We start from the raw sequence: 117,869 nt of genomic DNA, 5'->3' as shown, positions 1-117,869 counted from the left end.
CTACATAAACTATTTTAGACCTTTCCCTTTCCTCTATCTCCAGCCTTAGTTATGGGCTGAATTATGTCCCCTCAAAATTCTTATGTTGATGTGACTGGAGATAGGACCTTTAAAGAGGCAATTAAGGTAAAGGGGGGGGGGGTCATGTGGGGGCACCCTATTCAGTGATTGGTATCCTTACAAGAAGAGGTTAGGACACCAACACAGAGGGAAGATCATGTGAAGACAGAGAAAGAAAGTGGCTATCTACAAGCGAAGGAGAAAGGACTCAGAAGAAACCAACCCTGCTGACACCATGACCTTGGACTTCTGGCTTCCACAACTGTAAGAAAATATTGTATATTTATATTGTTTAAGCCACCTGATTTGTGGTATTTTGTTATGGTAGCCCTAGTAAACCAACACTCCTTGTCCCATCTTCTGCCACCATGGATTTTTATCAGTGCTTAATATTATACATCTGTATATTTATTTGTTTATCTCTGACTAGACTATAAGCTCCATGAAAGTAGACTTTGCCTTGTTCACTGATATGTCCCCAGCATCAAGAATAGTTCCTCCTGAGCCCTGGCTGGTGTAGCTCAGTGGATTGAGCACGGGCTATGAACCAGGCATCGCAGGTTTGATTCCCAGTCAGGGCACATGCCTAGGTTGCAGGCCGTGGCCCCCAGCAACCGCACATTGATGTTTCTCTCTCTCTCTCCCCTTCCCTTTCCTTCCCTCTCTAAAAATAAATAAATAAAATCTTAAAAAAAAGAATAGTTCCTCCTGCATGCAAGTTCTCAAACATTTGTTGAATGAGTGAACATATCCATTACTACTTTCCTGGGACCATAATCATCCTCCCAGGTACTTCATGGCTTCCTAATGGGTTACACCCTTTTTAGCCTTTTGTTACCATTTGAGATCTGGTTCCTGCTTACTTCTCCAGCCTCATCCCTCACATCCCTCACACATCCTCTTTGGCCAGACAAAACCATTTTAAGAAAAATCTGGCCTCCCACTCCTGACACACACTCCCTTTGCCCCTTTTGAGTCTCTGTTCATTGTGATGCCTCACATGTTTCTGTTTGTTTCTCAGTGGGGACTGTCTTGTCTACTCTTGTATTTCTAGAGCCCAGTAAAGGCTTGGCACAAAGTGGACTTCAAGAAACATTTACTGAATGGATTCTGAACCCTTTCTACAAAGATGGCTCTGTGTGCTCTTTCCCACACACAACTAGGTGAAAACATGGAGTAAAGAAAAATAAGGCTTCTGTTGGGTTCAAATTCTGACACTACTCTGTATGTTTCTCTGTGACCCCTGGACACATATTTCTGAGCCTGTAAAATGGAGGTAATTATACCTACTTGTTAAGGTTGTTGTGAGGGCTTACCTGAATAAATGTAAGGGCATTCAGGTGTTCTTTTTTATCTTTTTGCTATTTTTCCCGACTCATTTCTTAGCTGTGAGAGGTTTTCTCAACTGATACGGAACTTTGGAAATGCTCTCTGTAAGCAGTGCCTCCTCTCTGCTTGCCCTTACTGTGGGGAGTGTCCCTATGTAAATGGAAAACCCTGGCTGTCACTCACCAGTTGTGTGACTGTGGGCAAATCATTTAACTTCTCCATGCTTATGTTTTCCACCTATAAAAAAGGACATTAATATTTGCCTACCTGACAATTTGTCCTGAGGATGGATGTGAAAACTACTTCATAAACTCCTAACTTGCCCCTGGCCTTGACTTTTTTCTCTGAATGCTTTTACAATGAGTTCTGTGAAGATTCAACTAATCTCATCCATGCTACCCAAAGCAATCTATAGATTCAATGCAATTCCTAGAGTCCAGTGACATATTTCACAGAACTAGAACAAATACTTCAAAAATTTATATGGAACCACAAAAGGCCCTGCATAGCAACAGCAACCCTAAGAAAGAAGAACCATGTTGACAGAATCATGCTACCTAATATCAAACTATACTGTAAGGCCATAGTAATCAAATTACCATGGTACAGGCATAAAAGAAACACTTAGATGAATGGAACACAATAGAGAGCCCAGAAATAAGCCCACACCTTTATAATCCATTAATATTTGACAGAGGAGGCAAGCACATACAATGGGCTAAAGATAGTTTGTTCAATAAATGGTGTTGGGAAAATTGGACAGATACATACAGAAAAACAAAACTAGACCACCTTCTTATACCACACAAGAATAAATTCAAAATGGATCACAGACTTAAATATTAGACCTGAAACCATAAAAATCCTAGAAGAAAACGTAGGCAGTAATTCTTGGACATTTCTCATAGCATTTTTTTCCTAATCACTTCAGGTAAGGGAAATGAAAAACATAAACAAATGGGACTAGGTCAAACTAAAACATTTTTGCACAGGAAAGGAAATCATCAACAAAATAAAAAGACATCCCACCAAATGAGAGAACATTCACAGATACATCTGATAAAGGATTACTATCCAAAGTGTATAAAGAACTTATAAAACTCAACATCAGAAAAAATCCAATTAAAAAATGGACAAAGGAGCTGAATAGACACTTATGCAAAGAGGACATACAGATAGCCAATAGACATGAAAAATGTTCAATGTCACTAATCATCAGAGAAATGCAAATTAAAACCACAAAGAGATATCACCTCACACCTTTCAGAACGGCTGTCATCAATAAATCAAGTAAATGCTGATGAAGTTGTGGAGAAAGGGGAACACTTTTGCACTGTTGGTGGGAATGTAGGTTCATACAACCATTATGGAAAGCAGTATGGAGACACCTCAAAAAATTAAAAATGAATCTGCCTTTTATCCCAGCAATCCCAGTTCTGGAAATGTATCCAAAGTTCTAATTTGAAAGAACATAAGTACCCCTATGTTCATTGTGGTGTTATTTACAATTGCCAAGATATGGAAGCAGCCCACTAAAATCAATAAATGAGTGGACAGAACATTTTTTTTTCCACTCATTTACATGATGGAACATCTATGTGATGTTTGGGACATGTATGTCATGGAATACTACTTGGCCATAACAAAGAAAAATTAACCCTTTGCAACAGTATGGATGGACTTGGAGAACATTATACTAAGTGAAATAAGCTAGTCAGAGAAAAACAAATACCATATAATTTCACTCATATATGGAATCTAATGAACATACTGAACTAACAAGGAAAATAAAAACGGACTCATGGGTAGAGAGCAGGATGATAGTTGGGAGCGGGGTGAGTTTGATGGGTAGAGGGATCAAGCAAAAAGGTAAAAGCACTCATGGACATGGACAACAGTGGTGATTGTGGGGAGAGGGGAATATAAGGGCACTAAAAGGCAATGGAAAAAAATACAATAAATAAAAAAAATTTAAAATATATACTATAGCATTAAAATATACTTAAAAAAGTAAAGATTAAATTAATATACAGAGGTCATCCCACCCTTGAAAGTAAAGGGCCTGCCAGGATAGAGTGGTCTCCCCTCTTCCTCTGCATAGCTGGGCTTACTTGGGTATGTTGACATCATCAGGACTCACTTGACAAACCTTCCTTAGAGCATCTTGGCTTATCTTACTCAGAGCTCTTTCCTATGTGCTGATACCCCTTTCATAGTTTCATGTAGATAGTTTGAAAGGACAGCAAGAGTATCAAAACTCTGAAGGGCCCGCCTGGATGGGGGTAGTTCCCATCCCACCCTCAGTCCTCAGAGCACCAGAACTTGGCATGCTGACCTGTTTGTATTTGTTGAAACAAACAAATAAATTCTCAGGTCTTTGCAAATAGTACCTAGTACCCCTCCTCAGCTGGAATCTTTGAGGCCCATCTACTTGCAAAGGAGGTTGGAAGGGGGTCAAGAAAACAGCTTTATTTGCTATATGCTGAGGAACTATCATCCTTCAGATCTGGGGCTAGAGCTGCAATTTGTTGTGTACCCTGGAGCTACTACGAAAAGAATGTGCCCCTTCAAGCTGGCTGGGAATTCTCTGGGGAGACCACTGTGTGCATTGTTCAGACCCTGCCCTCTAGTGGCCAAGGGGACTGGCTGTGCAGTCCCAACCCTGCGAGTGTACCCTGTCAGCCTCTAGGAACCTGGACCCTGTCTAAAGGTGGCTGGAGAGAGAGCTGAAAAACACTTAACCCTCGCCCACCCCCCAAAAATAGCTGGTCTTTCCAGGTCTCCTGTCTACCTGGGTTTTGAAATGTACACTTTCCTGAAGGTGGGGGGGGGAGAGTGGCATGGCCCACAATCTTAATTTTTTTATCTTCACCCGAGGACATTTTTTTTTCACTGCTTTTAGAGTGAGGTGAAGGGAAGGAAAGAGGAGGAAACCTTTATGTGATGGAGAAATATCTATTGGTTGCCTTTTCCCACAACCTAGGCATATGCCCTGACAGGGAATCAAACCCATGTCCTTTTGGTTTATGGGACAATACTCCAACCAACTGAGCCACACTGGCCAGGGCCCACAATCTTAATTTTTGAAGTAAAGATCCAATCTAATGTCTGAGAACTAGCAAGACAACTTGTCTTGGAGTCATGAGTCCTACCTCTATGTACTATCTGTGTGACTTGGGGCAGTCCATTAACTTCCTGTTAACAAGTCCTCTTTTGTAAAATGGGAATCCCTCACATAAGTATCCTGGGATCGCCTAGATTAGGTATGTTAGCACTTCATAATGCATAGTGTTTTACAAACATAAGGCATTGTTCATGTTATTGTCAGAAAAGCCTCTTTGTGGCTACTTCTGAGTGCTTCAGGCAGCTGGGGCAGTGGGTGCCTAGGCTGGATGGTGTGCCATTGGTGATAAGATCCTGGTGATTGTTTTAGGGGTGGTGAAAGAAGCAGCTACCATGGAATAAAGATCTAGGGATTTGAATTACAGCTTTACCATTTTCCTAGGCCCCACGACCTTGGGCAACTCACTGAACATGCAGGTCTCTATCTATATATTGAGGAGAAAGATGTTCTCTGCAGGTGGAAGGGTCTGGAACATGTAGCTGCTCAAATACAAACTTTAAATCTGCATAATCATGTATTTGAGGCTTAAAGAAACTAGAATTCAGTGGCTCACTATCTTCCCCAGAAGTCAATTGCTCCTCTCAGTTTAGATTTTTACAGAAGGTGAGTATGTGCTTTGAAATCAAAGGTACACCCTAGGTAGACCAGTAAAAGAAGTGTCACAAGGCTGCAGCCAGTGGTGGTAGGGCTGTTTATATTGTTTGGAAAACAAGACATTTTTCTCTGAGGCAGGCTTCCACAGAGGCAAACCTGGAGTTAAGAAAGATTAAAAGTCTCAAAGGTAAAGGAAGGATCTGAATAAATAGCCCACACTGAATTACTGGGAAGGATAATATTAATAAGAGAATTAATTTGGAAGTAAATAGTGTGAAATAGCATCAAGGCTTTCAACTCTGGGCATCATGGCCTTAGAAACTCAGTCAGTGTTTCAGAATCTTGCCAAGGCCCAGCCTTGGAGCTACCTCCAAAAAAGCAGGTGGGGAATGCCTGGAGATGACAAATTGCTGAGCTCGGGAGGAACTGATTGAGTGTGTAATTAAGGGAATAGTTGTATAACACTTAGGTAAGTAGAACTTGATGAGGTCAAACCAATAGGGCTTCTGGGAAAAGAGAAAGCAGTCCTTGGAGCTCTTAGTAACTAAAGCCAAAGTTAGACATAGTTTACCTGGGCCTTGTGGAGAGGAGGGAAGAGATCAGGAAGACAAAAGGTTGAGAGTGATTGCTCCCTAGATCAAAGTGTCCCAAAATGCTTCATTCCTTAGTGATTCAGTTCTAGGGGTAAGGTAACATTATGAAGCAATGGGAGAAATCCTCAGAAATTGAAGATCTGAGAGGCTGTGACTTGGCCGAGATACTATAGCAAGACGGAGATGTAATGGATTCTATATTCTGATTGTGCACACAGAATGTGTCTTGGTGTTGCACACTGATGGTGACAACTGGGAGGGAGCTGCTCTGAGTGTAAAGAAGGTATCCTTTGATCATATGTAGGGATCAGAAAAGGAAATCATTCATGGTAGTTGTGAACAAGATGGTTATATGTAGGCTGGATACTGAATCAGTTAGGCTTGTTTATAACTGTTTGAATTCTTGTAGCCCAAATCCCTACCATTCCCTAGTACACAAGACCCCCATGTGCAAGGTCCCTGACCACTTCTCCAACCTCACCCCTATTACCCTTCTTTTTGCTCTTCTCTCAGATCATGAGATGTTTGCTCATTCATGCCTTTCACACCTCGGCTTAAATGTGACACTGCCTCATATGAGAGTATTTCCTTGTGTTTGTGTGTACATTTAATTTATGTTTATTTTTTTCAGAGACACAATAGAAGCCCAATGGTTAAAACATATGGACTCTGCCCTGGTCGTGTGGCTAAGCTGGTTGGAACATCATCTCACACAGCAAAAAATGTTGTAGGTTCAATCCCCTGTTGGGGAGCGTATGGGGGGCAGCCAGTCAATGTTTCTCTCTCTCCCTCACTCTCTTTCTAAAATCAGTGAACATATTCTTGGGTGAGGATTAAAACAACAAAAAGTCCATGGACTCCGAAGTCAGACTGCCTAGGTCAGTGCTGCATCCTTTAGGATATATATGTTTTGGGGCAAGTGACTTAGCTCCTATGTGCCTCAGTACACGTAATCTATAAAAAGGGAATGATAGTATTTATCTCAAATTTTTGTGAAGAACAAACATGTAGAGTGTTTAGAATGATTCCTGGCACAAAGAAAATGCTTAATAAATGTTAGCTATTAATAGTATTATTTTACTGTCCTCCATCTCCCCCAATGTAATCAGCAGGAACTTCATCTGTTTTGTTCACTCCTATGTGTTTCTCCAGCATATGGATCATGACCAGCCACATAGTAGGGCCTCAACACACTTATGAAGTAATTCAGTGGTCATTTGTTCTTCAAGAAGGTATTTTGTGTTATGTGGTAGGCCTCTATGCTTTTGGAATTCTTTTTAAATGGTTTACATAAAAATACAGCTGAATAAACATACAGAGTACAGGCTGGTCACATTTACTAAAGACATAAAACTGGAAGGAATGACTGAATGATGAGTGAATAAATGATAGGTGTGTTATATAGTCCAGGCTGATATTTTTTTTATCTTGAGCTAATATTATGAAATGAAACTAAATGGGGGATAAATAAGTTCTTGATCTCAAAGTCAATGCTCACAACAGGATAGGGTTTGCAGTGGCCAATTTGTTCGGTATGATATATTCCTCAAACTTCAAAATGTGCAGTGGCTGCACTGGTGCCTAGAAAAAAGGAGGTAATGGTTCTGTTTCAACCTGCACAGCTGGACCACACCCATAGAACTGTGCTCAGAGCTGAAAAACAGGCTTGATAGCAGAGATAGGCAAACATGTCAACTGGAGAAGGATCATATAGCAGGAGGGGTTAAAGGGGCTATCCCATTTTTTTAATGTGGGCCCCAAAGTCCACACTCAGACCAGGACATAAGTACAAGGACTTCAGGTCAATATAAGGAAAATCTTTGACATAATGATCTGGCCATGGGTAAATTGGTCTACTTTGGAGGGTTTCCCATCACTGGAGGATTTTGAGCTTACACTGGCATTTAGCCACAGTATTGTAAAGGGTTACATACCAGTTAGGTGATTGGACTAAATAATAAATGGGTTTTAAAGTCTCCACTCACCCTGAAAATCAGTGGCTCTATAATTCCACAGCATCCTTCATTTCCTGTGAACAGTGAGTCAGAGACAGGCCTCATTTTGCTTTTCATGTAGTCAGGAATAGGGCTTGGTCCTCTAATTTGATGATTCTGATCTTTAAAGAGGGAAGAGGGAAGTGCTTGAGAATCTGGTGACTTCAGTATAACCTTATTGAAGAGGTTGTTGCTACCACCACCTTGGGCCACTAGGGCTTTGAGACTAGAAAATATTGAGTTAGCCAAAAAGTTTGTTTGGTTTTTCCATAAGATGGCTCTAGTAGCACGTAGTTGTCTTTAACTTTATTTGAAACAATTTTGTTAGATTGCCTTGTGACAGCTGTCACATCAGCATGCATTAAAAAAAAATCAAAATCAGTGAATTTTTATGTAGCCATTTTAATATTGAAGATGGAAGAAAATAAGAAACATTTACAACATATTATGCTTTATTATTTCAAGAAAGGTAAAAATACAACTGAAATGCAAAAAAAACAAAAGATTTGTGCAGTGTATAGAGAAGGTGCTGTGATCTATCGAGCGTGTCAAAGTGGTTTGCAGTTTCCTGCTGGAGATTTCTCAATGGATGATGCTCCACCATTGAGTAGACCAGTTGAAGTTGATAGCAATTAAACTGAGACATTTATTGAGAACAATCAATATTATGCCACACAGGAGAGCACTGACATACTCAAAATACCCAAGTCAATAAAGTTATTGGTGAAAATGAAAAATTTGTCTTTTATTTTATGGAAAAAACTAAACAGACTTTTTGGCTGACCCAACAGTACCTCTTGAAAAGGCCTTCTTGCTGCTTCTACCACCATCCCATCTTGAGATTTCCACTCTGGTGCATCTTTCTCTGAGGCTTTCCTCTGCTACCTTTCAGTGCCCAGGAGAGCCTCAAGAAAGCAAAAAGACAATTTTCAGCTCCAGCTAGAACCTTCTTACTGCCCAGCCAGCACATCTTGTGAGCTTTTGCATTTACTCACTAGAGCAGCCATTTCAGGTTTCTGTATTATGAGCCCTGGGATGAATCTTCAAAATGTTCTAATAACTCAGCTTGTACTACGCATATGTACATGTTACCTAATGTCAGTCTCACAAAAACTCTGCAACGCTCAAATGTAAAGCAGCTGGCTCAGAAAGATCAAAGTCAATGATCCAGAAGAGGCAGAGGCAGGATTCCAACTCCCACGTTTGACCTTGGGGTCAGCTTGGATTTCTCCCTGTATCCCCACATCTCTCCTCTGGAAATGTGGCTTTCCCTTTTCTTTGACTCCACCTCATGTGGTGCCTTCTTCCTTTTACTTCCTTGTATCTTCCTTTCTCCAAAGCTTACCTCCACTGGTGTTCTGGTTCCTTTCCTGCTTCTTGTGATCTTCTTGTCATCCTAGGATGGCAGGAGTTATCTTGTATCCTCAATTCCTCTCACTCAGTTGGTTCCTTCCTTTCTGTCTTAAAATAGTAATATTTCCATTATCTTAAACTTTATTTTTGCTTTCCTTCTAGCTATCATCCTATTTCTTTTGCCTAGTACTGCCAAACTGAGTATGTGTAACTGTTGTTCCTTCCTTTCATACCAAACCCTCTTCCCTAATATTTACCCTTGCAATGTGACTTCCATTTCTTCTACTTCACCCAAATTGTATTCTGGGAGGCCAAAGCATCAATCAATCAATTTTGGGAACCATTCTTAGTATCCTCACCTTCCTTGATTCCTCAGTAGCACTTGGCCCTATAGACCACTTTCTGTTTTTTGAAAGCCACTCTCTCACCTCCCCATCCCTGGATTTATGCAACTCTGTACTTTTGTTGCTACCCCCATGACTGACACTTTGTTTTTAATCTGGACACCATTTTTTTTATCAGTTACATGAAAAAGTTGGGCTAGATCATTTCTAAGGTTTCTTCCAATTCTAAGAATTTCAGTTTCTTTTCCTGGAACTTCTTCCCCCAACCCCTGACTATGCCAATCTATCCTGACTTGGTTCTTGGCCCTCCATTTGGCTTTCTTTTCTCATTTCCATGGGGAGAGATAATCCATACTCATCTCCACATGGAGGAATTCATATCTCCATAGTTTGGCCAAACCACTCATCCTCTTGCTCTTATTTCCAACTGTCCACACATAGATGCCACATCATCACTAAACACTCAATGCTTCCTTGACCCCCAACAAACACTCTTCCCCAACTTCCCTGATTTTTACCCACCATACCACATGCTTGGGTTAGGCAGGGAAGGAAGGGGAAGCTAAGGGCTTTTAAGTTATATATATATTATCAGGAAATAATTAAGTAAAAAGTAAGCACCATATCTGGGTAAAGGGACTTAATAGAGAAGAGAGACAAAATGAAACCATTCAGATTTTAGTCTCAGAAAGCCAAAATACAAAGGCAGATATGGTCCTAGTTTTTGTAAACTTGTGAAATTATAAACTCCAGAATCTGAAGGCCTACAGCTCCTTGGTCCTAGTAGAGTCCGGAATGGACCCTTAAAAAACAGTCTATGAGCACTTAGGAAAGAAAGCAGTAATCACCATTAGGAATCAGTAGTTAAGTAAACTATTTCTTTCTTGCTTGCTTGCTTTTTTTTTTTTTTTTCATAAATAACCACTGTTTATATTTGGGTATGGTTTAGTCTTTCACATTTTTTAAAAAACAAAACATCTTGTCTTTTGCTTTGTGTATAGGGATGTTGGTTATTATTATTATAAAAGCAAAGCAAAGAATGGTCATTGTAGAAAGAGTAGATAAAATGAGAAAAAGGAATGAGAAGAATGATTGCCTTTAGGCTTACCCAGTGAACACCAGTTTTAACTTTTAGGATATTTTCCTTGTGGCTTCTTTACTTTTTCCCTCTCCCATTTAGTTTCTGGTATAAAACCAAACCAAACCAAACCAAACCAAACCAAACAAAACAAAACTCCAAAGTGTTTTTCCTTGATTTTGGATCAAATTAGAAAACACAAATAAGCAAATAAATGGATGCAAAAAAAAAAAGAAAGAAAAATAATGTGTTTGGATTAATAGACCAGTAGATCAAAGGTTCCCAAGAAATTTGATAAAATCTTTCCAGTTAGTTTGTTTCTTAATATTACATGTCAGCAGCTCCCTTTTCTTCTTTTTATGTCATATCTGTGTCTGTGATCACTTGTTTAGTGTCTAACTTCTTCGACAGACCATGAGCTTGGTGAGGGCAGGGTGAGACTAGGACCATTTTTCACTGCTGTAGTCATAGTTCCTAGCTTTGTAGGTACTGATTAAAGAGAATAAATACAAGAATTACCTGGCCGGCGTAGCTCAGTGGATTGAGCACGGGCTGCGAACCAATGTGTCGCAGGTTCGATTCCCAGTCAGGGTATATGCCTGGGTTGCAGGCCATGACCCCCAGCAACCACACATTGATGTTTCTCTCTCTCTCTCTATCTCCCTCCCTTCCCTCTCTAAAAATAAATAAATAAAATCTTAAAAAAAAAAGAGAATAAATACAAGAATTAATTACTTAATGGTAGGTGGAAAGTATGAGCTGGATTATAATAGCTTATGAGTACAAAAGTACATTTAAAAAATAAATTACTGATTAATGTCAATCTAAAGATTACCTTTAACTACAAAACACTTAAAAGAAAATATAGGGGAAAAACTTCATGACATTGGATTTGGCAGTGATTTAGATATGACATCAAAAGCACAGGCAAGAAAAGAACAAAATAGATAAGTTGGACTTCAAAATTTTTAAACTTTTGTGCATCAAAGGACACAATGGCAGCCTATGAAATGGGAGAAAATGTTTACAAATCATAAGGGATTGATATCCAGAATATATAAAAAGAAATCCTACAACTGAACATACATACACAAAACAACCCAATTCAAAAACAGGCAAAGGACCAGAATAGACATTTTTCTAAAGATACACAAATGGGGGGAGTAAGAAAAAGATATACTAATGGCCCATAAGCACATGAAACGATTCTGTGTCATTAGTAATCAGGGAAATACAAACTAAAACAATGAGATACCACTTCACAACCATTAGGATGACTATTATTTTTTAAAAACCTCTAAAATAACAAATGTTGGCAAGGATGCAGAGAAATTGGAACTCTTTTACATGTAAAATGGTATGGCCACTGTGGAAAAGTGTATAGCAATTCCTCAAAAAATTAAGTTGAGAATCTAGCAATTCCATTTTTGTAATTAAAGAAGTTAAAAGAAATAAGAAGTTAAAGCAAAAAAATATATAAATGAAAAAGCAGAAACTTAAACAGGTATTTGTATAGGTGTGTTTATAGCACATGACTCAAAAATAACCAAAAGCTAGAATTAACCCAAGTGTCCATGAATAAACAAAACATGGAATATACATACAATGGAATATTATGCAGCCTTTAAAAGGAAGGAAATTGTGATACACTCTACAACATATATGAACCTTAAAAGATATTATGCTAAGTAAAATAAGCAGGTCACAAAAAGACAAATACTACATGATTGCACTTGTATGAGGTATGTGGAGCAGTCATATTTATAGATAATAAAATGCTGATTGCCAGGGCAAAGGTTGTGGGGGTGGGAATAGGGAGTTATTGTTTATTGGGTACAGAATTTCAGTTTTGCAAGATAAAAAGAATCCTAGGGATGGATGGCAGTGATGGTTGCACAACAATGATGTACTTAATGCCACAGAGCTATACACTTAAAATGGTAAATTTTAAGTTATGTATTTTTAAACCACAATAAAAAGAAATGGGCAAAAAGAAAGTAGCTCTAATTATGAGCTTCAGGATTGGGTCCTTTCATTACCTGGATAATATCTTAACAGCTTTCCTTCTGACAGAAAAATTAGAACCAATACAAAAAATGTTAGAACAAGTTTCTAAGGACTTTAAGATTCTGGAATAATAGATCAAAATTAATACTAAAATTAAAGAGGAATAACTGTAAAATTCTGACTGCAGAATAGAAATAAGCAAGAGTACATAGAACTGGGGGAAATGATTTCTTTTGTATTAAAATGATTGTAGGGTTTTTATTTTCTAAAACTCCAAAGTAACCCCATAGCAAGAAAAAAAAAGTAAAACTAAAACTTTGACTTATTAGTAGAACTGTTCAGATAAAAGGAAGTTAACAGTCTCACTGTGCTGATCAGACAATACTGGGGCACCAAACATTGTCTTCAGTTCTTAGTATTGTACTTTTTAAAAAACTATAAGCTGTAATAAAGCAAGATAAAACTATGAGGGCTATTAGGGAACTAAAAACTAGATCTCATGGGTCTTGATTGACAGAACAGGGGACTTAGCCTTGGAAAAAAGAAATTAGGAGGGATATAACTATTTTCAACTATCAGAAAAACTGGCATGTGAAATAAGTACTGTGCTTATTCTGTATTTATTCTAAGGGCAGGATTGAGATTGACAAAAAGTGAAAAGAAGCCTGATATTCTGTGTGCTAGAATTTTCTAAATATTAGAACTGATGACATTCACCTGTCAGGAATACTGTAGACCAGTAGGTTGGTCCTTTTCTACACCAGGGTTCTATCTTTTAGTTTCTCAAAATTCTGGCTTTACGTTTGACTTCTCCCTTTTTCTCCCCAATATCTGATGAAGTCTAAGGGGTTCTTCCTTCACAGCTCTCTTGGCTTCATCCTTCACTTTCCATCACCATTGTTAACAGCCTCACCTTCTCAAAAATGCTGAATGATTTTTGCAGGTGGCCGGCCAGTCAGTGCTTCCAGCTTTAGGGCTGTCCATTGCTTCAGTCCATTCTGCATGTCCCCGTGAGGCCCATTTTATAGAATACGGGCCTCACAGGCCTAATCAAGATCAAAGAGTGGTTTTCCCTTTTCCCATGCCATGAAGAAATATCTTGGCTTTTGGGGTCATTCCTTCTGTCTTTTCTATTTTTGACTTATAACAACTATTTTGGTTAAGCTGCTCCCCTCAATATTAACTGCCCTGATCATCTTTACCTGTTCATTGCCACTTCCATTCCCTCATTTCTATCGTCCCTTTCTGTGTGTCCCCCCACCCCCAGCTTTATTGTAGGGACCATCTCACATATGACAACCACCATGAAATCTTCCCTGGCCACCCAAACTCACATTGATCCTTCCTTTCACTCATTAACAAATATTTATGGATCCCTCTTAGAATGCGGGCACTATGCTAAATGCTGGTGAACAAGTGATAAGCAAGAAAAATCTGATTTTTCACTGAATGGGTGAGAGAATAAATAATTGCTAAAGGGACATGAACAGGGTGTTGTGACACAGAATGAGTGTGTATGTGTGTGTGTGTTTAGGGGCTAGGTGTGTGTTTTGATGAGCTAATCAGAAAAGGTCTTTTCTGAGGTGGTAACGAGTAAGTTGAGACCTGATAGCTGTAAAGGAGTCAGTCACCAGGAAGGGCTAGAGTCAAATGCAAATCCAAGGAACCAGAGTGAGTGGGTCCTAAGGCAAGAAGAGCTTAGCATACTAGAGATACTGGAATGAGAACAGTTTCGATGGAACATAACGAGTGAGGGAAGGGCATGGTGTGAAACTGAAGAGAGGCCTAGGGTCATGTTAGAGATCCTGGATACAGAAATTACATTGGGAAGCCATTAATGTGTATTAAGGAAGTGATTTGATTTACATGGTCCATACTTTTAAAGATCACTCAGCTACTATGTGGAGAATAGATTGAGGGAGAGCAAGAGTGGAAGTAGAAATTAAGAAACTAATGTAAAAGGCTAAGTGAAAGATAGTAACTTAAAGTGATGAAGAAAAGTAGATGGAATTGAGATGGATTTTGGAAATAGACATAAAAGAATTTACTGATGATTATATGGAAGAGTAAAGAATTAAGAATGACTCTCGTGTTTTCTATATGAGAACTAGGTGGATAAACATTTATCAGTTACCATGATGGGGAATTGTGGTATGGAGATTAGACCTGGAGGAAATTCAGAAGTTTAGGACTTGTTATGTTTACGGTGCCTGCAAGTCACTCAAAAGGCAGTGTTGAGGTGCCATTTGAGTAACTGAGTCTAGAACTCCCATGAATAGGCTGAGAGAGGGATAGTAACTCTAGGGTTATCAGTATATAGATGTATTTAGTGATTTGTGACTGGATAAATTAGAAGAGTTAACAGAAGGCCTAGGACCAAGCCTGGTGCATGCTGAAGAAAGGGGAGAGATTAATAGTGTAGGCAGTGGGTGAGAGGTCTGATCACAAGACCAATAACTTTATTCTGTATGGCCCTAAGACTATGGTCCTTATTGTCTAATTTAGTAATTATTTCTATATGGAATGTAATAATATTGAGAATTTATTTATATTATGCAGTCATTGCTAGTACATATCTTTGAGTAGATGCAGATTCCTTGTAGGCAGCTATTAAACTTTCCTTATACTCCATTGTGCCAGTTCAGCACAGGATTTAAGGTAGATGCTCAATGCTTAAGTCGTGGTAAGACCTTCTTATAAAGGTCCTTGCTAAAACCAACAATTCTGTCACATAATGCTAAAGATCCTTTTTTCCTGGGCCAAGTGATGCCTAGCTCATATTTTGTATGGAATGTGATCCTTGTATTTCGTTAGTATTATTATCCTTTTAAATAATTACGATTATATTTTAAAGGTTTTGCAGGCACTAAGTACAATAGGAATGAAGAGAATACTGGTGATTCTCCAGCTTCACTGACAAGGAAAAAACAAAATAATATTCACGGCAGTGTGTTGACATTTCAGAACTGGCATTTAATTATTTGCATACCTTAGTATATTAAAGGTACATACACACTTGTATAAATAAATCTGTGTATATAACAATTTTTAGTAGCTCAACCCTACTGACAGCTAGAATAGGGAACTTCACAAAGCCTAGACCTTTTGCAGTTTGGAGAACAAAATAAATCACAGTAATCAATGACCCCCTATAACCACATACATTTTGACTGAAGACAGTGATGATGACTCAGTCATCCAGCATGGTGCTGGGCCCAGCCTGAATGCATTTGATGTGGCCAGAGGCCAGTACTCGAAGCTCCTAAAGCACAGCTGAAAGTGTAGGCTTAAATGGAGTTGATACATGGGGATAGGCAGGAGTCTCCGGGGAAATCAGCTCCCCAAGGAGCTGTGGGGTTTCTATGTTGGAAGTGGAGCACAGAGGAAATGAAAGCTCCTGGAAGCATAGTAACAATAAGAAATAAAAACAGGCTCCCAGGAGCCTTTAACAGAAAGAACTTGGACTGTGGCAAAAAAATAAATAACAATTTCAAACATCCTGAAAACTCAAATCCACCCTCAACACTAATTAATTAGACACCACTGAGATTTGTAAGTTCTTTAAGCCCTCAACCCTAGCTCCAAACACTAGAGAAGTCACTTTGTCTAGCAGAATTGTGGGCAGGGTGTAATGTAGGAAGAACCAAGCTTCCCAGAGACTCACAGCAACACAGTCCCATCCAATCCTGTCCCCCGTCTCCCCACTTTCCTAGAGTTGGTGTTCTTTAAACCCATTCTTTGGAAGCACAGGGTCCCCTAATTGCTGAAGGGGTATTTTGCAAGGGAAGACTGAGTCTCCATGTGTTTGGTGAAATAACTGAATTTTTCCATACTTCAAAATATATGTGAGGAAATTATTTCCGAATCTTCTTTCTATCTTCTCTTTCTGTGATCATACACTCACTTTCTCCCTTTAGCAGTACTGGCTGCCAACATAACTAAACACTGGGCCAGAAAGTTAACAGCTGAAGTATGGTTCACCTATAGGCAACAAACAGATTACATCTGTTACAGTAACCCAGGTAAGGAGACCTGTTAAAAAGGGAGAGATAATTCTTATTTCTATAATCCTCATCGCATACCTTCTTTTTAATCTATCTTAAAAGGTTATTTAACACCCTTCAACAGGAAATGTTTGGCCATGAACTTTTTTTTTGTGCTTTATCAACCATTTGCTTTACATGTGTCATTAAAATTTTGCCACCAAATTAAGATTTCATTTTTCTTAAATACAGGGGTTTGTAACTTTTAAAGAAATTACTAGTGTGGGTTAGAGAAAAGTGGTAATAAGGCTCAAGTTATTTAAACAACATGGGATATATAATTTCATGTTTTTTAAAGCAAAAGATATGAGTCTAAGGATTTTATAGAATAAGCAAGTTATACAAGTGATCTTCCTGCCTTCCAGTAAGCTTTCTGAAGAGCCTATCTGATCACCTGATTCCCTTGCTTATAACTTTGAAGTTCATACTCCTTAGTTGGACTACTTTGGGTTTACAGTGACCTGCCTTCTCACCCTAGACTCATTTCCTACCTCTAGCTCCTTTAAAAGCCCATCCAGGCCTTTGTTGCTCCCACTTCCTGTTTAAAGGCCCATCAACACCCTCCACCCAGGAAACAGTTCCCTCCTTTAAGAGTAAATTCAAAAATCACCTTTCCCTTGAGGCTTTACTGTACCTTCCTCTCTGGCCTGTTGTACTCTGTCTACACTTTCACTAGAGTAATGATGATACTGTATTGTAATGATCAGTTTCTGCACATATTCCCTCCTCCAAGCCTTTGCACAATTTTTGACACACAGGAGGCACTCTAAACAGTTGCTGAATAAATGAGTCCTTGTGTGAAATACAGCTTTCCTTTGCTGTCAGCACTTTGAAAGTACTCAGAAAAGGTAAAGGAAAATGACTAAAGTATAGACAGTTTAAATGGAACACAGCAATCACACAAGGCAAAAGTAAGAATACAGAGACCAGGACCCCAGCACAACTATACAGCTGCTGTAATTTTGCTTGTTCACAACAGCCCAGAGCAGATGAAAATGTGGGATTCACTATTCAAATATGACTAAGAATTTCAAAAGATGACAGCACAGCATTAAAACAAACCAGGGCCCTGTACAGCAGCATAGCTCCCCAATGACAGCAGGAGAGTGGGAAGCCTGGGAAAAACTTTGTGTCACATTTTTAGAGGTTTAAAGTACAGAGGTGGTCAAAAGTAGGTTTACAACTATAATACAATAATTAATAATTCAAGAATAATCTGTTTTGCATACTCATAACTGTAAACCTACTTTTGCCCACCCCATATATGATTGTTATTCTAAAATTTATTTTCTCATGCCCACCTTTCATACGACCCCTACAATTGTTTATTTTAATTTATACCTGAAGATTCTTTTAAACAGTAAATTATTTTGTTTCACTGTTTTAGGTAAAATACCACATACTACTCGTTAGTTCCTAAGAAGTAATGCTGTAATCCACACCCCACCAATTACCCCTGGAATGAAGAAATACATCATTGTTATACCTACACGCAACACCAAAATTTGAGGGGTCGGGGCACTGGCTGGGCTTTCACAAGATTATGTTAACATTATACATCTTTATCACCCTTTCACTGACTTTTAAAATCTAGCATCGTTCATTCTCCATGCAAAAGCATTTCTCAAATCTGATTTTATTTCATAGCAATCTTAGTAAATTAGAAATTGTATATTTAACCCCAAATGAACTTAAATTTATCAGATATCATCATAATGAAATGCTGTAGGTATATGCTGATAAATGAAAATTTATGAAGTGTTTTTTAAAAAACATTAACTACTTTGAAATAAGGAAGCCGATTTGCACATCTGCAGGTTCTTTAGCAGGGGGGCTGTGCCAGGAGTGCCCCAATCCCCAGGCACTTCCAGAGAGGTTCACCAGTTACAGGCTCTTGGCTCTCTCCTGGGGACTACACACCATTAGTGACTGGCACTATTATGTGCAGCAAGAAGTGGGGCTTTCCATGAAGCCAGACCAGTGGACAAATGCCAGGTCCTAAACTTCCTTAGTCAGGGCCCCATCTCATGCTCTCCAATCTTAGCTGTTTCTGGTTTTTGTTGTTGTTGTTGTTGTTGATGATGATGATGATGATGTTGTTGTTATTTTTATATACCTCAAAGCCAGAGAACCTAGGAATAGAGCATAAGTCATGAAACAAAATCCTCATATTACTCTCCTAATTTTCACAGGATAAACTTTTTACCACTTAGGACCATCTGAATAGATCTGATTGTGTCATAATTCTTAAACTAGTGAGCTCAGTTTTTTCATCTGCAAATGAGAGGATTATCACTGACTTCATAGGGACCCTCAAAAATGAGCCAGAGAACACAAGTGGTCATCTTGGTTTCGTTGTCTGGGGCTCATGTATTACTGAGAAAAAGAAGGCTGCTAAAAGTGGAAGAGAGAACAGCTCTCAGAGCCACTTTGCGTAAAGAAACAATCACAGGTAGAACAGACTACAGAACACCAGCAGAGACTAATTTGTATGAGTTTGTCTGCAGATGACTGCACCTGCTGCTCCTGACTGAGATTCTCACCTAAGAACCAATACGCACAGAGGCCCACTCACTGAGCTAAAACACCTACAACTCAAAGAAAGGCACACACCAAAACAAATCTAACTGCAAAGAAACACAAACAACTAGTCCCTTGGGTCCCTTGCAAGATACACACCAGTGTGCTGAAGGCATGTACAGTGAGAACTGTGCAGACTGAGCAGGGCTGGCATAGGGGGACACTGGGCAGGCAATGAGACGAGGAGACAGAAAGGACCACAGAAACCCACAAACTGCAAACCCATGATTTGCTGGTATAGTGAGAATATTTTTTCTTAACAAGCTCTGGGGATATTTCAACTTACCCAAATTGTCTGTAACTTTGGCCTTAATTACTGCACAGCATTGAATTGGCTCTCAAAAAAATTCCTAGTAAAGACCATTAATAGCATCTAGAGGTAATGTTCAGCAGTGGGAACCAGGGTTGCTCCTCTGCCTTCAACTATGATTTCACGGCTGAGGTAGGAACAGTACAAGATAAATCTACAAGAAAATACTCAATAGCAAGAAATATGCTACCTCTGTGAAGGCACTTCATATATTGGGTTGGCCAAAAAGTTCATTTTTTTTTATTAAGATGGCTCTAGTGGTGCTTAGTTGTCTTTAACTTCATTCCAAACAATTATTAGATTGTATTGTGACAGCTGTCATGATCAGCATGCATGAAAAAAAATCAAAACTGGTGAATTTTTGTGTAGCCATTTTAATACTGAAGATGGAAGAAAATAAGCAACATTTTCAGCATATTATGATTTCAAAAGAGGTAAAAATACAACTGAAAGGCAAGAAAAGATTTGTGTAGTGTATGGAGAAGGTGCTGTGACTGATTGTGTCAAAGGTGGTTTGCAAAGTTTTGTGCTGGAGATTTCTCACTGGACGATGTTCCACTGATTGGGTAGATCAACTGAAGTTGACAGATATGAAATCGAGACATTAAGTGAGAACAATCAACATTATACCACATGGATGATAGCTGACATAGTTAAAATATCCACATCAATAAAGTTACTGGTAAAAATGAAAAATATGTCTTTTATGGAAAAAACTAAATGGACTTTTTAGCCAACCTAATACTTCCCCAAACCTGCACCCTGTCAATCAACTCCACTACACAGATGCTATGCTTCTAAGTCATGTGGCAACAGGTATCCAAAAAAACGAAAAGGCAGTTCAGTTTTGTAAGAAACAATATATTTTATTTTTCTGACACCACAGCTCTGGTGAGTGGTTTTGTACCAAATTTAATGTAGGTTACACAGAACGTTTTACGCATGGGAGGAGAGAGGGGAAGAACCACAAAATTTAAAAAAATCCTGGGTAGCTTTTAGCATCTGTTTCATTCCCACATTCATAAAATTCATCTGGGAATTCCTAATAAAAGGAAAACAAAAAACAAGGTAGGCAGGGTAGGGTATATTAGGGAAGAAAAAATGGAAAAGATCCTCACGCATCCCAAAGACAGGCCTCTCCATCCAGAAGCCAGGATGATGCCTAGCACGGAAGGCGAGTTTTTGTTGTATTTCCCCAAAATAAAACCATGTATTGCAGCTGCCAAAGGGAAAAAGAGAGGAGGGAAGTGGGGGTCACCCATGGGGACACAAGGGAAGAAAACACCCTTAAAACCAAGGTGGGGAAGGACAGGGGAGGGAAAACCAGAGAAAAATGTGATGGTGGATTTGCGGACTTGGAGAGGGTGCTAAAGAGCACTTGAACTGAAAAACAAAATGCCCTAGACGTTATTTTTAAAAAGAAACATTTCCCCCTCCCCCCACCCTTTGCTGAACTTAGTTCCTTTTTTTTGTGCTTTTCGTTAATACTCTGCTCTGAGGTTGTAGTTTGGTTTTTCTATACACTGGAGTTGAAAGAAAATAGTCCAAAGGTCTGAAGATGGATTCTCCACCTAAAGTAAACAGCCCAGCATTCCTGTTCTCCTCTTGTCCCAAAGACTAAAGTCTCTGCTAAAATTCCTTTTACAATATAGTACAGTACACAAAATATAAAGCCCAAAGCAAAAAACAAACCAAAAAAGAATCCTGGGAGAAGCCAGTCCAAAGGACGTAAACATACAGAGAATGGTGCAACACACGACCGATGGCAATTCTAAAGCACAGCTACAGATTCCCAAAAGTAGGTGCCATCATGGGATACCCAAGTCCACAAAAATAATTTTTAAAAAATAAATCTTAAAAAAAAACACACCTGTTGATTAAATGAATCATTTGTTTTCAGGTAAATCCATACATTCTCGAGTTCCCCCCTCCCCCAAAGGAGCCCTCGGGTCTCTGTTCTCCTATTGCATGATCAACAGTCTCCTGGAACTCCCCCAAAGCAGCCCTCAGGACCTGAAATCTCATCTTGATAAGGATCAGCACATCCAATCTTAGCAGCTTAAAACATCATGTTTCCTGGATTGGCAGGTCCTTGGCTAAATCCACCCATGCCCACATCAGTGGCCATGCCCCGGGGCCTCATCTGTGGGGGGATCATGATGTTCTGTTGGGGTCCCATCATGCCCTGCATGGACATCATCATGCCTGGAGAGCCCACAGGCCCAGGGTGGGTGTAGAGCCCAGCAGGTCCCCGATCCTTGCCAGGAATCATGCCCACGGCAGCAGCTGGATTGCTCATCAGCGTGGGCTGGCCGGGCATTGTAGATTGTGCTGGTGACATCATCCGATGGTGAGGTCCCATCATGCCTTGCTGGAGAAAGGCGGGTGGTCTCATTGGGTTGTGTCCTGACATGGATGGAGCTGTGCCAAGAGGGATGTCCGTAGTTCCCACAGGCCCTGGGCCTCCCATGCCAGGTAATGCTAGTCCCATTCTGGGGGCTTGTTCGCCCATCATCCCCTGCATGTGCGAAAACCCAGGACCAGGGCCCTGGGGCTGTTTACGGCCTGGGACTTCACCTCGAGGGAAATATTGCAGTGTCTGGCTAGGCTTCTCAGATGGAATAATGCGAGACAGATCAAATTCAGGGATTCCGGTGGCTCCAGGTCGAATGACCTCCTGCAGATCTGGGTCTGTAAACACTGAAGGCATGCTATTCCCCAGGACAGCAAAGGAGTCAGGACCCCCTGGGCCTCCAGGCTTACAAAGTGCTGCATCAGCTGAACTCTGGGGCAGATTGCTGGGGCGGCCAAGGGGACCTTCCCCTGGGAAACCCATACCTCCTGGGAAGTTGCCCTGCCCCCCACTGGCGCCATTGTGAGGGAAAGGAACCTGCTGTGGAGGAGACTGTACTGGAGGGAAGCCCTGGGGAAAGCCCATTCGTCCTTGAGGTACCATTGGAGGCTCCTGGGACCCATGCCCCATGATAGGATTGTGTGACATCAAGCCTGGCCCCATTGGGACCCCATGAGGAGGTATGTTGGGTCCCATGGCATTCGGAGAGGGCATCTGATTGGAGTGAGAAAGTGGCTGGGTCATTCCCATTGGGCTCAGGGTTGGCATCGGGACCACGGGGTTTGGACCTGAAATTCGAGGATTCTGTGTATTAATGCCCATTCCTAGAAAAATAAAAATATCAAAGGAATCAACTTAACTAAAAGCAACTCAGAAGAACTGTAATAAATCAAATTAACAAAAAAATTATTGTGCATAAGATGTGCATGGTACCATACTAGGAATATATACAACACACTACCCCTGCCCTCAATAAGACTGTAACACATTTAGGGGCAAACAAAGCAACAGCTCAGCAAGACAATACATTATTGTCTTAAATTATATGACACAGAGTATGTAGAAGACAGCTAGGAAGAAAGTGCCCTATGTGAAAAGTTACAAATAAATATACAAATGAGTATACAATATTCTTCAATTAAAGACATTTAATATATAAGCAAACAATTTATCTAAGTGATTTAAGCATGGTCCTTTTTTGAGAAGGAGGATTAAGTAGTCCTATAAATCCAAGAATCAGAAATAACAACAAGGAAACCGAACAGGCCTTCATCAATTGACATTTGGCATTATCATTTTATACTGCCTTACACAGAAAGCATTGAAATGTTAAAGAAATGGTAACTTTGAATGAAAAATGAAAGCATGTAGGTTCTACCATATAGTCTGGGACATTTAAATATTTGGTATTTCTATGCAGTTACCACTCAGTATATAAGGATGGCGTTTATGCTGTCTACATAGCATATCTAACTTGATTAATTAGGATTGCTGATAAATAGAGTTCCTAGCAATCACAATGGCTGAAAAGTCATGGTCTCTCTGCGGATCACCTTCACCACCTCAGATGATTTCCTTTAGTGTTTGGTGAGATTTGGAGGGCAGGAGGTAGAGAGGAGTGAAGGAGTACAGGGATACAGAATGAAGGAATTTTCTCTCTAGTTCTAAGCAAAGTGCTTCTCTAGGAAATAGAGGCTTTCCACTGTCTGAAATCGATGGCTGCGTGTGGTTTGAGGCTGCCCTTTTAGGAAAATACTTGAGAATTAAAGATATTTCAATCAACATGTTAAAATTAAACTGCTTTCAGTATTGCTCCAGAAGGATCCCCCGAAAAAAACCCAGGTAACAGAAGTATCAGCACTTCTAAAAGGAACTGTAAGGAACCTGCTTTCTTATAAACACATATTGAATCAACCTAATAAAAAATTATTATTGTTATCTTCCCCTAGTCAAGACACTTTAATTCTATTGAAACTTAAATGGTATATTTTTCAACTTGTTGAATCTCCATCTATTGGGTCTATAGTTATCAAGAAAACATGCAATAAGTTTCTCTTGTCTACCACAACCTGTCTTCCTGATTTCTTACCTGGCATGTTATTCATTGATGGCAAGTTGGGAGAACGAGCAGGAGGGGAGTCGTCATCTGAGCTGGCCACAGTCTTGATAGCATCATGGTATAATGGGGTGGAACTGGGCATTGCAAACTTAGACATTCGAGACATCATAATGGACAGTGGGTTCTGGGACAGGGTTGGCTCTGGAGGCATAGTGTACGGTGTGCTAGAAGACAGACTTCCCGGGATATTCACAGAGGCAGACTGGCTGGCTGTAGGAGGTGGGGGGCCTCCTACAAGCAAAAGAAAACAAAAATGGGCAGGAAATTAGATTCCTTTTGAAGGCTAGTGGTCCTATAGTTATGAACTAGCAAGGCCAGGAATGAGACAGAGGAACAGGACAGTGTTATTAGACCCAGGACACAAATCATCAATCTTCTAGTCAAGCTCAGTACATGTGCTGAGGGAGACAGTGGTGTGATGTGGAGGTGACAGATCTGCAGAGGGGAAGACAAACACACCAAGAGTGCATTAAAAATATTAGTTCAAGCTTGGGAACACACGGTTTATCCACAATTATTTCACTGAAAAGAATGCAGAATAAGTGGATTGCTCCCTTGTGAGCTGCAGTTTTGAATTCAACTCAGGGATTAGTATGCTGTGAGGTCAGACTAGTGCTCTGACCTGAGGTACTAACCCATCACCCTACATACATTCTTGATTAATTTATACAAGATATCTGAATTAAAAAGGTCTGAAGGGCTATTCTACTGTACGGATTTTGTGAAATAAAACACAACAAACACTTTAGCTTATAGGGTAAATCTTCTATCTTATCCTGATTTTAGTCTTTCTCAAATGGAGACAGCTCAGACCTAGTATTAACAATTTACACCTCAGTACTCACCTTCCACTGACCACCTCTGGTCCCATTCACAACCACCATTATCAGTGAGAGCTTCTCCTAGCAGGAAAATACCAATAAATTGTAGCTGATCTATGAAAATAGCAGTCTACTAAGGAGCTTTAGTAACTGTTTCTGTGGTCAACATGCATTTATGAGAACCACTGAAGTCTCTCAGAAGACTCTTCTTTACTTGGGATTATATTCAGAATTTCTTGACACAAGGGTAGATCTAATATTTAAAGAAGATACATTTATCCAATGTTGACATTTTATTTTGTCAAAATGTGTTCACTGTGCAAATGCAAATTGTTCTGTGAAATTACAGATTTCCCGTTTCCCTTTTCCTGTAACAGTCCTATTTAGCAAATATATTCAGCAGTAAGAGCCCGTTTTCTTTGCCAGGATCAGAAACTTGTGCATAACCCCATGGAAATACTGGTCATGCACCCTGCCAACAAATATGTCCATCTGGGCAAAGGCTGCCTACCGTGGTTGCACAATCAAGTGAGGACACCAGATTTCTTAAAAGTAAATAAAACAGGCGTTTGCAATCTCTAGCTACAAGGTGCAACTGTGAGGATGTGAACATACTGACCTGACTCTACGCTTCCCAGCATGGCTGGGGAGGCCATCGTTAGGGGTGCTTTATGATTTGGAGGGATCCCAGGACTCTGAAGGGGAGGTTTTGGAGAGGAGGTCCATCCAGGTGATGGGGCAGGAAGTGATGGAGACTTGAGGTGAACAGGTGAAGCAGCAGCAGATCCCAGGACAGGTGGGGACTTAATGGAAGCAGCAGCAGCTGGGCCCGCCAGCATGCCTGCCAGCTGTGATGGAGTTTGGGGGGACTTGAGGTTCCCAGAGGGTGAGCCCAACATTGGTGACTGAACTTGGCGCATTGTGGGCGATTTCAAAGGGTTAATGCCTGGGGAATGCACCTGGCTGCCTGCCACAGATATATCCAAAGGCTTCCGCCCCAGGCCACGCTGAACTGGAGCAGCTGCATTGAGGCTAGTGGGGTTACTGGAAGGGTTGAGAGGTAGTGGTGGCATATGACTGAGCCGGCTGTTAGTCCTTTGGTCAGGCCCAACTGATTCTCTGAGATTCCGCAAGCCACTGTTGCTGCCTGGACCCTGAGACATGGGGAGGAACGGCCTGGGGCCCATGCCATACTCTTGCTGAGGGTGCTCGCCAAATGGCAGGGGTACCATCTTCTGCTGAGCAGGCAGCATGTCTCCGCCACCAGGGCGTAATTTCATCATCTCCTCAGGGCCCGCCCCAGCCTCTCTCATCTTCTGAGGTATCATCTGAGAGTTGGATCCCATGTTGATGTTTAGACTGACCTCTCCCTTCATCCCACTAGGAACCACCCCAAATTCAAGTTCCCGACCAGGGCCCATCTGTGGAGGCATTCCTTTTGGAAAGTCACCCCGGGAAGGACTCAGAGGGCCCTCAACTGGTATTCGAGGAAAAATGGTATTATTCCCAGAATCAATATGTCGCTGGGAGCCTGGGATCATCCTATTCATTTCCATGCTGGGCCTGATACCATCTATGCTTATCCCTGGAGGAAGACCCAGCTGTTTCTCTGCCAGTTGCTGTTGAAAGATCTCTTCAGACAATCCCTGGGGATTGGGGAAGCGCTCCCCTCGGCCAGGACCACTGAAGATGCCCTGACCAGGAGGGAAGTTTCGACCATCTGGGATTTTTGGCACATCATCTGGCCAACTGACTCCAGAAAGACCTGGTCTAGATGCTGGGTTGGGGATATTTGGCCCCTCCATTTCAGAGTTTATCATCCCTGCAAAGCCAGGGAGGCGCATCTGGCTCCCTGGCATGTTGGGGTGGGGAGCTATGCCCCTTGGGGGCAGAGAATGTGGCATGTTGATCCCATCAGCAAATGGCTCTGCACCCCCAGGTCCCCAGCCTTCACTGGGGGTCATCTGGTAAGGAGGGGGAGGCCCTCGAGCCACTCCTCGAGGCCCATGCTGATGGATCATCATGTCCTGGAGGGAGCACTGCTGCACAACCACTTGTTCCTGCTTTCTCCTCTTCTCTTCATAAAACTCCTGCTGCAATTTCAGCCAAGCTATCTGCTCAGGGGTCATATGATCCAAGTGGTCAGGTCCCATGGGCCCAGACTGAGAGTTCATGGAAGATGGAACCATTTCATCTGGAGAAAAGGGCACATCTCTATGTCCTTGAGAACCAAATGGAGTTCCCACATCTGTCCGGGGCCCAGGTCCCTTACCTAGGCTTTGGGATTGAGCCATCATGGCCTGTATTGGGCCTTCTGTTTTTTTCTGAGGTCCATCTAATACCCCAGTATTCTGCTGGGGTCCTCCACTTTGTCCTCCTGTGAATTCTTTCTCATCAGGGAAAAGCATTCGTTGGATATCTCTGAGTGTTTGTAAGGAGCGCTCCCGGTGCTCCAGCTGTTCCTGAGACAGTCCATCAGGGTTCTCTCCCAGTGTTGGGGGCTCTCCACTGGACACTGGTGGAGGCGGGGGGGCTTTGGAATCTGCTGATGAGCTACTGCTCCCCTGAGAGACAGGGGTCACTGCTCGGTTGTTGGGCGTCAAATTAGGCCCGGTACCATCTGGGGGCAGTGGAGTGGAGCTGGCAGGACTGCCTACAGAAGAAATCAGTTTGTTTTCTACTCCAGGACTATCCCGGTCAAGGGCCCGAGGGGGCGCAGCAGGCTTGGGTGCTGGTGCCGGAATGGGTGGAGTTGGCTGTAGTCTGGTATTCTGGGAAGAATTCTGGTCCTGGCTGGCTGGAGCTGAGGGCTGTTGTGTGAGAGGTTTCATGTCATTCCGAAGAGCAGATATCTGTGTGTTCTGAAGATAAACGAGATTTAAAAGGTAAAAATCACCGGTAAATTGAATAGAAAGGCAATTAAAACAGCAAGATATGCTGTAAAGGACTCATATCAATCACACAAATCTACCCTGACACTTGCTGTAAAATTGCTTGTGTACAATCCCACTTTGGACATGGAGACATTTTTTTTTTTTTTCTTTCACTTTACTGTCAAATGGCACTGTCCTCCCCTGACTGAAGATTAGATTTCAATAACTTTATAAGCATGCCAGGGAGAGCCACTCTGCCAAAGTGATTATGTTTGAGCATCTATTTCAAGGCACAGGTTTGATATCACATGTCTACTATGTGTTTCTGATTCGGGGCAAGATTAGTTTCTTGGTATGTGGGAGGTTGTACCTAACACCTTTTTCTTTCCTTGAAAGTATAACTAACTCTATATGCAGACATCTCAATCAAAAGGCCTGATGTTTTCAACTGAAAGAGAAAGTACTTGTTATAGCCCCATCCACTACCAGCCAGAAGCCACAGGCAAGGCCACCCCATTTCAGTGTCTCTTCTGGCAGAGTGATGACCAATGTACTCCTCTCCTTGAGTTTCCAGAGAGCCTGGCATCTCTGGTTTCTGTTTTCAGTTTGTGATCACTGACTCTATATTTGATAAGAATTTACATTAGCCGTAGCAAGATAATCTGCAGGCAGGAAGTGTCTGTGGAGAAATATGAGGCTATCTAGCTCATGGTGTCTCTTTATCTGTTCTTCCCAATGGATAGCAGACTGCCCTTTTTACAGGCTGGATGATTGCCTTATTATTGTTAATTAAGTAGCAATGCATACTGAGTCCTTGGTAAAAGCATACTCACCTACAGCAGGTGACATGAATGCTGTTAGTACTTGGAAGAAGGACATGCATGTTCTGGGTCTAAACTTTGGCATTGCTTGAGGTACTAAGGAACAGAACTGACCAGCCTACAAACACCACCTCAGAGATCTTTCACCAGCCTCCAGGGAGCCACATGATCCCTTTTTGTTCATTTGCTCCTACCTGTTCACTTAATCCAGTCTATATTTCCAAAACCCTAAGGATCTTGCTTACCTCTCCATCTCCTCTCTGGAATGTTTACCTGTGTATCTCTGCATAGGAACAGTTTTTGTTGCACAAACACAAAGGCACATTTTTTAAAAATTATTTTATTGTTGCTCAAGTAGTCATCTGCATTTACTCAAAGGCACATCTTTGAATGTTCACATTCTGTGACTGTGTATAAGTGTTTTTCACTTGCAGGTATCCACGCACATCCATCTGCAGAGACTGGTGTGGGTCAGGATTGGCTGAGTCTATAGGACTCTGTATGGTCAAAGTGTTATCCACATCTCTGACTCTTTAAGTTGACTGTGGGGGTTACCTTCATTTCCTTCCAGTGCCATTTTAAGTTTGGTTTTGTCAGCCAAGTTTTCTTTGCTAGGGGTGGGCACTGATTTCAAATAAGGTGACTATGACAGAAGAAATATTTGAGTACCAACCTTTCTTATACTTTTTTCTTTTATTTTGTATCATCACCCGATGACATTTTTTTCATTGCTTTTAGAGAGAGAGGGAGGGAGAGAAACATTGATATGAGAGAGAAGCGTCAATTGGTTGCTTCTCTCACAGGCTCCCTGACGGGATTGAACCTACAACCTAGGCATGTGCGCTGACTGGTATGGAATCCACAATCTTTTGGTTATAGGACAACTTCCCAAACAACTGAATCACAGTGGCCAGGGACAGTACCATCCCTTTCATTTTAGATTTGGAGCAATGGTGATTTGACTATTCCTAATTTCCTATTTAACTCCTTTTCTGATTTAATTTTATCATCAAAGAAGGTGGAGGAAAAAACTGTATTAAAACCTATCATTAAGCCCTGACTGGTGTGGTTCACTGGGTTGGGCATCATCCCACAGACCAAAGGGTCACTGGTTCAATTCCCAGTCAGGGCACATGCCTGGGTTTCAGGCCAGGTCCCTGGTTAGGAACATGTGACAGGCAACCACACACTGACGTTTCTTTCTCCTTCTCTTTCTCCTTCCCTTTCCCTCTCTCTGAAAATAAATAAATACAATCTTCTTCAGAAAATCTGTCATTAAGTCAATAAAATGTTGAACTGCATTGTATCCTATGCATCCTAAGACAATATAAAATTTTAATTTATGTAAGTATAAATTAAAAAACATATATACAGATAAACACATATTTTAAATATTGGATATGTCCATCTTCTGTCCTTACATAGTAGAGATGCATGCGGAAAATAAAATTTCTTTTTCAAGTCTAGGGAAACCCAAACTCTGTTAACAGAGAGGAGCTTTGTTGATATACAACATATACAAAATGTCATCTATTTTATTTTGAATTGTCACTTCAGTCATTTATTGCCATTTAACTTTTCCCATGTTCAAGAGTAATCCCAGTATTAGATGTTTTGCTTCCTGAAAGCAGAGACTCTCTTGAACCTCCCAGTGTCCCCATAGCATTCAGTGAAATGCCTTAACAATGCCAGACACAAAAAATATCTTTTGGTTTAATTTGGAACACTACCTATGTTAAAATAACCACTGTATATTTTTTCTAATGTAGTTTATGTTAAGTGCTTTAAGTTCCAGGCAGGAAACAGACTAACATTTGTTATAATTTTGAAAATATCAAGCAATCAAAAGTATCGAATACTTTTAATTACTCTTATTTTGAAATAAATAAGAATCATTTTAAAATTACCAAGACTCTGATTTATTTATGACCTTATGATTCTATGACTATGATTTATTGGCATGTACTTCCACTATTATAGTTTTAGTTGTTGCTTTTTTCTGTTCTTCATCTAACTCGAGTGTTTTTTTTTTAAATCCTGCTTTAATTTAGAATTTAGATTTTCCCAGAGATAGTTACATGAAAGAAATCGTAAGATGTCTATCTAACTCCTTTTTTATTTTCCATCTTTTCCCTCCTAGTAATTGATCAATATTACCAGCTGGCTAGTAGAAAAGGCCAGTATAGTGTGATAGGCCTCAAACCACAATACCAAATTTAGGTTAAATGCCCAGAATGTAGTTTATAACATCAAGACTATTGCCCTATAGATGACATTCTCCATCTCCCACCTTTAGTCAGAACCTTTAAATCATTATATCAATTCCAAAACGACATACCAGGGGGGCTGTGCTTCTCTCTACCTTGCTGTTTGAGATATTCTGGATGTGGAAAGAGACAATTGTTTCAACCTGGCCCTTCAATACCGCTTCCGCAGCTCTGCAAAGACAGAAAGGCACACACAGAGGCTTGTTTCTAGTTCACTTACTCTGAATCCAAAGCACTTTCACCCCATACTGAACTTGTAAGAGGGAGGAAGGAGAAGTATAGAGAACCACCAGAAATGTTGAAGAGATCAACAGAAATAGGTTATCATTATACAAGGGGGGGCCCAAAAAAACCCCTGCAATTTATTTATAAAAAAGTATGTATTTTTTCTTACATTTTAAACTTCAGTCACCTTCAAAGTACTATCCATATGATGCAAGGCACCTATCAAGACTTTCTTCCTTTTTGGACTTGTCGATTTTGATCCCTTTTAAATGCTTCTGCCATTTTTTGTTTCACCTCAGCAAAATGTTTCCCTTTGAGGACTTTTTCATTGGGGGGAAAAAAAAAGTTGCTTGGGGCAAGGTGAGATCAGGTGAATAAGAAGGGTGGGGTACAGGGGTCATGCCCTGTTGGTCAAAAACTGCTGAACACTCAGTGCAGTGTGGGCAGGGACGGCAGGTGTGCTCATAAATCTCCCATCATGAAGTGGGCAAAGGTGTTAAAAGAGTCTTCAAAAAAATTCACTGAAGCCTAATGTAGCCACTCACAATGCACCACCAGTGCTGGTGCACTGATACAGAAAGGTTCCTAGAACACTCATCTAGTGGGGGCAATCCTGTACTACAAGGGGCATGGCCTCTAGAAGATAATTTGTTTTGGGGGAGCCCCCCCTCATATTTCTACCATTTACCATTAAACTTCTTGAAACTAAAAGATAGCCATTAGCAAATCTCAAAAGAGACATTAAAAAAACCCAAGATTTTCTCCCTCAAACCAGTACGCTGTGATGGGTATTTTATAGAGAAGCCTAGTTCGAAATCCCAACCTGAGAAGGGTGAGCATGAAATCTCATTGTCAGGATGGGCGGGGTAGGACAAAATGGCGGCTGAACTATAACCCGGAAAAGACGGCGAACGTCAAACCAGGGTGCAAAGAGAACCACCAATGGTATATTGCCGCTTTGTTCAAAGGGGACCGATCCCCAGCTCCCACGAAGAGAGCCAACCAAGATAAAACCCCGCCATATTCCCTGCTTGGGGTGACTCCCCCGGCATCACTGTGTGGACTGGAGAACCTCGCCTAGGTGCACAAACCTCAATAAAGCTCTATACTGCCTAACTGTGGCTGATTGGCATTTATTCCTCAACGGAGCCTAAGAAAACCTTTCACTCATAACACCTAATGATACTAAGGCTGTCAAAATTCACTTTGTACATTAATTTTAAAATCTTAATTGAAAAGAAAGTCAGAAAACTGTATGTAGGCTATTTTTATATTTTTAATAAATAAATAAGTAAAAATCCATTGTCCATCCATCCACCAGAAACACATGTACCAAAATGTTCAGAGTAGTTATCTTGATGAATTCCAGAGATATTTTTCTTTTTAGTTACTTACATTTTTTAATTATTCCAAAATAGACATGTATTTACTTACATCATTTTTAAAAAGAATACGAAGCTATAAAAAAGTATATGGCATAATCAATCCCTTTTGTGTTTAAAAAGGTATATATGTATATTTGCATAAGCACAAAATATTTCTGGAAGGAAAGCCAAGGAAGTTATCATTGTGGCTGCCTCTGTGAAGCAGAGCTGGGGAGGTTTTATATTTTATTTGACCTCTTTCTATGCTGTTAACTTAAGTGTGGGGGATGGAGGGAGAAAAGGATCAATAAGAACTTAGGTGCCCAAATGTGCAAGCCAAGTCAACAGCAAGACACAGCCATCAACTTACTTATTGGCCATCTCAGTAGAAAACACATACACCACTTTGGCTGGAGTCTTCTGAGCAGGTGTGGGCTCTGGGACAGTAGTCTGGCCATGGGAGGGGGTAGAAGACCTGGGAGCCGTAGCATTTGACGGGGTCATCGAGTGTGGTGTGTGTTGTGAATCCTGGGACTTTATATGGTCAGCAGAATTACATTCTGAAAGAATGAAAAGATTCATGTCATAGAAGGAATAAAACTCTCTTCTGCCAGCATATACAAATTTCTAACACAAACCCACCTTGAGAATTTTAAGGAGGAAGTACCTTGCTAAGAGGAAACCTCTTTTACTCATAAAAAACGGAAATAGGCTTCTCTCTAAATGACTAATTATAAAACATTCTCCCCCCATCTCCTCTACCATACATCCTTCAGATAGTAGCATAAACGTCTCTTCTTCCTGGAAACCTCTTTGGAACCTCTTGGACTGGACCAGATACCCCTGTTAGTTGAACCCAGAGCCCCTGATTTCTCTTATTTTAGCATTTAGCATTTTACAAATGTTATCGAGATTGTTTAATGGTCTGTCTAGGTGCACTCAAATCCTTCAGGAGAGCAGCTGTATCTGTCTTCCTGGCCATGGCACCACCCACACCCAGCACAGTGCTGGCACTATTAACAGGCTTCCCACAAACACCTGAGGGAGGAAGGAAAGACAGCTGAATATTCACCCAGGCTTTCATTTCTAATTTGGGTTTGAGAATCACACTTCCACTTCTTGAATACTAACTTCATGTTCTGACCTGCAGTTAAAGACTTTTTCTAAAATCAGTAGAAAAAAGGCCTAAAACCACAGCCACTGGTTCCATATTTTTGCTGGATCGCTCCATTTTTGTGCCGACCTGATCTCTATCACATGTAGCCACTCACTCCTGCCCCACTGAGATCAGCTGTGACAAACTTAGACTAGTGCCAGGACTTCCCCTTGTGCCTACAACTCTGGCAAAGTGGCAACCAGACAGCACAAAACCCACGTTTTGGAGGATTAATCTGATGGAGAAGAAAAGGAAAGGCTAGAAAAACTGCTCCAGTGTGGGCCACTTGCATTAACTAACTGGAGCTACTTGGCTTGATACTGAAGCACATCCATCAGAACATGGTTAGGGTCATGGAACATGTGACCATAAACCCCCAAAACCTGCACATCCTTCAGAGCAAGAATTCCTCAATTAGGTGGTTCCAAACTATTCTTCAGTACAGAAAATTGGGAAGAAGCAGTTCCATCTTAAACTGCAAACTCCTAAATCTGACACCTACTCTCCTCACTTGGCTATTAGGTTCTCCAACATCCACCAATGTCAGAGGCTTTCCCTCAGGAATACCTATATCCCTCTGAGTCTCAAAGATCTTATAGACATACCTTTAATGTCAGAGTCATCGTTTGGAGTCTCAGGATCTCTCTGATCAAAGGAGTCGGCGGAAATACTTCGCTCCCTTTTCCCCTTGCCCTTGGCAACATTTCCAGCCCCATTCTTCAGCCCCATGCTCCCACCTGGGCCAGGGAGCGCTTTAGGGGTATGGCCCCCACTCTTGGAGTCACAGGGGGATGGCTGGGATTGGCTGGCTGAGCCCCCCTGTTTACCCTGATTGGAGAATTTGGAATCCAGCTGGGGGTTTCCAGATGGGGACATCACTGTAGGGGGACGAACCATCACCTCCTGCTTTGACTTAGGGCTACTAAAAGAGACAAATAACAAAGGGAGATCAGACACTGGATATAGCTGGCCATCACAAATTAGGGGGAAGCAGAAGCAGTGGGGTGATTACTTGAAGCCTCAGTACCCACTCCATGTTTCACCTTAGCAACTTGCTTGTTCTCTACACCCCTGCTCCCATCTCAGAAAGAAGGACCAAATAGAATGGCCTGCCACATGGAGACCCATCTCTAGGGCTTCTGTCAATAAAGGACAATGGTACACAGAGTCTTACACTAAGACTAGTGCAGAGTAAACAAATAGGCATCATGAAGATCAAAATACTACCCAGCCCCGAACCCCTGGCAGCTGATGACATGGGACAGCTGCAACGGGAGTCCAGCTTCCCTGCTGGAAAATACAAGCAGGTCCAGAAGAGTGTGGAAATCCTCTGTGACTGCCAGGTTAGGAAAACCCTCCAGATCTCAACCCCCACCTCACCAATAGGCAGCATCACACAGAGCAAGTACACTAACCCCTACCCCCAGGGAACTAGGAAAAATTCTTGTAAAATGTCAGTTTAAGTGCTATGGACCAAAGGAAAAAGCTTCACAGTCCAGGGGCCATTGTTTTAGTTCAGGGACCTTAGTTCTCCTCACGATTCCAGGCCTCAGTTCCCTCATTTACCAAGTTGAGCACATTGTACTGAGTAGTCTTTAAGGTCCTTTTATTTGTGCTTTGGTGAGGAGAGAGTGGTAAGGAGAAGAGGTCAAAGGATGATGGACAAAAGAATAGCAAAGAAAAACTTTGAACATAAATGTTGCCTGTTTATTATCCTTTTACTGTTTACTTATCTATTTTCTCTTCCTTTCCCCATTTGGTTTCATTTACTTCTAGTTCCACACATCGGTCCCCCTACAACATCCCCAAGTGATCACAGGCACAGCTCTTGCCCTTACCTCTGTGTGTTTCCTGACGGAGAGTTCCTCACTTTTGGGTTACTGGAATGCATTGATTGAAATCCTGAGCCTGCAGTCACGAACAGGGACAGGCTCCCCGAGTTTGTCTCGGGCTACAGCAGAAATGGATACTGAGGGCAGTGGCAGCGGCCCACTGCTTGCTGGGTGTGTCCCTTAGTGCTGGCCACCTGTATGCCTTTTTCCTCTTTGTTTTCCTCTGCTGTGGAAATGGGTCCTTTCCCCTTGCAGCTCCAGCATTCTCTGGGTGTGTGCCTCCTGCTGCCAAAGGAAAATCTCGCATCTCCAGGGCACACTATATGAAGAGTCCACCCAGAAAGGAATTGGGCAAAAACACAGAGACATAGAATACCCTTAGAACAGGATCAAGGCTAAAGCACTAGCCAACTCGACAACATAGCAGCTAGATCATTCCTCAGCTTCCATCAGGGTTAAAGGACAGGGTGATGTTCATATTCTGGCCAAAAGGCTCTGGTACTAAAGCAGCTGAAGAATGACTAAGACTTTCTGCCAAGCATACCAGCCTCCCACCCAAGCATCATGTACCAGGCACTTGCAAGCAGATACGAGAAAAACATTTTTATCTTGAGCCACATATTCTCTATTACACTTTTCTACTTCCAAATACAAAACCCTCAAAAACTTGAGTTTTTACTTTTTCAAAACAATGCTTTGAAAACCACGGGTTCTCCAAATCCATAGCAAATATCTGGTATTTCACCTTTGATGACAAACAATGCAGCCGAAATGGAACAAACCCATCCCAACTTCAAACCATGAAACAAATTAATCTATGCTTATATTCTTAGAGCTTCAGGGTGGGGAGACGTTAAAGGAGATACTTCTGAAATCAACTATAGAGCCAATACTAAATACATCAGTTATTTTCTCTGATTTCCATGATCTTTCTATTAAGTTATGTCAAGTACATGTCTTGTGTTCTCACTGCTTAATGACAGGGATTGCAGGCATGGGTAAGCATGGGAATGATCCATAATGCTGAAGGTAAAAGAACACCTTTGTAGGCTATGATATTTTAGAACCAATTTGCAAGGCTAATTTAAAGTATGAAGGTCAAGAAAATATTCCCAAACATAGGCAGAGTACAAACGAGAAAGCCCTTCATTTAGGGAAAAGATGGTCTCTGTGTAACCACTGTTCCTTTACCTCCCTCCCTGCCTTCTGATATTTCACCAGTGGTGTATAGGACTAAAGAAAAAGGATATTAAATACAGGATAATGGCTAAACAATCAAGGGAGTTAGAAGTAGCTCAGGTGTTACAGCTTACATATACTTTGGGAGACTTAAGAACTGGACTAAAATTGGGAAGATTAGTTATATTTGAGGTTTTGGCACTGTGTATGGTTACTGTCAAGTGTGATATGTCTACTTCTTCATTTAGAAATGTGCAATAGTTCCAGCTATTTTACCTGAGACACTGTGAAAGGAATATATGGAAGTCCATATATGGAATATATGGAGGCACACAATTACATTCTTTTCTTTTTACGTGAATAAAACGCTATGAAATATTTCTATGTTGACCTTAGGGAGAAAGTATCTCCTAAAACATTTTGGTCTTAATTATATTTAAGGTTGTATTTTTATCCCCTACCACCTTCCGTATTCCCCACCCCCCGCAGATTAGATTATAAAATTGATTGTAGTGGTCAAGTTTGACATACACAATCATAAACCATTTTGTAACTTCTCACTAAATCACTGGTAAAACAGACATAGCAAATGCATCTTGAATGGAGAAAGCCATCAGAAAACATTTACCTCAAGAAAAAAAAAAGCTGTTACCACCTATATAGTCCCTTTCTGTAACTTCTTCTGGTACTTTCTGTCTGCATCATACATTCTAGCACTCAATCATATGTTGCATTGAATAGTTTTATGTGTATACTGTACAAACACTATGTTCTTTGAAGAAAAAACCTTGTTTTAAAGTTCTTTGATTTTTTAAAAGTACATTTTATTGACTATGCTGTTACAGTTGTCTCATTTTTTTCTCCTCCCCTTTATTCCCCTCCACCCTGCACCACCACTTCTGCACCAGCATTCCCCCAACTAAGTTCATGTCCATGGGTAGTACATATAAGTTCTTTGGCTTCTACATTTCCTATACTATTCTTAACCTCCCCCTGTCTATTCTGTACGTACCATTTATGTTCTTTATTCTCTGTACCTTTACCCCCACCCTCCCCCGCACCCTGCTGATAACCATCCATGTGATCTCCATTTCTGTGATTCTGTTCCAAAACACTTTTATTTTCAAAGTAGGGCTCTTTGCCCTAAGTCATCTTTTTACCATTACGTTATGAGTGGAGAGACCCACAGAAGGCTGAAACAAGCATGTAGGTTCACCTAGTGATGGGAAAATACAGGTGTTTCAAGCCCTAATCCATGGGAGTAGTTGAAATGTCACCACAGCTTTAGCCTTCCTGACACTTAAAACAACTAAGCAAAAAATCTGCCAAGTATCTTATCACATAGTTCTAAAGAATAAAATTAGGCTCTTCAGCTCCTACATTTGCAGGCTGGTGCTCAACTGTTTACTTTTAAGGACTGGAAAAAATCTTTAAAAAAATGGTTAAGAGTCAGAGAAAGATTATTTTTCCCAATGTAACTAAATCTCCTAACTCCTTAGATCTATATATACGTACTCCTCTTTTCTTCTTAAAAAATACTCCTGGCTGGCGTAGCTCAGTGGATTGAGTGCGGGCTGCGAACCAAAGTGTCGCAGGTTCGATTCCCAGCTAGGATACATGCCTGGGTTGTGGGCCATAACCCCCAGCAACCACACATTGATGTTTCTCTCTCTCTATCTCCCTCCCTTTTCTCTGTAAAAAAAATAAATAAATAAAATCTTTAAAAAAATACTTAAAACACTTAGTATGTGTCAGTCATTCTCCCAAGCATTGTCCATATATATTCACTCATTCACAATCACCCCAGAAAGCAGGAACCCCTGCTATTCCTATTTCACAGATGGAAAGATTCACTCTCTTGGTTTCCAAAATGGCACACTTTCCTAGGCTTCTGCCTACCACTCCAGTCCTTCTTTGCTTCCTTTGCTGGCCCCTTCTCTATGCAATTTCTTCAGTTTAAAGTTCCCTAGGACTCTACCCTGGGTTCTCTTCTCTTCTCATTCTGTCAGTTCTCACCATGACGACAACCCCATTCTTATATCTCCGCCTATAGACCTATAAGCGCAACTACAATCTGGCATCACCCTCAACATCTCAAAGTTAACAAGATCAAAAATTGAGTCTTCTTCTCTATCTAGCCTCCCTCCCAAGAACATTTTTCCCTTGATATTTCACATTTTAGTAAATGACACCTTCATCCACCCACCTGTCAGTAATGTGGGGTTCATTCTTGACACCTTTCTCCCTTATTCCAACCTAAATACTAAGTTTGAATATTTTTGCTGAATTAAGTCTCAGCCTCAGTTGTTTGTTCTTCAGAGAGAAAGGATACCTGAAAGCCACTGATCTGCATGAAATTCTCCATTATACTCTTTTCAGAGCATCCTGTGTTCTTTTACCTTTGCAACATTTTCCATGTTTTGTAATTATGTGCTACATTCATCTCTCTCACTAGGCTCCATGAAGGCAAGGACCAAGACTGGTATGTTTATCCCTGTAACCCCAGCATGTACCATAGTATCTGGCACATGGTATTTGCTTAGAAAATATTTGTTGAATAAAAATGGAAAATTTCCCCCAAGATCATTTTTCTAAGTCAGGCATGGTTTCTAGTGTTATCATCCATCAGGCTACTCACCAAACCCCCCAGGGTCACGATACTGCAGTGCTCATCCTGGAGATGAGAAGCTGGAGAAGTCCAGGAGCCCCTGGCTCAAAGATGACCCTCCTCTGGATGAGAATAAAGTAAAGAAGAAAAATTCCTAAGTGGATTTAATTGCTACTGAATACCCAAAGAGAAGGGCAGGTTCTCTATTTAATCTAGAATATGAGTTTAAGAGGAAGTTGTCATCTCCCATGTAAACAGAATGAATATAAAGGATATATTACCCAATCAGTAAATATTTCAAGGCCCTGTGACTTTCCTTCCTTCCCAATTGCACACTGGATTTTCAAAGACTGGAGAAATAGTAAGTACTTACTTCTTGTAAGTACTGACTTCTACTTTTTAAATTTCTGGGCATTTAGTAGAAAAAAGAACTATTTTTGCTTCTGCACATTCCTTATTAATATAGAGAATCGAGAACTAACTGTAAAAGTGAGACTAAATTCCAGATACACTTTTGAATTCAGAAAGTGAATACCATTCACAGCTCCTCCCTACTCTCAACTGTAATTCTGCATGGTGAGCATTCAGCAAGAAAATTTATTTTCATATACTTTTTGGGGAAGATAGGGCTGAACAACTGGACCACATGATTTCCTTTGCTTGAATGCCTACTGTGTGCAAAATGCTATCCTACGTTGAGCTATATAAGTCAATAAAAGACTGAAGTTCTAGTCAAGTAAAACAATGTCCAACAAGAGTCCTTGTAAATTAGAATTATATCACTGAGCCTCTCCCTTTGCCCAGAATGTATAGTTGTGAAATTGCAAGGAAGAGACAAGTTCTAGAGTATTCTAAGGCCAAATTATTTAGGAAACGTTAAAAGAAGGTTCTCCAAGGTTGCCTGAAGTTGTAAATAAGTTTACAAATTAATCTAACCAATGCCAGAATCATCTCTATGATTCCAATTTCAACTCTTCCAATGATGCTTTCCCACTTTCCTGCTCTAAAAAGTCAAGTTTATTACAACTATGTCATATTTAACAATTTTTCTAGGCTAGGACCATTGCTCCATAAAAGGCATAGCATCAAACTTTTAATGTGGAACTAAAAGGCCTCAGGGTTCCATTCCTCGCTCATTCTTAACTTCTGACATGCCAAATACTAAAAGGCTTCCTCACAGAAAAAGTACACAATAGAAAGAACCAATCTTTCCACATGTGGTGGAAAAAAAAAAAAACTATACAATTGGCATGTACAGAAAACGTTGGTACAAACAAAACACTACTTTGTTCTCATATTCACAGGGTAAAAGTGTATATCTACCATCCTTAAAGCTAACAAACTTTAAGCAAGCATATAAAAAATGTGTATCAAGCTAAAGCACTGACAAAATGTAAGCATTCAAAAATGAATTTCAACTACCATCATTTAGAGTAATAGGCTCCTCAAAGTAAAATTTCAGCACAAATGCTCTTTTTCTAAAATAAAATTCTCGAGTCCCAGCTACCCCCAAGAATCCATGGCCCCACAGTCTTATATACACAACACTATTATAACACTGATAAAATGTATCCCTCTGATGTACAGGCAGGGGAACCCCTGGAAAAAAAGTTCATCATCTCAGCACCCCACAACCCCCAACAGAAACTCAATAAACGCAGCTAGATAAGTCAGGCTGACCTAAATGCAGGTGGATCCATGTAGAATAATGACCTGGGGCTTGCACATTGCTACATTGCCTCAAAGTCACACCAACCTATTATGACTTGACACATACCTGTTTAGCTCCTCACCACCTGCCTTTTCCTATGAGGTGCATTATTGCACAAGGCCCTGGTCACAGAAAAGTACAGAAAAGTATAAGATAACTGCACTGACAGTTCTGCCTGGCATTTCAGATGACCTCTGCCTTGGGAACTGCTATAATAATAAACACATGCAGTTTTAACTTACAAGAGACTCTACAGAAAAATACACAAAAAATACAACACACTCAGACTAAATCCCAGAAGTAACAGGCTTATCATTAGGCTCTTTACCTTTCGAGAGGTCCAATTTGCTATCTCTTCTACATTGGGACAAAGGAACTTTTCCAGGAATGATCTCCACCTCCCACACAGATGGGAAGTTTTAGGTCAAAGTGGAGTGACACCAGTTAGTCCCACATTTAGTCCTACAGGGATGAGAAGAATGGAAAATTTCATACTCCAATTCACAACAATTGCAAAAAAAAAAAAAAAACCCCAAAACCAACAACAACAAAAAAAACACCACACACCAATTCCCCAAAGCACTGAGAACAAAACAATATTTGGAATGATTAGGAAGGTCTAGGTCAGGGGTGTCAAATTCATTTTCACCGGGGGCCACATCCTTCAAAGGCAATAATTTTAGGACTGTATAAATGTAACTACTCCTTAACTATTAAGGAGTTGAAATCACATTCGGCCCTTTGAAGGCAACTGCGAGGCTGATGTGGCCCCCTGTGAAAATGAGTTTGACACCCCTGGTCTAGGTCAAAAATAGGAAAGGAAGGCAAACCACTAAAATTCAAAATGCAAACTGGAGCACTACAGCCCAAATCCATCCCAATCAAGACTTGGGAAGTTTAGAAACAGCAAAATCCACCAGATACAAAAGCCTCATTCTTGTTGTTTTTGACTTTCTCCACAACCAAAAACAGTCACCACTGGTTGCAAAGTGGCCTTTTATTTCATATCTTTTCTATGCCCTTTCTTTTAGCATGGAGGAGATGCTGAGAAAATATTAAAAAGCATAAAATGCAAGTGGCCATAAGATAACTTAACTTTCAAACATCAGTTGATCTAGAGAGGAATTTTTCACCTGGGATCTACTACTTCAAGGGATCTGTGAAGAGACTTGCAGGTGGAGGGGAGCTGTGAACTTGCTGAGGAAAACTTTCATCTTCATAGTCACCAACCTCTAAGTAAAACTTAGCACTGCCTTTAAATGTGAACACAGGTGACAACCGGTGTTCATAGTATTAGCAATCCGGTGACTATGACACAAAAGAAACCACAAAGACACTTTCACATCACATTACAATTGTTGCACATATGGCCACATAGTATTTACACTCATGACTACTTCAAAATTATAGTATCATTAGACCTGCTGCTACTTTTTGCTATTTACTGTTATAAAGAAGCATATAAATGACTGTATCACACCTATTTAACATTTTAGGAACTGTTTTCATGTCATCTGTAATTCTATTTTATGCATTTAAAAAGACATAATTATCAGAAGGGGTCCTAATGATTCATTAGATTGCTGAAGAGGTACATGGACATAGATGGTTAAGAGTCCCTGGTCTACAGCAAATAAAATTTCTAGATCCTGATATCATAGTCATCAAGGCAGACAGACAAGTAAATCATTCCACCAGTATTATTTCATATTTGAAGAAAATTAAGCCACCAAGAGACCAAGTAACATGTCCAAGGTCACACAAATTTAGAATTGGTATCAATCTCAGGTTAGCACTCACAGCATGTATATTCCCACTCTTCCACAGGGACCTTTGCAATAGGGACCAACAATTGTACATTCTTAAAATTGTTGTCACTATTTCTGTCTTGCCACTAAATGGGGAACAAACATCACCTCTCAAAACTAATAAAGAACCAAAACCCAGACAACAGAACAAGACAGATGTACAAGCTACTCCTTTTTGTCCCTTAATCGAGTGTGCTAATAATTGCTACAAATGCTGAATTTGGTCTGTTCCTGAGGCAGGTTTTTAGAAGTGAGAAAAAGGTTGTGCTATGTAATAATCTCTCATTCTCAGAAGTGTTCAAAGAACTTTGCAGATAGGCATTAACTTGCTAAGCACTGCAATAAGTTACAAGTCATCTGGGCAGAGGTATCACCACATCTTAAGTGGGAAAAGAAAACTGGAGAATAAATAAGATTTGTTCCAAGTGACACCAAAGCTAATGGGAGAACTTCCTGGTATCTCTAACCACTATACCAAGTCATCATGATCAAATACTTGGTTGATTATAATGCTTATGAAACCTCTGTACTTTCTTCCCCTACAAGCTAGAGAGCATTTTCTTTTGATTCAGAGGAGCAGACACCTTCCAAAGGCTAGAGGGAAAATATCCCTTAAAATAAATTCCAATGTGCATAAGTACTTTTTTTTTTTCACTTATGCTAGTCATCTAAGAACCCAGGTAAGGAATCCCTACCTAGCTCAAAAGCCAAATTACATACAACTTGCCTTATATAAAAAGAACAGTATGGAAATTGTTCCTTCATCTTTTAGTCAATCACCTTCTTATCTATCTACTCTATCTTATGAAACTATTATCATCTTACATTCAAAACCGTTATTACAAAGTAATATTCCAATGGTTTAATATCATTAGACCCTAGGTCCTAAAACTATGCAATGTCACCCCTGTTTCAATTTTGCATTAAATTTTCTCTTCTTGTCAAAACCACCAATTAATAGAATCCTCAGTCCTCAAAGCATTTCTTACGCCACAGCTTAAGCCCTTGTCACTCTTAAGAGATCTTTATTTCTTCTAAAGATTTTATTTATTTTTAGAGAGGAAGGGAGAGAAAGAATGGGAGAGAAACATCAATGTGCAATAGATACACCAATAGGGTTGCCACTCATACACCCCACACTGGGGACCTGGCAGGCAACCCAGGCATGTGCCCTCCTGGCTGGTAATTGAACCTGCTACCTTCCAGTTCGCAGGCCAGCACTCAATCCACTGAGCCACATCAGCCAGGGCTGAAAGACGTCTCTTCTTAAATTTGTACTCAGGACCATAACATTAGTCACACTAACATTAATTTCTTTGCTAAAACTTCCCAAATTACTAGCTCCCAGGCAAAAAAGTCAACAGGACTATTACTTACATGATCTCTCTAAAGAATCAAAGGTTCTTAACCCACACATCAGTCTTACCCACCAATATCCTTTCCCCCCTACCCAATCTCTCAATTACTTCACCAGTTATCCCTCCCACCTGCTAAATCTGATTCATTGCTTTGTGAACAATCTAAGAGTTCAAATCTCTGGCTCAAGAATGAATATTTAATTTTTAAATATATAAAATGTTAGCAAATACTCCACCACGTGCCACTGATCAAAAGGTAACTCTTCACATAGCCACTCAAGCATTTTCCCATCAAAACACTGGCAGGGACCTAATCCTTCGCCTTAACCAAAGTCTAACATTCCCACCTCAGAGTCTCTCCCCACTAAGAGATGGTTATGTCCATTTCTCTACCTTGTCTGCTAGCTTCTTAGTCCCCAAATGGGTTGCAATTTAGGCTCTAAGTCACTCCTCTCCAACACAGACCACGGCCCTTGGAGGACAGATTTCAGGTCCTGAAGGCTTAGGCGCCTTCACATAAGACCCCCAGAAACACTATTACAGGCCTCTGGCTCTTCCCTCTGAACATCATAACCTGCTGCTGTTTCCCTTGGGGGATCTCCATTTCACCAGGCTCACCCAACACTAACTAGTGACATCTTAATAGTGTTTGCAACTTTCAAAGGTCACTGACTGGGGTTCCACTATGTAAATCACTGGTGTGTCCACTACCCCCATAATGACTTGGTGACCATCACTACCTCACCTGCTTGAGTCCTTTTACTATTCATCGAGTCTTCTTGGCTTTCACTTTCCCCCACCCTTCAACAAGTCACTGGCCTGCAAAGTCCCCTTCACCTCTCTATCCATTTTCGGGGACTTACAGACCCCACCAAACTCAACCCGAATTCCCATTTTTAGCTCTCCATTTCGCCCCTCAAATGCCCCTTCATCCCAGGACTCTAGGACCGTCCCATCTCATTTAGCTTCTCCAAGCACTGCTTGAGACATAACCTAAAAAAATCGAGGTGCCTCAGTTTGCCCCCATCGCTCAGGTTAGAGAGCACCCCTCACATACCCCCACAGGTTTCTCCAGACTCAACTCACTAAACCCGCAACCTCTACCCCCTCCTTTTCTCCAGTCCCCGCCTCCCAGTTCCACGGCTTTCAGCGACTGTGGCTGCCCCTGCCGCCAAACCGGCTCAAAACACGCGGACGCGGACCCGTTTCCCCCAACCCACCCCTACCGCCCAGGCTCCGGCCCTTCCCCTCCCCCTTCCCCCTGAGGTGCCACTTACCCCCAAGGCAGGAGTGGGGGAGGGGACAGTCTCGGAGTAGGGGAGGGGCTTCGGTCCCAGGCGGCTCTCAGCCCCAGGGGGCCGGGGCCGGGGCCGGGGCCAGGGCCAGCCGCTGCAGCAGCAGCGCAGCGTCTCCCCCCGGTGGCGGCGGCGACGGCGGCGGCGGCTCCGTCCCACTCCCGCAGACACACATAGGCTCCATTGTCCGCCGGCACCTCCCCCTTTCCGGCTATCCTCTCCCGGTACCGCCCCTTCCCCCTCCCTTCTGTCCTCCCCCTAGCCGCACCGCGCCAAGAACTGTACTGCCAGACCCGCCTCAGACGCAGGCACAGTAGGGCCCCCTCCCCCCGGCCTCGACGCCCCGTAAGGCAAAGGAAGGAGAGTGCCCTTATCCGCCTCAGCGCCCGGCCGGGCCGCCGGGAAGGGCCCACCCCCATCCGAGGGAATGTCAGTTGACCCCCTCCCAGAACTCGCGCGTTGGTACCAACCCGGCCGCTTCCTCCTCCCACTCCCCTGCCTTCCCGGAGAGGTACCGCCTTCGCCCCGCCTACCCAAATAGCCCCGCCTTCTAGACCCCCGCCCCTCCCTCCCAATATTTTACTATAGGACCGCCCACCGCCGGTACTACCTCCTGCTTTGCGTGGACACTCCCATCGGATTCCCTCCCCAATTAGTCATCAGGCCAGAAGAGACGCCTACTCCCCACCTTAAAGCGGCAGAGTCCTTTTTCGCAACTGAACCTCCCCCAGGGCCGGCGGGGTGGGCCAGGGAGGATCTCTTCTTCCTAGGCACACACTCACCCAGACAGTTCCCCCAACGCCTTCCGCAGCACTAGTGAGCAGCCCAAGGGGACTGGAAAAGGTGCGGAGGGGGAAAGGGCAGCGTGAAATCTGGCCACCTTTGACAGAAACGATTTGGGAGCTGCTGAAAGGAAGGAGTCTTTCCCTCACATTTGCCTGCCTTCCCTGGTCCCGGCCTAGTCCTCAGTCTTCAAGGTTACCTCTTCACGTCTCCAGGATGCATCCCCATTCCCTCTGATGTCCCCTGTTTTCACCCCTCAATCTCTGCACCGCCTTTGCTTTGGCTGGCTTTCTCCCCTCCCAGGGGAGCAGGCCCCTCTCGCGGTTGCACTCTCTTCCACCCTCATCAAAGCAGATTCTCTCAAGGGTCCTGCAGGAGCTGCAGCGGGGTCTCTCCTTCCATATCCGGTCCAGCCCAGCCTCGCTCATGCATCACTACCAGGTGCTCATAGGAGACCTTCTGTCCAAATATCCTCAATCGCTGCGCTACCGGTTTTTAATAGCAGTACACTCCCCAGATTCTTCGAAATACCTCTGCTTTAGGGAGCTCAAAGCCGGGGCATCCTGTCACTGTCCTCCGTGAAGTAAGAAAGTAACCTATTAGAGAGAACTTTTTCTCAGCAGGAAAAATGACAGCATCATGGTGAGCGCATGTTGCTGGATAAAACTGAGTCTAGCTACTTCTGTTTTATCTTTGTGGCCCTTGTTGCTACCCTGATCAGTGGTTATTACAGACCTGTCTGTTCCACAGCCCTCCCCAGAACACACTGTAGTTACACCTCTGTTTGTAGAGTCTAGATGTTAAGATGTTTCTGCAGCTATGTGCACTGGCCCCACAGCTTTTCTGAAGCAGCTAAGTGAAGACTATCTATGTTATAACGTACTACGTGTTCTCCCCAAAGATAAATGGAGGCAACATGGCCAAGAGAAGTAGATAAATTTTCTTCTGTTTTTGTTTCTATCGCCCGTGGTTTTAACCAGGCTACTTATTTCTGTGTCAGCTTCTCTGTCTACAATAGGAAGTCTTTCTTAGGGCAACCTTTTAAAAAATGGTGCTGGCTGTAAAGGATGGTACAGGAGAGCCCTGAGTGGTAAAAAGCTTTGGAAACCATTTAAAACTCTTGACTGGTCATGTAAGTATATATACCATGCTTCTCCAGCTTTGATCCTATGAAAAACTTTTTCACAGCAATATATTTTCTTTGTCTTCCATTATGACTGAGGATATAAATGTAGAAAAAAAAAGACAAACAATATAAATTTAAGATCAATTGAAGGATTCCAAATGGGATATAATTAAAATAAAATGCTTTTTTGAGACAATTTTTGCCAGTAAAACATTTGATGTAATACAGGTAAAAACCTCTGTAAAAGAAGGCAAGAAGAAAAAGGTTCATGGACAGATGAAAAGACAACTAAACCCAAGAAAAACTTGAGATTGCTACTGTAGGTGGAAATAAGGGATTTCGTAGACTGTATCTATACAAAAAAAAAAATCACTACCAAAATAAGGTCTGGACTGGGGCATTCCAGACCAGACCACCTTTACTCAGAAAGCTAAAAAAAAAAAAAGCTCATTATAACAATAATACACATGCAAAACATCTTAACCATTTTATTAGGCATTACACCCTCTCCCTACTGTATGTGTCAAAGTTCAAAATTATTTAATGAGACAGAAGAAAAATATAAATGAATATTAAATGCAAAACTAGAGTAAAATGGCAATAATGTCAAGCATTTAAGGATGCTAAAAGTCATGCAATTTAATTATTAAGATTACCACAGTAATAGTAATCTAGCTGCACTGCACCTGGGATAAAAATGTTTTAAAATGATATATTCTATCAAATATTTATTTTACTAAACTTTTAAAATCTGAATTTTCCAACTTCCATACATTTCCATTTCACTTGAGAAAAAAATTCTATTTTGCTGTATAGGGATCAAGCACTCTGTCTACACATAAGTACTAATGGAGAATGAGAAAATTCTCCATGTAATTTTTTAAAGAGCCCTATAAATAAAAGTTTCAAACTGTTTCTGCTACTCTACAAATTCTAAGATAAATCACTTTTTAATCCAAATGGTGAAACTGTTTTAAAAAGGAAGGATTTTGACACTAAAGAGACCTGGGTTTGTTTTTGTTTGTTTATTTTTTTCTTTCTGAAATTTGCTTCTTCTAATGATAAGCACTCACCGTGGTGTAAGTAAGCATGGATGATATAGGATTGGCTTCTTGGTTCTTCAACTATTCACAGCATCTGTTGCTTAAGTTTGCCTCCATTCTTTTTTTTTTAACCTGTAAACTCCACTTTTGAAATGCTTTTGTTCCCTTAGCTCTTGATAAATTTACACCTCTCCCCAGTTTCTCTGAAACTGCTGCCCAACCACCACAGCTTTGACCTCACCTGCCTGTTTTGCATCCAGTTTGCTCTCACTGGCCGCATTGCCTTTTTGGAATCCCAGACAACCCATCTTTCCAGCAATGGAAATTCCTAATGCTGTGCACATTTCTTTGTTTTTCACTCCTGGGCCCCCAGACATTACTTAGAAAAAAACCCATGAACCAAGAAAATTGGACATCAATCAAAATGCAAGCAATGAAACTTCAACTGAACTGTAGTATTTTTACTTGGCAACCTTTCTATGTATTTTCATTGCCTCCTATATCATTTCCTACAGCATTTACTCCAAATTTTATCCACTACTTCTACATTGGAAGACTAAACTTGTCATCTCATCCCACCTCTGAAGGATTTTATTCAGCTGTATCTCTTGCATTAACTTATGCTTTGCTTCAGTATGTTCAGTAAAATCTTTCTTATACCAATGCTCTCTTTCCCCCCTTCCTTTTTATTCCCAGTTTATCCAAGGGGTAACCTACATTCCTTGCACTGCAATTTAACCATTCTACCAAAATTCTCTCTTCAACGTGGCCAAACCTAATTGCCAAATCCATCCAATGAATATCCTTTTCTTTCTGAATCTCTTATAGTTTGAATTCCAAGATAATGATATTCTGATGGTCTTCTTCCTTCCACCAATTTTATTGATATATAATTGATATATAATATTGTATAAATTTAAGGTATATAACATGATGTGTATGTGTTGTGAAATGATTACCATATTGTTTAATTAACATCCATCATCTCATATAGATATAATTTTTTGTGTGATAAAAACTTTTAAGATCTACTCCCTTAGCAACTTTCAAATATACAATACAGTATCATTGACTATAATTACCGAGCTATACTTTACATCCCTGGACCTATGTATCTTATAACTAGAACTTTATGCCTTTTGGAAACCTTCACCCATTTACCCCCACACTGTACCTTCTGCCTCTGGTAACCACCAATATGTTCTCCATTTCTTATGAGTTTGATATGTATACAAGGTCTGTCCAGAAAACATCCAGCCATTGTTAATATATTGAGAACTGTTTGCTCAATATCGATGTAACTGGGCAGCCTAGGAAAGTGGACTGGAATTTGCATGCGTGAACAATGACAACTTCACTGTACTAATCTGTGGAGGTGGTAGATGCCATTTAGTGAGCATGTGTACTTTGTGGCCATTGCATTCACAATGACAGAGGAAGTAGAACAATGACAAAATCTGCATCAAATTTTGTGTTAAATTTGAATATTCCTCTGTGGAAACTATTTGAGTGATTCAGAAGACTATAGCTATGGGCAACTGGTGATTGGCAGCTTCATCACAACAATATACCCACTCATGCATCACATCTCATGCAGAGTTTTTGGTGAAACACCAAATCACCCAAGTGACTCAGCCCCACTACAGCCCAGATTTGGTGCCTTGTGACTTCCGGCTTTTCCCAAAACTAAAATCAACTTAGAAATGGAAGAGATTTCAGGCTGCCAATGACATTCAGAAGAATATGGTGAGGTAGTTTGATGGTGATTGAGAGAACTGTGCAAGTTCTCAAAATGCCTACTTTGAAGGGGACTGAGGTGTCATTGATCTATGTACTGTTTCTAGTACCTTGTATTTTCTTCAGTAAATGTCTGAAATATTTCATATTACTTGGGGGGATACCTTCTGAACAGACTATATCTATTTTATATATATTTATTTCAGATGTACATGAGATCACACAGTATTTATCTTTCTCTGTCTGACTTATTTCACTTAGTATAATGTCCTTAAGTTTCATCCATATTATTGCAAGTGTCAGGATTTCCTTTTATTTTTTATGGTGAATAATATTCAACCATATATACCCCATATTTTCTTTATCCACTCAACTGTTGATGGACACTTATGTTGTTTGCCTGCCTTGGCTATTGTAAATAATGTTGCAATGGACAAGAGAGTGCAAATATCTCTTTGAGATAATGATTTCATCTTCTTCAGATAAGATACCTAGAGGTCTGTCATCTTTATTCATTTAAATCCTTCCTTTTGTCTCATAATTCTTATTTCCTTAAAGTCCTTGGTTCTTTTATCCTTTCTCTCTTCAATTCTCTCTAGGCTGTCTCTCACAAACTTTACTCATCACAGGTCAAGCTGAGGCCTCTCTTGAGCTTAAATACTGCATTTCTATCTACTCAGCTTACCAACCTAGAAGTCAACCTAACACATCAAAAAACAAACTCAGCATCTTTCAAAATTAAGACTTACCTCTAAATTCATTGTCTTTCACTTAGGCCCAAAACTTTGGAGTAATCCTAACTCAAAATCTCCATCTGGCTATGTATCTTCTCAGTCAACAGTGTCCACAAATTTATCCTTTAAATCAATTTCTTATTTTCTGCTCCCAAGTTGAGACTGCTCCCATTGAGGCTATTTGGAGTAATAGCCTCCAAATAGACATTCCTGTCTCCAGACTCTCCCCTCCTCAGTGAATTCTCCATGCTCTTTATAGACAGATCTTCCTTAAAGACCTGCTTTTATTTATATATATAAATTAATATATATATTAAATAAATATATATATTTTATATATATATATATATATATATATATATAATAGTTCATGCAGTGCCAATTCATCTGTAATTACTTTAGCCTTACTGGTTCTTCTGGACCCAACTAGAGCCTGTCTACCCTAAGATCGCAACAGTGTGTTATAACAGAAAAAATATTGACTTTAGAGAGTCACCTGGACCTGGGTTTGAATAGTGAACTGTCTTTTACTAGACAAATAGCTTCAAACAAAAGAAAAAAAGTTATTTTTCTTTCACATTTAGTAGATGTTTATATCTACTAATTTTAGAATATATGAAAACTTTTAATATCATCTACCTTTTATCATAGTTCCTAGTCTTATATATCTTGAGAGCAGGACCTTATACCTCTTTGTGTTCTGCAGCCATTTAGTCATTGCTATATTTATTGAGCACCTACTATGTGCAGAACATTTTGGGAAGTATGAAACACAAGTCAGATATTCAATTTTGTCCTCAAACTGTAATCCCACCTACATGGAAGATGCATTCATTCATTAAAAAAAGATTTTAGTAAGTGCCTTATTTGTGTCAGGTATTGTGAAAAGTACTGAAGATTCAAATAAACATAAGACATGTTCCCTGCTATTGGGATGTAGGATCTATCTAGTTAGGAATGCTATCAAATAAACATTTATAATAGACTTATAATTATAGTAAGTGCTATCTATGATATGGATAAATACCATGTGTTTGGACACAGAGAGGAGAGGTATCTGTCAGATTCAGATAGGAAAGTTGGGAATGCAGTAAGATCTCAGTGGAATCTTAAAGAATGCATAAGAGTCAGCCAGGCAAAGGACTCAGTAATGTACAAAGGCTCACCTGTATGACAATGTGGTTATATAAACGCTATTAGATAGAAAGTAATGAATAAGTGGTAGAAGAGAGGCAGAGAGCAAAATGGCAATTAAAGGAGATCTATCATTTAAGGGTTGGGTGAGGTAAGCACAAACTGCTTCATGGAAGTGGTGGTATTTGAGGCAACCTGAAGGGGCCAAGTATCAGGTTGATTCAGAAGACATTCAGTATGGTCAGATGCCTCTTTGTCTTGAGATATGTCTGCACACAGTAGCACCACATCTCATCAGCTATGATGATGGTGATGATGATTATAATGGTTTTTCTCATGAAGTTGGCTCTTCGACCTTTCCAGAATGCTTACAAGGGAAGGCTCATGGTCCAACAACAATCTTATCTGGGTGGAGAGGCTGTCGATCAGACTGTCTGGCTTTGAATCCCAGCTCTGCCATAAGATGGCTGTGTGACCTTAGAAAAATTACTTAACCTCTCTAGGGTTCAGTTTTTTCTTCCATTAAGTGGAGAAAGGATAATTTTTTCTTACAAGGTAGCATGAGGAATAAATGAGTGACTGCCTGTAGGAATAGTGCCTGGTACATAGTAAATGCCCAATAAATGTTGATGATGATGATTATTATTATTATTATTACATGTGGTATCTCTGAATTATCTATAATGGTATTATTGCCTTAGGAAGGATTTTAGGAGCACTAAAAAGATAATTTCCTCAATACTTCACGTATTTTCACACCAAATCTCACTCACTGGTATCTCTTCCAGTCTCCTAACATGCTTCTTTAAGTTCTGCTATTACAAATTCATACCTCTGGATTTAAGATGTAAATTTCCCAAGCCCTTGTGAAGGGTGACACAGAAAAGGGTTAGCCCTCTTTTATTTTAATAATTTATCTGGCCAGATCCATATCCTCCTTAAACTCCTAACTGTACTGAGGAACTCTTGTGGGGAAGAAAGAAAAGGCTAATTCTGAAGCCTGGAGAATCTTTCCCAGAAATTGAAGCTGGAAATAAACACTCAGAGGACTTTCTGAGGGCAATATGTCCTCTGGGATTGAAGGAAGGGATGATTTTGAAGAGAGATGGCAAGAAAGGATGAGGAAAAGAAAAAAAGAAAAGGTCATTTTTGTCAGTTAACAAACAGTGCTGACCTTGATTTTGGGACTCTTTATCCACCACTCTTTTATCCACTCTGTGCTGTGTTTCAGAATAATTTTGCTCCAGATCAGTCCTGATTTATATTAATGACTTTAACTTTCCATAATGACATTTACTCTCTTAGTTATTGTTTATCAATCAAAAATTAATAAGCACCTAGAATGTGTCTAGTGATGAATTAAGTAGAGTGAGAATTTTATTAGAAGCTGAAGAAATAGCCCTTGTCAGGAATCTTACAGGCCAGTTGAGGGAGAAAAAGTTTAATAACAATTAATTCCTAAACTGTATTATAGACATGATAGATGTGACACAAACTCTGAATTTCCAGAATTAAAAAAAAAAAGGCAGTTAGTAGAGACTGGAGTAGCACGCAATAATTTGGAGAATCAGAGAACAGATTGGAGCAGTTCCGGAAGTGGAAGATGGCTCAAGAGGGAGAGACCAAGAGTCAAGCCAGAGAATGAAAGAACAGCCTTTCTGTCCATGTGTGGACAGAAAATAGTAATAGTAAGGGTGGTTATAGGCAGTCATAATGATAGCTGCCATTTTAATATCTATTGTGTGCATGTGCCAAGCTCTATTCTAAGTACTACCTTAATATTATCTCATTTAATACACATAATAACCCACGAGGTGTAAACTGTTATTCCCATTTTACAGTTGAGCAGCCAGATGTTTCAAGGAGTAAGTGACTGTTCTAAAGTCATGCAGCTAAATGGGAGTTTAGATTAAAACCCAAGTCAGTCTGAGGGGAAAGCTCTCACAGCCCCACAGAACAGCCTCTCATCAGTGTGGGTGTTGGCATACAATAGGGAATACAGTTGATTAAAGAAGGTAGTAATTCGTTACACAGAATATAAGCACACAGAAGGATACACTGAGTTTAAACAAACAAACAAAAAAAGCCACAATTTGTCGAACACCACTTATGAAACAGGCACTTTCTTTACAGTATCATCCTGTGATTCATAATTATATCCATTTTGCAGATGAGAAAACCAAAATGAAGTTTAATGACTTGCCTAAGCTTCACAACTGTCAAATAGCACAGCCCAGATTTGAATGCTAGGCTGGAGGCAACGACTATGTTCTTGCTGCTATCCTGCTCTCTCTCTCTCTCTTTGAGCAGGGGAAAAACTATAAAAATAATACCACTGCAATTTGCATGGTAGTCTTCAAAGCATTTCATATTCAACGCCACATCTGATCCTTATGATAACCATGTGACACATTTGGAAGATACCTCCACATAATGAATAACAATAATAGTCATGATAATCATTAAAACACTGATTTTTTTTCCTATATACCTAGCACTGTGCTAAGGTCTTTACATGGATTGTATGGTCAGCTTATAACAACTCTATAAAATAGGTTCTATTATTATTCTTACCTTGCACGTGAGGAAACTGGCTCAGAGAGGTTAAGTAACTCAATGAAGGAGGTTAGGCTGCAATAAATTATGGAACTAATTCAAGGTCATGACAATGAGTGTGATTCCTGGAGTAGAGCACAGATCCCCTAATTTCACATCCATGCATACCCTTTTCACCTTATTACTCTGACAGTTCATCTACAGCTACAGGAAGGAAGATTTAAAGAAAGAACTGCAAGCAGCAGGGGAAGTAGCTGGAGGACAGCAGACTTTTAGCTGTGAGATAATGCAGACCCAGATGGGGAGCTAACGGGGATCAAAGAGGTGGCAAATCCGGCTACTGAGGAAGGCTACAGCCATTCACTTTAAGGAAAAATAGCTTATGTTTGCTTTATAGCCATAAAATTGGTGGAAAGGGGGCATTGTAATCAGAAATGGGAGTGGTTCAAAAATGGCACTGGTCCATAGTGAGACAGCACTAAACACCAGCTAGGAATGACTATAATAAAAAAGACAGACAAGATGTAAAGTACAGCATAGGGATATAGTCAATAATATTGTAATAACTATGTATGGTGACCAGTGAGTACTAGACTTATCAGGAGGATCACCTCCTAAGTTAAATAATTGTCTAACCATTAGAGTGTGTATCTGAAACAAATAAAAAATTTAAAAGAAGACAGAAAATAGCAAGTGTGACAATGGGCAGAAATTAACATTCATACATCACTGGTAAAAATGTAAAATGGTGAAGCCACTTTCAAAAACAGTTTAGTAATTTCTTAAAAAGTTGAACATAAGTTTACCACATGACCCAGCAATTCCATTTCTAAGTGAAATAAAATCATATGTTCATACAGACTTATATGTGAACATTAATAGCAGCATTGTTCCTAATAGCCAAAATGTAGAAAAAATCCAAATGTCCATCAACTGATGAATGGATAAATAAAATGTGGTACATGCATACAATGGAATATCTTCAGCAGTAAAAAGGAGTGAAGTACTGATACATGCTATAACATGGATACACCTCAAAATTGCTATGCTAAGTAAAAGAAGCCAGATACAAAAGGCTATATGTTGTATAATTTCATTTACATGAAATGTCCAGGGAAAGCAAATCTGTAGAGGCAGAAAGCAGATTGATTAGTGGGTATGGGGAATGGGAATAGATAGCAAATGAGTATGAATGATCTTTTCCAGGTGAAGCAAATGTTTTAAAACTGGATTTTGGTGATGCTTGCACAAGAATGTAAATTTAACAAAAAAAATCAATGAATCATACACTCAAAATGGGTGAATTTATAGTATGTAATTATATATCAATAAAGCTATTTTTTTTTGAAAGGTGAAGCTGGTTTGCTAAGGAAGAGAGTTAAGGTTTAGAATGACAATTTACACTAAAGTGGAGATGTCCTGCCAGGTGAAAGGGTAGGCTGGAGGTGCAGAGGTGATAGCTGAAGCAATAAAAGTAAATTAACTTACAAAAGGAAAAAGCACGCAAGAGAAAAGGAAGATATCAAGGGCAAAACTTCTCCTGTTATTTTGCCTGGGCAAATTAATGTGGTGTTCACGCTGGTAGCAATAAGTCCCACTAATACTAAAGTTTACTTGCATACACTAAGCATACAGGCGCTGAGAGTAGAGGTATGTGCCCTACAGCATGGTAAACAGTAGGGTAAATCTATCTGGGGGAAAATTGCCTCTAAGTGACTAAAATACCCAAGGATAACTGGGATGGACTGAATCTGTTCCCTGTATTTTGAGGCTAAAAAGAGAACTGCACAAACACTTTCACCCAAATTAGAAATATCATCAGCATTAAGGAGTGCGGTGTTTCAAGAGCAATGATATTTCACTTAGTCACTAACCACCAAGAAGGACAGGTATTATGCTGCACCACCTCTCGAATCAGGCTCTTTGGCCCCAATATTGACTTCTGAATTTAGAGTCAGCAGAAACTCAGGTAAACTCTGCAGCTACTTTTCCATCTCAACCAGGCGGTCGCTCTTCCTCTAGATCCCACTCCCATCCAGTTTAGAATCTTGGGGAAGGGGCCCCTCCTAGGGCCCCTCCCAGTCTAGGGACCAAAGATCCCCTCCCTCCCCCAAGGCCTAACAATTGTTCTCATTTCTTTTGTAAATGAAGCAAATTTAGACTACTCTCTTTGGTTGTGAAAATAAAGGGTAAAAGGATAAGAATCTGGGGGCTCAAGAAGGAAGCATTGAAGTATTAAAACAGAGCCCAGGGTCTCGAAACATTGGCTTCCAGACCACCCACCACCTACATCATGTGGAGAAGCAGAATGCCAGCTAAATAGGGTCTCTTAATCCCAGGTCCATGATGGAGTCTAAGGTTAGAATTTGGATGGAGGAAAAAATATACCGTTATTTCACCAACTTCTAACAGAAATTTATCATTTTCTTCAGTTATGAATGCACTAGATTTCAGTTTGAGCAGCCCATGACTTTTTCACCAATAGTATCACAGATATTTTCATATCACCTTACAGTTGTGGCAGATGTCCCAAATATCGCTTATACTCATCACTACAACAAAATTATAGTAGTTATTAGATTGGCTTTTTATTAATGCTCTAAAAAAGAAGCACATATATTACTGTCATAAATTGGATGCTTTTAATATTTTGATCCTATTTTTGTAACACCATTTATTTTATTTTGTAGGTTTAAAATTATCATTCTGTCCTTAGGCTTCATCAGAAGGGGGTCCTTGTTACAAAAACGTTGAAGGGCTCCTAGGCTGGAAGAACAACTTTCTCCAGTTCCCATCCAGCACCACACAAAATGAGCCTCCCTACAATCCCGCAATCCTAGCTTTACAGCACGTTTCCTTCGGGTTTTTAAGATTGCCATTAAAATGCAAATAACCCCAAAGCAGAACTCCGAGTGGCATCAGTTAACCCCTTAGAGGGAGTTGTTTAGCAGCTAGCTGAGTGCAACACCCCGCAATTGAATTAAACAAACATTTATCGAGCTCCTGCCAAGGGTGAAGAAGCAGCCTTTGGAATAGAGAGCGAAAACCTCCCAGGTCTCAACCGTCTAGGGTACTTGAAATCCAGTAGGAGAAATTTTTAAAAAGTGCAGAAACATACGGGAAAAGAGAAATGCTTCGAGAAACCTGCAAAGAGCAAAGATCGTTCTGGGGGCAGGATGGCTGGGGAGGAAAGGGACTCCTTCATGCGTGCATTTTAGGACTGACTGTGGCGTCTGTGCCAGGGCCTCAGAACACAACCTTAGCCAAATTCACTGCCTAGGATTAAGTTAAACAGGTAAACCACGAAGTAAACTACAGCCCTTGAGTTCTCCGTTAGGCATAAAGGGCCAAAGAAGCCCTGAGGGAGTGACTTAGTGCCGGTGGGGGGAGGGGAAGAGTCTAGAAAGACTGTGGGTTATGATGAATGTGGCGCGGAGGAAGTGACATATGAGCTGAGCCTAGTAGGAAAAGTTGGAGAGGGAGAAGGAGAGGTAAGAGAGAGGGAGGGAGAGGGAGGGAGAGAGAGGGAGAGGGAGGGAGAGAGAGGGAGAGGGAGATGGGGGAAGGGAGGGAGGAGGGGAAGGGAGGGAGGAGGGGGAGGGGCACCACATTCCTGGCAGAGGTGTGTGTAAAGGGCCTGTTCTGGGACTGCATTTCAGTGGGAGCTTAGGGGTAGTGGAGGAATCAGGCAGGAGATAAGACTGGAATTGTAAAGCGGGGCTGTACTGTGTGAAAGGACCTTGTATTTATTGCTCAGGAATTTGCATCCTATCCCTTTGGAACAATTGGAAAGGGCTTTATGAAGGAGGAGATATACAGACTGGGCCTTAAAGCATGAGTAAATTTCAGCAGGTGGAGATGCGGCGGGGAGGGGAGTGTTTTGAGGCTCAAGGAACAGCATTGTCAGGCACAGGGGCTGAAAGTGTATGGCTTGGTAAGAACCGCGCTGGGACGATGCGTGGGTACAGTGTGAGGCTGCGGACGCGCCTGGGGGAGCCAGAGGTCGGGGCAGCGTTTTAACCTCTTAAGTTCTGGGCCCCGAAGCAGACCCCCCTAAGCAGACCTGAGGGACCTCATCTAATTACTAAGTCCCCCAGGTATTCTTAATGCGCAACAAAGTTGGTTTCTGACTTATAGAAGGAGAGAAGGCTGAAAAGCAAGGTGCGTTTTGAGCTCGGGGTAAGAATTTGCACTTGATTCGAAATGCAGTGGGAGCTCCTAAGAATGACCCCAGACGAAGAGTGGTATTTATCAAAGCCCTGCTTAAGATGAATGGGACAGCAGAGTTTAAGGTGGGAGGTGTGGATACCTAGGTAAGGGCTATTACAGTAGTCCAGGTAATCATGAGGGCCTGAATTATGGTAATGGCAGGGGGAAGTGGAGGGAAGGGACAAATGTAAAGACATTTGGAGGACAGGATCTACATGGTCCACTGGGCAATTGAAGTGGGAAGAGGGACTGAGTCAAGATGACTCCTGGGAGTAAGGCACCATTGTGAGGCAGGGGATGTGTTTGGATGTAAAATGCACTCAGAGTCAGAGACCAAGAATAGTGATGATTTTTATTTTGAGGGAGTGCTCATTGTGGTTTGTGGGACACAGGATGAGGCATAGGTGGCACATCAGGATTGGGAGGAGAGAGCAGAGGAAGGCTGTGAGCGGTTGCCTTTATCACCATATGTTTGAGGATCCCCTAACAAAGCGATGATGGCAGCTCAGAGCTGCAAACCCAGGCAAATCTGTTCTCTTCTCAGGAGCTCCTGTTCCCTCACTGGAAAAGCAGGTGGTAATAAAATTTATCACCCATTCATCTCATCGGAGTGTTGCAGAGATCATCCAATATACATACATAAATAAGTTTAAGGCATTCAGTGAGAACAAAGTATGCTAGAAATGCTAAAGAGTAATAAAGTCAGTCACCTACTTTGCCACATTAGTAAACAAGGTGTCTTTTTAAAAAAAGCAGATGTGGTTAACCAGACACTAACTTTGAGGCTCTCTATATAGTCTCTAAAAACAGGTAATTCTAAACTCTTGATTTTCAAGAATACCCTCATTAGAAAGACACTAACACCTCCATCAAACCGAGGCCTAGACTGAACAGAAGTTAATCAACATGAAAATTACTTAATCATTTACCCTTTATTCTTAGTATCAACGTATGACTAATATCAGATTCAAACTACAGGCAGTCCCCCACATCCCCCTATGCTGTACTCTTTCACACCCCTGAATTTCCTCTTTTGGCAGAATGGTTCCGTATAAAATACTCAGATCTTAAGTGTAGAACCTACAAAGGAAAGAAGGCTGTCAGACAGAAAAATTAAGACAAAAAAATAGCACTCCTACAATGACAAAAATTGAAAATCCGTTTTAAAGGAACACATCTCTAATTACACGTTGCATGCATAGCAAATCTCTTACAAATCCTACCACAGTTTCTGCTCCCCTAAAGAGCAGATCTGATAGTTAATAACTCCCCTCCTCTGATAAAATCCAATTTTCACACCTGGTAAATAACTCTACAGTGAACCAAGGTCGGGTTGGGGTGAGCAGTTAGCAGAAGGCTAGGGCTGTGCATCATGTAACAACTCTTCTGGGAACTCCTTCCAGAGATTTGCTCTTTTTACACCAGTTGATACTATTTTGGCTAGAAATCCTCTAACCTCCTAAATTACAAATGCTAAAGCCTCTGAAACCAGGAGTGATTATGAAAGAGCACGGTTCACAGCTCACATATATGTGAGGCCTGGCCCTCACCCTTTATGTTTTGTTTTGGTAGTAAGGTTTCTTACTATTTGTGTGCTTTTAGGAGATAAACTTGTACTGCATTCTTGTCCAATTGACCATGAGAAGGGATGATGCTACTGAAATTGGCAATTACAAAGGAGTAATACACTGGAGAAATAAAAATATATCAATTCAAAAATCCAGCCAGAATCTGTATACCATACACACCTAATCAGGAACAACCAAGTGGATATCCACAAAGACTCAACAGTGAAACACAAACAGAATTGTGCACACAAGTGCCATTTAAGAGAACTGAAATGTTGGTCAGGGACGTATCCCAGGACGCATAAAGAATTTAGTAAAGGTGATGTCGCAGAGAAGTAGAGCATGAAAGGGTTAGTCAAGAAGTAATGTTGGTTAACCATAAACGTCCCCGAATAGCTGCAGCAATTTTGAGAAAGAAGAGCAAAGAAGGAGGGATCACAATACCTGATATCAAAATGTATTACAAGTCCACTGTAATCAGAACAGCCTGGTACTGGCATAAGAACAGACACATGGACCAATGGAAGAGACTAGAGAGCCCAGAAATAAACCCAAGTCTCTATGGTCAATTAATATTCAACAAAGGGGACAGAAGCATAAAATGGAGCAAAGATAGCCTCTTCAACAAATGGTGTTGGGAGAGCTGGACAGCTACATCCAAAAAAATGAAGCACGAGCACCAACCTACACCATACACAAAAATAAATTCAAGGTGGATAAAAGATTTAAATGTAAGTCTTGACACCATAGAAGTCCTACAGGAAGACATGGACAGGAAAATCTCAGATATTCCACGCAGCAATATTTTCACTGATATGTGCCCTACAGCAAGGGACATAATGGAAAGAATAAATGAATGGGATCTCATCAAAATAAAAAGCTTCTTCTGCATGGCTAAAGAAAACAGCATTAAAATGAAAAGAGAATGAAGTATATGGGAAAACATATCTGCCAATGATACCTCAAACAAGGATTTGATCTCCAAAGTATATAAAAAAACCACATGACTCCACTCTAAGAAGACAAGCAACCCAATTAAAAAATGTGCAAAGGACTTGAACAGACACTTCTCCAAGGAGGACATACAGAGGGTCCAGATATATGAAAAGATGCTGAGCAACACTAGCCATCATAGAAATACAAATTAAAACCACAATGAAATACCACTTCACACAAATCAGAATGGCCATCATAAATAAATCAACAAACAAGTCCTGGCAAAGATGTGAGGAAAAGGGAACACTAGTACACTGTTGGTGGGAATACAGACTCTGTGAAACCACTGTGGAAAATAGTATGGAATTTCCTCAGAAAACTAAAAATGGAACTGCCTTTTGACCCGGCAATTCCAGTGCCAGGATTATATCCTAGGAACCCTGAAACACCAATTCAAAAGAACCTATGCACCCCAATGTTCATAGCAGCACAATTTACAATAGCCAAGTGCTGGAAGCAACTTATGTGCCCATCAGTAAATGAATGGATAAAAGAACTATGGTACATTTACAAGATGGAATTCTATGCAGCAGAAAAAAAGGAGCTCCTACCCTTTGCTACAACATGAATGGGACTGGAGAGCATTATGCTAAGTGAAATAAGCCAGGTGGTGAAAGACAAATCCCATATGATCTCACCATTAACAGGAACCTAATCAACAAAATGAACAAGCAAGCAAAGCATAGCCAAAGACATTGAAATTGAGAACAGGCTGATAGTGATCAGAGGGGAGGTGGGAGGGGATAATGGAGGGAAAGGGTGAAAGGTTTACAGGAACAATTATAAAGGACATATAGACGATAACAAGGGGGGTAGAAATGGGAGAGGGAGGTGGGGAGGACTGGGGTGGTGGGGAGGGGTGGGGGAAAAGGCAGAAAAATGTACTTGAACAAAAATTTTAAAAAAAGAATGTTGGAATTATTGTTCTACTGTTTGGACAAAACTTAAGATCCTCATCTCACATCATGTAAAAAAAAATTACACAGAGATTAAAGACAAATATAAAGTCATTTTTTAACTTTAGAAGAAAATATAGATGAATATTTATCTGACCTTGGGGACAGGGACACATATTCTTAGGTTAAAACCAAAAGATAAAAATAAATAGTTCAAGAGATTTGACTACATAACAATCTAAAATTCTGTAAAAAAAAAAGTTATAAAACTAAAAGGCCAGCAATCTAATGGAAACAAAATATTTCCAACAAATCTTCTCAACACATATAACTGAAAGAAGTTTATATTCTTCATACATAAGGAGCTTATGCAAAGCAATATGAAAAACATAAATACCTGAGTTGAAATTTAACATTTCACACACAAAAAAAATTAATAGGAAAAAAATCACTTGAACTTATGGAAACATTCCTTCTAACTAGTGATCAAAATAATAATAAGTAAATTGTAAATGTTTTATGAGGCCTTGGCACATGGTAAATAATTGGTAAATATTTGTTGACTTGTTCAAATTAACAAAGAATAAGAGAATCCCAATGTTGAGTGTGTGGTCAAACGAATACACATATGACTTATAAGATTACATACTAAAGCAGGGGTCAGCAAACTTTCTGTGAAGGGCAGACAGTAAATATTTTGGAGTCTTCGAGCCATATAGTCTCTATTGCAACTACTTAGCTCTGCATTGTAGGGTGAGAGCTGCCAAATCTACATTATTTATAGAAACTAAAGTGTGAATTCCATGTAATTTTAACATTTCATAAAATATTCTTGATTTTTTCCCAACCATTTAAACATGTAAAAACAATTCTTAACTCCTGGGCTATACAAAAACAGGCCACAGAACAGATTTGGCCCATGTGTTACAATATGCCCTGTCCTAGAGCTACATTTCTGGAAATCAATTTGTCTTTATATATCAAGAGGCTTTTAAAAAGTTACACACAGGCTGTCAATATTAAAATAATCAGGTACTAATACTTCTTTAAAAAAATTAAAAGTATACACTCTTGCTCTGTTCAGTGTGGCTCAGTTAGTTGGGTATTGTCCCATGAAACTAAAGGTCACTAGTTCAATTCCTGGTGAGAGCACATGCCTGAGTTACAGGTTCAGTACCCGGTCCGGGCACCTACGAGAGGCAACTGACTGATGTTTCTCTGCCTCTCTTTCTCCCTCCCCCACCTCTCTAAAAATAAATAAAATATTTTTTAAAGTGCATACTCTTTTCCTTAATTGTCCTAATAATTCCCTTTCTAGGAATTATTTATAAAAGGCAATGCGAAACTCAGACAAAAATTTATAAAAAGCAACATCTAGACATTCAGCAGAATGGGAATGGTTAATATACCCTGGTACATGCATGCAGTGAAATGTAATGTAGCCATAAATCTTTTGCAAAGTATATTTTGTTATGTGCAAAAAACACTGATACAAAAATGCTGAAAAAAGCAGGATACAAAATGTGTACATCCTAATTTTGCAAACATATATGTACAGATAGATAATTTATACAGATAGAAACAAACATACATATGTATACAGAAAACACTGAAGGAAATGTATCAAACTGTGAATAATGCCCTAGATGCTGGGTTCATGCATGATTCAATTTTTTCTTTATTTTTTTGTTCTAATTCTTGACACGGAGTAGTTACTATTTTTTGTAATTAGGAAAATACACTAACATTATATTGAAATGAAAATAAACTGGAAAAAATCCAGAATCTGAAGTTCACACAGAGACAAAAAAACAAAAAAGAAAAGAAAAACCTTTCAAAAGCAACCTACATGTAAAATCTGAACAAAATCCACAATGAAAAACAGACCTGGGCAACTGCAAGTCGCCAGGGTATAAAATTCATGCAAAATCACCAGAGGAAGAAAAAAAAATTCTGATCAAAAGCAGCTGAGACCTGGAATCTATGACTGATCCTATACTGAACATATTCAGAAAAAGCATGAGATTAAAGGGCTGCCTTGGGTCCTCGTGCACTGTGTGGCTGGGGGACTCAGATGGCTTCTTATTGCTCCCCTCCCAACACTCCCACCATTCCATACCAATAAACCAAGAAACAATCTTTGTCTTGAGGTTTAAGAGGACAGAATTCTGCATGCTTGCTTTTTTTTCTTTTTTAAAGATTTTATTTATTTACCTTTAGAGAGAGGGGAAGGGAGGAAGAAAGAGAGAGAGAAACATCAACGTGTGAGAGACACATTGATAGGTTGCCTCTCACATGCCCCCAACTGGGGACACGGCCTGCAACCCAGGCATGTGCCCTGACTGGGAATAGAACCAGCAAGTTTTTCATTCACAGGCCTGCGCTCAGTCCACTGAGCCACACTAGGCAGGTCCTTTTGTTTTTATTTTTGAAGAGTAATGGCTTTTTTTTCTTCCAGGTGTAACATAGCCATTTACACCTGGATGGACCTTTTGCTAGAGAGAGATAACTTAAGGCAGTTTAAGGAAATGGAAGGTTCCGTCAGGCAAACTTCATCTCTTTCACAGTTTGGTCTACAACCTGACCTATACACAATTATGTATGACTATCTTTGGGGGAGTTTGTGTGCCAGTTGATATGCTACACTTTCATTTCAGTTGGTTCATTTAATTTTAATAAGAGGCCACTAAGGAGGACTTTTCCCAACATTACCTAAGCAATTGTCATTCCAGTCAGGACGTACCAGATAAGGTCTAGAGGGGTCAAATAATATGCCTAGGGTCTTTAGGTAGTAAGGGGCAGAATGAGGTTTCAAATGTTCCAAGTTTGTGGCATCAGTGGTTAAAATATTTCTAAAATCAAATTTTAAGAAGAGGCAGGGGAGAGCACAGTGTTACCAGCAAACACACCTGAGTGCAAGCTTCAGGATCACATAGTATGAGTTGATTTTTTCTTAGCTTCAGTTTTCTCACCTATAAAAATGGAGATAATACAATTGATATCTCAGACCTTTGGAAGTTCGGAGATAATATAAGGAAAATACCCAATACATAGTAAGTCCTCAACAAATGGTTGCTATTAGGAGAACACAACCACTAATAATTTTCTTTGCTACATCAAACTTTAGAAGTTCTCTTCCAGGAAAATAAAGGAGAATTAAAGTCATGAAATTACTTGGGTAACTTGGGAAAAGTCTTTCTTTCCTTCATTTCCCAGAGAGCTTTATTTCTTTGCTTTTTTAATTAAGATAAAAGAAGCATGTTTGTGAAAGCAGATTTGGAAATGGGGATATTTTATGGCACGTTTACACTTTAAAAATCAAGTCTAAACTCTTTAAGACCACAAGCCAGTGTGCACAGTGCTTTCCTAGAAGGGTAGGAGCAATAAATATATTCCTATAGGAAGATTCAGTCTCACATAGCCCATGAGATGAGACAAAGGAGAATGAATCTTCTACCCACAAAGAGGAAGGTGGTAATGTCCTTCATTTCCTTTGTGGTTTTAACCTAAACCACAACTCCTCCCTGTTAGTCATGTCTTTTCTTTACATGCATTCAGATGTGTATTAACTTTCTTCCACCTAATATGTCACTCCTCCATTCTCTGCCATATGGGAAAAATAAATGCTTCTCTTCCTCCAAGGAAAGCCTGTCCAGCACATAGGAGTGGTTTTGAGTTCCTCTCACAACCCACCTATTCTATCCATAGCTGTCTGCATGAGAATCTATTCCCAGAGATGTCTGGAATACTCCAGAACTGTTCCATTGCCCAGGCCTATGGCTTGGAGGCAGAGAAGATGAATAAATATATTGTACACCATTTGGGCAAAAGAGGAAAAGCTTTCTGTCCCAAAATGAATGAGAATATCAGGGTTTCCAGTTGGACACAAATGGAGGAAATATAATGTCTTGTTTTGTTTTTGCTTTTTTTAAACAGGGCAGAATGAATAAAGGGAAAAATAAGTGCAATGCTCAGGCCAAGGAAAGGAAAATCTGAAAACCCTCTCAAAGTGGTAGGTTCAGGAAGTGGACAGGCTGCTATCTCCTAACTGCTGCTGCAGTTCCTGAGTTAATATTTGCCAGACTTAGCATTCCTGTGAGTGCTGCTGGTATAATGGGCCCCACTCAGCATCACGTGAGTTTCCTATCTCAGGCTAGGGACGGATTTCAACCATATCACACACAGCCCTCATTACTTGTAAGGAAATGATCTGACTGAGGAAAGCAGCACAAACCATAAACACATTTACTCAAAAAAGCAAAGCTGTTAGGTGTACCCCTCAACTTCATGACTGATACAGTGTTCTTAGCTCCTGATGTCCAAGTCTAGAACACCATTTTCCAGAGTGGGTCTGCGAGCCCCTTCAGGTGTTCATGAACTCTGATATCAGAGGGACACTCTCAGATTTAACTTTCTCACTGGAAGAGGTAGAATAGCAATCTTTCTAAGAAAAAAATTATTAAGCACCATCTCTGTCAAGTAGTATCTCTATTCCATATTGTAGAAAAAGGAAATCCTTTGCCTTTGAGAAGTTTATAATCTTGGTAGGGACCAAATATGCCCTAAATCATAATTCTAACTCTAGAATCATTTGATCTATCCTCCCATTATCTTTTAGATTAAACAATAACAACAACAACAAAAACAACAACATTGAAACCTAGGGAGGTTGAATGACTGTCCTTGGTCATTCAATTAGTAAATTAGCAGAGAAGTAGAACCCAAGCTTCCTAATTCCAAACCTGGGTACCTTTCCCTTATGCTTTACTCATACTTCAAAAGGAATCACTAGAATGAATAACTACACAAGATAATAGGACACGAACCATCTATAGAAAAGTATTATGGGATGCAAATTAAAGGAACGGAAAGTCTGAACTAAATTAATCCATAAAGGTTTCTTTGAAGGAGGGTCTGATGGATGTGATGGGGATGAATTGTCAGAAATTTAGCCACCATTTGTGAATGCCTAATATGTGCAAAGACCTTGGCATAGAGAAGAGGAAGCCCAATAAGACTAATGTCACCTGGTCCCTGCCCTAAAACACAGCAGTACTAATTAAATTTATTTATGGCAAAAAGAGAATACCTGAAGTCACACAGACAGTTATTTGCCAAAGGAGGAGACTGGCAGATTCTTGGAAATATTGTAATGGCAAGAAAAAGCTGGCTAGGAGCCATGAGGATATATATCTTGAAAGAGAGAACTCAAATTATATTAAGGTTTCATAGAGGTAGAAGGTTTTCTAAAGTTAAGCTGGGTAAAAGGAAAACAATCAATTAACTTATATTTCAAGTATATCTGGAGTTTCTCCTTATAGACATAATGTCAATTAATCATATGGATTGTGGCCAGATTCATTTAGAGCTTGATATCATGAAGACATTTTTAAAAAGAAAGAAAGAAAACATACATACAAAAGACAATTGGTGAAAAACTTTGGGAGCACTGCTCCAAAGGTCATACTAACTAGTATAATGCCAAGAAAAAAAGAGGCCTTAGAGATCAAATGGAAAGATTGAGGTGCAAAGAAACAAAGCAAAACTCATTTTCCCACTAAGAAAAGAAAAAGGGTTGAGCCTCAAACTAAACCTACTTTGTTCCAGCCCTAGTGCTTATATTTTCTAGGCCAAAAGTTGGAACACAAAATACAAGTGCATTTATACATGTAATAAAATAGAATATTTAAAATAAGGACAAAAGGTTACTGTGGTTCTAGATGATATTTCCATAACATTCCACTGCATTGTTCCTATTGTTTGCCAAAGGCACATTTCAAAAAAGAATCACACTTAGAGTTATGAGAGCCTTCCACCATCATAAAGAAGTATCAGAGTCTATTCCATCAAAGGTGAGACTTTGGTGAAAAGAAAAGCCACAGGCACTCTAGGCAAGTCTTTGATAAACAAAATGAGATGATAAATAACTTAAGATGATCAGTCCCCAGGGCACCAGGTTTTCTACAAAGCCTACCACATGCAGGGCTCAATAAATTCTAAATATAAATAATAGTAAGCTGATGATGACCTTGGCTAGGGCACTCCTTACATATCATAAGATACTTATATTGCAACAATTTTAATTTGGCTTATTTGTTACTTACATAAATGCAAATCCAATTATCTTAATATCATGATTAGATTCTTTCAGGTTATTTAAAAGCACTCCTCCCCCCTAAAAAAAAAAGAAATCCCAAATATTAGTGTAATAGCAACAGGAAGCTTTGTGGATTTTCTTGCACTAAAATAGTCATCTAAGCCCTGGTTGGTGTGGCTCAGTTGGTTGGAGCATTGACCTGTACACCAAACAGTTGGGGATTCAATTCTGGGGCACATACCTAATTTGCGGGTTCAGTCCCCAGTCAGGGTGCATAAGGGAGGCAACCAATCGATGTTTCTTTTTCACATCAATGTTTCTCTCTCTCCTTTCCTCTCTCCCTAAAAATTAATAAACATATTTTTAAAAATTGAAAAAGTCATCCATGATGTTCAAGTCCTGTCCATGCAAAACAATGTGATGATGAAGTCCTTTATATAAACTTTTCCCTTTTGATGGTACTAAATTTGCATGAATTCATCCTCACTCTTTTTCACCTAAGTCCTCTAATGACAGAGACCAGTGGCAAGTTAAGTTGCTCACAGTTACTGGAACCCATCTCCTTTGCCTCATGCTGGTATTAAATAAAGAGCAGTATAGAAACATCATCCTGAGTTAGAACAGAAAAACCCAAAAAGACTCAGGACTCATACTTGGTGATGTCATTATTTTTTTAAGTCAAACAGCATGTCTCATACATTAGTAACATATTTCAAATTTCAATCTCTCATCACAATGTTTAGAACTAGTTTTATAAGAAAATAGACTTATAGAGCTTTGTACTTTGGGTTTTTGTGTATTGCATTTCTCATTCTCACTTCCTGTCTTTGCCTAGACTAGAAAGTGAGCTAATTCACCTTTATGACTCAGTGTGTAGTATGGTGTTTTATCAAGAAATAATACCTTTTAAAATGTATATATTTCCATATGCATAGAATATCTCTAGAAAGATAGATGAAAAATTGGTTATTTCTGAAGTGACTGAGGAATGGGGCAAGGTGGAAGGGGACCTTTTCATTTATACCCATTTCTGAATTTATACTTTAAGTTTAAAATTTGTTTTAATGAGTAAAGAAATATCCTTTTTGAGCTTCTTAATCCCTGAATACATTACAGCAGTGACCAAGATTAAATAGCAGTTGATTTCTAATATTTTATACACATTGGACCAATTCTAATCCAGCCTGCCTCTTATTCCTCCACAATGTTCTATGTGCCATATTGTCTTTTTAAATACTCAGCAAAGTTAATTTGAAAAATAAATTCCAGAGAATTTTATGTTGTTGTCCAAAATAACTGGCCATTACTGGGGTATGCCAAAACTATAGCTGGGAATCACTAAATTACAGATTCTGAGAATGTGCTACTTACACTTTAAAAATTTGCAGATCTAATAATATGTAAATGTGCATAAATCCTATCTGGTTTACTTAATTCCCTTTGGGCTCATTAGACCCAATTACCAATTATTTGCATATGGGCAAAAGTTGTTGAACTATAACATAAGGTTGCGGCATTAAATTGATAAATATGATGAATGGTTAAGGGATCTGTTTGCAAAATTGTAATAAAACATTTTGAAATGAGAGGAAAGAAAATCTATCCCCCTATCCCTTCCCAAAATACTTATTTCTTGTACTTGTACTACCTAGAAAGTTAATTCTGGAATTTTAAACACTAAAAAAGGAAGCATGATGTAATGGAAAACACAAAGACTAAAGAATCACACAAAGCTGAGTTTGAATCACTCAAGTTGGGTGACTGACGATTCATTTAGCTCTTATTTTTAAACACCTGCTACATGGCTGGCACTTTGCTAGGTGCTGGGCATTGGGCACAGAGCAGTAAAGGAGGCACATATGAGTTAATCATATGGTGGGGAAGATGGATAATAAAAGTATAATAAAATGTGTGTGAGGAAAAATGACAAGGAGCTATATCAGGGAGCTAACCTGGTCAAGAGGTCAGAGGTGGCCTTCTGAAGGAGTGATGTTCAAGGTGAGACCTGAAGGGATGATCTTGGAGTTAGCCTGGTGAAGCCCCTCCCTCATCTTCAGGTTCTTGTCTATAAAACAAGTGTTACAATAGCTATCTCAGAGGTTTCTATGAAGATTTGATGAGTTTTGCTATTTAAAGCATTTAGCATGGCACCTGGAACATAGTAAATGCTCAATAAAAGATAGCTATTATTATTTGTTCTTTTTGTACAGTCTCCTCTGGGTTATAATATGAGGCAGTCCTCAAAACTATAAAACTTACAAAATGACCCTTTGGCCAAATACTTATGTTTTTAAATTTAAATTATCCTGCACATGCTACACAGGAGTGGAAGGGATGAGTGGACCTAGTACTCATCCTCTCGGCAAGACTGTCCTTAGCTCAGGGCTGCACAGTTACCATGACCATGGAGGCAGGTCCCCAAATGTTGTTTTTTTAATTTTTATTCTTATTTTTTTATTGTTGTTCAAGTACAGTTGTCTCCATTTTACCCCCCATCCCCAGCCATCCCCACCTCCTACCCTTGATCCTACCCCCATCTGGCTTTGACCATGTGTCCTTTATATGTGTTCCTTGACAACTCTTCCCCCTTTCCACCCCATTATCCCCTTCCACCTGCCCTCTGGTTACTGTCAGTTCTTAATTTCAATGCCTCTGGTTATATTTTGCTTGCTTGTTTGTTTTGTTGATTAGGTTCCACTTGTATCGGAGGTTAACATGTTATATGAATCAGATTTAATGTCCTGGCCCCACAAAGGCTGATGGGTCTCCCTGTTTAACCAGACACGAAACAAATGGCGTACAGCAGCAGAGGAGTACAAACGCGCTTTAATTACAATATTGTAACACCAATTAGAGATCTATCTAATCGAGGACTCGGCACTTCCTGCTTGGATATTACTCCCATGTTGGGATAATTACTGCTAATTAAGCTTGGAACTAATTAGGCTAAATGATCTAATTTATACCAACAAAGATGACTTCTAGGAGTTTATAAGAAAAACTGGGATAATTTTATCATTCCTGAACTCTTTGGCATTTCATACTGGAAATAAAACACCACCACCTGCCATCAAGGTGTACAGATAGTTTGTTCTTCTGTAATCCTGGTCCCAGATGGCAGTAGATTCTTCATTTGTCTACACAGATTCTCCTACACAGTGAAACAAGTAGTGTAAAAATGATGTCCACTCAAATCATAATGTCCTTCCACAAATGACAATCAGTCTCATGAAGAGGCAGACACTAAGATCAGTGACAACGGTAGAAGGTAGAAAGTGCTCTACCAACAGCCTTGTCCAGAGTCCCTCTTCCCTTGCACTTAACAGTTACCATATTTTGCCATGTATAATGCACACCCACGTTTTTGGCCCAAACTTTCAGGAAAAAAATCATGTTTAAATTTTTTCATTCAATTTTTAAATTTTTTTTATATGTAAGTACTTGTTTTTTATATTATAAAGGGTATTATTTTGCATATGGATATCATTATTGCTTTCTAAAGTTATACTTTTAATGCATAAGCATGAATAAAAATGAACATTTATATAGATATGGAATTAGTACTACCCATGTATAATGCTCATCCTTATTTTTCCCTCAAAAATTTGGGCAAAAAGTGAACATTATACATGGCAAAATGCAGTAATCTACCTCAATATTCTTACCACAGTGTTCACAGCATAGAGTAAGGCCTGGGTTAGGGGGTCAGACAAATCTGATTTTGGGTAAATTATTTAGTCTACCTAAGCCTTGTTTTTCCATATCTAGCTTAGGGATGATAATAATGCCATGTAATGTTTCTGTAGGATTGATAAGTTAACACATATGGAATGCTGGTAGCACTTGGCACACAGTTGCCCTTAGTAAATAATAGGAATACCCACTCTAAACCTACATCTTACCTGTCCTGCTACTCTTTTCTGGCATAGTGCAGTAGTTGCAGAAAAAAAAAGCACATGACAGGTAGTGAGGAAACCTAGTTATTTTCAGGTTTATCTCTAACTAGCTGTGTGACTTGAGCAAGTCACTTTTTCTTCCATGTTGACTGTTCTATATGCATTTTCTGACCTAACCTTCACAACAATACTTTCCATTTTAGAGACTAGGTAATTGAGAACTAAATAAATGAGCAATTCTTAAAAAACAAAAACAAAAAACCCCTCACTGTTATTAAATGACAAGGTCAGGAATTAAACCTGGGTCCACTCCAGGGACTCCTCACTGTTGTAATCAATATAATCACTGTCACACAGAAGTACATTTCCCCCACCCCATCCCATCTGTAACAGAGAAGACATCTCCAAGGTTCCTTCTGTCTCTGAGAACCTATGGTTCTATGGTACAGGGTGAGCCTCTCAACCTTATTCTTAGCCAGCAATACTCATCAATTAAAAAGTCTTTATTGAGTGTCTAATACATGCTCCACTCTAAGGAGAATAAGATGCTCCCCCACACACCAACACAAGCACCCCAAGGAACTTCTATAAATTAGACTTCATGCCTCAGAATTCTTATACTGTGGCAAATATTTGCCCCTATCAGAATTATGTATTTTAACTCTTTTCACAACTTCTATCTGTAGAAAATCTTCTCTTACACAATCTTTTCTGGATTCTAACACTTGAGTTCTATTTATTTATTTCTGTGAAAAAAGTTCTAGGGATTCTCTGGCTCTCTTTAATTCTCAAAGTCTAAAAAGAGACTCAGATATGTGGATACACACACAAAACTATTCTTTGTTGGGTATTCCATTGAGGGAAACAAAAACCAATAAACAAAGCCCAAGCTTCTGTTCTTAAATACTACAGGGAATTGAACCTTCAACCTGTGGACACTTTCTTCGAGGGAAATTTTAAGGGGATCAGACTGTAATATTGGCCAGTCACCTATGGTCAACTCAGGTGAAGAGTTGCCTCAGCCACCTGAGCTGCAGCCTATCCCAGAAGTTATTTCTATTGATTGCTGAAGAGGTTAGAATAGAAAAACATAGGCCACCTGGCTCTTAGGGAATTTTGCAGCAAAAATCTGGGCCAAACCTGGCCTATAATCTATACTCCCCTAGAAGATGAATTCTAGGAGGGACAGAATTGTTTTATATGGCTTTTCATCTCCACCACCCAGAACAGGGTCAGACATGTAGTAGATGTTCAATAAATATATGTGAAGCAAATGTGCATGAGTTTGGGGCAAAACCAAGGAGCTTATACACATCATCTTCAGAATCTGGAGGTCTAGGAAGGTGCATCTTCCCTGACCTTTAGTAAATGCTTCCTGTGCCATCTCATCAGGGGGCTATCCTCAGAAGCTGGAGGTTGTTCTTTGACTTCTCTTTCTGGAGAACTGCCCACAGCTACACCCTGTGGTGAATGCAGTTCCTATCATTCGGGGATTTTTCCGTGGAGGAAAATGGGAATGGGGTGTTTTTTCCCTGTTGAGGGAGAACCCAGGGATCTCAATGTCACCCTGGAGAGGGGCTGATAAATCCTGACCAAATGCCCATATCACTTAATCTCCTCTCCATCCAGGGATTTGGCTGTGGTGGAAAAGAGGATCTCTGTCTGCAGCAAACTTGGTGGAGACTGAAAACACTGAACCACCATTGCCTGTGTCTGAAATAACGGGCCAGGGGTGGTATCAAGTTTGTCCCTCACCTGCAAAGTGGGAGCATCAGTGATGGTTGGTAAAACACAAGGAGAAGAAAGGAACAATGGATTTGGGATCAGAAAACTCAGGTCTCAGACCAGGCAGCCTTACTCTCTTCCCATGTAAAATGGAGTTAATATGAGCAATCGTCCGCACCACCTTGGAGTTATAAGGCCCAGAAGAGATCATGAATGCCACAACTGATTGCACACTGCGAATGTCATAGAACACTGAGCATTGCCTCTTGCCCACTAATTAATTGTCTCTAATTGTAATGAGACATGCCTAGGCATATTTGTGACCCACTGTGTCATCAGGGTCATCTGGGTAGTCCCCATGGGGTACAGACTGATGGATGGAAGATGCACAGGCAGGTTACCTGAGACCAAGTTTGAGTCTGTCTTCGCCAGAGATTGGTTCCAGCTGCTCATTAGGTAGGATAGTACAAGAGCTTTAGCCCTCAGCTGTGGTAACACAAAGATAGCTTTCCTGGCCTCCATCTCTTACTTTGCTGGGAAGAATTTTTATAGATGAAGACCTTTGGGAGCTAAGGATTCCTTCCTTATTTTCTGCTGGTCACAAGGATTGGTTAGTTACCACTGCTAAGAGTATGGGCAACTTTGGCAAGAGAAGGACCCAGGGAAAGTCCCTTGGTCACAGGTAATCCTAGTTTGACCTATTGGAAGAGCACACTTTTAAGGAATCTTGAATGAGAGCAGGAAACTGCCTCTTAGAACAAACTATAAAAATAATTTAATGAACTTAATGATTAATTTTAAAAGATGAAAAATAAATGAATATATTAATGAATAAATAAATGTTTTGGTAAAATGAAGACACCTTTTATAAGAGGAAGCCTCATGCCATTCTCCTGATTCTCTTCTGTCTTTTGTGTGAATATAAAGTTTTAATTAATCATTTTTGGTGCTACGAGAGCATGTCAGACAAACAGGGGAGAGCCTCTGTGACTAGCATGATGAGGAAAGAATTATGAACCCCCAAATCACAGCATGGTAGGTGCTGTGAATTCTAAGGGAATTCACAGCAAATTCTAAGGGAGAATTTGAATAAGTCAACCATCCCCTTCAGTTGATAGATGAGAAAACTATGGCCCAGAAAGGTTACATGATGTGACCCATACAACTATGCCCCTCTAAAAACAGCCATGTTGGGATAATTGGCTAAGACAACATACAGCTTTTCTAATCTGAGGCAAAATAAAATGTTTGTTTGTTTTATAGGGAAAAAATGTCTACAACGTTGCCAAAAATAAATAAATAAATAAATAAGGCCCCCCCACGTAAAGGTATGAGAAATGGCCTGGTGAATATGGAACTCTGAGCAATCCGAGGCTGGCATCTGCAAAGGACAGAAAGGAAGTTGCCTGAGACAGAGGTATCGGGGAGTCTATGTCCTGTCCATTCCTCTTTCCTCATTTGGCCAAATGCGGCTGATTTCTTTAGGACTGTTTACATCCATCCAGTCCCCTTTAGGGCATATGCCTGTCCCTGAAACTGTTATCTAAAGTATCAGTTAAAAAGAATATGATCACACATTTTGGAGACTGAAGGCCTAGGATCTCCCTAGTAAGAACCTCACCTAACAGCCCACAGCCTAAAAAGTCCTTAAAGCTAATCTTTCCTGGTGATATGAAAGTGGTTCTTCTTTGAAACCAGGGATCTGATTCACATTCTCCTCTGCATTTGAGCTTTTGCTCATTCATTTATTCATTTGTTCAACTGGCATTTACTGGGTTCCTATTCTGTGTCACACATTGGGGTAATCTTAGAGAGAGAGTGTCCCTGCAATGAAGGAGTAATTTACTTTCGAGTAATTACCCACACCTCTACCCACCCATGACTAGATTATCTATCAGTCTTTTCATCTGAGAAATATTTTCCTCTATTAGAGAGGTGGAGGGGAAATTTCATAACTGGTTCGTTTAATGCAGCTGATTTTCTTCACGCAAAAGTCACATGTCATCCAAATAGAGCTAAAGTGCAGAAGGTGAGTTGGCAGGCAGATCAGAAAATGGGAAGGACAGAACCACAGAGACAGAAAGGCTTCCATAAGCTTCTGGACAGTAAAGCAAATGTCAAATATGAAAAGGTCTTGTTCGATCGTTCATTCATTCATTCCACATTTATGCATTGAGCATCTGCCAGTTGCCAGGTACTATACTAGTGGCAGGATTATAAAGTTATTTAAGGGAACAACAACCTTACTCTCAAGGATTTTAATTCAGAGAAAAAAAAACATGAATATATACAAAATTACAATAAAATAAAATAATTCCTAAAACAAGTATGTACACAGTGCTAGATGGAGAAAGAAAATGCTTAATTTGGAGACATTTTAAAGTGGACTTAATAGATCTTCATTACTATTTGATGTACAATGTAAGGGAAAAAAAGAGTTCAAGGAGTACAAGTTTCTAGCTTGGGGGATTATATAAAGTCTGGTCTTATTTAACCAGAAGAGGTAAGAGAGGAGGAGATTCTGTCTTTTTAGATGGAAGTGAATGTGTTTTGTTTTGCTCAAACTGCCCATAAAGATCAAGGTTGAGGTGTCCAATGAGTAGTTGAAAATGTGTCTGGAATTCAGGTGAAAAATCAGTCAACAATGTTGTACCAGGGAGAGTGGCTGTGGGGTAGGCAAAGGGATAAGGATGAAGAAGAAGAGTGAAAGGTAGAGGGCATAAATATATAAAAATTTGGAAACATGCTCCCCCTTAAAAAGATGACAATGTAACACTCCCATCTGCTGCACTTGGTAAAAGCTACTTTCACCCCTTCACAATTGGCTTCGTATTGTCAAATGTAAAAGGTACTTTCCAACCTACATCTGTCTGATTCTTCATGGGATTTGTGCAGTTGATACCTCAGTGGCTCTTGCAGATCTTTCCCTGACAGGGCTTCTTTGGTAACACCTTTCTACTTCTCATACTTCTCACTTTTCCTCAGTTTTCTTCTACCTTTTCATTAAATATAGAGGATCCCCTGAATTCCATCCCAAAACTTCCCTTTTCATTCAACATGCTGTCCCTGAGTGATTTTCCAGTATTTTCAATTGCCAGTTACAAACAATAACTCAAACCAATATCTCTAGCCCAGGCATCCTGTTGAACACACAAGTTGGCACATAGAAAGTAGACAATAAATATTTGTTGGCTGAACAATACTGAGCTGGATTTTTCCAACCACAAGCTCTGGTAAGCATTACCATCAAGATGTCCCATAGAGTCTTTAGATTTAACATAAACAGAACAAATCTCCTGTGGCTGATCCTCTTTTTATAAACTCTCTCCCCTGTTTCTTAATTCAGAAAATAGCACCTTTACTTTATTTAATTTTTATTGTTGTTCAGGTACAGTTGTTTCCATTTTCCCACCCCCACTATCTCCCGTCCCACCCACCCACCCCCACCTCCCACACTCAATCCTAACCCCATTTGGCTTTGTCCATGGGTCCTTTATATATGTTCCTTGACAACCCTTCCCCTTCTTTCCCCTGTTATCTTCCTACCCCATCCCTTCTGGTTACTGTCAGTTCTTTATTTCAGTGTCTCTGGTTATGTTTTGCTTGCTTGTTTGTTTTGTTGATTAGGTTCCACTTATAGCTGAACATACGGTATTTATCTTTCACTGCCTGGCTTATTTCACTTAGCATAATGTTCTCCAGTCCCATACATGCTATTGCAAAGGGTAGGAGATCTTTCTTTCTGCAGTGTAGTATTCCTTGGGTAAATGTACCACAGCTTTTTGATCCACTCATTTACTGATGGGCACTTAGGTTGCTTCCAGCACCCGGATACTGTAAACTGTGCTGTTATGAACACTGGGGTGCATGGGTTCTTTTGAATTGGTGTTTTGGGATTCTTAGGGTATAATCCCAGCAGTGGAATTGCTGGGTCAAAAGGCAGTTCCATTTTTAGTTTTTTGAGGAAATTCCATACTGTTTTCCACAGTGGCTACACCAGTCTGCATTCCCATCAACAGTGTACTAGGGTTCCCCTTTCTCCACAATCTCATCAGCACTCATTGTTTGTTGATTTATGATGGATATTCTGACCGGAGTGAAGTGGTATCTCATTGTGGTTTTAATTTGCATCTTCCCAATGGCTAGTGATACTGAGTATTTTTTCATGTGTCTATGGGCCCTCTGTATGTCCTCTTGGAGAAATATCTGTTCAGGTCCTTTGCTCATTCTTTCATTGGATTGTTTGTCTCCCTGGATTGGGGTCATGTAGGGTATTTATATATTTTGGAGAACAAACCCTTGTCCGAGGAATCATTGGCAGGTATATTTTCCCATATGGTTGGTCCCCTTTTTGTTTTGCTGATGTTTCATTTAGTTTTTTTTTAATTTAATGAAGTTTCATTTATTTGTTCTTTCCTTTATGTCCCTCATTCTAGGGTACATATTGTGAAAATATTGCTGCATGGAATATCTTATTTCCCTGCCTATGTTCTCCTCTAGGACTTTGATGGTGTTGCAATGTATATTTAAGTCTTTTATTCAACTTGAGTTTATTTTTGTGTTTGGTGTTAGTTGGTGGTCAAGTTCCATTTTTTTTGCATGTAGCTGTCCCGATCTCCCAACACCATTTGTTGAAGCGACTACTTTTACTCCATTTTATGCTTCTGTTCCCTCTGTCAAATATTAATCAACTGTAAAGACATTGGTTTATTTATGGGCTTTCTATTCTGTTCCACTGCTATATGTGTCTGTTCTTAGGCCAGTACCAGACTGTTTTGATTACTGTGCCTTGTAATATAGTTTGATGTCAAGTATTGTGATCCCTCCTACTTTGTTCTTCTTTCTCAAAATTGCTGCAGCTATTCAGGGTCATTTATGGTTCCACATAAATTTTTGAAATGTTTGTCCTGTACCTGTGAAATATGTCACTGGTATTTTAAAAGGGACTGTGTTGAATCTATAAATTGCTTTGGGTAGTATGGACATTTTGATGATGTTAATTCTTCCAATCCATGCACATGGTATATGCTCCCACTTATTTGTGCCTTCCTTAATTTCTTTCTTCAGTTTTGTATAGTTTTCTAAGTATAGGTCTTTTACTTCCTTGGTTAGGTTTATTCTTAGGTACTTTATTTTTCTTGTTACTATAGCTAATAGAATTTTCTTCCTGATTTATGTTTCTGATATTTCATTGTTGTTGTACAAAAATGCCTTTGATATCTGAATATTGACTTTGTATCCTGCCACTTTGCCAAATTCACTTATTAGATCCAGTAGATTTTTGTTGGAGTCTATACAGTTTTCTATGTACACTATCATGTCATCTACAAACAGTGACAGCTTTACTTCCTCCTTTCCAATTTGGATGCCTTTTATTTCTTTTTCTTTTCTTTCTTTTTTTTTTTTTGTCTGATTGCTGTGGCTAGGACTTCCAATATTATGTTGAATATAAGTGGTGAGAGTGGACATCCTTGCCTTGTTCCTGATCTTAGTGGGAAAGCTTTTAGTTTTTGCCAGTTGACTTTGATGTTGGCTGTAAGTTTTTCATATATGTCCTTTATTATGTTGAGGTATGCTGCCTCTACCCACATTTTGCTCAGTACTATTATCATAAATGGGTAATGTACATTATCAAATGCTTTTTCTGCATCTATTAATGTCATCATCTGATTGTGTTTCCTATGGCTTATATGATATATTATGTTTATTATACCATCTTGCATCCCTGGGATGAATCCCACTCGATCATGGTGTATGATCTTTTTCATACATTGCTGGATGCAAATTTGCCAATATTTTGGTGAGGATTTTAGCATCTATATTCATCAATGATATTGGCTTATAGTTTTCTTTCTTTCTTGTGTCTTTGTCTGGTTTGGGGATTAGGAGGATGCTGGTCTCATAAAAAGAGCTTAGGAGTCTTTCCTCTTCTTGTAGTTTTTGGAATAGTCTGGGAAGGTTAAGGGTTAGCTCTTCCTTAAACGTTTTGTAAAATTCTCTTGTGAAACAGTGCAGTCCAGGGCTTTTGCATACCAGGAGTTTTTTTTATTAGTGCTTCAATTTCACCAGCTGTTATTTGTCTGTTCAGGCTTTCTGCTTCTTCTTCATTGAGTTTTAGAAGATTTTATTTTTTCTAGAAATATGTCCATTCACCCATGTTGTCAAATTTCTTGACATATAGTTCTTCACAGTAATTTCTTACAATCCTTTTTGTTTCTGTGGTATCAGTTGTAATTTCTCCTCTTCCCCTTCTGACTTTATTTATTTGGGTCCTCTCTCTTTTTCTCTGGATGAGTCTGCTTAAAGGCTTATCTAATTTGTTTATCTTTTCAAAGAACCATCTCCTGGATTTATTGATCCTTGGAATTGTGCTTTTAGTCTCTAGGTCATTTAATTCTGCTCTGATCTTGATTATTTCTTCCTTCTACTCACTCTAGGCTTTTTTTGTTGTGTTCCTCCATTTCTTATAGATGCACTGTTATGTTGTTTATTTGAAATGTTTCTAACTTTTTCAGGTAGGTCTGTATTGCTATGAACTTCCCTCTCAGGACTGCCTTTGCTGTGTCCCATAGGTTTTGGGTTGTTGGGTGTTCATTTCATTTGTTTCCAGATACTTTTTTATTTCTTTATTATTAACCCATTCATTGTTTAATAGCATGCTATACATTCTCCATGAGTTTGAAATTTTTTTGAATTTTTCTCTTGAGGTTGGTTTCTAGTTTCAAGCCCTTGTGGTCTGAGAAAATGCTTGATATGATTTTAATTTTCTTGAATTTGTTGAGGTTTGTTTTGTGTCTTATCATGTGGTCTATCTTTGAAAATGTTCCATGTGCATTTGAAAAGAATGTATATTTTGTTGCTTTGGGATGAAATATTCTATACATATCAGTTAAGTCCACTGGATCTAATACATCGTTCAGTTCCACTGTATGCTTGTTGATAATTTGTTTGGAAGATCTAGACATTGTTGACAGTGAGGTGTTAAAATCCCCTAGTATAAGTGTGTTGCTATCTATATCTTTCTTGAAATCCTCTAAAATTTTCCTTATCTATTTGGGGTGTTTCTATGTTGGGTGCATATATATTTATAATATTTATGGATCCTTGATGGATTCTTCCCTTGAGTATTATGATGTGTCCTTCTGTGTCTCTTTTTATGGTCTTTGTTTTGAAGTTTGTTTTGTTGATATAAATATTGCTAGCTCAGCTTTTTCTTTTTCCTGTCTATTTACTTGGAACATTTTTTCGAACCCTTCACTTTCAGTCTGTGTAGGTCTTTTGTCCCGAGGTGGATCTCTTGTAGGCAGCATATGTGCAGGTCATGTTTTCTCATCCATTCAGCTATGTGATGTCTTTTGATTGGAGCATTTAATCCATTTACATTAAAGTTATTTTGATAGGTACTTATTCATTGAGAGAATGGCACCTTTAAAACCCAGGTGGCAAAGCCAGAAACTGGAGTCACTCTAGACTCTTTTCCCTTTCTCACTCCCACATCATCTTACAGGTTCTATCTCCAAAATGTTTTAAATACACCTCACCCCTTCCTCCTCATCCTCATTGCCAATGACCCTCACCACCTCTGTTAATATCTTTGACTGCATTCTTGCCCTATTTCAAAGTACTGTCAGAATCTTACAAGATAAAGTTCAAATTCCTTGTTATGGAACAGTTCCTTCCTTTTCTGTCCCTTTGCTCTGTTTCCTTCTACTCTCTCCAAAAAGAATTCTTTTCAAGAAAATAATTAGTTACTAAGAAGGCTTGCTTTCAAATGGCTCCCTGACCTTGCACATGTTTCCTTTTATTGGGTGCCCTTCCTCCACTTGCCTATCTTTCCCATTTGTTTACCCAGAAGACTCCTGACCTGTAAAAGCAATCTAAGAGTTTTCTTTTTCCACGGATTTCTCCAGCTGCCTGGTGGTCACCTTCTCTCTTCTAGGCTTCTATTAATAATTTTTACTATTTTATATTGGACTGATTATTCATTGGTATCCTACATAGTATGCTCCCTGAAAGGAAGACATTTATCTGGGCATTCCTAGCACCTGGCACAATGGTAAGTACTCAGGGGATGACTGAATAAATAAATCAATGAGTGAGAATGGTGGGGGAAACAGGACAGACATATTAGAGAACCCATGGGGAAAATGTAAGCAAATATACAATGACACATATAAAGAAATGCACCTTGTCTTGGAATGTCCTCTGCTAGGACCTAGACAGAAGGTAGCTTTTCTTCAAAGATGTCTAATTATTTCAATTCCTATGTCTTTTAGGATCTGTGGAAAAGAGGGAATCAAGTAAGAGTCCTTCTGGGTAGGTACCTAGGAATCATAAACTATTAATTTTTGTTCAGATTGTATGCAAGTGAAATGACCTAGAAACTGATTTGCTTTACTTTTTTTTCCACAACAAACTTTCTGGTTTAGCACTGCCCAGGTATGAAATTTAATGAGAGAAGGCATTCAGTTAGAAGTTGGATCAAATTGTGATTCCTTCCAGCTTTGAAGTTTTGTAGTTCCATGAAGCCTGGCATTCTAGGTAGTACTGATCAACAAAGTATTTGTTAGGAAGAGTTTGCTCTATTAGGTATTTAATATACCTCAAGCCTGTGGAACATGTTTTTTACTAAATAATTTGATGTTGGTTTTTCCCTAAAGCACTCCAATCCTATGACAGAACCTTATTAGGACAAGCGACATGACTAGAACTTTCTTGGGACGCATGGATAGCTTAAACATCTAAAAAGATAAGGTGCTGCCTACAGCAGTAGGTGAGCAAATCTAAAGCTTGACATGCAAGGGCTTCCCTAAGAAAGGAAACTTCATGCTCATCAAGGAGAGTTGTATTGGGTTTGCTCATGTTTGTGTACACAAGTAAGTTGCAGAGCATTTGAAAGTGCCTACATTTGAAAGTGCTATTATTAAAGGTGAAAAGGAACATAAAATGTGAAATAGATAGCTACTAGTTGAGTGGAATGGCAATCATACCTGCTAGGTCACTAGCAATGCCACCCTCAAAGTAGATAAGGAGATCTCTGAATTAGAAGGAGGGAGAGACTGGTTCCTGAGGTTGATGGGAGTCTGAAGACAAAAACAGACTTAGGTTTCATTATGCAGGAACATTATTTGCTTTTACTTCTTAGGGTCTCATTATTTCCTCACATACTTTCTTTCAACAAAGTTAGGCATTATTCCCTATTGAGGGTCAGTTACATGCCAAGTTGATGCTCTAAAAATATATTGAATTTTTTTACCATTAATAGTTAAGCATATTTGTTCTCTTTTTTAAATATTTTATTTATTTATCTTTAGAGAGAGGGCAAGGGAGGGAGAAAGAGAGAGAGAAACATCAATGTGTGGTTGCCTCTCGTATGCCCCACATTGGGGACCTGGCCCACAACCCAGGCACGTGCCCTGACTGGGAATCAAACCAGCCACCCTTCAGTTTGCAGGCCAGCACTCAATCCACTGAGCCACATGAGCCAGGGCTCTGCTCTTTATGATTTTAAAGGAAGCATTTTCTTCTGGCTTTTACTTGACTCAAAAATAAATAAATGGTTTCCATTTTGGTTTTCCCGTCTAAATTTTCCTTAGGTAGATAGATATAATACCAAGTATGTGTAAAAACTCAATTAGAATAATTTTTGAAATAAGTTATTTGTGATTGTGAAAAGCAAGCCAGAGTAAAATTCTCTTTGTAATTTGATGATATTGCTGTTATAATAGCATCGTGATAAGGAGATTTAAAAAAATCTTTTCTGAAAAACTTAACCTGATTTCCTAATTTCCTAGCATCCTAATTTCCTAATTTCTTAGCATGTCCTCCGTGGCGGCAACGACCCATTCAAACGTCTGCCCTATCAACTTTTGATGGTAGTCGCCGTGACTACAATGGTGACCACGGGTGACAGGGAATCAGGGTTCGATTCCGGAGAGGGAGCCTGAGAAACGGCTACCACATCCAAGGAAGGCAGCAGGCGCGCAAATTACCCACTCCCGACTCAGGGAGGTAGTGACGAAAAATAACAATACAGGATTCACTCTTACAAGAAATCATTTAAAAAGCCAATGGATTTGTAAAATCTGTGTGTGTGTGTGTGTGTGTGTGTGTCAGAATAAGGAATTGCTTTCTTTAGGCAACAAGAGAGGAGAAAATTAATACAATATCATTTCATCAAGTCAAATAAAACTGCTAACAGATGATTTAAGTATTGGGGAGAACTTTCTGCCTCTCATTAGAAGAGGTTCTTGTCCCTGTTAGACTTCCTATCCATCCAGACTCTATTTCCCACAGGGTCCAACTCAACCTTTTTTCTCTAGCTTCCATACAAGATCAGTTAATAAAAGATTCCTGGTAAAATAACCATATGTATCTAGAATCATTTCAATGATTAGCTTCCACCTAGCATTCCCCCCTCTATACCTCCAATGTGTGACATCTTAAACATGAAGAAATATGCACAGGAATAACCCCCTCCACAAAAGCCAAAAGCCAATGAAGCTCTAGCTTCAGGGTCCTTCCCTTTCATAACCCCCTTCCACAGTCCTGTACCTAAGTAATTTTAAATATACTTTTCTTCAGGAAGGCCTCCCAAAGTGAAGAAGCCTTGGACTCCATGAAACTTGAGACTGCCTCTGCCTACATACATGTTTTGTTCTCAACTACCCAGCTAACTAACCTATTTCCCAGTAAGGATCCAAAGGGCATTTTACCTGACACACTTGCTCTATCCACAGACACATGTAGAGGGATAGAGCAACTACTTTCTGGCACACTTCCTGCTTTAAATGTATCCTATTATCTCTAGAAATGCTTTTATACTACCCAGATCCTTTGTCTTAATGATAAATTTTAAAATACACTTCCCCATAACTTTACAACTTTTAAAAATAAACTGGACCTTTGATTGTAGGTTCTCTATGAGGATTAATCAAAGGGATAAGAATTTTAAAAAACAGTAGTTTAAGATCTAGCAACTTGAGAAGTGAAAGTGTTGTCTTGGCTATCTAGGAAAGGGTTGGCAGCTGCTAAGAAAATGGGGTAGAAGGCTGTAGAGTGGGAAAGCAGAGAATTACACATTGATTGGGCACCTACTATGTACCAAGACCTGTTTAGTATTTTACACCCATGTTGTATATAACCTTGCAAAACAAAAATACCCATTCTAAATTCCCTGTCAGTTTGCTTAAAAACTCAATTATTTCATCCCCTGGCTTGGTAGCTCAGGTAGCTCAGTTGGTTAGAATGTCCCAATACACAAAGGTTGAGAGTTCAATCCCTGTCAAGGTACATACGAGAATCAACCAATGAATACAATATTTATGCATTCATCATTTATGCATTCAAGAATCAACCAACGAATGCAACAAATCAATGTTTCTCTCTTTCTCAAATTAATAAATAAAATATTTTTTAAAATCCAATATTTCATGCTTTAAATACATGTAAAGAGGAAGTAAGGCCAACCTCATAGAATTTGAGCTGGTCTGGGGAATTTATTCAAATTCTGAATCACAGAATAGTCTGGTTCTCAAGTCTTCTAGGGCTCTTGTAACTTAATAGAAACAGCTGTGGAAGCGTATGCTCTCCAGCTTCCCACACATCTTAACTGTAACATATAGTGAGGGCTCACTAACAGCACTGGCCAGGCAGGAAAAGCATGCCAAATGAAACAATAAGCAAGCTGTAAGTTCTATCTCAGGCATATTTTCTTTCCTTTTTTCTTAAAATTTTTATTGAATTTATTGGGGTGACATTGGTTCATAAAATTATACAGGTGTCAGGTGTATAATTCTATAATACATCTTCTGTGTATTGTATTGTGTGCTCATCACCCAAGGTCTATCCCCTTTTGTCATCATTTATTCCCCTTTTACTCTCTTCTATGTCCCCCACCTCCTTTTCCCTCTGGTAATCACCATACTGTTGTCTGTGTCTATGAGTTCTGTTTTTTGTTTTGCTTAATCCCTTCACCTTTTTTACCCAGCCCTCCCCTCTGGCAGCTGTCAGTCTGTTCTTTATCTATGAGTCTATTTCTATTTTGTTTGGTTGTTTATTTTGTTCATTAGATTCCACATATAAGTGAAATCATATCGTACTTATCTTTCTCTAACTGGCTTATTTCACTTAGCATTATGCTCTTCAGGTCCATTCATGCTGTGGCAAAAGATAAGATTTTCTTCTTTTTATGGCTGAGTAGTATTCCATTGTGTAAATATACCATTGTTTTTTTATCCACTCTTCTTGGGCTGCTTTTAAATCTTGACTATTGTAAATAATGCTGCAATGAACATAGGGGTGCATATATTTTTTTTGTATTAGTGTTTCGGGTTTCTTCTGATAAATTCCTAGAAGTGGAATTGCTGAGTCATAAAACAGTTCTTTTTTTTTTTTTGAGGTAAATCCATACTGTTTTCCAGTGGGCTGTACCAATCTGCATTCCCACCAACAGTGCCCAAGGGTTCCCTTTTCTCCACATCCTCCTTGCAAATACTTGTTTGTTGATTTATTGATGATAACCTTTCTGACAGGTATGAGGTGATATCTTATTGTGGTTTTAATTTGCATTTCTCTGATGACTAGTGACATAGAGCCTCTTTTCATACTTCTATTGGTCATTGTATATCCTCTCTGGAGAAGAGTCTATTCAGGTTCCTTGCCCATTTTTTACCTGAATTGTTTGTTTTGTTGTTAGTGAGTTGTTATCAGGCACATTTTCTTCTGAGATGCATAGTGTTAGTAGCCCTGAAAGAGGAATATAAGCCTAGTCTATTACTCATGTGTTCACAGTTATGCTGTGGAAAGAACAGTGGAAGTCCATTGAAGAGCTGTATGGGCTCAAGTAAATAATCTCATTTCTTTGGGCCTAAATTTTCTCATGAATGAAATTAGCAAGTTGAAATAGACAATGACTAACATTCTTTCATTTCTTGATATTCTATCATATAGTCATTGTCAAGTTCTTAATTTCCTCATCTAAAGAACAACTAATTTGGTCTTATCATAGCTAAAGGGTTATGAGAAAGCATGGAAATATGGGACTCAAGAAAATCAACGGCAGTGCTGTCCTATAGAACTTCTTGAAAAGATGGAAATGTTCTCTATCTGTACTGTCCAATATGGTGGCCATTAGCTACATGTGGCTACTGAGTACCTGACATGAGGCCAGTGTGAGTGAAGAACTCAATTTTTAATTTTATTTAACTATAATTAACTTAAATGTAAACAACTACATGTGGATATTGGCTGCCATATTAGGTAGGTCAGATATAAACTTCATTTAAACCAGAACTTTAAGTATAAAAATAAAAGTAAATAAAAGAGTGGTTTGAGAATTGTTTCAATAGAATAATTAAGGAAGGCATGGTTTTAATTTTATTAATTAAAAAATAGAGCACTATTATTGTTTTAGACTTTCTGAAAAAGATGGACTCTATTGTTGTAATGATGCCTTGCAATTATATATAACTTTAGGCTTTCCAAAGTTCTTTCATGACTACAATTTGATCTTCACAACAACCCATGATACAGAAGACAAGTAATAGTACTCATTTTACAGATGAGGAAATTGAGACCCAAATGCTTGCCTAAAGTTCCAGACTTAAAACAGTAATAAAGTAGTAAATTAATCACTCCAGACTTAGTTCTCCAGTTCTTTTCACACATGGTACAACCTCCAATCCTTTCTCTTGCCTAACTTTATCTGGAAGTGGTTACAAATTATACAATACTCCTAAATACAATAAGAATAGGAAAGATGAGAAAAAGCAAGATATTCAATAATCCACCACCTAGATAAACCCTGGAAGACTCAAAAGTTACATGTGTCTATTATGAGAAAAAGAAAAGAGTGAATAAAAGGAAAAAAGGAGTAGAAAATGATTATAATTAAATTAAGTCCCACTACAAACCAGGTACAGTACAAATTGTACTTGATGGACCAATTCTATGAGACAGCATTCTCAGCAGCATTTTATTTTTGAGAAATTTGCTAGTCTGAGATTACACACCTATCAAGTGGCACAACCAGATTCTGTTCTATATAGCTCCTGGCTGTTTTCAAAAGTCACATTCACAGTTCAAAGTAAGAGAACAATTCCCACCTACTTCCCACCCTCCCACAAGTACTCTGCCCCCTACATACCTCATCACAGAGAATACTGCAAAATGGTTAAGCATGCAGGCTTTGGAGTTACTCAGACTTTATTTGAACTTTAGATCTGACCTTGTTCAAGGGATTTAATCTTTCCGAGTCTCAGTTTCCTTGACTGCTTTACAAGGTTTTGGAGGTGGATTAAATGAGATTATAAATGTGTGAAAACTCTTAGTACAGAGCCTGGCATAAGTGCTTAGTGCATGGTAGTTATTAATATTTTCTATTTTACTAAGGTAATGCAGACTCTGTGGGCTATTCTAAAATAGGAATTCGAAAACTACTTCAGACAAGGTAGCATTTTTGCTAAAGTCTACTAAGTAGACAATCTCTGGAGGACAAAAGACACTTGGACAAGTCAGTTAAGTGGGAATCTATAGGTTTTGGATCAGTGATTGAGGCAGAAGCAGTGAAGTGATGCCTTGCTTGTCCTGCCTTTTCATTTCACACAAGATGGATGTCAAACCTGGCCCTATTGAATTCTAATCCCACCTATCAAAGCTCTTGTTGCCTATCTCTATGTGAATATGATACCTGCATAAAAAGCCAACATTCCCCAAAGAGAACACATTCACTCATTCATTTGTTCACTCATTCATTCACCATTCAACAACTATTTACAAAGCACTTGTTATCTGCTTGGCTTTGACCTAACAATCAAGTTACAGCAATGAACAAGTCACAATCTTTCTTTTAATTTTTTAAAAGATTTTATTTATTTACTTTTTAGAGAGAGCAGAAGGGAGGAAGTAAGAGAGGGAGAGAAAGATCAGTGTTCGAGAGATACACCAATTGGTTGCCTCTAGCATGCCCTCCAACTGGGGAACCTGACCTGCAACCCAGGTATGTGCCCTATCTGGGAATTGAACAGGCAACCTTTCAGTCCACAGGCTGGTGCTCAATCCACTGAGCCACAACAGCCAGGGCTAAAATTTATTTATTGATTAATTTTACAGAGAAAAAGGAACAGAGACAGATAGAGAGAGGAAAATATTAATATGTTGTTCGACTTACTTATACATTCATTCGTTGATTCTTCTATATGCCCTGACAGGGGATCGAACCCCCAGCCTTGGCATATCGGGAGGACACTAACCAACTGAGCTACCTGGCCAGGGAATAAGACACACTCTTAAAGCTTACTTTTGGTAGAGGGAAACAGACACAAAGTAAACAAGCACATAAGAATTTCAGATTATTGTAAGTGCCATAAAGAATAAAAAGTGGGATGATAGATAAAGAGTGGTTTTGAGCTAAAGGTATGGTAACTGATTGGTAGAAAGGGCCTCTCTGAGGGGATGACATGTAAGCTGCAACCTGACTGACAAGAAAGGGTGAATTATGTTAAGGCAGAGAGTATAGCAAATGCAAAGGTCCTGAGGTAGAAATGAAGCTGGTACATTTGAAGAACTGAAAGAAGGTCATTCTGGCTAAAACTGAGAGTGGATCAGGGGCCAGATCATGTAGCGTGTATGCTAGGCCATGGTAAGGACTTTGGATTTGATTCTAAATGCAGTCAGTGGGATGGCATTTAGATATTAAGCAAGGAAACAATGAAATCTGATTTCTTTTAAAAAGATCATTACTAATCCTGCATCCCCTTGCCCAAACACGGAAGTGTAAGAACACAAGTGCACATACCCACTCTCTTCAAAGCATCATCATTTTGCCAGTTATCTGTCATGTGAGTCTTTCTGCACCCCCTTTTAATCTGTTGCCAGATACTATCCTCTGTCTCTATCTAGTGTTTCTGAAGTTCATGCCTTCCTTTGCATTTCCACTACCATCACCCTAATTCAAGTCCTCTGCACTTCCCACAGGAAGTCCTTCCATAGCTCTCTTACTTGCCCAACCCTTCCAGCCCACATACCACTGTCAAATAAATCTTCCAAAAGCAAACTTCTGCTTATGTCACTTTTCTACTCAAAAACTTTCAATGGCTCTTCACTGCACAAGAAATTAAATTGTAATTCTCCAACCCAGTGTTTAAGGCCCTCCATGTATCCTGAACTGCTATTCTCTTCATTCTTACCTACATTCATTTTATGCTCTGGCCAAATAGTCTCCTTGCTCTTCTCAGAACATACGTTGTGTTTATTTATGTTGTTTCCTGGGCCTGAATCAATGCTTCTGCCAATTACATCTGTTGAGATCCTATACTTTTCAATCCCCAGAGTTGAATGATACCATCTCCATGGTGATTTCTATGCTCTTTCTGATTAGATGTGGACCTCCCATGGGTTTTTGTCTGAACCTGTTTGAAACATTTATTATATTGTTCTTTATATTCCAGTTATCTGTGTATAATGTTATAGGGTAAGTGGAGGCAGTGTGGCTTCCTCACCCAGGTGTCTGGGTAAATAAGGAAAGCAGTGTGCCTTGAGACTGGGTCCAATAAACTGTTCCTATAACATGAAGTGGGCTCGCATGTGCAGAATTATGTTATGTTATGTAATGTTCTGTCATTTTTTTCTGGCTTTGTTCTTTGCAGTACTTAAACAAGTAGGGGCTTTTCACTAGAGAGACATGCAGAGAGATACACAAGGGGACAGGCGCCACACTGGGTGCCATGCTGGGGAGAAAGGGGCTTGACGTGTGACATGCAGGGAGACACACAGCTTGCAGTGTGCATGGCTCACCCACCCATGAACCCATGAATAAAGGTGTGCCAGACATTCCAAAGGCTCTGTGAATATTCTATCTGCACCATTACCATGGACCTGACTGGCTGTGAAGGATCACAACACAAATGTCTTACTCTCTACTAAATTATTAGCTCCTTGAGGGTGATGACTGAATCTTATTCATTTTTTATTCTTGTTAGTCCCTAGCAGAGAACACAGCATGCAGAAGGTGATTAATAAATATTTGTTGAATGAATAAATAAACACACAGATAATTAGACCTAAAATTCATCTTTAGGTGGTGTTGCTCAGTAAGATGATTTTTGAAAATTATAAATAATCATAAGAGGGATTATTCTTCCCTCTTGAAAATTATATTTGAAAATTATAAATAATCACAAGAGGGATTAAAGGGGTCTAGCCCTTTAATCTTCACCATGGCATTTAAGGGCTCCCAGGAAACACAAAGAAGCATGGAAATAGGTTTCTACTGTTTTACATGGAATGGATGTTCGAAAAAGTCACTTGAGAGTTGCTGAAAATCATGTACTGTGTTAACAGTGCCTTAGGACATAGATTCCATGTCTGTGGCTTCCCACTACCCACAGTCCTTCAATCCCCAAGATAGGTTTATGGGAAATAATATAGAACCATTTTTCTTAGCAATTAATTTTGAGTTGAGCTGTTGCTTTTCAGAAAAAAAGAAAAAAGCTCCAGCTAATTCCCTAATTCTTCACTATACTATATTAGCAGGCCAGAAAGACTGTATTAGTGTGTTGGGGTTTACCTCAATCAATTGTGTTGGTGAGTTCATTTATCTTAAGTGACTTTGCTTTGGAAGAAAGGTACTGAATGAACTTCCTCAAAGTCTTCTGAAGCCAAGTCTATTTATGCAGAAAATGAGTATAACATTTGCTTGATAAGCAAGGCAACCTTTCCTTACTCACTATCCTTTGCTTCATGAACTGACCTTCACTCTTTACTAGATGTCCCTGTTGTTATGTAAATTATCCATATTGTTAGTACATTGTTTAGTTGTAAACCACCTGTTGTTAATTTTGTTTGAGGATCAGGAAGTGCCCATGAAGTAATGCACCTTGTTTGTATTACACCTTAATAGTTAAAAAGACTCCTCCTGAAAGAGTAATGGATCCTCCAAAGATCAGTCCCTTAGGGAGAGAGAAACATGACCATGGATACTTCTTCAGTGTGTGGCTTACCTCAGCTTGGGCTGCACTCCCTCACGAATCCATCCCATGCCAGCATGCCTCGTTGCCTACCAACAAGCTGCATACCAGTTGTGGTCTAAGTAGCAGGGGTAGTTCCCTGTATCATTGTGTTTTTCTTTTCCTTTCTTTTTTCACTTTACAATGGTAATTTATTCTGAAATATGAAGTCCTCATAGCATGACCTGAAGAAAGGATTGAAAGCAAGGCTTTTGTAACTCTGTTTCCTAGTGCACATGAGAAAAAGAGAGAGAGAGAGAACACGAATTTATTACCAAGAGTTTAGGTAACTAGCTTTAGCTGGCTTCTAAAAATCTCTCTTTTTTCTGGACTTAGGTTCTGGCCTTCAGACCAACTACTGTTCCACTGCCAAGAGGGTCCAGGTAAGACTCTTCTTTTTCAAACACTCTTTTTGTCTGTTTCTAAGAGAGGTGAATGAGAAGGTGGGGGTATGAGCCCTATGCTTAGCAAGGAGTATGGTATCCATTTTCTTGCTCATGGTTCTCTGGGAGAAAAGGAAGAGAGTGCACTTCTATTATGACTTGGCTCTTTGAAGTCAGCAGTGCTCTCCTATAGCTCTGGAAAATGGAGTAAAAATACCATCTTTGGATTTCAGCAAAGTAAATCACAGGGGGTGCAGCCATGGTAGAGGAGGAGGAACATGAAGACTGTGGTACAAACCTTGGTTCTGCTTCTAACCAATAGGTAATCCTGGGCAAGCTACTTCACCTGCCTGGGGCCCAATTTGCCTAACTGTGAAATGGGAATAATAATATCTGGTATGTGAAGGTTTTGTCCAAGTTAAATGGGATATCATGTAAAGCTCTAACATTATTATAAACAAGATAAATACAGGGGCATGACAAAAGAATTTGGTGAATTAGTAACCAAACAACTATGCTCTGGCCAGTGTGGCTCAGTTTGTTGGAGTGTTATCCCTTAACCAAAGGGTTAACACTCAGGTGTTACCTGAGTCAGGTAACATACCCAGTCAGGGCACATACCTAGGTTTTGGGTTCAATCCCTAGTCTGGACACATGATTCCTGCCCCAGGCTTGTATGGGAGGCAGCCAATCAATGCTTCCTTTTTTCATCCACGTTTCTCTCTCTCCCTTTCTCTCTCTGAAAAGCAATGAAAAAATGTCCTTGGGCCCTGACCAGTGTGGCTCAGTTGGTTAGACATTGTTCTGCAAAGTGAAAACTAGGGGGTTCATTGCCAAGTCAAGGCACATGTCTTGGCTGCAGGTTCCACCCCAGGTTGGGACATATAGGAGAAGCAACTGATCAATGTTTCTCTTCTTCTTTTTCTCCCTCCCTTCATCTCTCTCTAAAAATAAAGAAATAAAAATTTTTAAAAAGTCTTTGGGTGAGGATATTAAATAAATGAATGAATAAACAAATAAAAAATAAAAGATTTCCTCTGACCTCCCAAAGGGCTCTATCTTTGGCCCTGTCCTGATTAACTGGTATAGCAATGATTTAATTAAAGCTATAGAAAACATTTTTTAAAAAATCTCACTTGTGGATGTTACAAAGTTGGAAGAGAGGATCATCAAGTGGTGGAAAAAAAACAAAGTAAAAAATCCTCAAAGTATTAATTCTAACAAAATGAATCTTAAACTCCATGTTGCCTACAAAACATCACATGTCAAAAAAAAAAAAAGAAGAAGAAAGAGCCCTGGCCTCTGTGGCTAAGTGGACTGAGTGCCCGCCCATAAACCAAAGGGTCGCTGGTTCAATTCCCAGTCAGGGTACATGCCTGGATTGCAGACCAGGTCCCCAGTGGGGGACATACGAGAGGCAACTACACATTGATATTTCTCTCCCTCTCTCTCTTCCTTCCCCTCTGTCTAAAAATAAATAAACAATCTTTTAAAAAAATAAAAATAAAAAAGAAGAAAGAGAGCAGAGTAAAGGAGAAGGAGAGTGGGAAGAAGGAGTTTACACTTCTGAGATGAGGAGCTGGAAAAATAAGTTGTACTCACAGGTTGTACCAAGAGAAGTATAGGGCCTAAAGCAAGAGAAGTAATAGTTGTCTATTTTACATACAGTGAAATGATCAGTTCTGAATGCCTCTCTTTAAAAGGAATACAGACAAACTAAAGTGTATTCAGTACAGAAGGCAGAGAGAGATGTTTCTATGCCATGTCCTATAAGGAAATTAGAATGTTCAATTTGGAGGAAAGAAATCTTAGAGGGACTCTAATAGTTATTTAAAATATGGGAAGGGCCAAGTGGTGTTAAGACAGTGAGACCAGCTTTATATATCTCCACAGAGAGAACTAGGACCAGTGAGCAAAGCTCACAATAGGTGCCCAGAGCTGCCCAAGTGGCCCTATTATACTGGTACTTCCCAGAGGCCACGTGACTTTGGGGAGAATTATTATCAGGGGTTCAAGCACCAGAGAAATTCAAGTTTTCCTTCTGCCCTAAGTAATCCATAGCTATCATTTACTCTGGTGTCATTTACAGACACACACCCCCCGCAACCCCACCCCATGACCGAGTAAAGGTCTTTGGGAGATAAGTCCAAAGGTAAATATTTTTAGTAGAATATAATTTATTTATTTATTTTTTAATTTCTGTGTCCTGAGAAAGCACTGATTTTAATCAGCAGCATAGTATTATGAAAAGGGCAGTGGATTTGGAGACAGACTAATTTGGGTCAAACTCTAGCTTTGACACTTGGCCTGCTATTTGATTTGAGGCAAATGACTTGATTTCTCTGAGCCTCACTTTACTCATCTGTTAATATTAATACTGTATTAGTTTAAGGGTTGTTGAAAGGATTAAATGAGATAGCATATTTCATTGATTCCAAGATGCTTATTTTCCCCACTTTAATAGCTCTGAAGTCAGGTGAATTTTAACATTGATGGTATTCCATAGTTTAATTGGGAGTGGTTTATTTCTTTTATGATGGCACATAAAGTAATGTGGGTCTTACAAAAATCAATTGCAACTTATATTCAAAGTAATATACTAACATATATTAAACACTTAGCATAACTACACACAATGAGTACTCAATACAATGTTAATTTCATTTTCCCTTTTCTAGACAATGACTTCATAACCTCTTGAGGAACAGGGAAGTCCTTGAGAATGATTCATTAGAACTGGCCTACAGACTCTCAATATTAAAAATTAATGAGAATGTTCACACCAGATCCTATAGAGAGTTAGCTCTATTTCTCTCTCTCTCTCTCTCTCTCTCTATATATATATATATACATATATATATATATATATATATATATATATATATAACCATTTACATGACCATTTCCTATGGTCATGTAAACTTTCTGTAATTTTTCCATCTCTCTCAAAGCTAAATGTTTTTGCTTGCTTTATTTTAGGAAAAAGGATATTCCTGCCATCACCAAGACTTTACCCTCATCTCCCAAACCAGTCACCCACCACAGTATATCATTATGAAATTTAATATCCTTCAGATCTGAATTCTTTCTTCTTCAGGTGCTCAATTGAAGATGCTTTACTTTGTCACAAGAAGCATATAATAAACTCAATGCTGCAAGGACATTATCAGTAAGGAAAACTTTTTCTTGACCTGGCTGGCCTTAAACATAATCATTACAAAGACTTTTTATAGTCAGACATTGTAGTTGTAATTGTGGATTTTTTCCCCATGTAAGAACATATCTAAGCTTTCATAAAATTGTATCAAGCATATTGTTTCACTGTTATTTTGTGTTAGTGAATTACTCAGGTTAATTACATATAACACAAAATGCACTTCTTTACAGCTGCTTTACATTTAACTAGAAATATATATACCTTACATTACAACAATATTAGAAATTCATTTGCTAGGTCTTTTTCACTCTTCCTAACCCAATTCTTCTAGACAGAGGATTGTTACTAAGAACCCCCCACCCCGTCCCACCAGAAGTCGTACAGTAGTGAACCTGAATTTTGTTTTTGTTGATATGGTCAGTTAGCTAGTTAGTCAATGTTTATTGAGGGCCCATTACATATAGATCACTGTGCTAAGTTCTGGGACTAACTAGAATAATAAAAGCTAGACCTTTAAGGCATTTGTCTTCTAAGCTAGACATGGACCAGAAGCTATACTGAGCAGGGGCTCTCTTAAGTGACCAACACTTACTGATTATTTGGTAGTCTCCATTCCTTCAGTAAATGTGAAGACATAAGGCCCGTGACATGCTGAGTGATCACAGCTAGTAGTAAGCTATTCTAGGATGCCTGCCCTCTGCTACTCTCACCAGTAGAGTTGTCTGCTCATCAAAAGTCAGTGTGTTCCCGAACCTATTTGTGCTAGTTCTTCCTATCATTGTAATTACACATTTTAATTAAATTTACAGTAATGAAATGTGAGTACAGAAGAGATAAGCTGCATCTACAAGATCTAAGTTGAATATTTGGAAAAGGTACATTAAAGGTGAGTTAGTAAAAAATGTGCTCTCAACTGAGGCATGGGAGAGCCAACTATAAACATTGTTAAACCTATAAAAATCTGCCTCACAAAATGTTTTAAGATCTTGTTTTACTTTAAAGAAACTACGACAAAATCTCTATGAAAGCCTCAGAGGCGTGGTTCATGCAACAAATAGGATGCAGAGCTCTAATGGAGGCTGACACTCAAATAACGAGGCCTTGGCCCTATGTAAAAAAAAAAATTGAGGGATGTTTTATGTTGAAATAAAGGATTAAGGAATAATTCCATCACTTTGTATGATTCCTGCTTTAACTAACTTGTTCAGCTAAATCACCAACTATTAATTGAATAGAGTATAAGAGTTTCTACAGTTGTCAGCATAATAATGTTTTAACAGCTACAATTTAAGGCAGGGTGTTAGGCAGACAAAATGACTTCTTCCAGGGGAAGAGAAGGCTTAGGACAGGCACCATGGTGAACTGTATGCCAGAGAGAATAGGAGTTCCTAGGGAAATAAGCAAAAGCCAGTCACTCCCTGATGAAGGGATCAGTATAGTCACATAAATCAGCTTTCTAGACTTCGTAAATCAAGACTGCATAGGTTTAACTCTTTATTCTGTCATTACTGTGTGTCCTTAAGTGAACTGTCTGTATCTCAGTGTCTGGATTTGGAAGATGAGGATAACTGCAGTATGCACCTTAAAGGGCTATTGTTAAAATTACAAGAGATGACCTTTAAAGAATTGTGCATTAATAAAAACACATGCAATATTATGTTAAGTCTTCCTAGGAGCAAGAGAATAATAGGCTTGCTGAGGGTGAGTCTGGAGATGAAGGAAATGCTGCATACCTCTTCTAAAAATCTCCTGCTATGAACATAGGCAGTAGAAGATTCAAGAGAAGGGAAGGCATGGTGTAAGCAAACCCCCAGGTCCTGGTAGCCATGTCTACTCCTGAGATGGGCAAGCCAAATAGGAAGCAGGCTCTTAAAAACCAGCTCTCGACATCATACATTACAGCTCACCCACTACTTCCAATCAGCTCATTTAATTCTCCCAACAAACCCATAAAATAAATATTACTATAACCTCCAATTTACAGATGAAGGAACTGGGTCTCATAGAAGTTAAGTATATCACTCAGAATTGTACACATGATAATTATAGAACAGGGTCTAGAGCTCTGGTCACCTTATTCCAAATTCTCTGGGCTTCCCAACACCCCAGGCTGTCTTTCTCATGGGCCATTTAGCTCACAAACCCTGGGCTGCGGTGCCTTGCATTTGTTCATCTGTTAAAACTTCATAAGACAAGATGCTACAACTAATAGCTAAAATGAGGGTTGGAGATTATCAGGGATTTCAATTATCCTGTCTATCTCTGACCTCAATTACCAAGGATAATCAGAAGCTAGCTCTAGCAATTTTCTGAAACTTTCATTAATTTTAAATAAATTCATAGAATGCAATCCCCTCACTCCTTTATCCAAATTAAAATGTCCTTGTATTTTCATTCTCATTATTAGCAAATCCCTTGTATGTCTTGGAGACCGTCTGTTGTTTTTCTCTGGATCTTTTGTATTTCTGCTTTGTTTTCTTTGAAATGAAAGGACCCCACACTAAATTCCAATTTTAAGGTGAAGTCATAACATCAATGTATATCATTAAAATGTTTTATTGTAATTACAGAAATAGTCAATGCCAAATTATGTGCACTGTATTATTCCCTGCATTATTCTTTATCCCATTCTCAAAGTTAATACAGCCCATTATATCTCATTCATTCTTCTGACTGCCACTGTGCAATGAGCAGATGTATACATTGAGCAATCCACAATGAATTTGAGATCTTTTTCCTGAGCATTTACAAATAAAGTAATTCAGAACCTACCACTGAATATGAGCTGTTTCAATTGTTCCTTCCAGTATACATTAGCTTATACTTGTCTACATAAAAATTCAAAGAATCATAGATATTAGATTTTTCCATAAAAGACCAGTTAATTTATGAAGCCTGCTCACTCTACCAGGAAAAACACATGCAAAGGAAGTAATTATATCAGTTCATGCTATTTTAATGATGCTTATTAATAATAGTAACAATTACTGTTTATATTATGTGGTTCCATCCTAAGATCACTTAAGATGTTTTTTAAAATATATTCTATTGATTATGCTATTACACTTGTCCCATTTCTTCTCCCCTTTATTGCCCTCCACCTGCAGCCCATCTCCCCACACCCCTTAGTTCATGTCCATGGGTCATACATATACGTTGTTTGACTTCTCCAATTCATATATATTTTTTAACCTCCCCCTGTTTATTTTGAACCAAGCATTTATGTTTCTCATTCCCTGTACCTTCTCCCTGATTCTCGCCCTCCTCTACCCTGCTGATATCACTCCATGTGAACTCCATTTCTGTGATTCTGTTCCTGTTCTAGTTGTTTGCTTAGGTTTTTGTTGTTGTTGTTGTTGTTGTTGTTGTTTTTAGGTTCGATTGTTAATAGCTGTGAATTTGTTGTCATTTTACTGTTCATATTTTTGATCATTTTCTTTTTCTTAGATAAGTCCCTTTAACATTTCATAGAATAAGGGCTTGGTGATGATGAACTCCTTTAACTTGACCTTATCTGGAAAGCAATTTATCTACCCTTCCTTTCTAAATGATACCTTTGCTGGATAAAGTAATCTTGGATGTAGGTCCTTGCCTTTCATGACTTCGCATACTTCATTCCCGCCCTCTGTTGCCTGCAAGATTTCTTTTGAGAAATCAGCTGATTGTCTTATGGGCACTCCTTTGTAGGTAACTGTCTCCTTTTCTCTTGCTGCTTTTAAGATTCTCTCCTTATCTTTAATCTCGAATAATGTAATTATGATGTGCCTTAGTTTGTAGTTCCTTGGGTCCAACTTCTTTGGGACTCTCTGAACTTCCTGGACTTCCTGGAAGTCTATTTTTTTTTGTCAGATTGGGGAAGTTCTTCATTATTTTTTCAAATAAGTTTTCAATTTCTTGCTTTTCCTCTTCTCCTTATGGCACCCCTATGATTTGGATGTTGGAACATTTCAAGTCCAGAAGGTTTCTTAGTCTCTCCTCATTTTTTTGAATTCTTATTTCTTCACTGTGTTCTGTTTGAATGTTTATTTCTTCCTTCTGCTCTAAATCGTTGATTTGAGTCCCAGCTTCCTTCCCATCACTGTTGGTTCCCTGTATATGTTTCTTTATTTCACTTTTCATAGCCTTCACTTTTTTCTTTTTCTTTTTTTTTTGTAACCATATTGGACCATTTTTGTGAGCATCCTGATTACCAGTGTTTTGAACTCTGAAACTGATAGATTGGGTATCTTCTCATTGTTTAGTTCTATTTTTGGAGCTTTGATCTGTTCTTTCATTTGGGCCATATTTTTTTGTGTGGGCGTACCTGTTAGTAGTAAGGGGCAGAGCCTTAGGTATTCACCAGGGCAGGGCTGCCCACATTACTACATTATGATGCTGTTTGTGGGGGAGGGATCTGAGAGGTAACAATGCTGCTTGCTCGGCTCTCACCCCACTTTCAGTCACTTTCTTCACCACTCACAAGCAAATTGGGCCTTTCTGTTGCTGATTCCTGGGTCACTGGGTTTGTGTACATTCTAGGATCCTGTGGGCCTCTCCAACAAACTTTCCTGTGAGGCTGGGAATTTCTCATACTGCTACAATTTCCACAGGTTTTGAGGCTTTATTTCCCCAGGATGGAACACTGGATTGCATAGTCTGTCTTGCTCCCCAGTTGTTCCTTCCAGTTTATCCTATCCACACAGAAATGTGGGATCTCCTAGTCACCAGCTGCTGCCTTGGTGCATGTTCTCTCTTCTCTGACTGCCTGTCTCTGCCCCTCCTACCAGTGTGGATGAATATTTCTTCCTTAATTCCTTGGTTATCAGACTTCCATACAGTTCGATTTTCTGGCAGTTCTGTTTTTTGTTTGTTTGTTTGTTTGTTTAAATTTGTTTTTGTCCTTCTTTTAGTTGTACGAGGAGGCAAAGTGTATCTATCTACACCTACATCGTGGCTGGAAGTCAAATTTTTTTTAAGCAATTTTTTTTTTCCAAAAGGACTGGAGTAAGAGCTGAGAATTCAATTCATTTTAGTAAACAACACTGAGCACCACACTTGTTAGGCAGGGACATTGTTGGGTGTTTTGAGAGACAAGTAAAGAGAACCTGAAGCCCTGCCTTCCTGTTTACAAAACCAGAGATCTTAGTTGGGTTTCCACTTTACAGTGCAAAGACAAATATGTACATTCTCAATTCAAGTAGATAAAGTCTATATGCAGATGTCTTTAAAGAGGATTAGGCTGTGGGAACTCTAATTAGTAACCTGAACTAAAATCAGAATATGTAGACTACCAATCATACTTACGGGGACAAAACACAATGTTTTAAATTAGGACTGTCTCAAAAAAATTCAGAAAGCCTGGTATTGCATGTAAAGAAAATAGATAATTCCAAACTACAGAGTACAAGCTCCAACCACAGTGTAGATAGATAAATGACCCCACCACACAGCATCTTAATATTACATAATAGCACACAGTACACCCAAGAACTGATACTGGTGTACCATTGAGTCACTTGAGGAATTTGAAAGCCCCTGTTGGATTGTCAGACAACTATAGGTCCCCAACCTACAATGCACACAACAGAAGATTCTATTTTCTTATTCCTTCCATGGAAATATGTGCAAACCAGGAAAATGTCAATATACTCTTATGATTAATAAAAGTAGGTAATTCTACATTTTTAGTTAAATAAACTAATCTTATTTTAAAAAACCCTCACCCAAGGACACACTTATTGATTTTAAAGAGAAAGGAAGGTGGGGAGAGAGAGGAAGAGAAACATTGATGTGAGAAAGAAGCATCAATTGGTTGCTTCTCACACTCACTCAAACTCACAACCTAGGTATGTGCTCTGACTGGGAATCGAACCCACAACCTTTTGTTTTATGGGATAATGCCCCAACCAACTGAGCCACACCAGCCAGGGCAAAGAACCTAGTCTTTGAAAACATTATTATCTGTCAATATATTACCACAATAGTTAGCTACTTTATACCAACCTTTATAAAACAATTGGTGTGAAGAAAAAAGGAGACTATGGAAGGCTTCTCATACTTCCATATTTGTCCCCTCAAAGACCATTACAAATGTCATCTCCTACATGAAAACTTCTGCTTTCCCTTTCTCCACCATTCTTTCACCACCAAATTGTTCTTTCTTGACTTCCACTGTTTCTTGATTCATTGCTATATGCTTTATAATTGGTTGTTCAGCATCTATCTTTTTCCATCATAATGAATGTACCTTGCTGGCAAGAATTCAGCCTTACTCATCTGGCATTCTTACAATGCCAAGCTCATTTTTCATAGCCTGATACACAATAGATGTTCAACACATTTTTCAAATTATTTCATCAGGTCTGAGCAAAGTTACTTTGATCTATTTTAATTATTTAAAAATATTTTTCTTTTGTACTCTTTCCAAAATTTTCTCATCTGTCTAATCATGGCACTCAGATTCAGAGGCACAATCTTTCACTCAATCAGCAGGTATCTCTCTCTGGTAGTGAACTGAAGAAGTACTGCTCTAAAGAAGACCTGAGTCTTGATTCAGTCACATTAACTTGCATCAGATAAAACTTTGGAAAACTTTGGAGTCAGAATGACCTAAGTTCAGATAGACTTGTATATAAACTCTGATGGTCACTTACTAGTTGTATGATTTGGGGCAAGTTAAACTCTCTAGTTCTCAGTTTCCTCAACTATGGGATGAAAATATTAACAGCATCTATCTTGGGTTAAATAATACAACATATGAAAGGGTTTAGATCAGCACTTTAAACATGGCAAATACAAATTAAATATTATTATTGTAACCTGTTCATAAAATAGAAATAATAATATGTCCTTAAGGGTTGTTATAAGGAATAAATCATATAACAAGCAAAAGTTTCCCCAGCACATTGCTTAAAGTTTCCTTCATGTCCCTGTGTTAAAATAATTGCTACAATTGGCTGAGCAGCCATTACATGTTAGGTAAAGTGCACCAGTCACTTTAATAAAATATGCCTGTGATCTAATTTAATTCTTATAATAAGCTATTGAAATAATAATTATTATCCCTATTTTATAGATGAATAAATTGAGTTTCAGAGAGAATAAATGACCATCCCAGTGTTACATCACTAGCTGGTGACAGATTATTCCAGAAATAGGAAAGTAAAGGAAGAAAATACAGGAAGAAAGTATAGGTAGAAACTCCCTAAGAAGCTTGGTATTCCTATTAATCCTTACCCTGGTCCCTAATTCCAAGGTTATGCTTGCTTTTTAAATTAGCCTCTGCTATTGATGCCAATATAGTCTTGCTTTCACTATTCAGCTACTCTTACTTTTTAATAAATATATGAAATGATGTCACTCATCTAAGGACTAACTCTAATACACTTTCCTCTCCCAATTTCTTTCCTGTTTATAAATTTGCTATTTGTTCCCATGTTCTTATTTTTTAAATATACTTTATTGATTATGCAATTACAGTTGTCCCATTTATTTCCTCCCCTTTATTCCACTCTACCCTGTACCCCTCCCCCACCATCATTCCACCACCTTATTTAATGTCCATGGGTCATACATATAAATTCTTTGGCTTCTACATTTCTTATACTATTCTAACCTCACCCTGTCTATTTTATACCGACCATTTATGCTTCTTATTCCCTGTACCTTTTCCCCTATTCTCTCCACTCTTTCCCCCCACTGATAACCCTCCATGTGATCTCCATTTCTGTGAATCTGTTCCTGTTCTAGTTTTTGCTTAGTTTATTTTTGGTTTTGTTTTCTCAGGTCTGGTTGTTGATAGTCGTGAGTTTGTTGTCATTGTACTGTTCATATTTTTGTTCTTATTCTTTTCCCTAGATAAGTCCCTTTAATATTTCATAGAATAAGGGCTTGGTGATGATGAACTCCTTTAACTTGACCTTATCTGGGAAGCAGTTTATCTGCCCTTCCATTCTAAATGAGAGCTTTGCTGGATAAACTAATCTTGGATGTAGGTCCCTGCCTTTCATGACTTGGAATACTTCTTTCCAGCCCCTCCTTGCCTGCAAGTTTTCTTTTAAGAAATCAGCTGATAGTCTTGTGGAAACTCCTTCATAGATGACAAACACACAGTGAGAGAACAAGGTTGATATAAGAGAAGAGATTGTTCCTAGAGCTGCCTCAGTATCTGAAACATTTCCAATTCTGATTTTGGTTCCCTCTGTGAATATCCTCACAATCAATGCCCCTTTTTCTAGAAGGTTCAACACATAAAACATTTTTTTTAGAAAACTAATGTTAAATTGCATCACTCCACCTTTGTTTCAGATGAGTCACAAATGCAGATTCCTGGAAGTCCATCATTTATCTGACTAGGTCCTAATTTTCCATACTTCCTCAAAGATCTCTCCCAGTTTCCAAGATAGAAGAAACTTCTCATCTTCAGCTACTACCTAAATATCAAGACAACCTTCACCAACTCATTTGTCACCTGTGATTCTTTGACATGAAAAATAAACTCCTAGGTAGAGAATCACAAGGTCCAAGAATGGAAAACAAAACAAACTTTAGAGTAGAAAAGCTGGACATAAAAGTGAGGATTCAGGGATATAAAAAATACTTTGTTATGAATTGTAATTTATGTTTTGCAAAGGGAAAGAAAAGTAAATCCCCTAATATAAAAGAAAATGTCTTTTTTTCTTTTTTAAAGATTTTATTTATTTATTTATTTATTTATTTATTTTATTTTATTTTATTTTATTTTTTTTTAGAGAAAGAAAAAGGGAGGGAGAGAAACATCAATGTGTGGTTGTCCCTCACATGCCCCCCCAACTGGGGACCTGGCCAGCAACCCAGGTATGTATCCTGACTAAGAATTGAACCAGCAACCCTTTGGTTTGTAGGCCGGTGCTCAATCCACTGAGCCACACCAGCCAGGGCAAAAGAATATTTCTTTTTTTCTGATGTGGTACATAAGGTTGTATAATTTAAGATTTTTAACTGTTATTCTTTTTGAATTCAGTTATAGTAATTAATAAACTATATTTCCATTTGAACTGTTTATTCATTCAACAACATTTATTGATCTGTTTTGCCCTGTGCTAGGCATTAGGGGTACAAAAACTAAAAACAGTCTGAACCCTTGAGGTGACCACAGCTAAGAGCAGTAGGCAGATGAGTTCAGGACAGTATAATAGGGCCACATAAGTGCAGGCCCAGCCCAGGATCAGTGGAGGAGAGATAGGGTGGTTTAGGTCTGAGAAGCATCCCAGAAGAAATGCCCAGGATGAGTCTTGAAAGAGCACTAGGAGTTGGCTTGTAAAGAGAAGGATATGCCAGGCAAACACAGCAGCCTCGGCACTGGCATAGGAGCCGAGTTAAAATCCTGCATTCTTTTAACTATTGTGGCCTTCAACATCCCAGTATGTTGCAGATTTCTATACAATAAATCACCAATTCAGGCATCCTTACAACAAGTATGCCTTTGACCCTTAGCAAATTTTTCCTCAAAGCTATACTTACTACACAAGCCCCAAGGAAAATAGAAAATCCAATATATCTAGAATTAGACTTTTTTTAAAAACTACCTCTAGGTTCACAAGTTTCTCTTCTGAACAAATGATGGTTTGGCATTTTTCAACTGCCACTACTGTTAATTTTGAGTTTGTGCATTTATTTGTCAAGGAAAAGAGTGACTATGGTTTTTATGAAAATTATTAATACTCTTCAGAGCTTTAGATTAGAGGCATTTTGAATCTTTAAGTGAATAACATTAAAACACTTTTGGTAATTACAACATATAGAATATGCTTTTTGTTTTCCTTTATAGTTTAGCATTCATCAATAACCAAACATGTCACATATTTCTAGAGAGTATATTCTTACATTCTAAAAAGTTTGCTGGTATACCTCTTCAGAAGTTTATTACCCATCTTTATAGTTAATAATATATTTCTCTTATGTATCTACTTCCTAAGATTATTATGAAGTTAAACACCATATCCAATGTTAGGAATATTAAGCAACCAAGAATAAAGGAACAAAGTAAGTCAAAAATTATTACATATAGTCTTCAAAATTTCCTTATGTAATTAGAAAGTAATTATATCTTGAAGATAAAAATATGAGCATTAAAATGACAACAAACTTACAACTATCAACAACTAAACCTAAAAACAAAAACAAAAACAAACTACACAAACAACTAGAACAAGAACAGAATCACAGAAATGGAGATCACATGGAGAGCTGTCAGCAGGGACAGGGAGGCGAGAGAATGGGGGAAAAGTTACAGGGAATAAAAAGCATAAATGGTAGGTACAAAGTAGACAGGGACAGGTTAAGAATAGCATGGGAAATGGAGAAGCCAAAGAACTTATATTACGACTCATGGACATGAACTAAGGTGAGAGGTGGTGTGCAGAGAGGAGGGAAATAAAGGAAAAGAAAAAATGGAACTGTAATGGCATAATCAATAAAATATATTTTAAAAATAAAGGAAAAATGATGCAAGAAAAAAGAAAGTAATTATATCTTACATATTTTTTGGGTAGAAATCAATGACTCAAAGTGTCCTTCTCTTTGAGTCATTGATTTACTAATTGTCAAAGCAGCCTAGAACTGGTCTCCCTTGCCATAAGCAAGATATTTCTAAAACACAGTAGAGGAACTTATTCTGAGGATCTAAAAATTGCGTTAAGAGTTATCACATGTTGCCCTGGCTGGTGTAGCTCAGTGGATTGAGTGCAGGCTGTGAACCAAAGGGTCACTGGTTCGATTCCCAGTCAGAGCACATGCCTGGGTTGCAGGCCAGGTCCCAGTGGGGGCCACCTGAAAGGCAACCACACATTGATGTTTCTCTCCCTCTCTTTCTCCCTCCCTTCCCCTCTCTCTAAAAATAAATAAATAAAACCTTTTAAAAAAGAGTTACCACATGAAATTTTAAAATTATATCTTTTCAAAGTTTTAACTAATTTCAAAGAAATAGTGCTTGGAATTATTCAAAGGAAACATGATTAATGAAAACATTATGCATTCTCTACCCTTTCTGTCCATCCTACTATTGGCCACATTTCAGAAGTAGTTTATTACCTCCTATTGATACATGCAATAGATATACCATCATATCAGCAAGTCTTCAACAGTATTCTTTAGAAGTTTCTTATCATAAAGATTTATTAAAAGTCCTGCCATCCCCAAAAGCATAGTGTTAAACACATAGCGTGAATTATCTGCACTAGCATTGCTTAAACTGATTCTTGCATCCTCAAAACAATATGTAAGCATAATACAAAAAAAGAACAGCAAGATTTCCATAAAGAATCAATGAGAATGGTGAAGCTAAGAAATGTACCCAGTGCCCATCCATTTTGAATTCATATTTATTATTCAGGAAGACATGCATTCACAACAGCCTATTCTTTTGGAAATTATCCTTTAGTTGCCTTGCACTTGTGCCTGCATGCTGAGCGACAAATTTTCTAAAAACTCATAAATTAAAATCCCACTTTGGCCCAGGCTGGTGTGGCTCAGTGGACTGAGTGCTGTCCTGCAATCCAAAGGGTCGCCAGTTCAGTTCCCAGTCAGGGCACATGCCTGGGCTACAGGCCAGGTCCCTAGTAAGGGGAGTGTGAGAGGCAACCACACATTGATGTTTCTCTCCCTCTCTTTCTCCTTCCCTTCCTCTCTTTCTAAAAATAAATAAATAAAATATGTTTAAAGATAAAATAAATAAACACAATCCTACTTTTTCCTATTGCACTTTACACTTTAAAATATCAACATGGTTTGGATGTATAGGAATGAATCCCATGTTTCCACATAGCTCACAACACTTCCCTTTTGACAACTACAGTTCTTGAACTGGGCTTTGTATAAGGTGACCAAAAGACCGGATACATGGAAGATCCTATTCATAAAACCAGAGAAATACTGAATAACAGTCAGAAGGAAACTTAGAGATGATTTAGTTCAATACTTTCATTCTGAAAGAGGTCCAGAGAAACAGAATGGGAAGTCCTGGGTCATTGACTGGCAAAACCCAAACCAGAAACTGGTCCAATGTACTTTATAAAAACCATGTAATTATTAAATAAGTATTGGGGAAATCCACCCCCCCCCCACCTGGTTTTTTTTTTTTTTTTTTGGATCAACACTCTAAATCTTAATCTTTAAATGAAGGGGAAAAATCAAGCCAATTATTTTAATGCCATGTCAACACAACACCTTTGACCTGAATATCATGGTGATTTTCTCACTTCTTTGCTTCTCATCTCTTGAAGACATTTGGCTGAACAAAGAAATTTAATCAGCTACCCACCTCACCCTTCATTTTCTTGTGAGTTCTTGAGTGAATCCCATAACCTTACTCAAATATAACACAAGAATAATAATATTACTTAATTCACAGGGCTATTATAAAAGAGAACTAAGCAGATATAAAAGGGGGAAAAATCCATTTTATATCTTCTGTTTATGTATCTTGGAGGGAAAAAAACCCCACAAAATTACTTTCAATAAAACTACATGCAAAAGCAGTATTTGTAACCAAGGAACTTTGGGGAACTTCCTGCACATTGTGTTGATTTTACCTTCTGAAGGACTAGCAGCTCTAGTGCTTTTATTTATACACAGTATCCACACAATGCAACTTTTTAAATATCATCACGGTCTTCATTTTTATTCCTCCAGGGTTAAGGATGACCTGTATCGTTGCTGTCTGGCTCCCAGGGTTCTGTTAAATCTTTTCCCCAACCACATTCTTGTTTTATGCACTTTGTAACTAACTCCTCACTCAGATTACTCTGTGAATTACTGTTCCAAGGAGACTCAGATGCTTCCCCCACAGGCAGCTCCCCAGTATGTAACACATTGGGAGCCCCGGAGGAGGGCTGAGGAGTGATCAAAGTCTTGCAGATCAAGTCATAAGTCTCATGAGAGAAGGCAATGGCTACAGGTGCCAAATGCAGATGGATGGCAAGCTCTGGGTGAAGCTGTCACTACAACGTGGGCTGATTACTTCACTGCCTAACAACATCGGGTACGCAGAAATGATTTTGCTCACCACAAGACTTAAATCACACAACCTGTGTGGGTTCCCAAAGTATAGGCACCAAACCTATGATTTATGTGTGGGTGGGCACGTTAGTCTTCCTTTTAAACTGCTAAATTAATCTAAAATAAGTGAGGTCTTGACAACAATGAAAACAACACCTCCGAGTACTAGAGAAAGAAAATGTTGAAAACGGTGGTACAAGTATTATTAACACAAATCTGCCTCCAAGGAAGTGACTAGCATTTCAACCTTACATTCTCTCCAGACCACAAATGGGCGGGGAGGGGTTAAGAGGGGGAGGTACTCCTACCTTTTCCTTCATGAAACCAGTAAGATTTTAATAATACAGCTGAAAGGAGACTCATTGAAGAGGCTTTTAATTTTTTTTCCTTTTATAGATATGTGTCCTTGTTGGGAGGAATGAGGAAAGCCATTTCATTTCACTATTGTCTTTGGAATTCCAAGATGACAGTTATAATGGTAGAGTTTCCTGCAGCTAAGCATTCAGTATCAACTGGAAGAACGATGAACTAAGTAAAATGAAGAGAGCCTCACTGACCACATGTCCTCTCCAATGTACCTTAGGATTTAACAGCACACAGAGGCTATAACCAACGTTAATCACCCAGACAATGACTGCTTTATAGGCCAGCTCACAACGAGTGCGAAGTTCTTTAATGGTACAAGTGTAAAGGGTCAACAGATATTATTTGTGTCTCTGTTGTACTGTGTAGGGGGTGGGAGATGTTGGGGAGAAGGAGAGGGAATTTTCTAGTGTCTTTGCAAACACTGGACTGTGTGAGCATATAAGTTGGCTAGGGAAAGAAAAACTCAGCCACAAAAGGAAAAGGACAGTTACCTTATGTCTAGTTACAAACTTTAGGTCAATTGTTTACACAACTTTATGCCCTGCGTTATAGTATCTTCATGCCATTCAATGTATATTATCAATATTATTACAATTTGTTTAACTATGTGGATAATGTTGATTATATCACCAAGACAGCAAGCTCCCTGGGAACAAGAGCACATTGGCCTTGATCTCTCCTACATGCTTAGTGCCCAGCAAGGTGCCTGGCTCATAGTAAGAGCCCCTAAAATATGAATTGAATGAACAAATAAATATAGGGCTTAATTCATGAAAATTAACATTGTGACATATTTGCCATGTTTGTGTCCTGGCCATGAGCAGGGCTGAGTGTGTTGCTATAATCCAGCAGAGCAGGCAGAACTCCAAAAGGTGCCTATCTGTGGCTGGCCCAAGGGCTGCATGTGCAAAATCAAGTATAGAGGCCAGTAAAAGAGTAGCTGGCATGAGGACCCTCAGGGTACTCCAAACCCCAAGGTGTGCAGCTTCATTGAGCCCTCTCAGGTCATTGCTGATCTTTTCTAGGTTTTAGTGTCCTCATTTAAAACTCAATGAATAGCCTTTCTTTTCCTTTACAGTTCTGAAATTCTAACATTTTTGGAAGACATTTGGTCCCCGAAATCTTGCCAGAGACAAACCATGGTAAGTAAGATCTTCTGCTTACAAAGTAGAAAACAATTAAGTTTTAAAACATGAAGTTCAGTTCTATTCCAATGAGGAAATATTATATGGAGGCCAGAGAGGGAGAGGAGTTTCTTGCCAGATCCAAGCCAATTAATAATTTTGCCTGCTTCCTTTCCCATACCCAGAAGTCAGGCTCTCTGGGCCTCTATGGGAAGAACATCAATGTTCTTAACCAGGGCTGGCTCTTTCTTCAATCTCTAGCTATCACAGGGAGTTTGTGAGTTACAGTCAGAGTGGAAGAAGGCATGACTTCCCAGACTTTCACAGATTTTTTTGGACACGTAACAGAGTCACAGAAAACCTAGAATTAGGTAGAAAGCAAAATTCCCCCAGAGAATTCAAAGAGAGCTACAACTGAGAACCTTGAAGCAATCACTGTGTAAGAACAGAAGGAAAGCCACAATTCAAGAAAAAAAGCAGACATTTTTCCTTAAAAAATTGTAAAGATTGCCCTGGCTGGTGTAGCTCAGTCGACTGAGCAGGGGCTGCGAACCAAAGTGTCTCAGGTTTGATTCCCAGTCAGGGCACATGCCTGGGTTACAAGCCATGGCCCCCAGCAACCACACATTGATGTTTCTCTCTCTCTCTCTCTCTCTCTCTCTCTCTCCCTCCCTTCCCTCTCTAAAAATAAATAAATAAATAAATAAATAAATAAATAAAATCTTTTTTAAAAATTGTAAAGATGACTATTAGGAACTGATTTTAGCCCTCTACTCCCATCTCTCAAGATGTCACTTTAGAAAGCAAAAGGTTATATCCACAAAGCCACCAGTGAGTAGACAGCTTTCACATTCTTACCCTCATACACACAGTAAGATATTTACTCTCTAATAAACAGCAATTGTAAATAAATCTCATTTAAGCCACAATAAAAATGTTTAACCTCCGAGGCAGAGTTTACAGATGTGTCTACATGCCCTGCCAACACCAGAAAACACAAGGTCTTGAATAAACTACTAAAACAGGAGGTACATTTTCCTCCCCAAGCATCTCACATTGACCTTAAAAAATATATATATGCATGTATGTATATATATGTATATGTAAATACACACACACCCAGGAGGAAAAGGGAAAACCCAAGTCCTCCAACCCCATTCTCTGAACAAATCGGCCAATAAATCTAATGAAAAGACACAAGAGAAAAGGACAGAAGCCAACAGGTGGAAAAGGCTTTTTGTTTCCTTAGAAATGCTCTGACACTTGATCTGTGTTCCCAATCTATTTATCTCAGGATGTCTTTAATAATGGTTTGATCATCATAATGGTAATGATCAAGAGTAATTATAATCCTTCCACTTTATGATGCCCAGCATTTCTAGTTGGAGGATTTCTCCTCGCGTTTCAGACAAAATCATCTATGCTCTTTCCCCGAATCCCAGGGAGGTAGACATGATCCCAGTCAGCTCTCTGGATTTTACAGATGGGGAGACTGAGGCACGGGGCACCCGTCAACTCATTTACAGTATCCACCCCCAAAGAAACCCCCAAGACCAGAAAGTTTCTGGATTGTCTACAGGCAGAGTTCCCTTGCTCTCCCTTCTTGCCTGCTATGCCACTCTGCCTCGGAGTGTCTGGGCTCAGGATAAGGATTGGGGTACCTCCCCTTCACAATGAGGCACGCCAGGGCAGCGTGTGGGAAGTCCAACACACGCACACACACAGACCCACGGCACACTCGCATGCACAAAGCTCCATGCATCCTCTGCAGGTACTCAGCAGAGCTCCGGCCAGCCCTTGCTCTGCTTGAGGGCGCACGGCTCCTGGCTGGTAAGGCCTCTTTGGGCTCCGGCTGGGGCTGCTCTGAAGGAGAGCTCTGCTCTCTCCCTCTCTTTTAGGCTTCTTTTTTTTTCCTCCTCACACCCTACTCCCACCCCTCTCCATCCACTCCTTCTCCCCCACCAACCCAGAGGCACAGAACGTGTTACTGGGGTTCCCCAGAAAGAGGGGCCACCCCTAGCCCCAAGCTCCTTGCAAGTCTTCAGGGGCAAGGCGGGAGCTTGCATCCCAGGACCCCAGCGCTCCTGAGCAATGCAGGAATGAGACCCCCACTACCAGGCACCGGCGGACAAGCCTGCCACAGAAGAAAGAATTGTTAGGGCTCTTACCTGTTTTATGAGGAGAAATTCTGGAGAATCATTTCAGAAACTGAGGGGAGAAAGTGAATGAAGACCAAAAAAAGACCCTTTTCCTTCAGTCCCTGGGCTCCCGGTATCAAGACACCAGGACAACATCAAAGCAACTTAGGGGGAACACTTTAGGGGCCTATTGTCTGCTCTGGTCTGATCTGTTTTTCTTCTGACTCCCCCTCTTGCTGCGGTGACACTTGGTACGGCCCAGGCATTCATGCCAAGTAGCTTTCACACATGGAAGCTTGTCTCAAGCAATTGCTGACAAGCCACAAACAAGACATTCTCTCTCCCTTCTCTGCGCCCCCCTCTTCTCCTCCCCCCTCCACCTTTCCCTCCTCCTCCTCCCTTGTCTCCCCTCCTCCTTTCTTCTGAAAGCAAACTAAAACTCTCCAGCGACAGGCCGGCTTGGCCTAGACGCACATGCAGGCAGTCTCTCTCTCTCTCTCTCTCTCTCTCTCTCTCTCTCTCTCTCTCTCTCTCTCTCCCTCCCTCCCCCCCCCCCACCCCCTCACCCCTCCACCCTAGAGTAGCTCAGCTAGATGCTGCTGCACTGGTGGAGTTAAGAAACAGGGGAAAGCCTAAACTGAGTTGGGGGCAGGGAGAGAGGCAGAGGGAGAGCGGGAGAGCCACCTTCTAGGTCCTGGTAAGATGGCAGAAGAAAGGTGAGCCTTTTGGAAAAACAGCAGTGGCAACACACACGTATGTTCACATGCACACATTGAGAGACAGTCTGAGCTCCAGGAAGAGCAGAAAATGACTCCCGTCAGTTTGAGATTGGGGGAGTGAAGGGATAAGGGAGCGTGTGGACCCAGTACTGGGGTTTCTGCTGAATGTTTAGATGGTTTTCTTCATTATAGTAAGGAAAAATGTGTTCCCCAAGGATCTAGCCTTTCTTCACTGTATAATTGAGCACAGACCTGAGCTACTTGTTAAAATAAATCTACAAAATGTGTAAATGTGTGAGTAAATGTAACAGAAGGTTCAACTTGTAGTGAGGATATTTTTTAAGTGGATGTTTAAAAAAATTTAAAGCTGAAATCCTAGAGAGCAGTCACAAGGAGAGTAGTAACAAGTAGTGTAAACTCTGAGAGCTGTGAAGTGTGATGCTAAAGTTACTGATTGCCAGGCTGCTGGAATTTATGGAGGGTGGGCATTTCGAGTTGGAGGGGGAAGGGTGAGTCTCTGAGCTGTTTTCGAGGAATGGGGTGGGGGGGATAGGAATGAGGTAGTATAATGAACATCGCAAGAAGCAAGCAGGAATTTGATTGGTGTGGAGGGGGAAGATGGGGATGTAAAGGGGGGAACAGAAAGAGAAAAAAAGTACTGCATTAAAAATGAAAAAGAAAAATGGAAGTCTAGAGATTGAAACATGCAGAGTGAATGAGATGGCAAAGGCAGGCATAAAATGTGAGCAAAATAAGCACAAAGGATGTGCAAATTTGCAGATGGCATGAAATCAGGAGGGCCAATTGAGATAAAAAAAAAAAGAATGACAGGGTGATTATGTGACATTCATAATTTTAGCATGTTGTGGAGTCACCAGCATGACAAGGTCTGCCCAGACCAGGATGGTTACCCCTCTAGGAGGAGGATCTGAATGGAAGCTCGGCAACTAAGTGGAGCACTAAACCAGTTTTGTATTTTTGCATGGAGGTGGTTCATAATAAATTCTTCAGAATCTTTTTCTACTAAATTCAAATGATGTGAACACACATCACTTACTCTTTCATAGTGGTACAACAGGAATAACATTGTGACTTTTTACATTTAGTACTAACTAAATTGCTTGTCACTGCCTAAAACTCACCACATCCAAGACATTCTTGTTCCTGCTTCCTGTTCTCCTTAATGTGCTTCTTCATCTGGACTGATCCTTAGAGCTGTCTGTCCTGATGAGTCCCATTCATGACAATGGTAGTGGTGATAATGATAATAAAAACTTTTGATTGAGTACTTATTTGATTCTAAACATTTCTCCAAACATCTATACATGAAGTCATTTCTATTAAGACTATCTCCATTTATAGATGATAAAAATGAAGTATCAAGAGGTTAAATAACTTGCGTGAGGTCACTCAGCAAGGTAGAAGTGGAGCTGAAATCAGACTCAGGTTTATGTGATTCCAAAGACCCAGTTCAATTCATCATTTTATGCCTTCTGATCTGAGTAGCCCAGCTTCTCCATAGCACCCCAAGTCCTGCTAGCCATAAAAGCACACTGTTCCTTTCTGCACCCCAGGGCTGGGTTTGGATCCTCTCATTGAGCCAGTGGAACTTCTGACCTCCACTCAACAGGCTATGGACTTACTGTCCTCTTCTAAGTGGTGGTGACTCACGGTGCACATATGGAGGCCCCCTAGGCAAGAAAGTACAGAAGGTCAACTTAACCTCAAAGATTGCACACTTTACAGATTGCCAGGCAGTGGATTGCATAGACCAAGAAGGCTTCCCTTCTGTAAGAAAATTTAAAAAACAAATTAACAACACCCACAAGGTATTAATGGTGATGATGATGATGACAACAGCTAACATTTATTAAACATACACATATATTAGCAACCCCATAAGGTATAAACTATTATTGCTCCCATTTTCCAGATGAATAAACTGAGGCACAGAGGCTCAGTAATGGTCTAAGTTCACTTAGTCAGGAAGCGCTGGCTGAGGTATGGTTCCAGACAGCCAGCCTCTCCACAGACCACGATCACCATCACTATGCTGTCCTGCTTAAGAAGTGAAAAGAATGGTTCTAGTTATTTGACTATAAATCTAAATGCTCAGTAAGACAAAAAGAAGAGATGCAATAATAATCCTAATATATTTACTTGTCTTGTTTAATCATATATCTCCCATGAGTAGAAAATGAAAAAGAAAGCATATGCCAAGGCCCCCAAACAACCTCAATTTTCCAATTCCTCCACAATTGCAGAAGACAGAGATTCCCCACTCTGAATCAGAACATGCTGATAGGAACAACAGGTAAGATTATCTTGCCTCCAGCATTGATGGCTTCTACTTGCCAACTCCAAAGAGAAAAAAGAAAATCCAAGTGGATGAATGAGCAAGGTCAATGCATGAGTGTTTCTAAGTTTATTTTTACAAGATGTCTCTGAATGTTAAACTCGAGTGTAGAAAACAGTGCCCTGGATTCTTGGGGAGAAACCTGGATTCTAGTGCCAGTTCTAGCATTCAACAGTGTGTGAAGCAAGCCCTGCTGTATGAGCCTTATTTCCTCAATTATAAAATGAGCTAATGACATTAGCTCTTGAACCCTCTCCAGCAATGAAATGCTATCGTTCTAATAATTGTCCAGTCAATGAGGAAAAAATTAAAAGCCAAGCTAAAAGATGAAATGTGTGCATGTGTGCTGGAGAGCATGGTAGCACAAAGAGAAAGAGTAAGAAAAGACACCCATTGGGCTGGTCTACCCACATTGTGGCACACCTCTTCCAAATAATTCTAAATAATAGCTATTTTTCACTTTATTTAGTTTCACTGTTAGAATTCTCATCAATAACAAATTTACTTGCATTAGTAATAATCTTTTTAACAGACTTCTGGCAAGATGGAGGAATAGGTGGATGCACCATATCTCCTCGCACAACCAAGATTAGAACAACAATAATTTACAGATAGAATAACACTCAGAACTGACAGAGGATTTATCTGAATGGAAGTTGGACAGCCAAGAAGTTGAAGTAGACCCATATATCCAGACTGGTAGGAGAAGACGAGCCGGGCGGGCGCGGGGCTGGTGCGGGTTGGTGGTGCGCAGAGGTCGGGGAAAATTTGGCGCAAAATCGGCGCGACAGCCATCTGGGGCGCAAGAACGCAGCGGTGATCCCTGAGTACGCAAGCTGTGGATGCCGGACCCAGTGAGGCCGATTGTGGACCAGGGCAGAGCTCGCAGCCCAGGATCCCAGAGAAGGGTCTGAGCCCAGGAGAACGGAACTACTGCCATTGTTCCCTGCCGTCCCTGCTCCCACCCCCACCCCCACATATAACGTCACAATCTAGCGACTGGGGTGCCCAGCCCCGGTGAACACCTAAGGCTCCACCCCCCACCACAGCCAGAGCGACCAGACAAAAAAAAAGAGAGAGAGAGATAGATGGCTCAAATAGAAGAACAAATCAGTGCCCCAGAACTCATCCTTTTGAGCGATCAAGAAATAGCCAATCTATCAGACGCGCAGTTCAAAACACTGGTGATCAGAAAGCTCACGGAATTGGTGGATTTTGGGTGCAATTTAGATGAAAGGATGCAGGTTACCATAAAAGAGATGCAGGAAGATATACGGAAGAGAGCCAACAGTGAAATGAAGGAATCTGAGTCTCAAAACAATACAGTGGACCAGAAGGAAGATAGAATCAACCAAGCAGGAAAGCATGATGAAATAAGAATTCAAAAAATCGAGGAAAAGCTTAAGAGCATCCAGGACACCTTTAAACATTCCAACATCTGAATTATAGGGGTACCAGAAGGGGAAGGGGGAAAGCAACAAATTGAGCATGTATTTGAACAAATAATAAAGGAGAACTTCCCCAAACTGGCAAAGGGAACAGTCTTCCAAGAAATCCAAGAAGCTCAGAGAGCCCCAAAGAAGTTGGACCCAAGAAGAAACACACCAAGGCACATCATCATTACATTAGCCAAGGTAAAAAGGAAGGAGAGAATCCTAGAAGCAGCAAGAGATAAGGGGACAGTAACCTACAAAGGAGTTCCCATCAGACTGTCAGCTTATTTCTCCAAAGAGACCTTACAGGCAAGAAGGGGCTGGAAAGAAATATTCCAAGTCATGAAAGACAAGGACCTACATCCCAGATTGCTCTATCCAGCAAAGCTCTCATTTAGAATGGAAGGGCAGATCAAGTGCTTCTCGGATAAGGTCAAGTTAAAGGAGTTCATCATCACCAAGCCCTTATTTTATGAAATGCTAAAGGGACTTATCTAAGAAAAGAAGATAAAGAAAAGACATGTATAGTAAAAGGTCAGCAAACTCACAATTATTAACAACCACACCTAAAGCAAAACCAAAAGAAACTAAGCAAACAACTAGAACAGGAACAGAACCACAGAAATGGAGGGCACATGGAGGGTTAGCAGCAGGGGGGTGGGAGGAGGAGAGAGGGGGAAAAGGTATAGAGAATAAGTAGCATAGAATGTAGGTTGAAAATAGATAGGGGGAGGGTAAGAATAGTACAGGAAATGTAGAAGCTAAAGAACTCATAAGTATGACACATGGACATGAACTAAAAGGGGGAAACGTGGGTGGGAGAGGGGGTAGAGGGTGGAGGGGAGAGAAGGGAGAAATGGGACAACTGTAATAGCATAATCAATAAAATATAATTTACAAAAAGTAATAATCTTTTTTAAAAATGCAAACACCTTTAGAAGGTATAAGGAGAATTGCCTCTCATTTATTAGTGTGAATTATTTCATTAGGCTATTTTCCTCCAAATACCTAGTTCATACCAAAATAACCCTTTAGATGTCAGAGTAAAGTGGAAAGATTAGGGGAAGCAGGTAGATAGTTTTAGAACTTAGAATACTCTTTACTGTAACATAGGTCCGATTTGGAGGTTGATCAGAGCAAGAGAAAGATAAGGGGCACTAGGAGATGGCATAAAATATGAGAGGGCGAGGAAATATTAGAGGCAAATAGTCTGCTTCAAAATCTTCTTATCTGGGGCAAGCCTGGATTTAAAGAAAGAAGGATCCTGGCTTCGTATTCCTCAGTACTCTTTCCCCTATTCCCTGCATCTAGCACATGCTTTTGAAGGTTCCTGTGAGTCTTTGAAGCTTAAGTTTCATTTAAAGTGTTTTTTTTTAATGAGGGAAAAATGCTCAGCTTTCCAAACATCCTACTTAAAATTAAAGTTAAAAAACACAGCCCATTCACAATTTGATATCTATCTACCCATATATTTT

At 39.6% G+C, this 117,869-nt stretch overlaps 1 protein-coding gene across 10 annotated transcripts; it reads right to left on the bottom strand.

Moving 5' to 3' along the window:
• Positions 1-20,254: 20,254 nt before the first annotated feature.
• On the bottom strand, positions 20,255-112,235 carry BCL9 (BCL9 transcription coactivator). Of its 10 annotated transcripts, XM_036015399.1 has the most exons (12): positions 111,917-112,235; positions 70,031-70,143; positions 64,891-64,953; positions 41,067-41,200; positions 39,058-39,149; positions 35,247-35,559; positions 34,014-34,330; positions 32,623-32,812; positions 30,735-30,834; positions 25,322-27,563; positions 23,852-24,112; positions 20,255-22,586 (listed from the first exon to the last, which is right to left on the bottom strand). In XM_036015399.1, exons 6-12 carry the CDS (start codon positions 35,297-35,299, stop codon positions 21,469-21,471), a joined length of 4,281 nt encoding a protein of 1,426 aa, XP_035871292.1. In that variant the 5' UTR covers positions 35,300-35,559; positions 39,058-39,149; positions 41,067-41,200; positions 64,891-64,953; positions 70,031-70,143; positions 111,917-112,235; the 3' UTR covers positions 20,255-21,468. The 10 variants fall into 10 exon arrangements, with proteins under 10 accessions (XP_035871292.1, XP_035871294.1, XP_035871293.1 ...); XM_036015401.1 differs by lacking the exon at positions 64,891-64,953; XM_036015400.1 differs by lacking the exons at positions 64,891-64,953; positions 70,031-70,143.
• Between the last annotated feature and the right edge of the window lie 5,634 nt (positions 112,236-117,869).

Source organism: Phyllostomus discolor, chromosome 14 (genome assembly GCF_004126475.2).
Source record: "Phyllostomus discolor isolate MPI-MPIP mPhyDis1 chromosome 14, mPhyDis1.pri.v3, whole genome shotgun sequence".
Lineage (NCBI taxonomy): Eukaryota > Metazoa > Chordata > Mammalia > Chiroptera > Phyllostomidae > Phyllostomus > Phyllostomus discolor.
The sequence above is the reverse complement of the archived record's forward strand: the minus strand, read 5'-3'. Positions and strand labels throughout refer to the sequence as shown.

Bases quoted from the DNA above. Each gene is read 5' to 3' on its own strand.
- BCL9 (XM_036015399.1), bottom strand. From the start codon at position 35,299: ATGCATTCCAGTAACCCAAAAGTGAGGAACTCTCCGTCAGGAAACACA. The intron at 30,835-32,622 runs GTAAGTTGATGG...CTGTCTTTGCAG, and splicing joins TCTACTGAGATGGCCAATAA to AGCTGCGGAAGCGGTATTGA. The intron at 24,113-25,321 runs GTCAGTATGTTC...TTTTGCTTGTAG, and splicing joins GCTGGGAAGCGTAGAGTCAG to GAGGCCCCCCACCTCCTACA.